This window comes from Saccostrea cucullata, unplaced genomic scaffold (genome assembly GCF_032062105.1).
Source record: "Saccostrea cucullata isolate Sc308-1 unplaced genomic scaffold, CSIRO_AGI_Scuc_v1 ctg342, whole genome shotgun sequence".
NCBI lineage: Eukaryota > Metazoa > Mollusca > Bivalvia > Ostreida > Ostreidae > Saccostrea > Saccostrea cuccullata.
Genome location: NW_026936636.1, coordinates 3,029 through 147,207, shown reverse-complemented (window position 1 = coordinate 147,207; position 144,179 = coordinate 3,029). Strand labels below are relative to the sequence as shown.

General features: G+C 33.2%; 8 protein-coding genes across 13 annotated transcripts in view; 3 read left to right on the top strand and 5 right to left on the bottom strand.

The window, feature by feature from the left end:
* LOC134245992 (rap guanine nucleotide exchange factor 1-like) overlaps positions 1–2,738 on the bottom strand; it is a 37,318-nt gene extending 34,580 nt beyond the window's left edge. The window contains exon 1 of the mRNA XM_062728230.1: positions 2,546–2,738. Within this exon, the coding sequence (XP_062584214.1) occupies positions 2,546–2,558 (13 nt within the window). The 5' untranslated portion in view covers positions 2,559–2,738. The remainder of the gene's footprint in view (positions 1–2,545) is intronic.
* Positions 2,739–4,529: 1,791 nt separating this feature from the next.
* LOC134245991 (syntaxin-binding protein 1-like) lies at positions 4,530–31,640 on the top strand. 2 transcript variants are annotated; one of them, XM_062728223.1, is made up of 17 exons: positions 4,530–4,564; positions 5,502–5,633; positions 6,607–6,683; positions 6,952–7,030; positions 7,185–7,288; positions 9,790–9,938; positions 10,394–10,478; positions 10,891–11,021; positions 11,261–11,365; positions 11,543–11,750; positions 12,086–12,224; positions 13,953–14,062; positions 15,159–15,215; positions 17,502–17,612; positions 18,137–18,231; positions 21,348–21,502; positions 29,857–31,640. In XM_062728223.1, exons 1-17 carry the CDS (start codon positions 4,537–4,539, stop codon positions 29,928–29,930), a joined length of 1,839 nt encoding a protein of 612 aa, XP_062584207.1. In that variant the 5' UTR covers positions 4,530–4,536; the 3' UTR covers positions 29,931–31,640. The 2 variants fall into 2 exon arrangements, with proteins under 2 accessions (XP_062584207.1, XP_062584208.1); XM_062728224.1 differs by lacking the exon at positions 15,159–15,215.
* Positions 31,641–32,267: 627 nt separating this feature from the next.
* Positions 32,268–35,199, bottom strand: LOC134245977 (uncharacterized). Its single transcript, XM_062728209.1, has 9 exons — positions 35,131–35,199; positions 34,995–35,033; positions 34,548–34,627; positions 34,330–34,401; positions 34,054–34,198; positions 33,770–33,861; positions 33,594–33,665; positions 32,858–33,002; positions 32,268–32,418 (listed from the first exon to the last, which is right to left on the bottom strand). The coding sequence occupies exons 1-9, from the start codon at positions 35,165–35,167 to the stop codon at positions 32,390–32,392; spliced, it is 711 nt and encodes a 236-aa protein (XP_062584193.1). The 5' UTR covers positions 35,168–35,199; the 3' UTR covers positions 32,268–32,389.
* Positions 35,200–35,753: 554 nt separating this feature from the next.
* Positions 35,754–38,952, top strand: LOC134245976 (keratin-associated protein 4-5-like). Its single transcript, XM_062728208.1, has 4 exons — positions 35,754–35,974; positions 37,479–37,529; positions 37,662–37,749; positions 38,325–38,952. The coding sequence occupies exons 1-4, from the start codon at positions 35,756–35,758 to the stop codon at positions 38,720–38,722; spliced, it is 756 nt and encodes a 251-aa protein (XP_062584192.1). The 5' UTR covers positions 35,754–35,755; the 3' UTR covers positions 38,723–38,952.
* A 9,265-nt stretch (positions 38,953–48,217) lies between these two features.
* Positions 48,218–75,120, top strand: LOC134245989 (Krueppel-like factor 8). Of its 5 annotated transcripts, XM_062728220.1 has the most exons (8): positions 48,218–48,355; positions 51,431–51,542; positions 60,108–60,749; positions 69,541–69,634; positions 72,093–72,177; positions 72,463–72,650; positions 72,817–72,998; positions 73,111–75,120. In XM_062728220.1, the coding sequence occupies exons 3-7, from the start codon at positions 60,108–60,110 to the stop codon at positions 72,987–72,989; spliced, it is 1,182 nt and encodes a 393-aa protein (XP_062584204.1). In that variant the 5' UTR covers positions 48,218–48,355; positions 51,431–51,542; the 3' UTR covers positions 72,990–72,998; positions 73,111–75,120. The 5 variants fall into 5 exon arrangements, with proteins under 5 accessions (XP_062584204.1, XP_062584206.1, XP_062584203.1 ...); XM_062728222.1 differs by lacking the exons at positions 48,218–48,355; positions 51,431–51,542 and adding an exon at positions 56,081–56,103; XM_062728219.1 differs by lacking the exons at positions 48,218–48,355; positions 51,431–51,542 and adding an exon at positions 57,147–57,374.
* Positions 75,121–76,841: 1,721 nt separating this feature from the next.
* On the bottom strand, positions 76,842–118,097 carry LOC134246031 (uncharacterized). The gene is made up of 36 exons (XM_062728294.1): positions 117,935–118,097; positions 115,455–115,524; positions 115,213–115,272; positions 114,640–114,683; positions 114,107–114,264; positions 112,988–113,029; positions 112,583–112,802; positions 112,294–112,383; positions 112,073–112,135; positions 111,849–111,968; positions 110,739–110,915; positions 110,362–110,498; positions 110,062–110,182; positions 109,717–109,842; positions 107,869–109,317; positions 103,112–103,135; positions 102,899–102,996; positions 102,209–102,254; positions 99,171–99,256; positions 95,523–95,667; positions 94,875–95,011; positions 94,237–94,300; positions 92,905–93,033; positions 89,487–89,609; positions 89,053–89,148; positions 88,675–88,824; positions 88,178–88,261; positions 87,979–88,027; positions 87,692–87,801; positions 87,317–87,484; positions 87,047–87,195; positions 86,320–86,489; positions 85,925–86,130; positions 85,534–85,639; positions 83,078–83,118; positions 76,842–78,569 (listed from the first exon to the last, which is right to left on the bottom strand). Exons 2-36 carry the CDS (start codon positions 115,498–115,500, stop codon positions 78,423–78,425), a joined length of 5,181 nt encoding a protein of 1,726 aa, XP_062584278.1. The 5' UTR covers positions 115,501–115,524; positions 117,935–118,097; the 3' UTR covers positions 76,842–78,422.
* A 4,240-nt stretch (positions 118,098–122,337) lies between these two features.
* LOC134245988 (actin-6-like) lies at positions 122,338–129,969 on the bottom strand. The gene is made up of 10 exons (XM_062728217.1): positions 129,832–129,969; positions 129,469–129,708; positions 129,166–129,304; positions 128,922–129,029; positions 128,619–128,810; positions 128,441–128,503; positions 123,344–123,457; positions 123,100–123,207; positions 122,796–122,987; positions 122,338–122,680 (listed from the first exon to the last, which is right to left on the bottom strand). The coding sequence occupies exons 1-10, from the start codon at positions 129,967–129,969 to the stop codon at positions 122,355–122,357; spliced, it is 1,620 nt and encodes a 539-aa protein (XP_062584201.1). The 3' UTR covers positions 122,338–122,354.
* An 11,024-nt stretch (positions 129,970–140,993) lies between these two features.
* Positions 140,994–143,307, bottom strand: LOC134245975 (uncharacterized). The gene is made up of 7 exons (XM_062728207.1): positions 143,130–143,307; positions 142,739–142,913; positions 142,366–142,605; positions 142,084–142,222; positions 141,857–141,964; positions 141,548–141,739; positions 140,994–141,412 (listed from the first exon to the last, which is right to left on the bottom strand). Exons 2-7 carry the CDS (start codon positions 142,874–142,876, stop codon positions 141,087–141,089), a joined length of 1,143 nt encoding a protein of 380 aa, XP_062584191.1. The 5' UTR covers positions 142,877–142,913; positions 143,130–143,307; the 3' UTR covers positions 140,994–141,086.
* Between the last annotated feature and the right edge of the window lie 872 nt (positions 143,308–144,179).

Genomic DNA, 144,179 nt, shown 5'->3' with positions numbered 1-144,179 from the left:
AATATTGAGTAGACATGTTATTCAAATACTGATAATTCATGAAAAGAGGACTACCATACATTTTGTCAACAATGGAAGCAAGACAACTCATTTTCTTCACCTTTCATTGCAATAGATTCAAGTGTAGAGTAAATATTGAAACTATTATTAACCCTGAAAAAGAATGTGCTTGGTAAAACATGCAAGATCTTTTAAAACATTTGGACTCCTCATTTGGGTAAAATTACTAAATGAGAATTGTTTTTTTCTTTACTATTTTGTGCAAATACGTAAATATACAGATTATTCTTTCATTCTCCTTCTTGCCAGTGAATTTTGCATGTCAACTTGACACAGTTTTCTGACCCTTTTTTCTGTTGGTGCATGGATCCATATATTTCAAAGAGAGGTAACTCTCTTTTGAACTTAATTTTGGGGACAGTAAAGGGGGGATCTTAAATTGTTACGATTGTTTTTCACCATTTTCTTTAAAATTAAGTTTTTAATAAGACATCAAAATTTTATTTTATGACTAATAGTTATCATTTCCACAATGACTGATTTCAGTCTAACCCCTAACTACAGTTAATTCTCGATAAACCGCCGCCTTCTGTAATTTAGAAATCATGGCGGTATAACGAATTTGGCGATGAATTGAATTTCTCATCTTTTAGAAAACAAGAAGAAGAGTTATCGTTCTTAGAAATACCATTTAGCGTTTCTATTCTTATTATTACATGTACATGTATATTAAAACATATTTCTGATTGAAAATACTTCAAGTAATTTTTTTAATGTACAATTTTGCTAAAACAAAATGTGTAGATATGAAATAAAGACAAATATTTGTATATGAATGTAAATCTGCACATTCGATATTGAAAAAAAAAACATACTGGGTCGATCGTCGTGATATATTGCCGATAATAAGTAAAATGAATTCTTGAATATGTTCATTGTTTATGGTATCATTGTTGATGGAACGTTCACAATTTATACCGTATAATTATTTTTTCCAGCAAACTTTGCACTGTTTAAAGCAGAGATCATCAAAATAATATCGTTATCGGCGAACTTTAACAACGACCGTGCGAAGCCATGAATAAATGATTATATTAAACAGAAAACAAAATTATTATAACAGTTCATGTTAAAATTATTGTTTATTTAATTCTTGTTTAATTACTTAATTGCATGTACCTTGTCTGCGTTTGCATGCTTTACAACAGGAATAGCGTCAACTAATTAGCCGCGCTTCACTGACCAGTGTCATGCACCTGTGGCGGTATATCGAGATAATTGACACTTAAAAATGGACGTTTGTTGTGAAAACAGGGTGGCGGATGGCGGTATGCGAATTTGGCATTATAAAGAGAATTTTATATAGCAGGAAAAACGTTCTTGGGAAATCATGGCGGTATTGCGAAAATGGCGATGAATCGAATGGCGATAATTCGAGAATTGACTGTATTAGGAATTATAACATGCATCAATATTTATCAGTAGGTCAAATATTATCTGCTTAGCATTCACACATTAAACCTACTAATAAGATATACTGTACATATGGTGTCTGTATTACAAATGGAAGTATTAATAGAACAACTGGTGGGATAACTTTTTACAAAGTCCTATGAATTGTATTGCAGTTTTCTGTCCAACTTTTCTATTGAATTTGCCATCAATATTAAAAAATATCAATTCATTCTTGATTCCATTCTTAAATTAGCCTTAAATGCTTATTTTTCCCCCTAGATACCACCATTTCATTGAGTATCTGTATTGCTGTTTGTACACAAAGAATGAGAATTATTTAAGTGATGACAGTGACAATAATATGTTGACAGTGCGACCATTAGGATGAGCACAGATACTTATTCAGTCTTAATTTAGATCAGGTTCATCAAATCGCACATGATATTTGGTGCCTCTATGATGTCATATGTAAGTTGAATTGCCAAACTAAATTCTGAAAAGTGCTACATTTCATTGAATTAAAAATCAAGGCAAGTTTTTTATTTATTGAACTCACGAGAATGTGATTTAAGAAGCAATGCATTATTGGTCCAGATGCTACTGCAGAAGAAAATTCATTTTGGAGCAATGTGCAAGTTTTAATTTCCTCTTTGCCCAGGCATTGACATTACAGCTCCCAGTCAGGCCAGTGTGAGTGCTGCTGCACTCGCCATTAGATGCATTGCATTCTTGTCCGTTGATGGTAATTTTAGGAGAATGGGCTTTTAAAATTATTACAAGGCTTTAAGAATCTTTCAAGAAAAGTCAGATGTATAATATTAAATTAATTTTAGGACAATAAAGCAAAACAAAGACATCCAGATAAGTTTTACTGCAGAAGATGGGAGGGATGATAAATCATGGTTGCAGCAACGGGGCAGACACCTTGCATCTTAGAAATTGACATAATTGTCTTTAATTACATCGGTGTAATCGTGTAGACATTTAAGCTTCATATAATAAATAAAGTAATGGCACTATAAGGCAATGACAGAAATGCACACCTGTAGGCAAAATACACCTGCAGCTGCTTCCTCATCGATTTTCTTACCTGGTTTTGACATGATGCCGGTTGTTCAGGTAAAATTTCCTGTCATGGTCCCTACTTTTTGCAGTCTGTGAGCCTTTGCATCATATTTGGCTTTAAACTATGGCTTTTTAAGACTCAAGTTCATAAAAATTTGCAGCTAATTCAACAAATTTCTTTTCTGCTCTTCGAAAAATGTTTATTCTGGAAACGAGGCTCGAGCCATTTATTTTGTTAATCCATACTAAAAAGTATTCGTATTAGCATTATTAGTCGCTCCCTATATATATTTACTACATAATAATACAGTATATGACTAAAGTGATAAACTATTGCTATATACTTTTCATAAATGACTGACAAATGTTTTGAAACGTTATTTCATAGACAAGTGTCTCTGATACCTACTCACTTTTTAAGAATTTGGATGGAATTAGGATTAAAGATTATAGTTTTTTTTTGTATTAAAAAAAAATGCGTTTCAATTTATCATACTTATTGGAAAAAAATGAAATGGTTCCTCAATTATGGCTATAGTTAAATAATACATGTAGTTTAAAACGGATTTTTAAATACCTCCTTCCTTTAGAGGATTTTAAAATTTTATTGTTTTTCGAGTATTTTAAAAAAGGACAAATATTAATTAAATCATTCCCTTATAGATATTTCTGAAAATTTTCTGCTGCATCATTTTGATTAATATCAAACCTTTACTTGCTTGATCCTTTTTACTTTGATTTTCGCGTGACAATCAAAATAAAAAGGAGCAGTGAAGGTTTAATTGTTTTTTATCAGATTGCTGCTGCATAGAGGCACAATTAGTACCCATCGGGATAACAACAGTTTGTAGAAAGATTAATAAATGATAAAGTGGTGTCAATGAGGAATTTGAGCATCTTTTTAATTATGAATACCAACATCAGCTAGAGTAATTTTCTAAAGAATCAGAGCGATTTTTAACAAAATAGTTTTATTTGTTGGTTATACATCAAATATTTAAATTACGAAAATTTCAAAAATATTATGAAGCAGCTGTCGATGATATTACCACAGGAGTTCGCGTACCTATCAATTTTACCGAATTTTTCAGTAAATTAAAAAAAAGCGTAATACTTATAATAATAACATTATTGTAAGTACACTTAATCTCGTATTTTTTTTTTCAATTATATAGCTTTCAAAAGTTTTTGGTTATAAATCAAAATTACGAAAATTTCAACAATATAGAAGAAGCAGCTGTCGATGATGCGTGTATTAAAAAAAGTTTTATATTCAGTTATTTATCGAGAGGAATTGTTGTCTAAAGTTGTAGAAAAGTCGTACCTTTTGATGTTACTGACTTTAGCAAAATTTTAACGATTTTAACTCGAATTTTGTTTCATAAATCATCTTAAAATTTGGAACATTTCAGAAAAAAATTGTATGAGGGGTGGGGGTTAGGGGGATGGCTAGGTTGGGCATTTGCTGGATCATGTTATCATTAAATATGTAAATGTTTCAAAGAAGTAATTCAGTTGGGGTTGGGTTGGAGTAAAACTTATTCTTTAGTTGGGGGCATTAACAACTATCAAAAATTCATTGACAGGCAAAAAGTAATGATTATAACATAAAAATGCAGCAGACGTTATTATGGAGGGGCACCTGTAGATCTATATATGGTAGAGGCTGCTTTGTGTTATTTCTATATTAATCTATGTATATTGGCAAAATTATTGGAGGCATCCCCCGTGCCCTCCCCGGTCACTACGACCACGATAACTATGCTATAACATGTATATTTATAGTGATTATCCCCCTCCCCCTTTCTGGCAGTGTATAGGTTACGTCGAATTGGCTTTCGTACAACTTATTTTTTAACAAGTTTGAACATTTAAACCATATGTCTATTTGTATAATAATTTTCAGTAAACAGCTAAAAAAAGGTGAAAAACCAAATTGTAATTCAATTAAAATAAAAACTTAAAAAAATAATATTTCAAAATCTATTTGCTGCGGAGTAGCTAAAAAGATTCAAGATGTCGCTCAAACAGGCAGTTCACGAAAGTAGGCTGATGTTTTCACCGTATTTAATGTTCTTTAAAAGAAAGATTTAGATAAAGTGCGGTTGGAAGCTTAATATTTAAGAGTAGTGCTTTATTTCTAATAGTTTATGTGAAAAGGGGTGCACCCATGTGTTGCAAACTAATGCAGTTTTTCGGAAATGTCAACTTAATATTTATAAGCCTTCCTGCGATCGATATTGCCAAATTTTTTACTCTTATTACGCATAATTTGTAAAGGCGATAGTATGATGGTTTGAAATTCAAATACAATAAACAGACGGATAAATAAATAATACAAATACCAGATAAAATCGAGCGAGTGAAAAATAATTGCAAGGATCTCCTATAAGTTCGAGTTTCCTCTATCCAACTTCCCCTCCCACTTACACTTGCAAAATTTATTTACTTAGATTTATGCCAGTATAAAAAATTCTATAAGTTACTAAATAAAATTATCAATGTTTGTAAATTGAATAATTCTTGTGGATTTTGCAACTGTTATATTCAGTAGACTGTTGTTTACATTTACTTTACAATAACAGAATATCTGATATACATTTTATGAAATTTTAACAGAAGGTGTAATTAAGTGTAACATAGACATTAATCTGCCTCCACCTTGGATTGAACGCAAAGGGGAATAACTTTTGTAAATGTGAAAGTCGTCTATAATGGAATAACTTTAAACATTTCATGAAATTTTAACAGAAGGTGTGATTAAAAAATGTAACATAGACATTAATCTAATCAGTTCCAATTTCATCTGTTTTTTAACATTAGTATATTGTTTAAGATAATAAATGAGGAGACATTGCATAAAGCAGAGCCAATTTTTTTACATCTGTTTTTTGCACACAATATCAGGATTAAAATATTTGTCAGAAAACAATATATTTAGGAAATACCGAAGTATTTACTTGTTAATCTTTATGTTTCAGAGATTATGTCAGATGTTGTCCAAGCGGTGAAAAAGAACGGAGAATGGAAAGTGATGATTGTAGATCAGCTGAGTATGAGGATGATATCAGCATGCTGCAAGATGCACGAGATTATGTCAGAGGGAATAACATGCAAGTTTATTTTTTATGGCGTCGGGCTTGTTCAAGTACAGGTTTACGCGACCGCACGTGTCAGTGGATGCCCCAATAGAAAATAGCAACAATTCCACACAATATAAAATTAAATCAATTGATTACTAACATATATTTGTTTAATTTTTACAGAAAAAATGGTTGTTGCGGATTTAAGAAAATGACATGAATCACATTTTGGGACCGTATTTAATGCAAACAATTGTAAAATAATTACAAAATAAACACGAATACAACAAGACTATAAAGATTGAATTTCTTAATCTTAGAGATTTTAATCCAATTTTAGTACGATATTGATGCCAGTTGTCCAATTTGTTTACCGCGCCTTAGTAAGTCGATCGTACTTGTAACATTAGAGTCATGGTTGTAGAATGGAAAGTGATGGCAATTAATTAAAATAATTTATGAAACCCTTCAGCTGATTATGAGGATGATATATAGACATTTCAGCATGCTGCAAGATGCACGAGGACACAAGGCTATCATGTATTTGTGTTAAGACTTTTTTTTTAAATTTTATTATTATGTTAGGGAATAACATGAAATTGTTTTTCAAGTTTATTTTTTCTTAATCTAATGGAGATTAAAAGTGTTCTTTGTCTTTATTTTTTTAAAATGCAATATTGCGTGAAAAGGAGAGGTGGACTTTAATATTAATTCTTTTAAATAGTTTTATCATTTATGCTTTAATAGAACTCATTCAGGAACTCAAATTATTTTAAGTGTATCTCTTGAATGTGAGGTTTGGAGCATTTTATAAAATTCAAGAAATGAATAGCTATTGCTCTCTATTGCAGCTAAGGTTGATTAAAACTCTTAAGCATTCTTATTAAAACAGTTTAATAAAAAAAATTGTATCCAAATTGACCAAATACATGTCCGTGTGTTTGACATATTAAGGTAAAATACTCTATGAACTTGCAATAAATTATTTTTTTTAAATATGCAGTGGTTGAAGATATAAATAAGAGAAGAGAAAGACTGCCTAAGCTGGATGCTGTTTATTTGATAACACCAACAGATAAGGTAAGGAAATGAAGTTCTATACATCAAATTCATTTTTTGAGAATATTTATACAGACTGTGTCAGTGAGAAAAAAAAATCTTTTCAACAATCCAAAAAACTGTCTCTCAACTTACTTCATAGAGAGGGTTAAAATTTATACATTCAATGATAGTTCTTACTGTGTGTAGAACTATTGTCCTGCAACCTGATGTATTTTACAGTTAAATGCATATTGAGGGATGTTAAAGGAATCAATAGCATGCACAAACTTTTCTTCTCCTCTTTTAGTCGGTTAATTTACTGAAGCAAGATTTTAGCCACCCCACCAACACCCAGTATAGGTCAGCACATGTTTACTTTACAGAAGGTGAGTTAGAGGAAACAGTCATTAATCCAAAAAGATTAACTGATGAAAGAATTCTAGACTTTTTTGGAAAAAGGATTATGTGTCGGTTTATTCTTTTGACTTAATATGAAATAAAAGTTATCTAAATTTTTTAAAAATTACATTTTGTTTCTAGCCTGTCCAGATGTTCTTTTCAATGAATTGTGCAAGTCAACAGCTGCTAAATACATAAAAACTCTTAAGGAAATTAACATAGCTTTTCTCCCATATGAATCACAGGTAAGCATATACCGTAATTTCGGGATTATAGGTCGATGGGGTATATAGGTCGGAAGGCTCATTTTCAGCCTTAATTTTTGAAAAATCCTAAGATAGGACGAACTTACTATATAGGACAAGGGTTTGTTTCCCGTTTTCTAAAGATTCTTACGCAGATACAACGTATCGGAACAGATAAACCCCTAAAATTACCGGGGTTATTCCGTGACATGAACGTATCAAGAAAATAAACAGGTATTTTAATGAGTACAGCATTTAAATAAAGTTTTTAAAAAAATGTAGTTAAAACTTCTTTAAATTGTGTTACTTATTTTTCTCCAACTTGCCTGTTCAATGCCTCCGTAGTTTCACACTGTTGTTAAATCAGAGGCAGAAATAACACGTAAATACGTTATTATATTACAGCTATAATTCGGGAAATACCCGATACCAAAGAATAGTAATTCCGATTTCAGAACAACTTAGACACATTGCTAATAATTTTTATTCAGACATTATTTACCGGTGGACGACAATTACTAGTTCTTCGATGTCCGCCATTTTTATTTTTCTTCTCCAGGGATTTGCTAAAACACGCAAATGACCATTGAATGTATATATCAAGCAACAGTAAAGAATTGAAATCATATTAACACTCCATAAGTTTAATTTATAAATTTAATTGAGAGTACATTCACAATTTGACTGTCAACATGAATTTCACGGCTTTGATTGTTCAATGATATGTAACACTAATACCCTATAACGGAACGTGGGTCAGTGATTGGGAAGGCCAATATGGTAAATGAGACTATGGTGCAACTGTCAACATTTTTGATGGGCCATTTCGAAAATAAATGGGCCATCAGTATAATCTGAAGAACCATTTTAATAAATAACAAAGTGACAAATATGAAATACGAGAGAAAACACGTTTTTAATTAACCGAATCCAACTTTTAACGCATGAAATGCAGCAAATTTAAAGGCATTTGCTTAGAATATAACTGACCCGTATTTTGTGTTAAAATTACAACAGTTTTGGAAAGGGAACAGCCCTACCATACAAATGAATGAAGTATTGTACCTCATGTAAGTGCGTTTAACCAGAAGTACTTTTTGACAGGTTTCAACCAATGAGATTTGTTGTTTCAAATTGACTGCATTTAAAACGAAAGTAAAACAAGAAAGAAAGTCGTATGCAAAATATTTCCAAATAACATCACTAAAAATTGAATGCGCGCTTGGCGCCATGATTGATTGATTTAATGTGCTATTTTTCACTTCATTGCGACTATGGCGCATGGTGCAAGCCCTTCCCAATCACTGGTGGGTTTCTGAATCATGCCCCGCAGGCATTTAAACTAACACAGGTGTTAACACAGTGTAAATCCCTTTATCTGTCAGACAATTAAAATTCTGTTAGAAACCAATCTTTGTATCGGTATATTCAAGATAAGTTTGTTTGACCGGTATTATAATTAATTAAATTTTTAAAAAAACGGTAATGAATAGCGTTTTTTTTGGGGGGGGGTAATTAAATGTAGGAATTGAATGGCAACAAATTATTTCACTCATTTTATATTTAAATAAACATAAAACAATAAAAAATGTTTAATATACTATTTCAATTTATCACTACTAATAAATGATAAAAACACTACAGTTGTGATCGTGAAAAATTTCCTTATTTTAAATTTTGATACAGTTGCGGTTTTACTTTTAGTACACGATCGCGACTTCCTAACTTCACAAGATGGATACCGCATGATGTTAATGGATAATACGTTGAGGAATTATTTAATAGATGAAGCAATGTTGTTTTCCTTTGTCATCAACGGATAATTAATGGAATTTATTTTGTAAGAAAGCTATAGAATAAATATTTTATTGTTTACTGGGGCATTGATTTTTTTCCGAAAAATAATCAAAAAAGTTACGAAAGTGGCATGGCACAAATTTGCTTTGAAATTGAGGTAAATTTTACAGATCAGGGGGCATTTTTCATAAACTTGAGCCTTAAATAGGTCGAATTCTGTATTGGTCGACCCCAGCGGTTCTGAGAAAAAGAAGTATCAACCTATATTCCGTAAATTACGGTACTCAGTACCTATTCTAAATTTATTTGTCTTCTTACTTCATGAAATTAGAACTAAAGTTTGTAGTTTTTCCTTTTCTATTGATTGAACCAATAGACGGTGGTAGAGAAAATCATTCGGAATATTAATTCATGATTATTCAGTCAACAAATAGCAGCATACATGTATTAAAAGATAAAACTATAGTTATGGAACGTTACATATACATTTCCAAATTTGAATATACATTTAGATTCGTCTAAAGTTCATTTTTATCAAATATGGGTAGAGTTTTGTCTCTAGTTTAAAGAAGTTATAATTAGAATAGTTCTTAGAATTTGTCTGTTGACATAAGGCATGGTTTGTACTGTAATCATTTCATCTTGTCCTCTGTGTTCAGTCTGTAAATTCCTTGGATCCACTCTTCCACCATTGTGACTTGTAGGTCTATCACCTGGATTCTGCGGAGACATTCCAGTATTATTATAATCCTCTCAGACAGTCCGGGAGGACCATGAACCTAGAACGCTGTGCTGAACAGATAGCTACGCTGTGTGCCACACTCGGAGAGTACCCCAGTGTCAGATATAGAAGGTGGGTTTGTCAAAAATTGTGTTCAGTTTTAATTTTTGTTTCAGGTTTATTTTTTAAGGGTATGAAGCTAACATGTAAATGAGCAATCACATTGACTTCACTTAGCAAATTGATAGAGCAATGTTGTATTCAAAATGAAAGTAGCTCTTCATGACTGTTGCTGCTTTTCTGCAAAAAAAAAAAATATTCCTTCAAATTTTTATAGAACTTGAATAAAAGGAAAAGGGGGAAAAAAAGGTTTGAGTAAAATAAATAAGTTATCGTTCAAATTTTTAGCTTTGTTGTCATTATTTTTACATGTGTTAGCTAAATGAAAAGCTGAACAATCGAAATTATTTGGACAATGAATAAGCAAGCATCATCTCCAGCTTACAAACATTCAACCTTGTTCAGTTCATGACTTAGAGGATATTGTAAATCTCCAGTTCTCATCATGCCATTACATTCCTTTACAGTGACTTTGACAGGAATGCAGAGTTTGCTCAGATGGTACAGCAGAAGCTGGATGCCTACAGAGCTGACGATCACACCATGGGAGAGGTAGGGCTGTTTGGAGGAATATATTGTAGAATTTACATGTAATTCAGACATATAAGTTGCTCTTTATATGGATATAATGGTTTGTTATGAAATGCATCAATTAGGTGAAATAACCACACACCTGAGGGTTCTTTCTGCAATACTAAAATAATGCATTGTTTAAATTAATTAAAATAATACATGGAAGCATTGATACTTTTGGAGATATTCAAGTTTTGTAGAAATAGCTTTACTTGAATTTCCATATTTACAATATTTTTACTTTCATAATTGTTCAAACTCTGTTTAATTTTTACTTAAGAAATGTTGGTTCATACATATTTTTTTCCATTGTATTCTTAAAATATATTTTCATTTCAAATGTTTTGAGGTTTAACTGCATAAATTCATATCCTGAATTTTAATTTAACAGGGACCACAAAAGGACCGATCTCAGCTTCTAATTATAGACCGAGGATTTGATCCAATCTCCCCTCTACTTCATGAACTGACATTTCAGGCCATGGCTTATGATCTTTTACCAATTATTAACGATGTTTATAAGTAAGTTTTTTTGAACATATCCAATTCTTATAAATGTTCAGTGCTATTAATCACCTTCTTTAGTTTACAATTAGTCAACATGAAGTGCCACGAGAGAAGTTGAGAATAAACAAGACATATTAAGGAAAATGATTTCTCAGCAAGAGTTGTCACCCTTTGTAAGAGTTTACTATTTATCTATGTCTGTGTATGATTATACATGTAAACTCTAATAGTTTTATACGTTATGTTCTCTATAGGTATGATAATACAAGTGGTGAAATTCACGAGAAAGAGGCTCTCCTTGATGAAAATGACGAGTTATGGGTCGGTCTGAGACATCAGCACATCGCAATTGTATCACAGTAAGTCAGACATAGAATTCATCCACTTCTTGTCCTCAGTATATATATATATTGAAATCTGATGTTTTGAATAAATTGATACATGTTTTCTACAATTTATTCACTTCTTGTCCTCAGTATATTAAAATCTGATGTTTTCAATAAATTGATACATATTTTCCTTTTTTCTTTAAAAAGGCAAGTCACAAAGCAATTAAAACAATTCGCACAAGACAAACGGATGAATGACGGGGAGAAGGCTAACATTCGAGATCTGTCGCAGATGTTGAAGAAGATGCCTCAGTATCAGAAGGAACTCAGTAAATACTCCACACACCTCCACCTGGCAGAGGACTGCATGAACAAATACCAGAAACACGTAGATCGACTGTGTAAAGTGGAACAGGTGAGGGGATATGTTTATACTCTGAACTCAAATTGTATGAGCTGATTAGGACAGGCAGTATTTTTTTACCCATGTTACATGTTGGTCAACCAGTAAAGATTTTCATACCAGGTTATCATTGTTACTAAGCTGTAGATTACACAGTATCATAAAAAACAAGCTTATTTCTTTATTGTAACAGTAAACATGTGATGAATTGAAAAGTGTTTTGTAACATCAAAAATCTTAATGAAATCGTATTTCGCAGGCTGAAAATTACTTATGAATATTTTAATTTACTACATCCTGAAACCATTAGTCAGATAGTTGTAATGAGCTGATGTTTATTATTTTAGGACCTGGCCATGGGAACAGATCCTGAGGGGGAGAAGATCAAGGATCACATGAGAAACATTGTACCAATTCTTCTAGACCAGAACATTATGGCTTACGACAAAGTCCGCATCATTCTGCTCTACGTCATCCACAAAGGAGGTACGATCCTTCTGGACAAGCTAAGTTTAGGTGTAGTTAGATGTTACACAAACACCAATGCATATTATATATATTGTATTGCATTTACCGTAATTTTCGGATAATAGGTCGATACTTTTTTTCTCAGAACCGCTGGGGTCGCCCAGTATACGAATTCGACCTTTCTAAGGCTCAAGTTTACGACAAAATCAATAAAATTTACATCAATTTCAAAGCAAATCTGTGCCACTTTCATATTTTTTCATTATTTTATGCAGAAAAAGTAATGCCCATATTTATTCTATAGCTTTCTTACAAAATAAATTCCATTAATTATCCGTTGATGACAAAGGAAAACAACATTGCTTCATCTATTAAATAATTCCTCAACGTATTATCCATTAACATCATGCGGTATCCATCTTGTGAAGTAAGGAAGTCGCTACCGTTTACTAAAAGTAAAACCGCAACCGTATCAAAATTTTAAATACGGAAAAATTTTCAAGATCACAACTGTAATGTTTTTACCATTTATTAGTAGCGATATATTGAAATAGTATATTAAATATTTTTTATTGTCTTAAGCAAAGAATTAGCAATAAATACGGATGACAGAAATATAATTTACATTGAATTACCGGCATACAAAGATTGGCTTCTATTTTAATTGTCTGAAAGATAAAGGGATTCACTGTGTACACAAAGGTGTAACACCTGTGTTCAGTATTTAAACAAACCCACGTGCCGTTATAGGGTATTAGTGTTACACATCATTGAACAAACAAAGCCATGAAATTCATGTTGACAGTCAAATTGTGAATGTACTCTCAATTAAATTTATAAATTAAACTTATTAGAGTGTTGATATGATTTCAGTTCTTTACTGTTGCTTGATACATACATTCAATGGTCATTGCGTGTTTTAGCGAATCCCTGGAGAAGAAAAATAAAAATGGCGGACATCAAAGTAATTGTCGTCCACCGGTAAATAATGTCTGAATAAAGTTAACAGGAATTGTGTCCAAGTTGTTCTGAAATCGGAATTACTATTCTTTGGTCTCGGGTATTTCCCGAATATTATAGCTGTAAAATAATAATGTATTTACGTGTTATTTATGCCTTTGATTTAACAACGGTGTGAAACTACGGAGGCATGATTGGAAAAAAATAAGTCAAAAAAGTTTTAACTACTTTAAAAAAAAAACTTTATTTAAATTCTGTAATTAAAATACCTGTTTAATTTTATACATTTATGTCATAACCCCGGTAATTCTAGGGGTTTAATATTGTATCTGCGTAAGAATCTTTAGAAAACGGGAAACAAAGCCTCATCCTATATAGTAATTCGTCCTATCTTAGGATTTTTCAAAAATTAAGGCTGAAAATGAGCCTTTCGACCTATATACCTCATCGACCTATAACCCAAAAATTACGGTATATGTGATAAGATTTTATTCTTTTCCATCTGATATTTAAAAATTCAGTTGAACTTCTGTATTTTGAGCTCTGATATCTTGAATAGCCAATATCATGATGTCATAATCCCAACGACATATTCTTTATATTTTTTTCAACATTTTATCCCATCAGGTTCGAAACGTTCATAATTAATCTTATATTTTTTTCAACATCTTTTAAAATCATAATTGTTAATATAAGGATATTGTGTAAAAGAAGATGATTAATGTTTCTGTTAGCTTTGGCTCAATAACCAAGCAGTAATTTAATATATTAGAATAATTTTTACAGGAATAACAGAGGAAAACCTGGCTAAGCTAGTGCAACATGCCCAGATTCCTATGGATGTGAAGTGTATCATAAATAACATGCAGAACCTGGGTGTCCCCATCATTCAGGATGTAAGTAGCCTGAGGAAATGTCTTACTACTGTAGTGTAGATGTAGGTGTCTTGAAATGAAGGTGGGTTTTTTATTGGGTGGTACACATTTAGCACACTCTGTACAATTTCATGACTCAAATTTGTTAATTTTCTGTGTTAAGTTTCATTTTAAAATTCTTGCACTTTTCACATATTTTGTATATAAAGTCTTCTCTTCCCAATTTTTAAACCTTTTGAAAATTATTCTTTTATTAAGTTCTTAAGCATTCATTCTACCAATCATTGATGTGTTGTTTGAAAAAAAAAGGTGCAAAAAGAATATCCAAGGATTTGTTAAAGTTAAGCACTTATCATGACGGAAGGTTCACATTTTTTTTTGTACCTGAGATTTAATTCATATTAAGATCTCATGAACATTTGCATGCCTCAGCCACAAGGTAACAAAACGTTTAGTGTGGGATTAATCGAGGATTATGGGACTTTTCAGGTGAGAGCAGGATTCAATGTGTCTAGACTCTGCTCACAGCTCAGTTGTCGCCCTTTTTCAAATTTCTGTTGCCGCATTGATCTGTATTGCTGCCATGATGTATAATTATCTTAGATAATCTTGTTTTCATAAAAAATTATTAAATTTTCGTTTTAAAAAAAGTTGACTTTTTCTTAGAATTAGCATAAATACCATGGGTTAAAGTATTTTATTTTGGGGAAATCAAATATCGTCATCTCAAGTTATGGAACTGAAATGTGTGCACAGAAAGGACTTTTTCGTCTTTTTTCTTTCTTTTTTTTTTAATTGGCTGTTGCTCGGTGAATGGGGTTCTAATGGTAGAATTTTTTTGATTGATAGCAGTGAAAAATTCCCGATGTTCCTCTGTTTTTTCATCACAGTAGACTAGATTTTGTTAAACAACACAGATATTTTTTTCACTATTCCCTGTACTGTCAGAACTTTTAATTATTATGTCTTGTAGAATTGAATTTTAATTGTTTAGTGACCTTTAAAACTAAATTTGTTATTAATATTAGAATTACTACACATATTTCTGTCTACCTTCAAATAGTGAATCACAGTAATTTTTGTCAGCCATTTATGTTTTTTATCCACCTTTTTATAGATAGTTGAAACAGAAAAGAAAGACATAAAAAATAAGTTGAAAAAGGCCCTGGTACCGGTATGTGAAGAGAATCATTCCGTCTGCCGTGTGATCCCAAACTTCCCTGTTACTAACACTGGGTCCACAAATTAACTGCATCAAAGTCCTGTTTCTTTTAGGTCTTTTAAAAGGATTTTATAAGCCATTTGCTGTTTATTTCAACATGAATTTCTTCTCCTTTTTGGGGGGCAAACATTGCAAAGTAACTCCTTTGCATGCAAACCTTTGATGATCTATCTTCTTAAAAATTCTTTGAAATCTAGAACTCTGATCTCCCTTTAGAATAATATTGCTGTTTTTTGAAGTTTAATCCAGTATTCAACTTTAGTTGAAGTTGACAACATTGGCAAAAATGCAATGGAATAAGGATTCATGATGCAGTTTATTTAACAAATTAAATAACAAAATATCAAACCCTAATACATTAATAATGCAACGAGGTGAAATAGATTTATTCTAGTTGATTATACATATATATCGCATACACTGGGAACATAGTGTTTTCATGCATATAGGGCTTCTTATTGCTATGCCACAGTCTATGGTTACTGTTGTACAAGGTAATGTTATGGGTAGAATGCAAGAAAAGTAACATATCTGGTAGACTGCAAGAATGTTTTGTGTTTTAATTTTTGTCACTGAGTTTTGAAGATGACATATTTTTTTCATCATTCACATCTGTTACTGTAGATTCCTTATTTTTTGCGAGTACTTATTATTGCAAAATACCTCTTTAACGTCAAATCGCAAGAATAATATTTTCGCGAATTTACATGGATTTTAACACCATAAAAATAAAAGCAAGTGATATTTTGCGAGTGATGTTTCTAGCGAAATTACAGGGAAAATAATTCCCCATGTATGATTAGGAATCTACAGTATTGTGTAGTGTCCATAAGTCTTATATCGACAATTTCAGTTTCTTCTCCGAACAATTGAACCATTCAAATTAATTTATAGCATCTTTTGGTGAAGGAGAAAAAAAAAATGTTATTTGTGACAATGTCATCACATGTTGTCTGCTGATGAAAGGGTCTACCAATGCAATGATTCAATGTCTTTGTTCTTTGGAAGAAAATGACTAAGTATTAAAATATTCAGCTTGCTATAATTCGGGATCAGAGAAAGATTGAACTTTAAAAAAAGAAAATTACCATTATGAAAAGCTGTGATCATGAACTTCTCTTGAGCTCATTTTAACAAGATCAAAATTCCTAGATTGATTGTAGTTTTTCATCCCTTACAAGATAATTTTACTCATACAAGCCATCACGAGATGCCAGTGTAGGACAACTTATTTAGTCATTCTCAGTTTGAACTGCAAGGCCTCTTCTATGTTACAATGCCTGCGTAGACATGGTTCTCATTCTTTATTAAAAGTTTCGTCTGGTTAACATCATTCACTTCAGAGCTCTGAGGACTAGGTTAAAAAAACATGACAACTATTTTTAATTGAATTGTATTCTTTTTATCAAAACTTCAGATAGAGCAAAAACGTGAATATTTTAGGCAACCAACATGAAAAACTTATGTTATAGAGGTTCGGGTGACAGTCAAGGCCCATCGGCCTCTTTTTATACTTTGTCTATTATTTGAAAGCAGGTGAGTAATATACTAACATAGCAATTAAATTATTGCTCACTTCACAAGATCATATACGTGTTTAGACACTGCAATGAGAGATCATTTATTTTCAGTTCACCAATTGTTGCATGGAAGTAGATACGCAGAATGCAGATTTCTTCCCTTGGATCTTAATCATTCTCAAAAAATTTTTTAGCTTTGGATTTGTTTGTTTGTTTTTTTTTTTTACAGATTTCTTTCACTTTGGAAAAAAACCTTGATCTTTATTTCCCAAATTTGAATGGATGCAGGATCTTTAATTTCAAATACATGTGTTTGATTGGATGTTACTTTTCTGGTGACTGAAATCTTCAAAAATTCTCCCAATTTTTGGCTGTGGATATCTTACTATTGAAGGGCTGCCTAGTTTTGTTGAAATAATGCACTATCCATGCTTTTAATAAGACTCATAGGGAAGCATTTGTCTTGCCTGTTTAGTATTTTTGATGGGTTTATTTGGTGTAGAAATCCTTACAGCATGAGTTATGTTAGGCCTGGTGACCATTGTGAAACCATAGGATGCTTCTGTGTGTTAAGATTAGTGCATTGTCTCACAAGAAAGAAGTCTGGAAATTTGTGAAATTTTAATTTTTAATGAAGATTTTGAAGTTAATTTAATATTCTCTTTTTTTCAAATTGTTTTGATAAATTAAAATCACAGTAAGACTTGTAATTTGACAGGGAGGAAGGAAGAAGTCCCAGCCCTACCAACCATTTAACAGGAAAACCAAGATTGCGGAGAACACATACCAAATGTCCCGCTGGACTCCCTATGTCAAGGACATCATGGAGGTAGGTCATCACTGAATCCAGATTGGGATCAGGCTCTGGGGTCATAAGACTTAAACAAGCTCACTTTTGATCTCAGTCTCACTTTCCCATGATAAATTCCTTAGAAGTTAGCTCATCTAAGTTTTATGGCCTTCAGACCAGGGTTTAAAAACATTGCCACATAGGCATTTCCAATTTTTTGAATTTTGGTTATATTGAATGGAAATTAAATTCAGTAAATCCAAAATAGGCTTTATTGACATCAAACAAGAGGATGATTCATGTATTTTGATAATCTGAAACAAACTTAACTGACAGTTTTTCTAATAAAGTTTTTTTTTTTCAAAAGTCACTTGGTGAACACTAAATGTTGAATTTTCTATTACATGTAGTCCCTTCTTTAAGACAGATGTATTCAACATAAAAAACTTGTGTTAAGAAACTGATTCGCTATGCAATGGGACAAGCACCCTTTAGATTAATGCTATGCATTTTCTAAAATATCCAATTATACTAAAAGGAGAAAAATTATTTTGTATTCCCAGGAGGCTGTAGACGATAAGCTGGACTCCAGACAATTTCCCTTCTTGTCAGGCGGGGCCCCAAGATCTGCGGGGGGATACAGAGGGCCACCAATCAGGTAAACAATATATATCAGGCATTGAAACAAAATCCCGCATCAGTGGAAATTTTAGCTAGACACAAAGCATTTTCCCCTAAGAATTGGTACATGTACCTGGGTATTTTATATTTAGCAGGATGTAATTTATCAATTTTAAAATGATCTCTAAAGAAGCTAGTTCACATAAAACACAATGAATTTTTAACCATATCTGATGTTAGGAACCTCAGCACCCTTGCTAAGAATGCAAAAATTAAATCCTCACTAAAAATTAAACTTGTATTGCCTCTGTTTGCTTTCTTAATGGACCCAAATTTATAGCACTTACTCAATTGTAATTTTTTAAATGCTTTTTTTATGAAGATCAAATTTTTTTTATGATTGATTGAATTATGAAAATTCCAACTTTAAACTTTGTTCACTGTCATGCTATAAGGTAGGGATTGCTAATTGATTAACCGCAAGATGTTCCGGCTGATGAAGCAACTAGATATATCTACATACACATTTTCCTGACATTCTTTTTCAAGTAAATCTATCCATATACACATCAATGAATAATTAAAAAAATCAATTTAAAAAAAGGCATTTGTTGTATTCCATTTATGCTTGATCTGTAACAGTTGACAAATGTATTTCAATTTCAAAAGGAAAAACCATGAAAATCCCAAAACATATATGACATTGACAATTTTTTCTAGACCAAATGTGCCAAGGTCATTCTGTTTTTTCACTCTAAACTCTGAATAGATACACAGTCTGAATTATAATTCAATAGTAATTTACAATGTTTAAAAAAAAATTGTACAATAACTACAAAGGATAAGTGTTGTAGGATACACAATGGTATCAGTTTACAAAACTCATTTGATCTGATTAATATCATAAAGACATACTGGGCGGATTGTGTAGCAACTTAATTTTTCAACAGGAATTTACATATTAAAAACTGAACAATTACCCTCACACCTTTTCTCGAATGGGACATAAAACAACATGCAATCGGCTGCATTTCATTTCCGGAATTTTTGGTAATTATCAACTTTTCATTTCCGACATTTTTTAGTTTTCATTTCCGACATTTCTTTGCTTTCATTTCCGACATTTTTGAAATACATATGTAGTACCTATAGTAACAGATTTGACAACTTTACTTATGAAAAATTTAAAGGAATAAATCATCAATAAATCATTGAAATCCAATTTTGTTAATCTATCAGTGACTTGGACATAAGTATGGTGCTGTCACTGACATTTAATTTAGTGCACATTAAAGGTGGTGAAAAAGTTTTATGCTCATTGAACTCTTTTACCCAGACTTAGTGCTACATGTATGCATATATGTATAGATGGGTTTTTTTATATTTTGGTATAAATACTTTTAAAATTCCATTTTCTTTTACTTAGAAAACATTGAATTGCCGCACAGGTAAATTCCGGAAATGAAAAATAAATTATGTCAGAAATGAAAACAAAAAATGTCGGAAATGAAATTTAAAAATGTCGGAAATGCTATGCATATTTCCGGAAATGAAATGCAGCGATACAATCTATCGTCTGAAGAGCATTAATTTAAATTATTTCTTCTAAATCAGCTGAAATTGAGAATTTTTTTTTTTAAATTGTAAATCAGATTTTAAAGTAAGGTATAGACATATTTTTATTTTTTGGCCTGACTGATCACAGATTTTCTAACTGATTGCCATCATTCCGACTGAGTAATTAGTTAACCTGTTACAAATTGTCACCCCTCCTGAAAACACTAATTTATTTCTTTAATATTCTTGTGTTACTTAGATGTTTTTGTTTTATTAAAGAAGTCCCAAAAAAGAATAATGCCTACCTACATATCCTAATTAAATTTTTTTTCAGCTTGAATGTTGAAATCAGAAAAAAATGAACTTTTCTTTTCTTAAATAAGTTAACACTTGGGTACCGTAATTATTTTCACTTATTGATAAAATTAATTTTTCAACTTTTAAATGATGAAAAAAAAAAATTGTTTGCAAAACAGTGAGAGGGATTTTATTTTTAATTAGGCTAGTTCGGAGAGATTGACCTTGTTTTTATCTATTGACATCAACAACATAAAGAAGTATGTCATTTCTCAGTTTGAGAAAAAAGATTAAAGCTTTAAATTATATACAGTACATGGTATACAGTAATATCTGTCTAATCCAACAGGCACAGAGACACACATTTTGTGTCGAAATAGACAGGATGTTAGATAGACAGGGTGTCAGATTGCACAATGTAAAAGTGTTAATGAAAACAAGGCTCTGGTTTTCCTATGAAACAGATGCCGCAGGTGTCAGATAGTTCTCACCGTGTATTCAGTGATTAGGAAGGGCTTGCACCACGCGCAATAGTGGCATTGAAGTGAAAAATGGCACATTAAATCAATCAATAGTGGCGCCAAGGTGCGCATTCAACATTTTTCAATGCTATTTGGAAATATTTTGTGAACGACTTTCTTACTTGTTTTACTTTCATTTTAAATGCAGTCAATTTTAAAACAACAAATCTCATTGGTTGAAAACCATAAAAACTGCTTCTGGTTAAACACTGAAGCACTGAGATTAGATACATTACTTCATTCATTTGTAGGATAGGTGGTGCTCTTTCCAAATTTTGACTTAATTTAATACAAAATACGGGTAAATTAAATTATATGCAAGTTTCCCTTAATTTGCTGTATTGCATATGTTAGAAATTAGATTCGGTTAATTAAAAACGTGATTTCTGTTGTATTTCATATTTGTTTGTCATTTTGTTATTTCTTAAAATGGCCCTTCAGATTATATTGATGGCCCATTCGTTTTCAAAATGGCCAATAAAAAATGTCTACAGTTGCACCATAGTTCCATTGGCCATTTTAGCCTTCCCAATCATGTGTATTTAGCATGCATATTTCATGAAAGTTTAAAATTAGATGATGTACAGGAATGTTAATTATTTATTAATATAATACAATGTCATGTATATACAGAATGAAATGCAGTTCTTTTGGTGTGGCTAATAGATAAATTGTGCCAAGGTGTATACATCTCTTTTTGTGTATTGAAAATTGGCAGAGATGGTAAATATCTGCCTTTGTCAAACTTTTCTAGCGTCACGAGTTACTTCTATTTCAGTGCTAGATATGGACACTGGCATAAAGACAAAAGCCAGGCAGGCTACAAAAGCGGACCACGGCTAATTATTTTCATCATTGGGGGTGTATCATACTCAGAGATGAGGTGTGCATACCAGGTGACACAAGCGTGTAAGAACTGGGAGATCTTAATTGGTGAGTAATGAGTAGTGGTGTGTTGTTGTGACTAGAGTGTTATATTATACATAATTTTACATGTATATCTTTCTGTTCATGTGCTTCATTATGTAACCCTCTTCCATTTTAGATATAGATTTTGTAATATAAACTTCATAATGGCAAGTTAGCAGTGTTTTCCCTAGGAACCGGCTGCCGGCCAAATTGACTACTTCAACCACAGGAGTCTGAAGTTTTTATCGTCAACAAAAAAAAAAAAAAATAATAAAAAATCCGGAAAAAAATTTTCCTACCCTTAACTAAAAAAACCCCAGGATGGCAACGTGTTTTGGGGGGACCCACCTAAACAAATAGATCTGGGCTTGGCCAGAAAAATCTCGCGACTAATTCAGTTTCCGGAGCGTTTTTGTTATTTATTTAATGTGAAAAATTAAATCTGCTTGACGACTACGGGCCGTTCCTAGCCCTTTTTCCACTTTGACAGCTCATCCTGGACTCCATGCCACTAAACCGGAAGAGAATCTCGCAGTGTATAATTTGACGTTTATAAAATCTTGTTCAAATGAAATAAAATAAATATTGTTCAACGTAATTTTATTCAGTTATTTTAAATATATTTAAGAGAACTTTAAAAAGTTATTTATTCTTTTTCTTACTTGTACGACGATGTGTACCAGGGACAGATAATTCAGTTTTTACAAGCGCCAAATTTAAATCACTGAAAAGCCATGTCGACAAAGAGCCAAACAGTTAGACTAAGCGCCCTTATAAAGCATTATTTTGTTTGAAAAATATATCTTTTTATTGATCACGTTTGGTAACATAAAATTGTACATGAAGTTTTACAGGCATTTTTTTTTGTTCTTTTCTTCAATTACGTCATATATTCACCTCGGAGTTCACTTCCGGTTTAGTGGCATGGAGTCCAGGATGAGCTGTCAAACTGGAAAAAGGGCATGAACAGCCCGTAGTCGTCAAGCAGATTTGATTTCTCAACTTGAATAAATAGCACAAACACTCCGGATACTGAATTAGTTGCGAGATTTTTCCGACCAAGCCCAGATCTATTTGTTTAGGTGGGTCCCCCAAAAACACGTTGCCATCCTGGGGTTTTTTTAGTTAAGGGTAGGAAAATTTTTTTCCGGATTTTTTTTTTTTTTTTTTTTTTTTTTTTTTTTTTTTTTTTGACGATAGAAACTTCAGACTCCTGTGCTTCAACTGACAAAAATGCCGCTTTGAAATAAAAATTTGTTGTAAGATTCACAGAGATTTTGTTCATAAACCTCAGCCCCTAGCCTGTAACAACTGATCTCTAACCCTTTTGTTTGAAATAAAGGGAAAACACTGCTTAAAATGTTAAATATATTATATCAGAATAGTACAGAACTGTTAATCCATTTTTTGAATGGAATGTAAACAATTTATAATTTTCTCACCTTGTACATGCCTGTTAATTTCTGTTAGAAATGAATTCAGTAGATTATTACATTCTAAATACACCTGTTTTCTGCTGATAAAACATGAATTTGATTTAAAGTCTTCAATTTTTTATACCCCCCTCAAACGAAGTGTAGGGGGGTATATAGGAATCACCTTGTCCGTCTGTCCAGCTGTCCGTCTGTCTGTGCAATCGTGTCCGGTCCATATCTTTCTTACGGAGGGACAATAGAATCTACTACTCCACACAGAGATTGCCCATGACCCAAGGGTGTGTCATGACCTTGACCCAAGGTCATTTGGGGAACTTCAAGGTCACTGAAAGAAAAATTTCATAATTCGTTTCCGGTCCATATCTTTCTTATGGATAAACTTGGTAGGTTCTCATTTCACAAAAAGATTGCCCATGACCCAAGGGTGTGTCATGACCTTGACCCAAGGTCATTTGGGGAACTTCAAGGTCACTGGAAGAAAAATTTCATAATTCGTGTCCGGTCCATATCTTTCTTATGGATAAACTTGGTAGGTTCTCATTTCACACAAAGATTGCCCATGACCCAAGGGTGTGTCATGACCTTGACCCAAGGTCATTTGGGGAACTTCAAGGTCACTGGAAGAAAAATTTCATAATTCGTGTACGGTCCATATCTTTCTTATGGTCAAACGTGGTATGTTCTGATTTCACACAAAGATTGCCCATGACCCAAGGGTGTGTCATGACCTTGACCCAAGGTCATTTGGGAAACTATAAGGTCACTGGAAGAAAAATTTCATAATTCATGTGTGATACATATCTTTCTTATGGAAAAATTTACTTCTGAAAAATTCAGCGGGGGGTATTTTGTCCCGTTTGGACAGTTCTAGTTTCCAGTTGACTTTCATGATGGTATTTTGTGGTGTTGTGATATGCAGAAACCGATGTTTTTATGCCCAGCCATGAATATTTTTGGGTGATATGGCGTTTGTCATGTCCATCTTGTTTTCCCCTTCTGCCTTAGCTACCCTCCTTCCAACTGTCCTTTGTCACACTTTGCATTTAGCTCAGTTTTAAAGAAACTACTACTAAGTATTCCACATTTTCATCAAACATTCAGCTATTCAAGTTCATCAACATTTTTGACCTTGAATACATGCTGGGTACATTCTGTTGAGAACTGTTCAACTAGATCAACATTTTTAACCTTAACCTTTCTCTTGACCTTGAGTTCTTTACTTCACTTGAAGAAACTATTCAGAGTATCTTCATCTAATTTCATACAATCGTGAATAATACAGTTAAAGAATCCTTTCCTCATTTCTAGTGAACCCTGTGTGGTATATTCATGTCCTATGGACATATTTGTCGTCTTTTTCCATGATTTGATATAATTATGATGCATTCTCACTAGTAAAAAATTCCAAATTCACCCCAATCCACCCTACCAATACTGAACTGATTAGTCCTTTTTCCTTGCCAGTGTGCTGTGGTGAGCAATGTGGCCCATGGGCCTCTTGTTTATAATTGAAGCAACCACATCCCCTTTAAAAACAAGGCATATTCTAATATTTTGGTAAGAAAGATGAGCAGTTCTTGTGCACACATATTTGAAAGTCCTTCTGTAAATGTAAATGTTGAAGAGGAAAGTCATACATTCTTTCCTTGATCAACGCTCTTGCTTGATATTGATCTAACTGTTCACCTGTTTGTGTGTGTCTGTGAGTGTGTTTTTGTTGATTTGTTTACTGGAATATTTAGAATAAGGGCAAAAATTCTAAAAGTCTATCATAAACAGAGGAAATCTAAGTAGAAAATATAAGCCTTATTGATTTCACGGATATTTTGGTGAGACTTGACCAAAAAAAAAAATTATTTTAATAAACTCCCAATCCTCTTCGAGACTTGTGTGGATGGCAACATGAGTGGTAAAGCTTTAAGCCGTAGCAATAAGTAACAAATAAAATGGATTTTCATTAAAAAAATTGTCACTCAGCCACAAAACTTAAGAGTGGCAAATGCATCTTCATTGAATATATTTTTTATCAAAACCATTATTAAAAGATTATTTTTTTTTATTAGCTCACCTCGACGAAGTCGAGATGAGCTTATGCTATACCCCCGGCGTTGGCGTCGGCGTCGGTGTCGGCGTCCCAGGTTAAAGTTTTAGGAGCAAGTCCATTCCCAAGTAACTATAAGCCCTACCTGAACCAAACTTGCATGGTTGATGCATCTAGGGATGTACAATACAAGACTTGCTTCGGATGCTGGATCTGAACTACATTTTCCAGATGAGTGACCAGGTTAAAGTTTTTGGAGCAGGTTAAAGTTTTTGGAGCAGGTCCATTCCCAAGGAATTATAAGCCCTACCCAGACCAAACTTGCATGGATGATGCATCTAGGGATGTACTCTACCAGACTTGCTTCGGATGCTGGATCTGACCTACATTTTCCAGATGAGTGACCAGGTTAAAGTTTTTGGAGCAGGTTAAAGTTTTTGGAGCAGGTCCATTCCCAAGGAATTATAAGCCCTACCCAGACCAAACTTGCATGGATGATGCATCTACGGATGTACTCTACCAGACTTGCTTCAGATGCTGGATCTGACCTACATTTTCCAGATGAGTGACCAGGTTAAAGTTTTTGTAGCAGGGCCATTCCCAAGAAACGATAAGCCCTACCCAAACCAAACTTGCATGGATGATGCATCTAGGGATGTACACTTTCAGACTTGCTTCGGATGCTGGATCTGACCTACATTTTCCAGATGAGTGAGCAGGTTAAAGTTTTTGGAGCAGGTCCATTCCCAAGGAACGATAAGCCCTACCCGAACCAAACATGCATGGATGATGCATCTGTGGATGTACACTACCAAACTTGCTTCGGATGCTGGATCTGACCTACATTTTCCAGATGAGTGACCAGGTTAAAGTTTTTGGAGCAGGTCCATTCCACTGGAACTATAAGCCCTATTTGGACCAAACTTGCATGGATGATGCATCTAGGGATGTACACTACCAGACTTGCTTCGGATGCTGGATCTGACCTACATTTTCATTCCACTGGAACTATAAGCCCTATTTGGAGCAAACTTGCATGAATGATGCATCTAGGGATGGACATTACCGGACTAGCTTCGGATGCTGGATCTGACCTTTATTTACATGCCCAAGTATCTTTAAGCCCTAGCTAAACTAAACTTGCATGGATGATGTATCTAGGGATGGACACTACCAGACTTGCTTCGGATGCTGGATCTGACCTACATTTTCATTCCAAAGTAACTATAAGCCCTAGCTTAACCAAACTTGCATGGATGATGCATCTAAGGATGGACACTATCAGACTTGCTTCGGATGCTGGATCTGACCTATATTTTATATACAAGAGACTTGGTTTAAGTTTTGGGAACAGATCAATCCGAATGAACTTAAAGACCTTGATATATGCAGTATAAACAGTTATGAATATTTGTTTACACTATACATATAAATATTTTACACGCTACAGGCTTAGAAATGTGTATATGCCATGTAAGGGGTTAAACACAACTTGCAAGAATATTGTTGTTGGGATGAATACTAAATATTCAGAAAATATGATGTGAGATTTGCATTACTTAAACTGATAACATTCGTCGAGGTGAGCTTCGTAATCTTTGATTACCTATGTTTTTCATTGGCATGGATATTTTGTGGAAAAAAAGACATCTAAAGACACAATAAATGCATGCTGTAAAAATTTGATGCCATTGTCTTAGCACTTTTCAAAATCAAATATGAGGTGTAAATAGTATTAATTAAAAAGTTAACTGCCCTCTTCCAATTGATATCAGCATCTGACATATTAAAATGTGTCATCTCATTATCTGTTGGGATAGGACTGATAAATAAACACTTTTCTGCACTTCAGAGATCAGACATGATTAGTGGGATTGATATTGCACCTACTTTCACCATTTTTTTTAAAATTCAGTCCCTGTTTTCAACCATTTTCTCTGGTGCATTAATGGACATTGCTAATCACTAAAATTTACTTTTTGCTGAAATGAATTGTGAATTTTTAAGAAAAATTGCTAAAATATGCATTTGGTTAAAAATTCTACTTATAGGTAATAGTTTACCATAAAAAGTACATATAAAATTTTTAGGGTTTGGGGTCATGTTTTGATGATTTTTTTGCTAGAATGCGGCAATAATCTTTTCCTTTTTCATGACAAGACCTGGCAGATAAATGGCTACCCTTCCCAACAGTGCAGTCACCTATAGGTGTTCAATTATCACTAAAAACTGACGTCACTCGTACATTGGTCTTATCTGCTCGTACCTCAATGCACTGGATGGTATATTTTTATCATAGTTCATTGCGTAGAAGTAAAAGTATTTTCTAGAGGTTGCCCCAATGATTATGTTTAAAGGACCAGATTTGGAAAATATCAAGAAATTGTTTATACTGCGAATCACTACGCTGTAGTTTTATGAATCCATATCACTCCTCTATAAAACTCCTGATGTAGTATACAGTATGCAGGATATTTTATTTTTGCGTATCGAAAAGTTCCTTGAAAAATACTTTGTTTAATGGATAAAAGTTACATACTTGATCCCAATATTTTCTCTATAATTATTTTTTGATAATTTGAGAGGGATATATATTACTTTAATCATTTTAACAGTAACTTGATCCATAGAACTGTATCATGTTGAGTTGACAGATCATCATATCTAACTTGAAATTTTTTCAACTTAAACTGAACCATTCCTCTTTACAGTAAAAAAAAACCTTCTTGTGAAAGGAATTATCTTGAATGACTTTAAAAAATGCAATATTAAGAGAAATTGCACACGAAAAATGAAATGTGATTTTTTTTTCTTCGTAAATCCAATATTGCTGACAAAGAATATCAGTTTTCCTCTGTCTTATGTGAGAACAGGATGATGTTTGACCAGTGGAAATCGTGATTATTCCTACAACGAACATTAATTTTTACCCCTTGGAAGTATATTACTTGTAAAAGAACCAACACAATAAAACTCATTGGCTTCATGACGTTGACACCTTTTAGATCATGCTAAGGACTAAGAAATCACACGCAGTGATTATCTGTGGTCAATGCATTATTATTTGAACTTCACAAGAACCCTAAAAACTAAAGAGGCTGATTTCTGCAGTAATTTTTGTATCCAATGTATTGTAATGGACATTAATTTAAAGTTGTATTAAAAAAAAGATCATTTTGTAGACATGTTTGAAGAAATTAACAGTGGCTTAAAAAGTACTGGATGTCGGTTTAAGCCATTAATTTTCCAAGTTATGCATACTGTTTAAAGAAAGTTCTTTTATTTACTTTATAAACGCTACCATTGTATGAAGAAATACCAATTATTTTTAGTCCATTTTAGAAAATGAACTTTACAAACTATGAAATTTTTAAATGTACCAATGAACCAAAACATGCAGTAATTAATTTCAATCTGCACAAATGTGTTACTTTGATTTTTAATCTTAGCATGAAAAAAAACTCTTTCTCCCAAAAATTAATTTCCTGTTGATTAACAGGATTTGTATCAACAGTTGAAAAACTCTTGCATGAAATTCCAGAACTGAGAAGACTATACCCAGAAATTTTGACCTTGAGGGTTTAAAATGTGGGTTGTCCTGACTGGTCAGTGATGTGATGATAAACGGGGCATGTTTTGAGACATGTAGCCTTCAGATTTATTGATTTGAAGCTTGTTTCTTAGGATTATATTGATAAACACTTAACTCTCTGTTGAAGGCCATGTCAGTCCTGTATATTAAGGCAACAATTCCACTTTATCAGGTCCAGTACAATCTCTTGATTTAGCTATATAGCTTTAAATAGCTATATAGCTTTATCTAGCTATTCAGAATAACTTTATTTAGCTATTTATATACAATTTCTCACAAAAATGTTTTTTGCTAGAAATAAAAAAAAAGTTGCATGTATTTGACTCTTCATATATGTACTATGGGCTATCAAAACAACAACCAAAAGCAAAGATAGTTCTAACATTGCATCTTTTGAATAATTTTAAGCAAAAGAGAATTTCCATTGTTAGAGTAACTGTCCACTACACTGGGTGCGTTGAGGCATGGATAAATATGATTGCTTCTCATTGTGCTGAACTGTTACTAATCAATTATCTTGTTGACCATAATTGGCCTCCTTTATATTATCATTGCAGAAGTACAGTAACTGTATCAATTGCTTTATATAGCCCCAAAACTTGTAGAACTTTGAGTACAAAGTCTCTCAAGGAGATGTAATTTGATGAGTGATTTTTACATGCATTATTTTAAGAAGAGTTCAAGGTTGTAAATCATCACTGCACCAAGGTGTGCTTTTTTTGTACATACTGAGAAAATTACACCTTTAAGAAAAAAGTGTAGTAAAATAGCTAATTTAAGCTATTCTGAATAGCTTAATAAAGCTATGTAGCTAAATCAAGAGATTGTAAAAAAAAAAAAAAAAAAAAAAAAAAAAAAATTTTGTTTTCTTTATATATTAATTATTTTCATTGCTTATCATTTTGTGCACTGTAGACTGTAGTAATTTTTCATTTAAAAAAAAACTAGGATCATAGTAGCCAGTGTTCAGAGGTGCTCAAAAAATCCCTCTCCATTCAAATTCAGTTTCTAGAACTTGACCATTCAATGGAATTCCTCATTTCAGCATTATGAAACATGTAGTAACGTTTTGCAACTGTCTCTTTTGAAGTTCATGGAGCTGAACGTAAAATATTTATCTTGGATATTAACTGGACAATTTTACCATTGTCACTGACCTGAAAACTGGTCATGAATTCCCACTGTACTTTGTACCTTGACGTCATCACCGACATTTTAACCCTTAGCAATGTCCGTAAATATTTAAACATGGAAGAAAATGTTTCCTGTCTTCTTTGTTAATAATATCCCACCCCTTTGATTTTTGCAGGATCCACCCACTTACTGACCCCTGAAGGATTCCTAGAGGACTTGAAGACCTTATCCAACACTCCTGGCAACTGACCATCTCCTGTTTTCTGTCAATGAGTGGAGAAGGATTGGTGTAACCTGCACTGAACAAGCATCTCTGTTCAATTATGCTGCCATTGTTTACTATCACTTTGTGAAAAAGAACAACAAAAAAAAAACATGCGTCATTCGCAAGTAAACTTAAAGGTCTCTATGAAAAAGTTAAATGAAATTCAAAGATTTAATTTATTAAAAGTGATTAAACAAAGATGGGTGTGTATTATATTTGTAGAGTACCTTAGTCCATTGTATTTATTAGATTTTAGCCCAAAGTCTGTCATGTGGATTCTGTACAAATATTATCATTATGAATTTGTAATTATTTGCAATTACAGGAAAATTTCTGTAGAAATGTCAGTCTTTTATTCATAGAAAGGAATTGGTTAAATAAAACCAAAGCAATATAAAATATATTACAATTGTTAGCATTTTTTCTCACTTTATTGTTTTGTTGCATTATGTTACTCGTATATTAGACATACAATTTGTATATAGATGACAATTTGTTATTGCATTATTTTCTGATAATTTATGTACTGTACTTTGTATTATGATAATTGTCTGTGTAGAGTCTTATGTGCAATATTGATTTTTCTTCATTTTTTCTACACAGATTTATATAAAGCACCAAAATACTCTGCAGTAGAAAGCAGCAATGTTTGTTGTTATGTTCATCTCTGTTTTGCATTTTAAAAGGTTTTCATGCTGATGGTAGATTGATGCTTTTATTTAGTGATAGATGTACGTATGGGGATTAATATACAGTTAAACTTGACTAATCTGGACCCGTGGTTCCAAAGGGGGTAACATTCTGAATTAGACAACATTAAAGTTTATAACACATTAGACAAGACTTTGGATTACACAAAATCCGGATAAGGCAAGTTTTACTGTACAAGCTGACATGGAATAGATGCAGCACATAGTTCAAATCTTGTCACAAGAAATGTTCAGCTATTTCATTTGACTATTTTTATGCTATCATTTTATTCCAATATCTCATTACTGCTTTCATGTGATATTTTTGAGCAAACTTTTTGACAATCTCAGTCACAATTATTTATTGTGATTTATTGTCAAAGGCATTCATTGTAGCTGCTTCAGCATAATTATTATACTTACTTATTGAATGTTGAAAACCCAAGATAGTGTGTTCTCTTAAAATGTATAGTGAGTTAAACTTGTTTCTTGCAAACCTAGTTATTGTGAACTACTGTTTTAAAGATTTGTTAAGGTCAGCTGATTTTTTGCTATAGAAATATTTTTCTGGAAAAGCAATATTTACAATTTTAAAACAAGTGTAGATAAGTTGATGTACGATATAGTGCTCTATCTTACAAGCTGATTTAGGGAGATATTTCAAAGTTTCATTTAGAAAATTATTTTGGATATCTGAAAAAAAAAATCTAAATAAAATACATGTATTCTTTATTAAATAATCAATAGAAATGATATATTTCATCTGATATTCATTTGAAATGTTTTGAACATTGTGCAATGCAAAGAAAAACTTTCTTTCATTCTGATTCCTTTGTCATAATTTATGCTGTTGAATTTGACCATTTCCTACCATGTAACAGGGGTTTGTCTCCATCAAAGAGAAAGAACCTTTGAGAAATCCTCCTGAAGCAGTTTTTTTTTTTTTTACATTCCTTGAGTGTACAATGTTGTGGCCAATGAAATAATAAATTAACGAATATGTAATGGTTTCTTTATTTCTAAGAATGAATATATTGTATGTATATATTGGGGTAGACAAATTTTACTAACTTTGCCATGGCTGAGTTGTATTTATTTAACATCCAAGTGCAATATCATTAGTGATTTGCCTACATTATAATCAGTCATGGTTTTCTTTCTATTTATAATTTGACCTACTTATAAAAGTAGGTCATTGCAAATTCTACTGCTCAGTAACTATGTCAGATTTTTAGCAGTAATTTTGAAATATTAATACATTTAGTATTATAGTCACATTCCTAATCTTTAACACAGGGGTCAATATTTGCATAACTTTGAAATCTGGTTTTTAGTGGGAGTTTGTGTGCACTACCGTGAAACAATAGTCTTAGATGGAACACCCAGTTTATACCCTAAAGGTCACCTGTACTCTTGCAATACATTTTCAACAATGGCTGTTTAAATTCAATGTATTTAATTATCAATTGAAAATTATTTAGACCCCTGAAAATATTTGTACTTTCACTATTCATTTGAATGCGCATAATTATGGAATAGATTGTAATTATGGAAAATATTTGAAAGGGTTCGTTAGTAAATCCAATATTTTTGAAGAAATTGAGTTGATGTATGGAAATATAAGAACATCCCTTCAGCTTCTGAAGATGTCTTTTATTCATGTTATCTTATTCAAGGTTAATATTCAGGTCTGGTTATGTTGAACAATAGGTTTATTGCCATGTTCAAGGAAGACTAGTAAGAATGAAGTGGGTTTATCCGTGTTGGGTCAGGTTGTAATGTGCTGCAAAAAAAAAGTTATATAGGTTTATTAATTAAAGGACATTTTATTATACCTGTTTTAAGCATTTGGGTTTACAATTTTGCTTGGTATTGAGAAAATCCTTTCACAAACAGGGGTCAATAGCCTGAATATTACATTTCACAAGTTCACAACTATGATTTTGACCGTAAATTTTCTTCTCAAATAAGACGCTTTAGGAAGCAATTTCAGACTCACTGTGCCCAAACAGAAATTTCTTGAAAACGTAATTGTTTGAGAAAACAGAACTGTAAATTGGTTTTTTTACTGTACATTTTCTAATACATTTATACCCCAGGGTATACATGTTCATGCATTGTCAAATTGGGAGGAGGGGTGACCCCTTTCAAATCATTCCTGTTCCTAGGGGCTTGCATGTTCAAAACAAGATTGATCCGTTCCATCCTACTGTTTTACTCACGAATAGTGTAGCAGCCCTTTCTGTTACAAGCGTCCGTGTCGCAGCATCCCCCACAGAGCTGAGCGACATGTGGATCGTTACCGATACCAACTTGTCGTCTGCCATGTGACAAGCCGTGGCCGTGCGAGAGGAAAGCATTACACATCTGAAATGAAACGAATGAAATGATACACGAAATATGCGAGACTGTCATAAACGGGACTTCCTAGTCGTTTTTAAACAAATTTAGAACATTTTTTAGACGCCCGTTCCCTGGTATTGACACTATGAATTCTTTTTGAGTATGCATAGTTTTCATTTCACGAAAGCGTTGCCTGCATGGCGCAGTGGTTAGAGCGTCTGCTTTAGAGTCGCGAAGTAAGTTGACCCTTCCTTCGTGGCTCGAATCCCACTATAGGACGTGAAGACAGGTTCTTCGGACGACACGGAATTAACACGATTCCCGAGTTGCAGCAGTTGTTGGCAAGAACAAGATCCCACACTGCTCAATGCTACTGAGTGCCGAGTATAAATAGATTTTAATTTGCAGACCTCCACCTGAAAGTTGTGGCGTCTCCATATGAGGGGGAAATTCTCGAAAGGGACGTTAAACAACAAACAAATAAAGCGAACGAACATTTTACAAAAGTAATTCCATTCAAACATTTAAGAAAGTGCATCATAAATTGTTGCATGTATTAGATGAGCATTTATATTACAATTGTTTCACATTGTCCATTGCATAGTCTTGACTTACCAATTTGCTACGACAGCCCATTCTGTGTCGGATGTTATGATTTTGGTCCATCACAACATCGGCATAGCACTCCTGCAACAAAGACACGAACAGATACACTGATTATGCAAATGTTTACATTAGAGAAGTATATGTAGGGCTCTTGTACTAGTTTGGGATATCAAGAGCCATATTACCTGATGATCTTCACAGTTTTGGATTTGTGTGCAGGATAGTGGATCCACTTCTGGATTTTCACACACCTGACATTTTCTGGTTGGTTTAGGGGCTGCAATGAGATGCCGGAGATACTATTCGATTAATTGTGCTTTTCCATAATTAGTTAACAAATAAACGTATATAATTAGCCCGGATGATTGGATTGCCTTGCACGATTTCTTATATTATGACGTTACAAGTATAATTGTTTCTGATTAATTCCCCTTTGCCTAATTTATAAAGATGTGATAAATCGTGTTACTTGTGACGATGGTACACAACTTGTTGTTACAATATCCAGAAGAGCAGCACTGTGTACACAGGTGGATAATGTTTCTTTTTTCTCTGTCAGTCATGTCTTCAACGTCCTCATCACGTTTCCCAAGGGAAGACAGGATATCACAAATCTACCAAAAGTATTAATTGTTTTAGAATTATTCCTGCAAACTTAATATTTAAGATAAGCCAAAGATTTGGTTGATTACCATATGTAAATCTTTTAGAGCAATGTTAATCGGGATAATGTAATATTACTCACTCGTTTAGCTTTACATCCAAGTGAAAAGTAAACATTTCCCTCTTCACTGATATACTTGTCGGTGAAACATTGCTGAAAAAAGCAAATATTTCAAAAAGTCACATAGATTTGTGCATATGATTATTTCATCATTGTTTTAATTTTTGGTAACGTATCAAGAAATCTCAATAAAACTCCCCTGCGCTGGAGTTTAAATTTAGTAACAGGTGACGTCATACCTCGTCTGTATTACAAGCTTCTGTGACGGTGCAGTCAACCGCGTCTGCTACTTTGTCACATCGGTAGCACACCAAGGGAGCTATGACAGAGTTGTTATATAAGAAATGATTTTCATTCCTTTTTTCCCAATAATTTTTTAATAAACACACTGAATCAAGAAACCTAGACACATTTTACGTCAAGAGGGGGTAACACCTTTGTAAAACCTTAAGATGCTTGTTTTATGAACAAAAAAAACATGTATACTTTTATCAAATGTGTTATTAATTCCTCCCTCGCCTTTAATGTATTTTTTGTAGTCTAATATAATTTTCCCACCAAAACATACACCACATAAACAAACGTGTATGGTATTATTCTCTGAAACGGGTCTTCTTTCTTCGGGAATGACAAATGTCTTGTAATTTTATCGAGAGGAAGTTTTCTATGATATTAGCAATACTAACCTTGTTTCTTCACTGATCCACCGTGAAGACAAACCAGCCCTAAAAATTAATTTTTGAAAATAGTATTAATAAAATTCTTGATAGTGTTCTTAATTGATTACACTGCTGAAACTGTGATTGACAGAATTTCCCTAACCTGACAATAGCAAAATGGCTCCTGCTAACGACAGCATTTTGTACTACAGTGATCTGCCCTGGCTTTCTAGTAATATTACTGGTCTTTGATAACCTTTACAATTTGTGTCATATGATTCACTGTATACATATATAGTTTTCAAAGACTTCATCATTTCGTGTATCAATATGGATTATAATGCTTTAAGAGATTCTGTTCTAAAAACCAAAGAGTACCGGCATAAATGAGCAATTTTGCAATGTGTATTTTGGATTTATTAAAGATAAAAATCAACTAATCCTCGTATTTCATTATTTTATCTTACGTAATAGTATAGAGCAATTCTTAAAAAAGATTACTGTCTTTAACATGTGTCGTAATGGTTATATATAGGGGAATTATTACACAGCATACAAAAAGTAGAAATAAAAATAAGAATTAAACAATGATGAAAAATCTCTTACAATTTTTAAAAAGAAATAAAGCGGTATTAGCATGTATCTAAAATTTATCGGAAAGACGTTATCGGAATATGCTAGACTTTGTCCGTAGATTTTATTTTAATTTATAAAATTCAATGAAATATTGGATTTTTAAACATGTTTCATACTTCGGTATACATTTGCAATATATTGAACACATGTAAATGACGGATGATGTGATTTCCATATTTAGATATTATTTATGCGTTTCTAGGGTGTTAGCCCCGCCCCTCTTTCCACGTGCGAGTGTGATACTGTATAAGAGAAGATTCTTCATTCATAAATTGTTAGAGTTATTTCATCTTTACAAACTTTTACTCCAACTAGTGCAATATTTTTTTTTTATTTTTTCTACAGCCATGGTGTTCTACATTGTGACAGCGGTGAGTTTTCTTTTTCTTTTTCCTCCCCATATTCTTTCAGTAGATATCATGATAAGAATTGTAAAAATTAAACTTTTATTTTTTCAACTGTAATTTTTCTTATATGAATTCAGAAATCACATAATTAAACATAAAAAATATGAGAAAAAAAATATCAAAATGTGCTTAACAAAATACTGAAACCTTTATTTGTACTTTTTTCCCCTCATTTTTCTTATTTAAAATAAACTAGGGTTAAGTTTATGAAAAAGTGTCCTTTGTAAGAATTCTTGCCAAAATTAAAGTTATTGGTTCTGTTTCCAACGAAACACGCAAATAAATACAGTATTACTTAGGAATATATTGGACATCTCTTTAAAGAATATGTTTTGGAATGAGACAGAATCTGTCAGGAATATATTTAAGGTTTGAGGCAGAATTATGAATTTGTTTTAGGGGTGAGGTAGAATTTTCGAGAATATGTGTTAGGTGTGAGGCAGAATTTTAGAATAATTATGTTTTTGGTGAGGCAGAATCGTTAAGAATAATTTAGGTGGAGGCAGAATTGTTAAGAATGTGTCTTAGGGGTGAGGCAGAATTGTTATGGATACACATGTACGTTAAAGGGATATGAGGCAGAATTGTTTGGAAATACGTATATTAAGGGTGAGGCAGAATTGTTAAGAATAAACATTTGGAGAGAGACAAATTTACTAAGTACTAGTATATATTTTAGGAGTAAAGCAAAATTGCTTCTACAAATGTACATCCTCTTATCGGCTCTAACAGCAGCGGTAACAGATGCTCCCGTCGAGATTAGGCCGTCACGTAAACCACACTTTATCATCTACCCGGACAATCCCCACAAGGTCAAGAGGACTCAAATGTCCCTAATGGACAATGACCGTGAATTCCTGTGATGCAATATTTGCTTTTCCGGTTGAACCTAGTACAGCCATGCCACGGCGGCCTTGGTATATCGCTGGACGTTCTGAATAATGGCATTATATTGTCTGTAGAGGGAATGATTTTCTGTTAAAGCCGTTTCTAGCATTTTTTGGTCTCTTTATGTAAGAAAATATGTACACAGTGGATCTATTAAAGGGAAAATCCGTTTACGTCAATTTAACGTTTCAGTAATTATATTTATACATAATATTGGTAGGGTGCCTAGGAACAAAGAAAACCGTTTTACTTCTGAACTTTAGTTTCATTTTACCTATATGTCAAATTCTATGAAAATAAGTTCCTTTGATTTGTTTCCTAATGCGAGGGTATCTAAATACAATAGGCCTATTAAAATCAGAAGAGCCAAATAGATATTTGTTTGATAGATATTTAAAGCACCCCCCCCCCCCCAAAAAAGTCTAAAGTTCTTCGTTTCTGTAATAAACACTTAAAAATTATTTATAGTTTGTGTTCTATTACACATAATATAAATATACGATCTTGCAATTCCAAAGGCTTACAACTTTAAAAATTGAAGTTATTGTTTGAAATTTAAATTGCGTTTCTTCTATTACAGATCCTCTCTGTTTTTGCCGTATCCATCATTGAGTGCCGCTCCTTGTCTTGTGTGAGTATATAACATGACATTCTTGGCAACTTGAATTAATATTTTCAATAATATCTGTACATGGCTTTAAATATATTTGATAACCAATACTTAATGAAACAACTAAACATGCGTATATATTTTTTCCCCCAGAATTTGAATTGCCCCCTGGGAACAAAGTGCGTTCTTCAGAGGAGTACTTGTGAATACCCGCCATGTAAACGTTACCCTGTCTGTCTAGGTAAGTTATGTTTTGTAAATTGGAGCAACTCAAACAAAAATTAGTTAGTTGTTTTTTTTCATTTGAAAAGAAGCAGGTAATTAGAATTATTGCAATTTTCAATTGGACTAAACTAATTTTTTTTCTCACTCAATATATCCTGTTTCTAAGATTGGGGTTTTTCAAAGTTAAGCTAGTAAGATTTTAGCTTAGTATTTTTAAATAATTATTTATTTATTAGAATACATTTTAAAATTTTAGCCTATGATTGTTAATTTCACATACATCGGATAATCCCTTTAAGTCTTGCTTTTTTAAATTATTATGTTAAATAAATTCATTATTCTGTTGTAACTTTGAGACGCAGTAGAGATATTTTCGCCAAAAATATAATTCCTACTGGATTTAACCATTAGTTACCACTTCTATTTTAAGTTTTACAAATAAGAGGAGAACAGAAAATTAAATCTATAATCTCTAAATATATATACTATATAGAAGACATTTAAAGCAAATATATATTTGTACTTTGGATATTTTATTTAGTCAGAAACCAGACAAGAAATCCTCCTTAACATTTCTACGTTTATTTTCAGATGTAAACCCCCCTTACCACAATAACCACGTCCCCGCCGTCGTTTCACGCCCGGGGAGATGCCCCGTCCCCACGACACCCGGCCCGTGTACAACGCGATGTCAGAACGACGCCATGTGCCCTAACGGCGGCATCTGTTGTTATAACGGGTGTGGCTTTACCTGCAGCAGACCACAAAACAAACCAGGTACCTGCCCCCGATACCTCCGGAACGAGAACCTCTGTGGAATGGACTGCTCTAGTGACAGTGACTGCCCGGGGGTGGAGAAATGCTGCCTGACCGCCTGCGGAAGCACTTGTTCAAGACCTTGCTATTACTACTTGTTCAATACTGCCAACCAAGTCGCTGGCGTCCGATCGGCATTTTGGTCCCTTCCTTACATGTGTCGCCAAATGTAGCACCTGCCCAATTTCAGTCGTAAATTTGCCATATAAATTATCGGAATATGTTGGACTTCGTCTGTGTGTGCGTGTGTGTGATTGTCAGCATGTACAGCCGTCCAAATGTGTTCAAGTTTTACCTTTATAAGGGAACGTTTGAAATATTATATGTTTATTTTACAGCATTTTTATTTGTGCAATGATACATGTGTATAATTTATCAGATCTGAATAAATTATTTATTTTCAGGTATATTTTGTTGATTTTTTTTTAGTCAGAAATTTTTAAAGGGTCGTTTTTTTATATCCAGCAAATACGCATGTTACATGTAAATATCTTACCCATGTAATGCATAAAAATAATGCATAAATTTAATCGTAAAATTCAATATACTGGCATTATGCTGCAATGGACCAAGGGAATGAAAACAACCAAGGAATCTAAATTCAATTAATATTTTTTTAAAAAATGACCTTCTGAGATTCTGATAAGACAAAGGCGTTCAAAGAAATCATACAACAGCATCTTGATAAAGAGATTAAAGACCATTCCTTTTGGCACCATTTATTTTGACCAATAAATCTTGACCTTAAAGTTTGATATCGGCAACCTTTGACCTTGAACTTAGAGTTGAATAAAAATGACCTTGGAAATAACTTTTGACCGGTTGGTAATAAGGCTTTCATATCTCGCAACAATTACGGGCAATTTCTTTGGACAAAAAATTCAATATTTTTGATTTGTAGACCTTGACCTTGGAATTTGACTTTCAAATTAAAAACTTTAACCTCCGCAATGAGCTGCCATACGGTGACATCGGTGTATCAAAAAGTTTTTTTCGTTTTTGTATTTTTTAAAATTAAAATATGATAATTAGCATATAATTTCTAAATCAAAATTGATGCAATTGGTTTTTGGTCAATCTAGAAATGTATAAAATGTTAGGAACTACTTTCACATCAAACCATTGGACGAAAGTGTAGAATAGAATCCTGGTGTTTGTATTCGTGTATTCTGTTCGTAACTATTCGTGTACATGTATGACTATAAGGTTTTCCCTCATTTGATTTTCAATATGAAATACTATCATGTCACAATGACGGATTTAGAGGGGGCCCAGCCCCCTTTTGTATCCAAAATACACAAAAGATTTGATACATGTATACCATTTTATGTGTATGTGGCTTGGGCCCCTACTCCGACCCCAAACTGGCCAGACCCCCCTTTTCAAGATTCCTTGATTCGTCACTGTGTCAATATTCAACGAGTGTTATTTGATTCCATCTTTGAATATTACACACGTATTTGCTATTTCTTAAAATATTTGATTTACAGCTCTATAGTTAAATACCACAGGCATTTGATTCCTTAATAAATTTTTTAACCCAAAGTGCATCATCATACTTAAGGTTAAAAAAAATATCACCGAAACAAGTACCTGCATGTGTCTACATGTTTTTGAGTGTCCCATATACGTTGCTGTTGCAAAACATTGCTCGAACCCCCCCTCCCTCAAAAAAAAAAATAAATAAATAAATACAGTCCCATCATACTTGTACTGGTTCCACGCTAGTGATAAATCTAATTTAGTGCTTTGAAAGCACGTTATTTTGCACTTACTAAAGTATACTTAACAACCTTTTGACCTTAATGATATAACGAGATGAACATAGGCCTATCGGAAGATTAATGAATCAGACAATACTGTGTCATTCATTGGGACTCCCTAAAAGGCTATTTGCCTCTATATACTTGTGCTCCTCGCAAGTCTAAAAGTATATTCATACATTTCTTCTACCACCCCCACCCCCTCCTTAGGCTAAAAATAAAGCATTTGTCTCTTCCGAGTTTTTTATTTCAGGAGAGAGAGAGAGAGAGAGAGGTACCATCTAAAAGAGATAGGAAGCGGATTAAAGTTGTGAATAAATAGAATGCTACTGGGTACCCAATATTTATTCTGTATAACCTGGGATGGGACAGGGTATTCTTTATAAAGTTATATAAACCTCAATTATTGAACACATATTAAAAGTGGACTTCAGCGAGATATATAAAATTCATAGTGGATTGTTGTTAAATTCATAGAGAGGAAATATTTTAAAAAGAAAAATTGAACTCAGATATTAATGACCCATAATTTATCAAAATAAAATTTGATTTTAGCATCACATGTAAACAAAAATAACGTTAAAACATTATAATGTTGTTTTGGCTTTGATATTACTTGTATTATGTCTCCGTATTCGAAGATTCGGGGGTAGCCCCCATCCCCCATTTAGTTTTTGCTCCGTCCGTCCGTCTGTCTGTCCTCAAAACTTTAACCTTGCTCATATATTTTGAGTTTGTAGAGCTATGGCTTACATATTTCATAGGTGTATTCCTTGTGACTAGAGCTTTCTTTGGGTACCATCTTTGACCCCTAGACCTTGGAGTTTGACCTTCTTTTACATTTTATCACACTTTAACCTTGGTCAGAACTTTTTAACAAGTGCTATAGGCCTTTTATACTTCACATGTGTATTCATCATGACAAGACCTTTCAATGAGTATAAATATTAATTTATATTTTTTGTTACTTTTGACCTTGACCTAAGAGTTTGACCCACTGAAAAAAATAACCATGGCCATAACTTTTGTATATACATGTTGTGGATACGAAGGATTTCATATTTTACGGGTGTATTCATTAGGACAATTAAGAATTTTCAATGGATAAAAGATTAAAAATTTATTTACCTTGACCCTAGAGTTTGACCCACTTTTAAAAAATCTAACCTTGGTCATAACTTTTAAATAAATAGTTGGCACTAAGGCTTTCATATTTCACAGGTGTATTCTTTATGACAAGAATATCCTTTAGTTACCAACCGTTTTAACCTTTTGACCTTGACCCTTGGAGTTTGATTTGTAGTTGAGGAACTTCAACCTTCGCCATAAGCTGCCTTACGGTGACATCGGCATTTAGTGTTTCACAAAAATCTTATTTTTTAGGGTACTTGATGTAACTTGATGTTACGTAATAATATCATGCGCAACGTCTCAGTGAAATGCGATGTCCGTTTTCACGTTTCTTTTCACTTTTTAAATTTCTTGTACCGGTATGTTTAATTATTATACCCCCTTTATCAAAGCTTTGAGGGTATATAGTTTTGGCCCTGTCTGTCCGTCTGTTTGTTTATCTGTTTGTCCGTAAAAACTTTGATTTTAATATTTCATACGTGCATTCCTTGTAACAAGACCTTTTTGGGTGTAAATCATTTTACCCCTTGACCTTGCACAGAGTTTGACAGAGTTTTATAAATATTTAAGGAATGACTCTAATTCTTGGCCAAATTATCGAGTATAATATGGTTTGGGTCAGTTTACGCTTTGCGGATTATAAAAAAGCGTAAACATGACCAAACCATTGTATATATGTCGATAATTTGGCCAAGATTTCATTACGAGTCATTCCTTAAATAATTTAATTTTAAAATAATTAAACAACTGGGGATGTAAAATTGTGTTGTTTTTATGAGTTCAAATTTACCGCGCAATAATACAACCGTAGTAACGGAAGTGATGGGAAGCGAGGGGAGGTAAAAACTGATACATAGATCTAGCAGCCATGATGCTTGTTTACATGAGGTAATATCGAGCAACTGTTTGAAATTAAAGGTACATTCATTAAATCTGGAATTTTCCATGAATCCCAAGGACTGGAAATGAGGGGATTGATGGATACAGATGATTATGCTGGTTGTCAAGGGGGTGTGTCCCCATACCAAACCAGATTATACAAAATGTTATGCGTTCCTTTTTGGAAATCAACCAATGAGAGGCAAGAATTCAAGCAAAATTAAATTATATAAAATTGTAACACTGAACATAACTTCTACATTGTGTATATGCATGTATATCTTTAACAAACTTTAAATTTCAAAATACGTTTACAATATACCTCAACACAGTTGGTAATATGGCTTTTATTGGGTATAAATATTTTTTTACCATGACCTCAAAGTTTAACCCACTTTAAAAAATCGAACCAAAAACTTAAACCCTAGGTCAAAACTTTTGATAAGTCGGTGTTAGGGCATTTATTTCAAATTTATATTTCTTGTGACAAGTATTTTTCCTGGGTATCATTGATTTTGACCCATTGACCTTATGACCCTGGAGATTGAAAAGGTTTGATCTTTTCTGAACGGTTAGTTCTTGGACTTTCATATTTCACATGTATTTTCATTGATACAAGTCCTTTCTTTAAAAAAAATCAATTTCTTAATATTGGCCATATTGCCCCCCGCTTTCACTTAAGGATGACGTTTACTCAGGTTTCAGATAACAGAAAGGAAATTTTATAAAGTATAATATGTTAAATCAAAAATTGTTCTAAATGGATAAAATAAGCAAGTTTTAAATCGAAATCAATTTAAAAATTTAATATTTTATTATTTAAAGAAAATATACAGGTACAAAAGTCAGTGAATGGTAATGCAGAGGAAATTCGGACTAAATTTTCAATTTTTCATTTTGGTCAAAAATTTTCATTTCTTTCAATAATAATCACGAGGTAAAGGTTAAATTTATTTTTAAACATCATTTTGCAAATATTATATGTGTTAAAGCTCATAAATTATTTCAAATAATTGAATGCTACGAAATAAAGAAATTCAAAAATATGTACAAAAACCATTCCAGACAATATTTCTCAATAATTTGATCATTGACCCCATATAATTTTAATACCATGAGAATTAGGGCATCAAAAGTAATCCGAGGCTATAGATAGTTTAGAGTCTTTATCAGTCAGATGTTTGTAATATTCGATTTAAAATGGGGAAAAAATATAAATATGACAGAGGAAATTCGGACTGTTATAATTATCACATTTCTGGCCCAAACTCCAATCATTTCTTTATATGAAGCAACGCTGTTCCATTGCTATAATATTTAATTATTTAAAGAGTTTAGTTGCTTGTAATGTTTTGTGTGAATAGAAAAAATTGGTCATAGTGTGAAAAATTGAGGTATTTCAGAAACCGTAAACCGAAATAAACCTTTACGAATGGGGCCACTAGCATGAAAAGTAGGTCATTGACCTAGTTATTTGAAATTGAAATTTAACACAAGAATCATTGGTGTACAATGTGCAATAGGTGGTTTTTCGTTCTTATCAGTGGAATTTTTGGTCATCTGAGTAAAGGTATACCTTAAAGGAGGAATATTAATTTGGATCTGTTTGTCAGTTCGTCTTCCGTTCTATTCTCTATACCAATTTGTTTCTATGCGATTTCTCGAGATTCTTTCGAGAATTTGCCGTGAAAATATGAATATATACTTTGGATCAGGTATTATACAAATTTATTATATGATTGAATATTTTCCATCTCTCTGATTGGCTGAGATCCAACTATGTTAGAAAAATACTACGTTGTATTGACCTGCACGTGACGTTCCAGGTCAATACAAGGATTTATTTCCTCTACACTTATCTAAATATAGATCGGGAAATTCCAAAATTATACAAATTGTTTTGGAAAGGTATTTAAATGACTATGATTTTTTAAAAAAAATTTTCTTCATGTGAACAAATCATAAGTGAATATATATTTTCGGGTGAGGGTGGTAAAAGTATTAAAGGATTTAATGACCCTTTATATGAGTCTCCCTTAACACTTTTACTGAACAACAATTTTTACTTTTTGGCAGTCAGTTTTCCCTGATAATACCATTTTTTTCAAAATCTACCCTATTAAAAAAGACTGACATTATTTTTTTTCATGGCAACTAAATTTGTTGAAAAAAAAACTTCAAATTGATACAACTGGTAGGGCTTATTTACATTTTAATTCTGCTTCTCTTTTGTATTTGGCTAGGACTTAATTATATATGCAAACAAGTAGTACTTTATCATTTTATTTTTCTTCAGTGAATCATATAATAAAACAATTATTGAAAATGTTTTATTGGTCAATACAATGATTTAACTTTTTAGTACAAGAAGTACAATATTTACGCGCCCTAATTTGCAAGATTTGTTCAATGATGAATATTATTCAAGATATTTTACGTAAAATAAAATCATATTTATTGCCATAGTTACATCTGATAAAATATGTAAAGGTAATACATGTAGAAAATTACAGCAATGAAATCAAAGTCCAAGTTAAAATTTCAATCAATTAATTCATATATATCTTAACAGTGAACTAGTGATCATAGTACATGTATTTGTCCTTCTTGAAAAAAAAATTATAATGCGACGTGCCTATATGAATCTCAATGCAAGTGACAGACACCAAGAATATACTATTGACGACTACATGTTGAGTTATTCTCGAATGTTGATCTTGAAATATACCTCAGACGACCTTCAGCAACAATGGACCGCCTCTCACCTCCTGTGGTTGATCATTATAGATGTATCACCTGCTCCGTAATTGTCCGTATCTCCACATCCTTAGATCAAAAACCTTGTTTGTCTAGAACCATCCTTTTAATTTTTCTATCTGGTTTTCTATAATAAGCGTGATTCAATATTTTCTTTTTATTTTCCTCCTCCTTTTTCTTTTTTTTTTTTTTTACATGTGTGTGAAATCAGCCTGTATATGTAACCGAATATTTTTTCTCTGACACGTGATAAGACAAGAGCTGACCAGAAAATGTACTCAGGTCCTTTTAGTTACATCCATTATAATACATGTTTGTCGACTCGGTCTATTCATGTGAGCTTGAAATGAGATGCTATACAGAGTATAAAGCATCAGTTTCATTATTGGATAAACATGTTTTTAAAATTACTGGAAAATGGCGTTCATGATATTCCTATAACAAACAACCTGACTTGTGTAGCAATATACTATTATCACCTGCATATGGGTTAAACGCCTCTCAGTTGATTCGATACGCAAGAGCATGCTCCACATACAAACAATTTCTAAAATAGGGTTTGCTATTGACAAACAAGTTGATGAAACAAGAATATCAATAGTCTCGTTCAAAGTCATCATCTTGCAAGTTCTATAGTCTCTACAATGATTGCCTGCAAATACAATGCTGACTGACGTACTAATTGTGAGGCCATTCTTTACACAACAAATTGTCTACGGATTTCCCCGTTTTTCCTGATCATAACAAGGAGCACACGGCGGGTGTGACCGGTCGGCAGTTGATGCTCACTTCTCCATGGCACCTGATCCCATATCTGATGCATTAGACGTCCGTGTTTGCTCTGCATCTGATTTGTATTCTTTGAATAGACTTTTGAACTTGAATGTTGTTTGTTGTCTTCATAGTTCATTGCAATAATGTAACCTCTTCCTTTTTTTGAAAGAAAAACCCACAGACACAAAGTTGCAAGAAAGTAAATCGGTATATTAACACATATATCAAATGGTTCTCTCGTGTTGGCTATTTTGACATCAACAACTGCTAGGTTCAAGTGTTAAGCCAAAGTAAAGAAACTTACATTAACAACGTATTAAGCAAAAAGTTGAGGATTTCTTTTTTTGGGGGTGGGGGGTGGGGGTGGGGGTGGGGTTACGATAGAATATTATATGTGTAAATAATTGTATTTGATTAGTGTAGGCTAGCATGCAATCTGGTATAGCAGACGTGTTTGAAAGGACATATACAGAATCTATAAGATGGCAATATCTCTAGGTAGGTGAACATGGTTGAATTCTCAGGTTTTATCACGTCAGGTTCTATCACGTGTCATCAACTGTTGCTGTGGGGTGAACAAACTTCATTGAAATCATGCAGCAGATAAAAAAACAGTAGAATCACAAACACACGATCTAATACTACATGTATATAATAATAATGGTTAAAAACGGATTCCTGACTTGGAAATTATTACATGATTTAAAAGATATACACGTAGGCTGACAACATCCTCTTAAGAAAAGAAAGGCGTATTGCTGGATTTCAAGAAACCAGCTTTCTGATGGTTGTATTGTTGTCCCCCACTTTCGAGAAAGCGAGGGGACATTTTATCTCATTTGTCCGTCCGTCCGTCTAGCTGTTCGTCCGTCTTAAAACTTTAATTTTGCCTATAACTTGTGATGAAGTGGAGCTATGACTTTCATATGTGTATTCCTTGTGACAAGACCTTTTTTGGTGTCACCAAATTTGACTTTTTGACCTTGACCTCGGAGTTTGACCCATTTTACACAAAAATTCCAAGCGTTTACTTTAGCCATAAAGTTAGAATGTTAGACACTAGGAGTTTCATATTTCATATATGTATTTTTTGTGGCAAGACCTTTCATTTTAATACCAACAACTTCGACCTTTTGACCTTGGAGATTTCCGTACTTAAGAAAAAACTTTAATCTTGGTCATTATTTTTGAAAAATAAGGGCTAGGGCTTTCGTACTTTACATATGTAGTCCTTGTAAGAATACCCTTCAATGGATAACAAGAACTTTGACCATTTAACCTTGACCTTGGAGTTTGACCTACTTTTAAAAAACAAAACATTGACCAACACTTGTGAAAGGTTAGGGCTAGGGCCTCCATACTTAACATATTTAATCCTTGCGGCAGGACCTTTCATTGGATATAAAGAACTTTGATCTTCAACTTGGAGTTCGACCTACTTTTTAAAAACTTTGACCTTGGCCATAACTTTTGAACAGTTAGGGCAAGGGCTTTCATCCTTAACATAATATGTAATCCTTGTGACATTAGACCTTTCTTTAAAAAAAACCCGTTGACCTTAAAGTTTGACCTACCTTTCAAAAATTTATCTTGGCCATAACTTTTGAACAGGTGGTGCTAGTGATTTCATATTTCACAATTGTTTTTCTTGTGAGAAGACCCTACTTTGGGTAACAATTATTTAAATTTGCATTGAAGAAAAAAATCTAGAAATCAAGGGCAGCTTGAAAGCCATTGTCCTTTCTTTTTGGTAGAAAGATATATGTCTCTGATTATACATAAATATCTTGAAGATGGATGAAATTATTGTACATATTTCATTACCAACTGGAAAGCAGATGTACTTCTGATTAAGTGTTTACGTATAAAAATGTGAAGACTACAGGCACACAATGAACATATCTGAATAATTCTTACCAGAAGAGGAGGTACAGGGCGGGGGCATGATTTTTAGGACCCCCCCCCCCGAAAAAAAGTAAATAATAAAAGAAATCCAATTAAGATTTTTTTTTTGGATAAGGCTTTAACTCCTATCCCTCCCTACATGAAAAACTTCTTTCAGGAACGGGGGAAAGTGGTTGGGTGACCGCTTGAATCAGCTTTCTGTCCAGATGCATTATTGTTCTAAGAAAGACAACTGTGTTTAGTTTTACAAACTCTTGAGCACAATATGTGGGTCAAAAATAAGAGTTATCTTTCTTGTTTTAGCGAAGTGATCAAAATTTATATTTTACCAGTTCTTCAGTTTGAACTTTCTGTATATAAACATGACAAATACATAAACATATTTTTAAAAAATAATTTTTCCCTAATATAATACAATTATGCACCACTGACATCTTCATGATCTTGTAATTTTGTAATTGATCCGCTTGAACTTTTCTCTGATGTGACCTGACCTAGCGACACGCCCATCTTGGTGTGTGTAGGTGTGGCAGAATCGAGCTCCCGGATGAGTGAACATGGCGGACGGACGGCGAGAGAGAGGAGGAAATCACTGAGGTATATAACTTTATTTTTTTCTCCATCTTTGATATTTATCATTTGTTGTTATTTTAAGTAAAACATAAACAATGAGGTTGCATCTTTAAAATGTAAATAATAACTCGATAAATCTGCGTCCGTGATGAAATAAACAACGTCCTCAGCTGTTCATTTTCACATCGGCCGATGGGAGATCTTGTCCACTTCAGGCTAGGGTTCTCATGGTTCTTTGTCGTGCTTGTGTCGGGGTGTCGGCCGCATATTTTTTTTTAACTGTTGGATTAAAAAGCAGTTGCTGAACAGAACTTCCTATTATTTGGGTTTGCATTAATCAATTCAGAGACTTCATATGTTTACATCAGCTGTTAATCTATCAGTTTGCATGGAAGAGGTTTGAGATTCAATATTTTTTCTCCTTGATAGATTTGACTTAACATATTGGATTTGTATCCAGGATAGAAAAAAAAAACCTAGGTTGCTATAAAGGATTTAAATTTCTCATTAAATACTTCATAAGCATTACTGTATAAGAAGTTCCTGTTAGAGTGACAATTGCATGAATATTATATTGTGATATTTTTGTTATAAGATTTTAAAAGGTGTACCTAAGTAAGAAGAAATAAATCTATTTTAGAAAGGACTTAATCTCTTATGTTTCATTATTGTGGTTCACTTTGAAGATCACACCAGTATGCCCAGCGTATTCCAACCAAATGTACACTTGATGCTTCTTTGGATGTTTTGTTTGATGCTGCAACTGACCTACATGCTTGGTCAGTTGGTGACTTTTTGTTTTATTCAGCATATAAGTTTGTTTCCATGCAGCTTGAATAGATGGCATTTAGACCAGATTATTATGGAATAAGTCATTTATTGTTTGTTTTATGCAGCCACTATTTACTTTGGATAGATATCTGGTCTAATTAATGCATGCTCCTAATGCTGCAGCTGACCTAAATTTTATATGTTAGATTGGCCTTAAAAAACAAATTTTGAGCATGTTTCTAGCTTGTTTGCAAACCCAAACTTCATTGAATGTTTTTTTGAGGACTTCAAGACAGTCTGATAGATGCATATACATAAGGAGCTGCAGTAATTTTCAAATCTAGATTAGCATTTTAATGATATCCAAAAAAAGCAAGAAAACACTAATAAATTCTAAGCTCATCACATGATACAGAGACTAACAGTACATTTTTTGGTAATAAAAAATCTTGACACTATATAATATTCACCAACACTCGGAATTTGCCTTTCTGGGAAGGAGGGGGGGGTTGGTATCAGTCCCATTTAAAATTTACATTTTGAATATTGAAAATATTAATTTGACAAAAGGTTTACATCAAAGGTTCCAATGAAAGTGACTTGCTTTCCTAAATTTTAAATTGTGAGTTTGGACGAATTGACTTTTGCACACACACAAAAAAGTTAGGAAATGTGCAAGAAGTCTGAGATGTCTGAGATGTGATAGCTTCAACTTCTAAGGAGGGAGAGGGGTATTGGTTGTAAATATATATAGCTCTAATTTTTAAAGATTCTGGGTTAAAGAAATTAGAAATAGATAGATATATGTGTAAGAGCAAGCTCACCTTTTAAGGACAGGATATGATAAGTAAACAGACATTATAAAGATTATGAAAGTAGTCTGAAGAGCTACTTGGAAGTAGAATTCGGTCTCTGCTTTGTCTGTTGGTTCTTCATTAGTTTGTCCAGTGAGGTCTATTAAGTCAGTGACTTTCATGCACTATAATATTGCAATATGCTGTGTTAGACATAACTGGAGTTTTCAGCAAAAGTTTCATTTCATTATCTAATGAAGACGTTTTGGTTCAGTTAGCCATGTAAACTGGCATGTCTTCTTTTCCTAATGTTTTTGATAAACACATTAAAAGTGGGCAAACAGTCAACAAGGTATTGAGATAAGCCTATATATAAATCAACTTATTTTAGGTAGATGCATGTAGTCTTCATACTGAAAATTTAATGGACTACAATTTTCTAAAGCATTTAAAAATGAAAGTACAATGTATTAAAAAAAAGTATTCATTAATTTTTTGTTGTAATTTCCAGAAATCCTAATCACTTTAATGAAGACAAGATGAAAATGATGATGAATAAGTTTATTATGAATGTTAAGGACACTTGGAAACTTAACACGTTCAGATGCATGATGCTCTTGCGTACTGATGATACCTTGAAAAGTTCAAAAATCTCAAGTAAATTTATTGTCCTTGAGCAAGGAATTATGGTTGGAAATTTTTTCTGATACAAGTACAAGTTGGAGATAAATATTTTCTAAGCATGGTGACAACACAGTATGATTTTTTTTCTATAATGCTATTTCTTGAGTTTGGTTTAACAACATCTTCTGTTATTGCCCACCTGGACCCCAATAAAACATATACTTTGTACAGTATGTTGTTTTTCCAGTCTTGTGACTTATGATATACTTTGTCATCCTAATTAAGTCACAGTTTCTGCTGCAGGCTACAGTGCAAGTGGGTTTACTTTTATATGTACACATGTGTATTGGTGTGGTTAATGGTGTATAGACTTTATGTGTAAAAGTAAATAGGAAAATTATTTCATGACTTTTTCTTCATTTCAGCATTTTTATTCATCAGACATGTCAACAATATATGACAGTCTATGCATAATACAATCATACTTAAAAACTAAATAATGTGATAATACATGTATATGATTAGTATTTGTGAATTTTTTTCCTACTTGTCAATGACTACCATCTGAAACAAACACGTTCCATATTCCCATCCATTCAATACAATTATTTGATGCGGAAACTTGGGACTTCAGAGTCTGTATTTAAGACACACAGTTGAACATTAGTATTTTGAACATCAATACACACATCTTCTATATCAAAGTGAGTTGGAATTCACAATATTTCTTTATTTTATTATTTGTCTGTATTTACATTGACCTCAATTTCTTTAATCTTCAGACATCTATGATATTTCCTGGTCTTATTGAGTTGGTGATAATGAGGTCTGACTGTATTGAGGTTTGGGTCAGAAGGGGCTGCATCTATGACCAGTGATGAATAGTAACTAGAGTTTTTGATTTTTTCAGGGAACCATAAAAGCCAATGCTTGAGAAGAAAAGAAAATCAAGAAAAAGAGAAAAAGAAGAAATAATTAAATTCCCCCAGTGATTTCTGATCTATGTCTGTAGCCAGAACAAGGTACGATTGTAGATGTAGGATTTAATTACGTAATCTTAACCTTTACATGTAGGGGATGAGAGACCTCAGTTCATGAAGCTTTGATGAGTATCTGCAGGTTTTAATTTAATGTGATATAATGTTTTTATGCTTAGTTGAAAGATGGTTCATTAATGTAGTAAGGACTAAACAGATTGTTTTAGATTTGGGGCCCATTTTTTTTTTATGGTTGACAAAATAATCCACATATCTACAGATATTGTAGAAATATATTGTATGATATCCACATTTTATGATCATCTGCAATTTTAACCTTGAGGCCTTTTGTTGCCACTTTTGACATGTTTTTGTTTTATGTCTTTTTTCACGAATTTACCGCAATATAATTTTGAAATATAAAAAATTAATTTCTGTTGTGCTGACAGATTTTCATAAGAATTAAAGACCTTAATCACCGGGAGATTAAAAGAGTTGATCCGATGGAATTAAATATACAGGCTTAGGGACCATTGAACTTTAAGTGCAAAATTTGCATCCGATCTGAAGTTTGCGGGCAGTATTTGGTCTAATGTGTTTAAGCTCCTGGAGATTTTGCATCCATTTGGGTATTTAGAAAGATTTAACTGATTTATGTGTAGGAAATGTGTGGGATGGTGAAGCTAAAAGCCTGAAAAACCCCATGTGCATGCATACAGACATACAATTTGTAAGATAAATCAAGCAAAACCAAAATTGTCTATCCTTTTTGAAGTTTAACGTTCATACCACAATGAATGTTTTATGAAATATTCTGTGATTAAATACCATATTTGCATGTAATTGTCTATATCCCTGGGGATTTTGAATGTATTAACTTGGAAAAAACGGTGGATCATTTGTATTTGGGACTTGCACTGCTTATTAGGTCCATGTATATACGGTACACAAAACATCAAAAGCATTTAATTTTCCTTTCCCTTGAAAATTATGTAATTGGCTTAGTTGATGCTTTTATATTCAATTTTTAAAGACAGAGGTTATATGCTAGAATAAACAGAAATTGAGGAAGTATCTATAAGCCTTGCATGCATCCATCTTTCCATCTTTGATCTTCATAAAGGTACTTAACCATGCAAATGAAAATTGTTTTGCTATTTTGCAAAATGAAAAAGAAATTTAGCTCAACTGATATACAGTATACAATATGTCAGCTCTGAGTTTGTATATAAGTTTGAGCCATTGAATTTTCACTATTTTGAACTCCATCATTGTCTCAATTTTTTAAGCCACAGACTGCAGTCTGCTAAATGCTCTCTCCAGAATGGGAGAGGATCCTACATTTTGGCCGTGGTTTGCGATGATGGAACTCCATGGGACCAAGGAAAACTTTGTTAAATCCAAGATATTTGAGATATTTAGATTAAAATGCATAGATCGAGACATAGTTTTGACTTTCATATTAGTATGGAATATCTGTGATATTCATCAGTATAAAAATGTTTGAGATTTCAAAGTTCACATGTAAATTAAAAAGACTCCATATATAATATGTTACTTTTGATATGGTAATTTATTTTGAGTACACTTACATATACTAAATTGTTTTTTTAGAGAGGACCTTATGAATCATCTGTATAGTTTTATAATATTCAAGTAGATATTATAGAATGCTAAAAGAAAAATGTCACTAAAGTTGTCGTCCAGGATTCATTTCTTGTCTGCCAAGCATAAACTTATCACATTTGTCATTATTTCTTCTTTCTTTTTGGAACACTTAGAATTCTGACTAACATTGTTACATGACTGAACTTTTTTGTACAGAGGGGTGAGATACCAGGTTAACAATCAAGTACAATTGTTCCTCTGGATCTAATATTCTTATCTGCGCATTGTAAAAATTATTTAATAATTCAGAATATTATGTGGTTGAGGATTGCTTTTGACACAAGTGAGCTTATAATAAGACTGTAACTTAAGTTGAATAAGCACTTTATAAAGGGGAAAATATTGCACACATGTATAAACATGTGAACCAATTCGTTTTGCAAATTAATTTGAATTTCATACATAAATTAAGCATATGACGATATAAAAAAAAAAAAAAAATTAACTTTTATCTCTATGATTTTCTTAAGCACACCGAATGCCTGTACAATTATAACTTTATTATTTGCGGGGCAGGTTTAATATAAAGGTTGTCTAAGAAGGTCGACACTTAGCTCTAAACAGTAGAGTGGCTATCACTTAAAAAGAAGCCAAGATATCTGGTGGCATTACTTGTTTACTCGGAAGTCAGCGGAGGGAGGATTCCGGCAGCTACGTGGATCGTTAGATAAAAACTTGGACAAACAGTCTAGGTGTGGCTGGCAGGCATTAAATCGAACACACCACTAATCTCTGGAGCATCCGAGCATACACCTGCCTTCATTAAGTAACGTTACATCCACGATCAATACAAGGGGATATTGTTTGGGGGGTTTCAAGTTCTAAGAGATATTGTTTGGAGGACTTAGATCAGAATTTATTTTTTTATGAGGAATTTTTATATTAAAAGCTAGTTTTGTTATTTTGATTACACAGTAACTCACAGAATATAATGAAATGTTATCAAAGGTCAGAATTCCAATTCCTTTACGATAGCAAATGAATAAAAGGCCAATATTTTTTATGTTCATAAATCAGAAACTCCTCCCCTTAGGTTTCGTTTTTGTTTGATATAGACATGATTTCCTTATAGAACCTGATGTTATGAATGGAAACAGATATATAGGACCATTGGGGTGGTAAATCAGGCCGACTTCCCAATTTATTTCTGGCTTTTACTATCTATAAGTATTCATTTAGAGGACACTCGTGTAGATTTGATAAGAAGAATTACAACAGGAAAACAATCATCGGAGATTATGATAGGGGGGAATAAGAAAGGTTGTCAGTTCCTATCAAAATAAATGCCTCGATCATTGGAGGTGATAGGAACCTAGCTCTTTCAATTATAACAAGGGGTTTTTGGGATTTACATATGCTTCCTGGTTCAATGTTGATGATCAATAGATCAATCAATATTGGTGTTTTTTGGAAATGTTCCCTGTTGACTGAGAAATTTATTAGAACCCGGCAAAGAAAATGTGTCTTCTCTCAAATTTAGATTTCTTGACAAGAATAAAAAGTTTGTGCTTTCCATAAAATATATGTCTTTTCTCTTATCCAGAATCTTTCATCACAATATTTTTGCTCAGGTAATTAATTAACTGACATGAGTCATATGACCTTGCCATAAATAAAATTTTAAAGGTGCATGTGTCTATGTGCAGGAAACACTGTTAGTGTCTAACTGTGTAAAGTTGGGCTCCACTGATGGACAACATTTGTTTAATCATATGCATGGGAGAATGAGTAAGACGGGAAAAATTTTCATATAAAAAAACCTGCAAGCAATGCAAAAAAAGGGAAGAGAGAAAAAAAAAACACATCCTTGATAAACAAATGTTGAAGTTGATGTTTACCTATGCATTTTTTCCACTGAAAAGTACGTATTTTATTTGCCGTGAAATTCACGAGACGTGAAAAAAGGGACCTAAAAAGCAAGCGACTGTCTAGATTTGGGAGCTGACTAATGTTTTTTCCACTGTGAGTTGATGGGACTCAGCAGTCTTGTCATCACTCCACACCTATTTGGTCATTGGCTGTACCTGGCCCAAGGTCTCCTTCTGATCTACGTCAAGGATTCCCTCATCTCTTGGAGAGTCCACTATGATGGGGATAAATCTAGGACTGCCGCACAAACACAGTCATTGTAATGTTTACCATAGAAAGTGAAAATAACCAGCGTTATCTCTACTGATGGGTAACAAATTAAGAGCTTGCAGGTAAACCTAGCTCCTCTCTGTAATTTCTTTCCTTCTGCTTGTCCACTGGTCGCCAGCCTTGTAATTAATCAATCTTTGGAGGGACCCCACCCCTTTTTCCAAACTTGGGATTTAGCCTGGCAAACCAGGTGGGATATGGTTAAACTGGGTGTGCAGGGAAGACCCAATGCTAACATGTTTGCCACGGGGAGTAGTAGTCTTGACCTGGAGAATTTGGCCATCTCGCAACAAGCCTCCGAACTCAGCATTGCACACTGGGTAAAGGTCTGTACTACCCCCCCAATTGTTGACTACTGTAATGCATCCCAGAAAAGATTAATCCCCTCAGATTATAACTTTTTATGGGCATTAACGAAGATAAATCTTTTTACGGGTTTCTATAATCCTTTTATAATCGACTCGTGAGTTGTGTAATGGGAAATCATAATATGATATGAGTTATGACTTTTTCCATTTTTATCTCGGAAAGTGCTGAAATGTTGGAGATGTTCTGTGTAATTGCAGAATGCATGTCTTGGTAGTCACCTAGTTGTGGCAAATGTTTTTCTTTTTGAGGTGGGGTGAAGGATGCGATAATTCGATTTCCTGTGGTGATTGACAGAGCTGTCTTGAGGTTTTTTAATGACTGTATTTCATTAGAATTCATTGAAAGGTCCTTGCACATCACAGGATTTTCCGTCTTCTGTTATGGATCTGTTTTCTAATAGTTCTTGTTTCTTTGATTATTGTTTAAATGGGTAAGTTTCAGAAACTGTTTTTTAATTATGTTATTTTCGCAGTTAAGTAATTAAGATGTTTAATTTCTTTCTTCAATTGTAGATTGCAACTCAAATGAAAAAAAAGTTGTTCGTTTATAAAATTCAACATTTTTGGGGAGGATTGTCTTATTTTAAAGTTTTATTTATTTCTTTTATGCTTAAAGAAAGGAATTGTTTGAAAATTACGATTCTTTAACCTTTCATATGAGGAAAATTTCAGATAGGTAAAACACTGTGACCTTTCCTTGTTTATAAGTGAAAAATATCTCCATTGAAATAATAACTGTCAACCATTTACATGCTTGTTTTATGATTCATATATAATCCTGATCCACTTGCTGTTCTGTTTTTAAAAATTATTCCTCATTATATGTTAATTGAACATGAACTTTGGGCAATAATTTTTCAGTAATATGTAGACATTAGCAGAGATCACAATTTATGCGTCCGCCAATGTAGATATGTGATTATACTCCCAATTAAAGTGACACCGTTCATCCTTTAATAAAGTGAATTGCTACCTGCAGCCATAAATTTTAAGTAAATCAGATTTGAATAAACACTTAGCATTTTGAAGAGGTTTGACTGCATAAATGTGACAAGATTTTTTTTGGGACCCTGTCAACCACCGGACAATTTATGTCTCTCCCACACAAGATTTCCACTTCCTCTAGTGCTGCCAGACATAAACGTTAAGGATTTCTTCTACAAGAGATGAGAATGTTGGGTAATTATAAGAAAGGGGAGAGAGAGAGGAAAAAAATCTCCTTGTGACTGGCTAGCATGATCGAGGGTTAATGGTCGCCTCTTGTGTTAAACATGGTCTTAGTTTTGCCTCCGTATTGATTTTCGTCCTTTCTTTCAATGATCATCTCAGCTATGTCTAGTCTGCCATGGTTAAACATTTAATTGAGTTACATGGTTATTACATATCTAATTTTTGCTGAAATGGTTTTGACCTTAGGTACTTGAGGGATATATTATACATGTGATGTAGAAACAGTGAGCCCTTGAGAATGTTTAGACTGCGGAGTAGATCAGGAAATTGTTTGTATGTAAGGTCACCACGTCAGTCAGCCATTGGGTGTAGTCTGGGAGTGGTTAGTGGGAGGTGCTTCCAACAGCTGTGGTAATGTATATGCAGAGGGAGGAAGATCATTTCTCACAACGGCCGGTGCTGATGCAGACTGGATTCTTGTAATAAGTTTGAAGCTCTCCCCAGAATTCTCATGGTGTGGCACTTTGTGAAGGTATTTATGTATGTGTGAGAGAGGAGAAGGAATATATGATTTATGTGCGGTCGTCTGTGTGTGTGTATTACAACTTATATCTGTAGGGTAAATAGACATGTTGTATGTCAGCTGTTCACTTGTTCAGAGATAATATAACTAGGGGTCATATGTTGACCCAGCCGAGACACACCTACCGATAGTTTTCCACTCGTACTGTGTTTTATCTTGGTGACTTTGTACAAGGTTTTACCAGGGAGGATTAGCTAGCCTTCCCTTGGGATTGTTGTTGGTATGTTTTTAGCTTGTAAAGGAGATTATAGAAGGCAGTTTTTTTCATTTCTGCAGTTCAGGCTTTATACTCTGAACACTTTGGGAGAAAAAGAAAAGGCGGACTTGCAAAAGAGATTTGACTGGGAAGGGGAGGTTTATGTGTGTGTGAGCCTGCTACAGTAAATGTAGGTTATGAGGATAAATTATGCAGTTAACTTTCGTATGTGTGCTGAAGTGTAAAGATATCTGAAGTTTTTTTTCCTTTCTGTGTTAACCCAGTCATCTGTGTTTTTTTTTTCAACTTTCAATTTTCAAATGAATTTTGTTATTAATGATTTATAATTGTGGGTCCACGTTTTATTGACTGGGGCACTTGATCACACAATGAGACGGATCGTTGTGAATCACATTAGTACTTGACTCGGTACCTTTCGGGGATGACTTATAAAGTGTGCTTTGTTGTACCACATACTTCATAGACCCAGTCAGAAATTGACATGCACTTATTAGCAAAAAATTTTGTATACATTTACCTGTGTCCTTTATTGACCTAAGATTTGAAATTGATAGTTGTTTTTTTTTTTTTTGCTGAAATTCAAGGAAGATAATCAATTTAAAAAGAAAGAAACATAATTGAAAAAAATCTTGTGACTGAATATTGATATGAAATGAAATTATTGAGGCATGTTTATGCCTTCCGAAAAGCAGTAAATATTACCACCTTGGGTCTCTATCAAAAGATTTATGAGATGTGTTCAATCTTCTTCAAAAGTGCACCATCTTTATTTTGTTAGTTATATGTTATATCTGGGTTACTTGGTTAATTATCGATAACATGATCATTCATAATTTGAGGGATATTACGTACTAAAGAGGTGTAAATTGATTTATATTTGATATAAAAATAATTATTTTTGTGATCATCTTGATCTATTTCATCAATCTGGAATACTTTTTGGCTCAAAGGGATGTACATGATGTTTCTAACCTTCAGAATGTTGCATTTATGGAAAATTATACAGAATGTTTTTGAAATCAATTATTTCCTTTCAAATCTAAATAAAAATAAAGAGTTCATTTTATGGGAAGTTTTGTACTTTGCTTAATTTATTATTTCCTCCTTATCATCGGAAGATAGATAATATCTCGCTGTTATGGGTGTGGTTTCAGCCTTAAGGGACACAAATTTGTCATATTCTATTATTAATTAGCTGACAAAACTTTGAAATTCATTTTCTGCAAAGAGTATTATTTCCCCAAGGATAACCAAAGAAATTTATAATTTATTCTAAAATTATATATATTCAAAACCTATGATATTGAAAGGAATTGTGGTTGAACTTTTCCCTATGGAAATGGATATATAGACAGTCTTTGTTTAGTTACCGGATAAGAAAATATGTCTTCAAAATGTCTAAGACACTAATATTTTTTGTCCCAAATATGTAATTAAAGTTGAAGAATATACTTTCCTTTGGCATCCTTGAAATTTTTCTGATAGGTTAATGTTGTCAAAAAATTACCATCTGATTTGCATAGTATTGTGTAGCATTCATTTCCTCTTTATTTTTTTAAGTTTGTCGGACATGTCCATGTCAAAACAGATAAATATCAGAAATGTTAAAAATCAAGTCAACTGGGTCATTTTTTCTCTAACTTCAAGGAAAGGGTCAGAAAGAACCATACATATGTATGTGTACAGTGAACTTTGATGAATGGGCTGTCAAACAGCCATCAAATTTGAATCACTCATCACAGCTTGAATTTGTTTATTTGCACTCAATTAATGTTTTATAAAGCATGTATTTTTTGAAAAAAAAGGAGTTTAGTGCACCTTCAAAGCAGGGTTCAGAAAATGCTGTATTTTGAAAGTTATCTAAATCATTGTGATCCTTATTTCAGAGGCAGTCACATATGGGTAATGCAAGCTTTTGCTGCACCAAGAGTTCACTGTTGAACTTACCTGAGATTCAATATTTTACAATGATGACTGATGTACTGCCATTTTTTTCATCATGGAATATGTTACCTGTGGATTAGTATACAGTATGCAAATTAACTGTATAGACACATAAAATATATGTCTGTTTGTGTGAAGCTAATTAATGAATTGTCAATGATTTGTGGAGGTTCTGTGTGACAGTTATGTAGAAGTTCACAGCTTTAAGTACCAAAGTCATAACAAATAGGCACTTACATTTAATACTTCACTATGGGATCCAAAGTTATATGGCTGTCAAAGTGGAATTTTACGAAGGTACAAAGTGACAAAGGAATTGTTTTCTTTTCTTGAGAATCCGAAGTCAATATTTTTGCTCTTCGGACTTTCCATTAGGATTTAAATTGATGTGATATTTTTGTACTACAGACTGAGACTTATAATTAATGTATTTTATTAGTCCAAATTAGGATCAGATGGCCAGTAAATACCATATTGTTCACTTCAATACTTCTTCAGTAAAATTTTACTTTCTTTTTCAGATGTCGGCCATGACAGACGATGGTTCACCAATGGTACAGCAATTCAAACATACAGAAGACTCAGATATTAGTTCCTCTAAATCTCCATACGGATCATCCGAAGGTTCTCCGCCACGATTAGACGACGAAGATTCCAATGATGAACCGCCATTTAAGTGTGTCAAAACTGAGCCAAGCAGTGTTCTATACCGTGACTCTCCCATGCCAATAAGCACTCAGATACCGTGCGGTTTTCAGTTCAAACTCGAAAATCCTAGTCCAGAGAGACAGTCTCTGTCGGACTTGAGCCCGAATTCTTTGGACTCTTCGGTTTCATCCAATGGGAGCCTAATTCCTCAGACCCCCTCTCCTAACTCTCCCATCATCGGGGAGGAGGGAGTCAGTGCTTTTACGAAAACTGTCCCCAAAACTTCTGAACAGAAACTTGCACTGATCAAACTAAGTCAGATTAAGAGTGCATTCAATTATAGATCTCCCAATAAACCTACTTCTATTGGACAAATGTTTGCGCTGAAAAAACGAATAAAACAGGCCCAGTTGAACGGGGATGTGAACCTGACGGCTAACTCTCCATCCCCCCTTACCGACGGAGAAATGGTGAACAGACTGTTAGCCAAGGATGCGACAAAGAATGGAACCAAGGTCAGTATTCTTAATCTTAAAACCAAAATCACGATACAGTAAAACATGATTATAAGGAAGAGCCAGGGACAGATGATTTTGCTTCATTTTTAAGTGTAATTTGTGTAATTTGTTATATCCATCAAGTTTACAATATATCATAAAGTCAAGGGGAATGAAAATCACTTTGCTGTAAGCATCCATTCATTTTAAGGCCATGTTCGCTATAACCGCGTTTTACTGTATTTTATTTGAAAGAAAGGCTAGTAGAAGAAAATATGCATGCCATACTGTAAATACAAACTTGTTTGCATGACATGTTGAGAGTGGTGTAACAGCCCAGTATTGTATGCTGCAGCTATTGATGCAGTAGAAAAAAATGATGTGCATAAATCTCCCATTGGATTTAAGGAAGTGATATCTGAACAAATCCCAAAGTTAACTTTTGCTTTTGTCTATAATGTGAAAATCTATTAATAAATAAATGAAAGAGATTAATTCACTGGGAAAAAACCAGAGCAGAAATAGGGAATTTATAGAATTAGATTACAACTAATGGGGACCATATTGATAGATATTCAGTCAGATATGAAAGTATTTTGACTAGCATTCTTTAAATCATTCCAGTTTTAAAATTAAACCATCAAGATATATATTTCTAAATGTAGTTACCCCCTCCGACTAAAGCATATTGATGACACAAAACATTCTTAATATTTGCCAAAAATTTCTGGGTGAACAATGGATTTTTATGGATGTGTGTTAACATTAAAAGTCTGTATGCATGACTTACTATTGGAGTCTGGTAGAGATTTTTGAGTTTCTTGTAATTATTTATGATAGCCTCAGATAGTGCAGATAAGATTGTCTACCCACTGGCTGTGCACATATGGTGCAGAAAAAAACCTTCTACTGCATATAAACCTTCTAGTACATTCAGTTACAAAAGAATTCCACTCTTGATAACAAAATTTTCTTTTCTTTTGAACAAATTATTCCATAATTTGATTGTCTCTGATATTGGGATGTTTGTGGCTCTTCTCAATTTTCTCTCATTTTGAGAAAGAATTCAGGTATTTTCAACCTATTTGTAAGTTAACAGTTGTGTCTACATGTACTTTCTAAACAACCAGTGTGCTTGGTTTCTGTATATTCTGTCTGTGTATCTTAGAAATATTGTGGTACACTTTACGATTATTGTGACGCATCTGGTAGGAGTTTAGTTCCTTTGTGAGCACTATGGTTTCTATGTGGACGCCTGTTCTTGTCATTGATTGGTCCTGTTTCTGACACGGCGAGGCGATCTTTGACAAAAGTTCCTTTACGAAATGCATGTATTTCTCAAGTTCTCTCTTACTCACTTTTACACCTACTGCTCCCAAAAGACATGGCAAATAATGGAAACATGAACATTTATGGAAAAATGAATATTGATCTTATGAAATCTGATGTTCAAGGCATTAGATATATGTTGCGTGAGGAAAGAAATTTTTCAAACAAAAGTATTTTTTTTACTGTTTTGCTCTGCGTGCATTTGATATTGTGAAAAGTATATTTGCATATACATTATACAATGTACAACCATATAATACACCGAGCAGTGTCTATCCCAGAGCAGGTCGTGGTTTCGTTGCTTTGTGTCAAGCCCCATTAATGCGGCTTCCTGGTTAAAATGTGGGTTTCCTGATCGACTAGATCCCGTGAGCAATTTCCGACTCCAGTGCCTGGGCGTGCAAGGCTCTTGTATAACATCGTTACAATTTATGTCGGCATCATAGGTATCACTGCATCTGCTTACGAGGTTCAAATCCGGCAGGGGCACCAAAATCTGTATACCAATTGCATAGATTAAGTCGGCTTTTATCCACTATCCTATATAGATTTCTGCATTTCCTGTCAAGAGATTGGATGAATGCTTTTTGATTTAACAAATAGTTAAAGGACCTAATTTTAAAAATTTTTTGCTTGGAATACAATACATGTTTACACATACATATTGTATCAATTTTGTATTGTATGAATGTAAAATACATGTAGTTTAAAGTTATGGTATGTCATATAGGAAATAAGCCAATTGAATAATGATTTACACTGTTAACTTGCAAAATCTAATCTTGTTGAATATAGAGAAGCAACATATGAAGAAAAATTTGGATTTTTAAAAAAAGGTGAAATGTACTCACATATTTGATAATAGAAACAGGTAATTGTATCTAATAAAAATTTGAAAAAAAAGACCAAAGGCAGTTTTCACTACAGTTTAATGGTTCATTACCGCCATGATTAACCCGAAATCTGTACTTGAAAAACGATGTCTCCTTGTTCGAGGTTACACTGCAAGCCATTACAGTAGAAAAATACCTGTTAGAGATACGTTAGTTGTCAAATTATGGAGAAATTACCATACTGAAAATGTCACCCACAAGCAAGTCTACAGTATTCCAGTTGTGGCATTGTTATGCAAAAGAGGGAAAACTTATGGAGTGATAATTTGCTTAAATACAGCTCAATGACAAAATTAATGCTAATGTAGCGAATATGTATTTCCTGTGTTATCTTGTAGGGCACTCTTGTTACTGAATATCTATTGATTCGGGGAAAATGGAATTCAAAAGTGCGGGGGAGGGGCAGGCAGTTTTGTAAGAATTGAGGAAAAGATACATGAAACCAAAATTTCGAGGGAAAAAATAATCGGTTGCACTTCCTCTCTTTTTTTAGAAGATTGAGAATTTTGTTTATCATGATGAGTATGCAGTGGATGTTGGTCATATGGTATCGTTTTCTTATTAACAGTTGTGATGTCACATTGGTTTTTGTGTGAAAGAGTTGAAGTTGATTCATATATAAAAACAGTGAACAACATGTCATAACTATGTGTAAAACATGCCATAAAAAGAAGGGTCTGTGGTTGAATATGATTTTTTTTATCCAGCTTGTGTGTTTTCTATCCCCTCACCTGAAAGGCTCAAAGATAGGAAAAAAAAAAATTATTGGATAAAAAAAATCATATCTCTAACCACAGACCATGGGAAATCCTATATTTATCCAAAATTTCAGCAATGATGAATGAAATTTACCTTGTATAATCTTACGATAAAGGAGAATTTTTTTTTATTAAAGTGTTGATGGCAGAACAGGTTTTAAATTCGGAGAGCCGACAAGTTCTATGGGTTATACATGAAGGAGATGGCGTTAGAGATCAAATAAATGAAGTAGAAAAATGGAGAAATTTAATACCAACTAGTAATCTGCTTTTGCAGAGGAAAACATTTAAAGCTTTTATCATAATATCAACAAAAGACCTCTCCTGAATTCGACATGTATTATATTTTAGGCTTCCAAAAAAAAAAAAATAAATAAATATATAAAATGGAGATAAATATAATCATACCCAATTGATAAAAGGCAATGATTTGTGAAACTGGTGAGAAAATTTGACAATAAATGTAGATTTTTGGGATTGAAAGAAGAGGTTGAGTTACATCAGCCAAAGAATTTTATCAAAAGTGTCAGAGAGATGGCTGCCTTACGTGAACCCCACAGCAATGATGTAATTCTGTTGCCATGGGTGATGGCAGAAGGTGTGGTGGGCCATCTACATAGATACCAGCATAAAGATTTTACTTGCTTAGATTTGCACGTAGTATGTTGCATATGGGATCTAAGGCCATTAGCAGCAAGGTCCAATGTACAATGAACTCAAAATTTATTTATTTTTACTTTTTAGCTCACCTGAGCCGAAGGCTCAAGTGAGCTTTTCTAAGTGAGCTTTTCTGATCAAAATTTGTCCATTGTCTGTCGTTGTCGTTGTAGTCGTTGTCGTCGTCGTAAACTTTTCACATTTTCATCTTCTTCTCAAGAACCACTGGGCCAATTTTAACCAAACTTGGCACGAAGTATCCTTGGATGAAGGGGAATCAAGTTTGTTCAAATGAAGGGCCACGCCCTTTCCAAAGGGGAGATAATTATGAATTAGAGAAAAATTAATGGCATTTTTAAAAAATCTTCTTCTCAAGAACCACTGGGCCAGGAAAGGTGAAACTCATGTGGAATCATCCTCAGGTAGTGTAGATTCAAGTTTGTTCAAATCATAACCCCCCGGGCAAAGGTGTGGCCGACCCAAGTTTTACATAGGAATATATAGGAAAAATCTTTAAAAATCTTCTTCTCCAGAACCACTGGGCCAGGAAAGGTGAAACTCATGTGGAATCACCCTCAGGTAGTGTAGATTCAAATTTGTTCAAATGATGACAGGATAAAGATTATATAGGTAAAATCTTTAAAAATCTTCTTCTCAAGAACCACTGGGCCAGGAAAGATGAAAATCATGTGGAATCGTTCAGGTAGTGTAGATTCAAGTTTGTTCAAATGATGAGGACAAGGTGGGGCCAAAAAGTTTTACATAGGAATATGTAGGAAAAAATCTTAAAAATCTTCTTCTCCAGAACCACTGGGCCAGGAAAGATGAAATTCATGTGGAATCATCCTCAGGTAGTGTAAATTCAAGTTTGTTCAAATCATGACCCCTGGGGCTACGGTGGGGCCAAAATGGCCCACCCAAGTTTTACATATGGATATATATAGGGAAACCTTTTAAAATCTTCTTTTCAAGTACTTCAAAGCTATGATTAGTGTTACTTATATGGAATCATCCTTAGGTAGTGTAGATTCTAGTTTGTTCAAATGATGAACGCCTGGGGGGGGGTGTTAAATTCAAGCCCGATGTGCTCAGGTGAGCGCTGTGGCCCCTGGGCCTCTTGTTTTCATGATCTACGAATTTGCGAATTTGTCAAGTATATTTAAACATTGCGGCTATGCACAAAATCTCTTCCCACTGAAAATTTCTTAAGGGTTTGAAAGCAGTAGAAGTTGTGGGTGCGTGGAACCTAGTTATAGTTTCATAGTAATGAATCAGACATGCAGCATCAGAGAAACGTTTTAGTGCATTCAGTGTGTGGGTTTCAAAAAATTCACTGGTGCTTGTTCAAGGTGGGGTCATGGTTGAAACCCCCTACTGTGGTGCTGATTGCATTGTTCTGTGCTCGCACTGATTGCTCTGCATTAAGTATCAGTGGTATGCTTCACTGAATTTCAATAATTTCAATCTCCAGGAGAGCTTTCTTATTGTTGCGAAAAGAGATGCTTAATTGCCGCATTAAAAGAAAAATTCCTAAAAAGTACATTTCTAATGGCAGATGCAGCAAACCTCAGTAAAGTTTCTTGAACAATTGAAATTATTGTTTCAATTCTTAAGAGTTGCTGAAAAGCGTATGAACTGATAAAGTCAGGTTCCCTCAAACAAATACTCTGGTGACGCCGTCGATGCACTGATTATACTAAATATGCAACTGTGTACTTTTTAAAAGTTTTGTTTGAACTCATTAGGTGACACTGGGAATTTAAACACAGTAGGTGACATGGAGATTTTAATTGGCAGAAAGTCAGGGAAATTGTCTCTGGGGGTCTCGACCTTCATAAACTTTTAAAGGAACTCCAATGCGGTAATATCATGTTTAAACTTTGTGAGTATAGAGCATACTTTGGGGATTTCCCCATAGTTTTCTTTTAAGGATCCTTGTGAAAATCTTAATCCATCATACTGCAGTAAACCTGCCAATCCTAGAGGTGTCAAATAATAAAAAACAAAAAATAAACCCCCATAAAACATAAAATTTTCATGGAAATATCTTGACTGTCAATTTAATTGCATGAAATTAATACTCCTTTGCTGATACCTTGGTAGAGTGTTACAAGGAGAAATTGAGCTTGACATGATATACCCTTTAAATAGATCCTTAACTACCCCATTGCCACACCAATGTTTGGGATAAAGGGGAATTTAAAATAAATATTTTTATATCAATGTTGATAACATTTCCTTGACCCCAATTGAAGTTCTTTCACCAAATTATTTGAAAATCAATAAACAATATTCAGCACTGGGGCCTTTATCCGCCTCCTTTTAGTTAGTTAATTTCTGTACCCTTGAGCTATGGGGATTTGATCTGATAGAAATAGAGAAAAGTCGGGAGAATATATTAGTGTCTTGTACAAATATCTTATGTATAACATCAGATGATATGATAAAGGATCATAACTAAGTTATGTACAATTAACGGTTTTTCTGACAGTTTTTCTCGATCCAATGCTATTTGTCCTTGTTTGTGTGTGTCCTCTTTTTTGTAAGTCTCTCTCTCTCTCTGCAGTGATATTATAGAGGCCTGTATTTACGGAGGGCGCCTTCAGTTAACAAAAATCCATGTCAAGTGACAAGTATGACATCTACTTGAAGCCCTGTTACCGAATCAGAAAAGCTGTCCCGATTATCAATTTCCATACGTCAAGGCATTTTGAACTTACTTTTAATTTCAAATTCGACAAAGACCTCATTAGCAGCCATGAAGGTGGAGGACCTTAAATGTCTTGAGAACTAAATGGTTGATCATTTTCATTTGAGAAAAAAAAAGTTTCATGTCATTGATCATTTAAATGTATTCTTTAAGAGATGCATCGTCTATAGAATTACAGGACTAAACACCGTGAGTTGGCAGAATTTTTTTTCTCTCAGTGGGCCAGATTGACTGATAAGTCTATTACCCACATCTTTTGTGCCGATTATTAAGGTCGTATTTACATGAAATCTCCGCACTTCAGTAACAAAGGCGTGCAGCCCAGCCTCGTACACACCCACCAATAGTCTATCTAATCTGAGTAACAGAAGCCGTCACAACTCAATGCCTATCAATCCATAATATTTTTCAGCCTTCACGCCTTCTCTATGCCTCACCTGTGGAGCATTTAAAATATCATATTTAAAAGGCATTTCACTACGTTGGTGTATTGTATATCAATGCATTGTTGGAATCAGAAAATCAATCGGAGAACCAGGGGGTCTGTAGCCTATTGAAATCGGTGCAGTTTAAATGTTCCACTCACCCCCTGGAGAGACTGGGTGAGGTAATATTTGAATTTTGATCAGTCGACGCCAGGCATTTATTCCAGTATACCTAACCACACTGTCAACATCATATTCTCTGTCCTGATCGAATTAAGTGAAAAAAATTTTTTTGGTCCCAGGCCATCCCAGAGTGACCACTGATGAACATATATATTGATTTTTTTTTGAGTTTGAACAATTCCGAGTGATACAGGCATTTTATAGTTGATATTGGAATTATATTGTGATCACCAAAAAGATTCTCCTGGGTGTCAACTTTATCAAGTCTGTGGTATTTAAATTCTGCTGGACATTGACAATTTGTTTTTAAGAGGCTTGTGAGCTTTTGCAGAAGTGTCGAGAATTTCGTGAAGAATCGTCCAATCACAGATACCAGATCTGTCCTCCGGAATCTAAAGGCCGCTGTCATAACCCCCAAATTATCTTTTGGAAGGAAAATCTAAAAATAGAAACAGAGGAATCTGCAAGAAGTTTAAAAATAGAACAATAGTAGATCTCAGGATATATAAATATACCTCATAAAAAACACTTCCTAGAGCAGTATCTTAACAGTATTATACTAAACTGTCATCAAGATGCATCTAACATTCTGTGAGGAATTCCACCCCTACCCTGAGTACCCGGTGTTTGGGATGCCCCCCTGTATGGGCTGCAACCAGTCCTATTTATATCCCTGGGTATGTATATATTAAGCAGATTGAATCAGGATTGTTCCTTCTGTTCCTCTTATTCTAGATTTGTATTTTTTCAGGGTTGAATCAATCATAAATGATGAAGAGTTTAGAGTTAGTAGAAATCATAGAATTTTTTTCTGTTGAACTATGGTTGTTATACTGATTTTCTGTTGAACAAGTGAATGTTACCAGAGATGGACATTTCTGAGTTGACCCAGTTGCTAATAATAAACATTTTCAAGTTCTTATACCTTTTCAATGTCATTATGTAATACTTTGTCTTTAATCAAATACAGGCCATAAGGATCAATATTGCTTAGAAGTTCTAGCTGGTTCCTCTGTGCTTCTGAGTCACTTTTGCCAGTTCTGGTATTGATAAACCAGAATGAAAAAAGTCCACTATCTTTCTGCATTGCTTGTACTTTAACATGCAAATATTGACTAAAGGAGTTTTTTCACTGTGCTGGAATACTAAATACTTTGACTGATAAAGGACTTTTTTCTCTATTTTTTTCCTTGTGTGTGTGTTAAGGTGTTTTTAGTCCATGAGATATGCAGTCTTATTGATTTGTCCCCTATGTTTTGTCTCAGGTTCTTGGATCTATGTCTTTCAATTATTCAAAGATCTTCATATGCTCAGATGGTTTTAGGCTCAAAAGTATTATTTTTCTAATCAATATATATTTAATAACCCAGATTGGGGTTTCGAAAATGACATAGGTATTGCCGACGTCTATATATCATGAGACATTGTCACATCTTAAGAAGATTTTCTTTACAATAAAGCAGTGCGGTTGCTTGGGTGTGTCTCCATAGCTGTAGGATAGAATCGTGCAGCTTTTCCTTGCAAAAGCAAGCTCTTTTTCCAATGAAGGGGGTGTGGTCCCGAGAAGACAGGTGTACAACAGACTGTTTATTATAATAATTTACCTTCTTAAATCAGTCAATACTAGTGGGGGACCACACCTTGCCTTTTTGTGGTCAATTTGATTATGTATGTGTGAAGTAATATATTCCATCATTATTATAAGACCAATGAAGTTATGATCAGCCTGACATAGGGAAAGGTTGGGCTTGGTTTCGATAATAATTTTAACACGAAAATGAAATATTGTAGGAAATTGTTATTTTGATAGATTTGAGAAATGAATATTGAGGAATTTTTATTTTAATTTTTCAGCCTGTACAGACAGAACCTGTTGATTTATCGGTGAACAAGAAATCACCTGACCACCCTGGTAGCCATCATATAGACCTGAACTGTGTCAAAAAAGGTAAAAAAAATTGTTCATGAGCTCTGATAGTTTAAATATCAAAGGGAGAGAAGTCATTCAAAAGGGATATGACTCCTGTCTATTTGCATATGATTCAATTAGGCAGCTATAGAAGAGTTTAAAAATCTAGTAAACATTGCTATCAAAATGTATATTTAAATGTCAACATCTCATTTGTCTTTAAAGACCAGGTAGTCCTAGATTTAATTTTAAAAGCAGCAAAATTTCTGTAAACATGCTAGTTAAAAAGATATGTATTTTTATAATGTTGGGAATATTTTAAAAATTATTCAAGAAAAATAAAAGCAATTTTCTAATTGAGACAAGAATTATAGAAGCCACATTGATTAAGCTCGGCAGTCCTGTTTATTAACTGAATTACAATGGCCTCATCTTCGTAATTATTAGAACAAAAGACGAGAGGAAATGCTTAGTGGAATTCAATAGTAGTCAAAAGACTCCCTCAATGCCACTGGGATAGGGGAACTTTTTTTTATACTCTCCCCATTATGTTAAGCGGATGTTGCTTCCATTGATCTCCATGAGCCCATATTAACTGTATTGAACTACTGGAATGGGAGATCTATTGAAAAAATTGTAATCACAAATATTAAGGGATGGGTTTCTCCTCGTGACGGCTGCATTAAATTCTTTTTTCATAAACATCTGTATGCTAATGAAAATAAAAAATCGTAATGCCAAAAAAAAAGTTCAAGTGCCCCATTTAAACAGATAACTGATCTGTTCCAGGAAAAATAAATATGTTTGCGAAACATTGGAGGCGCTTGGAATCTACTCTCTCTCTCACTCATTCATGGCCAATATATGATGGCAGTTTTGATTTTGTAAATGAGCTATGTAGAGATTTTTAATTTTTCCAAAGATACGCTAGGTTTATCTTGATGTACTTTTTTCCCCCCAAAACATTTGCCAGATGTAAATTTATGATTTCTTTGGAGTTAATTTTTGCCATGTTTTAACCCTCCATGGGGTGTGAAGCATGTAGCACGATTTCCCAGCTTTAATATGGTTTTATTGATGAAGATCTCGAGATTTATAGCATGAAGTTATTTCTATAGATATATTAAAAGGTCAAACAGGTTTCAGAATGCCAGTTTCATGCAAAACAGTTGAAAGTAACCATTAAATTTAAATCCAACAGTTTGATGTTGAAAGTGAACTTATATCAATATTTACATCGTGTACCTGTTTATTTACTCGCTCTTTAAACATTTATTACGTAACTGTTTACAGATTTGGTCCAGGGGGGTAGCCGAGTATCATAAATTACTTTTTTGCTGATTCACTTCCATTTTTCACCGAATCACGATATCTGTTATATATCGGATTGTAACTGTAGCTTAGATCAGGCTACTAAACAATAGGCCCGTATATCTAATCCATCGGAAACATTGATCGTGTGACCCCAGAGGAGTACTTTTGAGGCCACAAAAATTTCACACTCTTTGTGGACTCTAAAATCTGACAAGGTCTTTAAACTAGCTTCATTTATCCCACTGTTAAGCGAGTAAGAAGAATGGGGTGGCTTATTACAATAAGTGTACTCAAGTAAACAATAACAAAAATGTGTTTTAAAAGTTCAGTTAAGTAAAAAAAACTACCATGTCAGGAAAGTTTTTTTTTATATCAAAGGTTAGGCCAAGGGAGATATAAGAGAAAATCTTGTTTTTCCCATGGTTATGTAAATAGTTAAGATTACTATGAGAAATGTTGGTCTTACAAGTCATTAATGCATGTTCAGACCTTATTTTATAGTCTTACAAAAAGAGAATTACCGAATTAAATCCCACCTCTTTGTTGAATTTATTAATTGTTTTGATTGCGGTGACCCCAATCTTTGTGCATTGAACAAGACTTCAAATGAAAATAAAATTACAGGTTATGGGAGTCTCGAAAGACATGTATTGCTCATAAATCCTAAAACGATCATTTTTAAATGGGTTCAACAGCGCATTATGTTCAATATATAGGACACAGGCAATGAACTTGGTTTATCAGTTATTATAATGTTCCGTTATCTCTCGGTGCTTTTTGACCAGTATATGAGGTTATCTGAAACTTTTTATTGCCCTCTGCTTAGTCTATTTGAAACTTTCTTCCAAAAGAAAAAAAAGAAATATGTCTGAAAAAGAACATAATTATAAAGCATGAATTGTTAAAACGGCTTAAAATTATACTCATATGAACAAAATAAGAGGTTAAAATTTAAAAAAAGGACCTCTTATATCTGCTGACCACATGTAAATTAAAAAGTATAGAATGTTAAAACGACTTTAAATTATATCAATATGAACAAAATAACAGGATAAGATATAAAAGGACCTCATAGATCAACAGACCACATACTTAGTATATGATTTGTAAAGAAATGTATTAAACATCAACTGACCACATGTATTTTGTATAATTTATAAAGAGATGTTTTGAATTTTTTCAGAGGAAGACATGATGATGTCAGCGGACACAGTGAAAATTGGGTCAGCCGCGCTATTGTCACTGCAGCGTATCAAAGAGGCCTCAAAGTGAGTTGTTTATGATGACAGAAAGGGGGAAAATCTTGTAAGAATTTTACTCTGGGAGACAGGTTGTGTAGGGACTCCATATTTAGCAAACAAATCCTTCACAAAAACCGTATCTTTCACTGTCACAGTGACACGTGTGGAATTTTTGATATGGAATATTGAAATAGGAGACATTAAAAAATTAATAAAAGGAAGAAAATACCTTTGGGATGAATAATTTTTACTCTTATACAAATTTTTCTACCATGACAAACTAATAGTTCCTGATACAATTGCCTTTTTCAGTAAGTTTAAAATGATGGGTTCCCCAAGTTCACCCAGACCTGACAGTCAACCGTTTCCTATGGCAGCAGCTTGTGACGCATTTATAGACCGAGAAAAGAAGAGGCGGGTCCACAGGTGTGACTTCGAGGGCTGCAACAAAGTGTACACAAAGAGCTCACATCTAAAGGCTCATAGAAGAACGCACACAGGTACTTGTTCTGCCATTTCATCCCCACCTGCCACCCTCAACATATACCACAATATTGATATTTTTTAAAATTATTTACCTCTAATCCTTTTATTACCAAAAATATGATAAAGCTGCAGTTTATCATTTTTTCACCAAAATAAATGCATGAATTTTCAATCTTGCAGGAGAGAAACCCTACGTGTGTACATGGGAAGGCTGCACATGGCGGTTTGCGAGATCAGACGAACTGACCCGTCATTTCCGCAAACACACTGGTGACAAACCGTTCAAATGTAATGTGTGTGAGCGGGCCTTCTCCAGGTCAGATCACCTGTCACTGCACATGAAGAGACATTGATTTGTCATGGTAAGACATTTAACATGGCTTCTATTCATTCTTCATTGATTGATGTGGGTATATCCTCAGACAGCATAAAATTATTTTTAATTAAATTTCCCATTTTATTTTTATTTTGTAGATTCATTTTTAAAGGCTAACCATTGGATTTCTGTCGGCAGAAGTCGTTGCAGCCCCAGTTTTATAAAAAAAAAATGATGGACCAATGAAATGCCATCCTTTCAGTTACTGCTGATTGCCTTCCTGTTGGTGATTAGTTGCCATGGCAATGGTTCCTACCAGAGACACCTTAGCTAGGTAGTTAATACCTAGGATTACTGTGCAGCAATATGTCATTATTGCTTTGTCACAAAACTTCACTTGGTGCATAAAAACTGCTTTATGTAGTAGAAAAACTCTAGCCATTTACATGTACAAAAAAATGGACGCCTAAGCAATACAGGGTATCCTACACCATACAAAAAAGCGTTCATACCATGAAGATCCACCAGAGCAATAAAGAAGTATTCACATAATGGATTTGACATTAATGGTGTGTCATGGTTTTGCTTTTGTATGCAGACTTGGCTTTGGCATGAATACCTCTGCTGGCAAGAGGCTGTGCATGCAGTGAAAATGTAGATCATAACAATACTGTGGATATTTGTACTTCATCTATATAGATTTTTTTTTTGTCATGAACTGTTTTTTTTAATCACTTGAATGAATTTTTATGTCATTTGAAAGCAGCTTTGTGAGAGAAAATGATTACAATATACTAGGCATGCATCTGTAGTTTTAACTATTTATCATGTTTAGATTGTGAAGGTTACAAATAAAAAATCCCCCGACACTGTCGTCAGTATTGTAGATACCGGTAGATAAATTGATACTTTTTTTTCTCCACTGAATGATGATGTCAATGAATTGTTTGCTTGACTGTTGAATGAATTGTTTTTATCTCAGCCAGTCAAACGAATTGAACCTTATCTAATGTCAATACGAGGCACGGCCCTTGCAAAGACTTTTGCATTGGAGAAATGCAGATGAATTTTTTTTTTCCGAGCTCACGAGAAAAGCAATGTTGTTTAATAACTTTTTTTGATGACCTTGGAAAATTATTTTTGAATTTGTTAAAAATATACAACAGAGTGCAACATTCAAGCAATAATTTTAAAATATTTTAGAAAGGTTTATATGCGTTGTTTCATTTTTAGAGAGATATATTATGACTTAATGTGAGATAGCTAGTAATAATTTTTGAGTGTCATGTAAAAAAAAAAAACACTGCTGAGATAATATATATATTTGTTAGTTTTCTTTTCTTTCATGTAGAAAAGAATAGTTTTCTTTCCTCAGAGCAATAAGATTTGTTACATTGTTGCCAAATATATATATTATTATTCTGTTTTTGCTTTGTTTAAAAGAAATCTGCTGACACAAATAGTATTTTCTAAAATGTCTGCATCCTTGATGGTGCTAGATGTGTAGACTAAATCTGTTGTATGGATGAAGAAACTAACACAGTATAAAATTGTGATTTTACTTTAATTTTTTTTTAAATTTCATTTTGTCAGATTGGTTAAAGAAAAAAAAAATTATAAAGATTTGGTGCAATAAAAGACAGTTTGAATTGCTGCTTATTGGCGGGAAATTTCTGCATTGTACGTTTTGCTCCAGTAAAATCCGTGATGTAAATTTAAAAGTAGTCAAATAATAGCTATTTCCTATTCTGCCGATTCAAGTCAATAAAACAAAAAAATAAATACAATTTCCAATATTTTCCCAATTTACAGGACTTAAACATTGGAATAATTCTTTTTAAAAAAAATATTGCATTTTAAAAATTGAAAATTTTAACTGTGTACGAAAGTTTTATTTTGTATTGTGAATTTACTTTCAAGCAAATAACTAGCTGGGACCAATTTGGGATGCTACATACTTCCCAAATGATTTTTTTAGACAGAGGGTCATTTATGTGTTCATACATTGATAGAGATTGCTATATATTTTTCATTCCTCTCCCCCGTATGTTCATATACTATATTTCATCAGCTTCAGTGTTGTAAATATGTGTAACCCATGTTGTAATTCTGTCAAAATCTATCAAATTACAGTTGTAAATTAATTTATTAAAATGTGATGAAACTTATTCTTATTGTTTTTTCCATCTGTATAATGGTTTCAACTGATATACATGTATCGGGGATATGTTTTACCCAAATACCATCATCTGGTGAAGAATCATAAAGTTGTGGGAGAACCAACTGCATAGATATCATGCTCCTATTTAAAAAAGTTTACCGGTAAGCTAACCTGCATAAAATGGAATGCTACCTTCATACTTACAAGGGGGATGGAGGTGGTAGGGAGCTAGAAAGTCTGAGTGTCAAATTAATGAACCACCTCCTGGTATTAAGAATCCCTGTTAAATCACTGTTCTGTCAAACCTCATTATCTCAGACTCCATGGGACCCAGAAAAAAATTCCAGATATCCAAGGATTCAAGGCATTGATTATTATTACGTAGAAATATGTGGTTGAGACATCCAAATGACCAAGTATTTAAGAAGTCAGTGTTCAAGATACTGAAGTTCAACTGTATTTAATAGTTATGTTGTATACAACTAGAAACATCCTAACAGGACTAATACTTCATCTTCTTATAAAAATTAAACACAACATTCTCATGATAACAATTTATTGGAACATAATATTACTGTCTAAATACATAAATAAACGACAAGTTTGTGACCTTGGGTACATGAATCAAGTCTGTGATGACCTCAAACACAGCTTGCTTAATGATGAAGTAACATAAGGTTGCTTTAATGATGAATAACATAATATCCTCACTACAATATTGACTAGATATTAACTGTATCTCAGCACTGTTTAAAGATGTACAAGATGGCAAAAAATTATTTACAAATTCTGTTCATCATGATGCCTGTATACTCTCTTAAACAACAAAATAGAATTATATTCCAGTTTCAGGTTTGAATTTCATCAACATATTTCCCTTGACTATAGAAACTGTGTTTGTCATATAATGAATACAAAGGTTGCTAGGTTAGTTAATAATCCAAATACTTCATTTCCTTGTTTACAGTCCTTGGAATGTAGGAATATTATAAATGTCAAACATATACATGAATGTGGAATGCAATTACCATAAGTATAAAATTATGGAATCTTAGATGTAAAATTTGGCCATTTACACAGAAAAAAGTTGTGTTTCATAATTTATCTAATATATGAATATTTCAAACAAACAGTTTGTATACTGACACGCAAAAGAAACGCAACACCCTACTTTGAGGGAAATAATTATGTAAAGTAAAAAAAAAATTAATTACGCATTTCCATTGCTCTAGCTGGAAAATTTCAATGTAAAAGTAATGGAAAGTTGCTGATGCAAAACTTCACAATAATACGCCTCAAAAGGGTCTTAGTATCATATTCATTAAGGACAGTCCTTGTACTGGAAGTCCAAGGGTGGCTACACTGCTCTAAGTTAGAGAAAATTCGACCTAATCATCTGAAAAACGGGCATTTAAAAATGGCAAAGAATAATTCCTTCGCTCAGATCTCGATATTGATGAACCTATTGTATCGTAGAAATTAAGCTGCAATTGTTGTTCAGGGCAGTCTTGCACGTTTTACTTGGATGGCTGGGAGGGGGGTGTTTTAACAGTCATGTGTAAATTAGTAAATTAAAAAGATAAACATTTAACACTTTTTATCAAATCTCTGATGTTCTGAAAAGTGAGTTTAGCCTTACTGTATTCATTTTTGAAAATCATAATATAAAAAAATCAAACATTTGTAGGATACTGCTTGTTGCGTTTCTTTTGCGTGTCAATATATAAATGATAATATTCAGATCAAACTCAGCTTCTTGCTTTGTTTAAAAAAAAAGTAATTAAATTATAATCAAAAGTTGGAATGCATCAAAAACATCTATAAAAATAATAACAATACAGCAATTCATTAACAGAAAAGACCTGCAAGTCACCTATATAATTGCAAATGAAACAAATGTATAGAGACACCCCTCCAACATTTGAAAATGTCTTTAAAAGATTCCAAAACAATAACATTCATGAATTTTGTATTTTCTGCCTGACCTTTCATCTAAACAATTACAAACCCCCAAAATAGTATGGCACGGAAAAAAATTGACTGATTTTTTTGTTTAATTCACATAAATGCACCACAAGAAAACAATGTTCCCGTAACATAATAAAATGTACAATTTCATATTATTTCACTTAAGTTTACAATAAAAGCCCCTGAAAAAAGCTTCATCAACTAATGGTCTAATTCATTATGAGCTAAATCAGATTGTTATTGAAAATTCTTAAATTGAAACACTGCAACAACTGAAGTACATGTACATATAAAATAAACTGTGTCATGTATAATGATAGCCATGATTACTGTAGAAACGTTTGGCACAGTGGGTTACAAAACAACAACTAAATGTGGAAAATGGAAAACCTTTTTTCTTACTTATGTTCTCATGGATTTTAATATGTAATAATTCTGATGATTTTTTTTGTATTTAATAAAGTCTCAAAAAATGGAAAAACCTTTGAATGAAATTATTTTGAGGACTGCAAAAGAAGTAACAATGCAATATTCAGTTGAAAACAATATCAAGAACCACAACTCCTACATGTATGTAACTTCTCGAGGATATGATTTGAAATGTCTCACAACACTAAACAATATTCAATGTGCAGATGATGATATTGCATAATGGGTAATGTGCATAATGCATGCATAATAACACCTTCTCAAGGGGGGTGTGACAACAAATATGGGAAACTAAGTTCTTACATAGTAAGATCTATAATTTTGTATAGTATCTATGTACAGTATTCAATCTTTTTATCTTTTCTGGATTTCAGTGTAATATTATGTTTGCATAAATATTGGATACCTGATAAATGTATAAATCCTTGCCTTAATTCTCCATTCTTTTAACACTCAATCAATACACTTAAGTAATAGGTAATTCATTCACCAAAAACCATTGTTAATTTTTTCAAAATATCTATGTGCAAATTAATACATATTCCATTTTAAATTTCTATTACATGTGATATTAATTAAATTATATACCAAGTTACATGTTTATATAATCAATTGAATATGATAACTAAAAGGTACATGTATATACTGTAAAAAGATTATATGTTGAATTTTTCTTTTAGGCCTTTATTGAACGCTTTTAAAAATTCTCTCAAATTTTCAATCCCCTTTGTGCAAATTTCACAAAACATGTTGTACACAGTATAAACCAAAATCTAATACATGTATCTAAGAATGTTACATTTAGCACTAAAATATAGGAATATATAATGCAGAGAAGGAGATTCCTATGTCCATAAATAGTCTGATGACATCATACCAGAGATTCCTATGTCTATCAATACTCTGATGACATCATACCAGAGATTCTTCTCCCTCTTCACCAAACTCCGCATCAAACACACATATTTCTTCTTGTGATCTGGGACCTGATTGCCGAGATTTTAGCTGGGTGTAATTCTTTAGGGTCCTTTCCTGAAATCGCACTCTCTTATGACCAACCTACAAAGTTAACCAAAACATGTATTTGGTGGTCTTATATACTATTTTAAAAATATCAAACACACAAATATGCAAGTATTCTTAATTATACTATTATGTGGTGTTTATTTCAGAAATTTGTCTACCTCAGATAAATTGAAAGTATACTTAAAATAACAATGATTTGACCAATATACGAGGGCTGATCGGAAATTATTGAGACAATTACATTTACACCATAAAGGACAGAGATAATTTCATGAAAATTCATCAACATTTTATAAAGAACGAATTAAACAATTATGCAAAATTTCTAATTCCTACGATGATAAGAAAAGTTTCGGTGAAATGATAAATATGCATATGTCTATCGACCCAGAGCAGCATCGCTATGTCATTTAACGTCACGTCAGCCGGAGATGGTTTCACATGTAAAACGATCCCGAAGCATTTAATACTTTTCTTTCTTTGTTATTACATATAACTTTACAAAAATCAAACAGTCTCTTTTCTCAACCTCTTTAAAAATATATGGCGTTGCTATCCCAGTGTAAAATTTTCATTTGTGGGAAAGGATGACTTAGAATCATGCAGTGCCAATTTATGTAACGCGGGTCAACGATATAAATACCGTAACGATATTAATATCGTATGTAATAACTGATGGTTGTCCGGTGCTTTTGATTTCACTCTGGTTGAATTAATTGTAAAAAAAAAATGTATATCAATGAAAAAAAAACCAACATATTATTTTTTTCTCGTTGTTATTGTTTTAGCAGGTCGTCCTGTCTGGAAAAGTTCTACATTGCGATACACAAAATTTTAGGTATGCTGGCTGCTCCGCCCTTGATGTCAAACTCCATTTTTTCGTTCTTTGCAGATTTCTCTACCGCGCTTAATTTTTTAATTATCTCCGTATTTGTGATCAAAATTCTAACAAAGTTGCATGAACTTTGAAATAAAGCTGAAAAATTATACACATAAACTGAAATGTTTTCGCTCTTATTATGGGTCCAGGAAGAGTTAGAACGTTGGTATTACATATTTTCAATATCTGATTTCATGACTGCTCCGGGTACCCATACTATTGACGCATTTACGTAGCATCGTACAGAAAATATTTAATATTTGTAAAATATTTTTTGCTTTTATTAATTCTAAATGTATGTCAAACGTATATGCAAAATTTCACCGAAAGATGTTCAGTAGAAAGCAAAATACACACAATGTCTAAATAATTTTCGAACAACCCTCGTAAATTATGACAGAATAGGTGTTTCTATCAAATCTATGGAACTGAAGTTTCAGATAAGTATTTGGTCCCTCAGTATGTACACTAATGGACAAAAGTCCTGAGAAATGCAGTGTACCTTTAACATGCATCACTACACCACTACATACTAAAAATCAAACCAAATCCCTTTGATATTCTGGTTGCCAAAACAAAAACAAACAAGAGGCCTATGGGCCTTATAGGTCACCTGAGCATTATGCAACAACTTTCCAGTTATTGAATTTGATTCATGTTTTAAGCCAGATGCTATGGCATTCACAATTTTGAAAGAGGCACCATTGATCATCATAACAATACACTTCGCAGTTGCTTAGCTTGGTACTTAATATCCATAGGCAGGGTAGGGGAACAAAAAATGCATTTCAACTAATCAGTAATATTCAGCAATAATCAGTAGTGCCCTTACCACACATGAACCCCTGACCCTTAGGCCTAGATCCACACACTGCACAATTTTTGAAAAGGCATCCTTGCTTTTCAAAAATATTTGATTAATACCAAGGACCAGATTTCAAACAATTCATTCATTTTCAGTATATAAGTACAGCCCCCCCCCCCCCCCTCTATGGTACCCCTGAACTTGAAGCCTTGAAATTCACAATTCTGCAAGATAAGGGCCCTTTCTCATCATAACTATATAGGTAGTTCATCTGCTTCATACCCAGAGACAGAGAAGGATTTAATGTATTTTCACTGTATAATCAATAGAGCCCCGTCCTAACACCAGAATCCCTGACCCTGGGGCCATAAAATTCACAATTTTGGAAGAGGCATTCTTGCTCATCATAACTATGCACTTAGTTAGTTTATTTAATTCCTAGGAGAAGAGAAAAATTTTTTCAAAGAATTCATGTATTTTCAATATATAATCATAAGAGCCCTGCCCTAACACTAGAACCCCTGACCCTGGGGCCATAAAATTCACAATTTTGGTAGAGGCATTCTTGTTCATCATAACTATACACGTAGTTAGTTTATTTAATACCTAGGAGCAGAGAAGAAGATTCTCAAAGAATACATGTATTTTCACTATATATTCAAAAGAGCCCTGCCCTAACACCAGAACCCCTGACCCTGGAGCCATAAAATTCACAATTTGGGTAGAGGCTCTCTTGCTCATCATAACTATGCACTTTATAGTTAGTTTATTTAATACCCAGGAGCAGAGAAGATTTTCAAAGAATTCATGTATTTTCAATATATAATCAATAGAGCCCCATCTTAACACCAGAACCCCTGACCCTGGGGCCATGAAATTCATAATTTTGGTAGAGGCACTCTTGCTCATCATAACTATGTACTTAGTTGGTTTATTTAATACCCAGGAGCAGAGAAGAAGATTTTCAAAGAAATAATGCATTTTCACTACATACTTATTTAGCCCAGCCCTAGCACTAGAACCCCTGACCCCAAGGCCATGAATTTCACAATTTTGGTAGAGGACTCAATGCTGATTACAATCATGCAAACAGTTTGACTGCTTGATGTCCAGGAGTAAAGAAGAAGATTTTTAAAGATTGTATTAATTTTAGTAGTTTTGGCCCCACCCCTCAGGCCCCAGGGGGGCAGGGATCATGAAATTCAATTTTTGTTCCCCTTCACCCATAGATGCTTTGTGCCAAATTTGGTTGAAATTGGTTCAGTGGTTGCAGAGAAGAAGCTGAAAATGATCAAATGTTAACGTACGACGGACGACTGACGACGGACGACGACGGAAGCAAACGGATAGCAATAGGTCACCTGAGTTTACTCAGGTGACCTAAAAACATATTTCTCATACTGACACTTGTAGTCATTTATCAATTAGCAATATCAACTACTTCCTTTAATTGCATGCAACATGTAACAAGAGGCCCATGGGCCACATCCCTCACCTAAGAAGCTTTGATCATGCTGTTCTTTTCAAGATTTTCCCCTTGTAATACAGTGACCCAACCCTACCCCACAGATCATAATTTAGACAATTTAAAATCTACACTAACCCAGGATGTTTCCACATAGTGGTTCTTGAGAAGAAGATTTTTCCTAAATATTTCTATGTAAAACTTTGATTCCCCATAGTGACCCCATACTACCCCGGGGGTCATGATTTGAAAAATTAAAAATCTGCGCTACGCCAGGATGCTTCCACATAAGTTTCAGCTTTTCTGGCCCAGGAGTTGTTGAGAAGAAGATTTCAAAAGATTTTTCCTATATATTTCTATGTAAAACTTTGACTCCCTATTGTGGCCCTGCCCGACCCCCGGGCAATTTAGAATCTTCACTACCCCAGGATGCTCCCAACTAAATTTCAGCCTTTCTGGCCCGGTGGTTCTTGAGAAGAAGATTTTTTAATGACCCCATCCTATTTTTGTCTTTTCTTGATTATCTTCCCTTGTGACGAGACTTGGCCCTTCATTTTAATAATTTAAATTCCCCTTTACCAAGGATGCTTTGTACCAAGTTTGGTAAAAATTGGCCCAGTGGTTCTTGAGAAGAAGTCGAAAATGTTAAAAGTTTCAGACGGACAGACGTATGGATGGACGACCAACAAAATGTGATCAGAAAAGCTCACTTGAGCCTTCTTATTCATGACAAAACAGCTGACACAACATCAAAGACCTATCTAACAAATTAATGGAGTTAAGTTTTCCAAGAATATAAGTATAAGGTCGGAGTGAACTCATACTAAGTGGGTTCCAGTTCTCAGGCAAACATTTAAATCAACTCACCACATTATGCTTCAGACTGTTAATGTCATGTCAAATCAACTATCAATTAATACTGCTTATATATCAAAGAGTATCAGAATCATTTAGAAAAATTTTTAAATACATTGTATCCTATTATGTGATGTCTGCTTTACAATTATCATTGCAGAGGTGTACAAGGGAATTATGGTAGTAGCACAATTGAGATGAATCCACCCATGTTTTTATGTTCGAAAAATTTGTTCCTTATTTTTTAATATTGTGGTTCGAGTGATTTGATATTACAATTTCCTGTTATAAATATCCCAAGTTAAATACCCTGTCTCATAAAGAAAAACAGGGCAGCCCCCTCCCCAAAAAGCTAAATTTCTCTAATCTGAAATTCAATCTCTTGTGCAGTACATCAAAATGAAACTTTTTTCTATTCATCCATCAGATTACATGATTTTTTTATATTTTATAATTTATTATTCCCTGTGGGAATTCGCAGTCCTTAAATTAGGGTTAATCCTTCTCTAAAAATCTGAACTGCTATATGTATTTACCTGGTCATCTCCATTTGATACATCTTTCCTTAAACTGTATCCTGTGAAAAGTAAAAATTAAAAGTTATAAATAAAATATCTTCTTTTAATTAATATCAAAACAAAATCTATACCGATATCAATCATTATTTTGTTCTTTTATAAATTATTTTCAATATGGACAATACAAAGAATTTCTTGCAACTTGTGCAATAAATAAATAATTGCTAATAAATTGAAATAAAATATGTGATATCAAAAAGGAATAATTTATACTTTTTCTTAGACAAAAAAGAGCAGATCATGTGCAACGAATGCCATTATCATTTCCACAAATCAAATTTTTATGAAATTAACAAGACTTGACTATAGCAATACTTGTAGCATCATCTAAGGACATCTTTAAGAAGAAATGTTCAGTAAATGATGTGAATTTCAAACTTTTAAGCGATTCAAAGTCTGATAGAGAATGGGTGCATTATAGTTCAATATTTTTGATTAGAAAAACCTAAAGTGCAATACTGCTTGGACTCCACCCATTTAACATTAAGTGTGAAATTGCAATATCAATAATTTATTGCACTCATTGACTAATTCAGTCAAAAATCAAACAGTCTTATTTTTTGTCATCCATTTAAGAAATTAGAGGACATTCTCAAACTCTCTGATGTCAAAGATACTAAAATAATTGCTCATATTTCAGTTTTTGCTAATTGTAATTTCTGCAAAATTATGTATTCCAAAGTGCTCATCTTTTATTAAAACTTTAAAATTTAATCAGTTTGGGAGGAGAAACATGCAATTACTGATTGCAGTACTTTTCATTTATTACAATTATTCAGCTAATATGACCATTAATCCTAGCTGATAAAAAAAAATACCTATCACAAATCTGACTGTAAATAAATAGTACAAAACTGGCCACAGTAAAAGCATTATATGAAAAAAATTAAAATACTTATATAGACGTGCTTTAATAAAAGCCTGTGTGTGGATTACTGGATTAGTCAGTTAGTACAAGCACTGATCCAAGTACTTCAGTATCAATTAGTAAATTAGTCTGCCTTATATACCCAACAAGTGATCAACCAATGGACAGAAAGGAGACAATTTGACAGCTAGGTGTTGCCACCTTACCTATTTATAACGTGACCTATTTCGTTTCTCATTTCTACCTGTACAATAAAAGCATTTTATGTTACAATCTGCAACAATAGCACAATAATGATTGTTAATTAAAAATGTATGTGTGCTGGTGAAAGCAGGATTGGATATATATCATATATATCAAAATTGTGTGATATAAAAAAAATGGTGGATGACATATTGTAAAGATTTGCATAAAAAGCATATTCTAAATTATGTACAACACTTCGTATCTTACAAATTAACTTTCCCCAATACAATCCTTTGAATGGCAAAAAATATCCATCCCTTGTTAGATAAACATGTACATGTATATCTAAAATTAAATTTACATGTACAAGACTGAATTATGTTCCCTTTTATTTATTCCTCGGTAACTCCTTCCTGAGCATTGCACAACTAAGCATGCATCAGTAATATAATGTTTAATATTTTAAATAATGAGCAATCTGTTAGTTTTCTTTCATCTACATATCTCTGCATAACACTAGAATATCCAAACAATATCATTCCAAGCCTATAAAAATTATATAGATATTTTGATGATAGCTATATATAATAATAACAAAGGTCCGCCTTAAGTTAAATTTTGTACCATTTCTTTACTACTGAGGTTTATATAGCAACTGCCAGTTAATCTGTGAATAATGTTAGAAAAAGTCAAATGCGTGAGATGCAAAAGGACAGGAAAGGTAAAAATGATAATATACAGCTTTCACCAAATATAACTGTAAGTTATACAATGATACCTAGACGGTCGATTCAAAAGAGGAGGCATTTATGGGAACAGTTTTAGAGCGATTTCGATTGCGCTGATTTCTACGAGCTCGCTGTGGACTTGACTGTAACTTAACAACTGAAAATCAAAATGCAACATAACTACAACACAGGATGGAGAAAGACAAAAAAAGAGGTTTATAGTTTTTCAATATATGATCAAAAGTAAATTCAGTTAAATAAAATCATACAGAGATTATGATAAAGAATATATCAGGGTCTCAAATTAGATGAAAGTATACAGTTCAAACATACTAGGAATGATATGAAGATTAAGAAAGGGGTTCTGAAATATGCATGCTAAATGCATCACAGCTATAATAAAAAAGTAACAGATAGGAAACATTGAAGAAGATATTAAATTCATTCTTAAAAGCAATCGACTTCTCAAAACTATACAATTATAAAATAAACTTGATCAAGTAAAATTCATCAGTTTCAATGAACTCCAAACAAAACACTTTTTTTCTGATTAATACACTGATGAATTCAAAACGAAATAGCAAACAGCAAAATAACAAGACCTCCATTATGTGTAAAACACCTGGCTTTACCTGAGTTTATTGAGGGAGGGTGTTCAGACTCGGGGGTGGCAGCAGTAATGGTCACGGGGGGAGGGGGTACAAAACTGGGAGGAGGAGGGTACTCCTCTGGTGACATCTGAAGAAAAAAAATCTCAGTTGAGGTATTTTAAAACAAACTTCCATTCTGGTAATTCTATATTCCCAGGTAAATAACCATTAATAATTACTTGTTTAACTGATTCAAAAAGCGCTTGATAGGTACAACTTTAAAAAAAGTCTTTTGTCAAACACTTCAAATAACCTGCTATAACAGCTTTGAGACAGTTTATGGAAACAACATGCATAAGTTAATGGAAGATATCAGCACTTACACAAGAATTTTCAAATATTTATTCACTTAATTAAGTAAAATTTTCCTCACCATGCCATTATTCCCATCCACACCTAGCTCCTCTACAACTAGGGAGGGAAACACCCCTACCCTCCCATTTAACTCTCCTTCCCAGAATCCATCATCAACTCCGTTCTCGTCCTTACGAAGAATTCGGATCAGAGTGCCTGTTATGAAAGACAACTCCTCACCTGAACATGCTTCATAATCATATATAGCTCTGGCCCAGGAACCCTCTAAAAAGTAAAAGTTGAAAATGATATTTATATACTATCACTACAACAAATACAAAAAATAATGTGTTTCCACTAAATTAAGTTTGATTTCAATGATAGAACAAATTTAAATTTATAAATTAAAATTGAATCCTAATTTAATCCATTATATAAAAGTGTATGTAGAAAATATTTGGTGCTAGAAAGAACCTCCTAATGGAATGTGATTATCCACTGGCATTTGATTGGTTGTATGTTGAACTTCCATGTCACCTGATGAGTATGACATCACTTCCTGTGTGCTGTCATTGTAGCAACCACTGTCAACATGGCTACCATTTCCTGACATTTCCATATTTCCACCACTAGATACAGAGCCCCTAGAAAACAACAACATAATATTCTTCTCAAAATTTGTAGCATATTTTACCCCAATTGAAATGTTATAGTCCATAATGCTGAATATCTAGAAACTGATGTGCGCTAACAAATATTATTTTTTGCTTTTAACATTTTGGATAAAGTTCTGCCAAATTATAATTTAATTAAACTATACGTGTTATTTCCAAAATAGCACCTTCAAAGTCTGAACCAAATGTTGTCACAAAAATTATATCAACAATCACCATTTAAATAAATATTCCATTTCTTTTATTAAAAATAAAATTAAAATAAAATTTTACATTGTGCTACGTCCATGTGATTGCAAAATGTACCATTGTAAAGTTGACGAATGATTACTTATATACGGAAGTGCTATTTTGTTTTCCTAGAGCCACAGTATTTTATGTAGTTTGAGGGGATTTTCCCTATAAGGCAGCCGTCTAACATGTTGGATAAAGTTTTAAATGCTTTCCAAAATGCTTCAACTGAGCCAAATGTTGGACAAAAATTATATCAACAATCACCATTTAAAGCCAAAATCTAATTTCCTCACCTAGACCCCAGTATTTCTATGTAGTTGGAGGGGATCATCCCTATAAGGCCCTCTGAGTTCCTGGCTCTCAGCCAACCATCTCCGTCACCGTCAGCAATTATCTCCAACTCCTCATTCTCTCGCAAATTTAGCTCATCCACATTAGAGCCCTTGATAATGAAAATAGAAATGTTAATTTTTTTAATTTACTAGAAAGGTGTTTAAAGTAACTGATCTCATGTACTGGTAAGAATAGTATATTTAGTTTAAATGTCCATCAAAAAGTTTTACCTGGAAATCGTAGATTGCTCTGCACTGTTGTGGGTAGTGACTAGTATAATTAAAGTTGCTGTAGGTGTCCATCTCATAATTCACTATGCTCTTCTCTCTCCTTGGTTCATCATCAAGAAAATCATCGTCATAGTCGTAATTTGTGTATGTTGGCTCTTCATCACTTTTCTGTGCAAAAATCAGATGACAAATATATATACTTCCCATTTCTAGTCTGTGACACAAGAGTTAATTTTAAGAAGACTTCACACAACATTCTAGATACTTTCCTTTTTCTAAAGATTAATCGTTAATTATTTTTGGATTTTTTTTCTCAAGACTTATGACAAGGAATCTTTGTATAAACACTGGGGAATCAAAAATTGTAATACTGACTATTGAGCTGTCTGTGAAGACAGAACCCTGGCTGGATCTGAGGGACTGTTCCTCCTCTTCAGCCCGCAAACTCTCAGCCTGGGCACTCGCCAACCACTCGTCAACATTCACTGCAGAAAAATTTTATTTGTTAAAGTATTCAGGAAAAAAATATGATTTTACAATGGTGACAAGAACAAGTCTTAATTGGTTAAAGATACGGCATATAGCAATTTTAAACCAATCTATGAAAAATAACTAAAAAAGTATTTTTTTTAATTTCACTCAGGAAAATTTAACATATTTACCTTTCTTCCTCAATAATGCTATTCTTGCTTCAGCTTTTGCTTTTCCTATCTGTATTTAAAAAATTCATTTCTTAATCATATTCATAATCAAACTGATAACCAAAATTTATAAGCACTGTGATAATTATAAAACTGAATGCCAGTTAACAAAAAAAATTCACTACAAGTTAAAGCACTCTTTTTCTTCTTTTCTAGTTACCTCTGATTTTCGTATGACCTCTCTCATTTCATCAATCTTCATCTCCAGTTCCTGTATCTCCGAGGTGTTGCTTCCATCAGAAGCCTGCAAAGAGAGAAATAATATTTACTTAAAAGATGGATAACTCACAAAGTCCTTGTTTGTTTGTTGTGTCCCTCTGTAGAGTCTTTCACTTATTAAATGGAGATGCCACCAGTTGCCAATGGAGGGCTGCAAATTTAGATCTATACTCTGTACTCCTAGCAACTGAGTAAGAGGGATCTTTAGCTTACCAACACCTACTGTGACATGAGACCTCAATTCATACAGTCTCATTCACAGGATCAGTCTCCACATCTTGTCGTGTATCAAAACCCACGACATAAGGATCAGCTCCTTGATCCGTGAATCTAAAGTAGACCTTCTAACTACTGTGCCATGCAGGCAACTACAAATTCCATTATAACCTATTAATTAAATTTCAAGTACGACTAGGATTGGCAATATTTATGACTCACCTTATCCCCCCTTAACAGGTTTTCTAATGCCTGGAGGGTTTTTCTGTTTTGTCGTAAGGAGCGTGTTTCCTTGGCGATCTTTGTTGCCCACTTCCTGGCTTCCTTGTCCAGCTGATGGCCCCCATTATGCTCTTTTGATAAAGTATTGCACTAGATAAAAGGAGGATATGTTGATTTTAAAAAATTCCTGGGAACAAGTATATCTTTCATTTTCAATTAAATTAAGTGAAAAAATATCTTACTTATTCAAAATATGATACACATAAAACAGAAAGGTAAGATTTCAACATTCAATACAACAACATAATTTTGCATTTGTAAAACAACATAGGCATTGTTTATTTACAGAATAGCTTTACTGAATCTATATCTATATACCTCATCATTTTGGCAAGGTTGAAATACATATTGCACAGGCTCCGTATAAACTGGATTACGGTACATAAAGACTTGATGATTAAAATCTCGGCATATCTGAAAAAAGTACACATGTACATTAAAATGATTCTTCCCTCTAAGTCTACATATTCTTCTTAATCATCCATTAACAACATGTATTTCTCAATGTTTGATGTCTTTTTTCATATTGACTTTTCATCAATAGATTCTGAGTTGCAATCAAAAGCTGCTCAGAGCAAGTACTATATTTTTATGCGTAACTTTATTTTGGCAGCTGTGGAGTCACCATCCTGCTTGAACAGGTTGACTATAGCCAGCAGCTGGTCTTTGAGTAATGAGCTTGGCTAAAAAGGACCAAATTATGAACATTATGCTGTTAATCTATATTCCTTTAAGAAGCATGATGTATTTACCATATCTGCCTGTTTAGTAATGGTTTCACTGGCTGACTTCTCCATACTACTAACATCCAATAAAGCTTTGCCCATGGTGTGAAAGTATTCCAGTATTTTTTCATACATATCTCCATCTAGAGCCTAAATTAAGAATTCTTCTTAAAAAATGACCGAGAAAAGCAAAACTCAAATATTCTTCTTCTAACTCTTTTTAGGAAAGATATCCCCAGTCCACAAAATTACCCACTATAATTGTTGAAAACCGTAGGGACAGATTATCTTTTTTCTGTAACATTCCCAATTTACTTCTAAACAAATAATCTTTCTCCAAATAGAAAATAAAGACCTGTTTTGCTTCAGAGGTGAAAAAGAACTTTTGAGCACATATGGGAAACTCATTTGGTACATCATGCAACAAGATACCAAGAAGTAAAATCAGAGTATTTCTGCTACACGAATCCATAAATATGAAAAAATTTACAGGGTAATTTACTGTTATAATTAATAGAAGAAAAGATGCATTTAAATTGTTACATGAACCAGATATCCAAGAAGGAATCACCTGTCAATCATATCTTTGAAAATTTAGATTTAATGGGCTACGAGGGTTGTTAGAAAAGTTCGCGGATACATTGAATTACGGAAAATCTATTGTGTTCGGTGAAGTATGACCCATGTCTGAATAAATTCCTACATTTTGTTTATTAGTATGTAAAAAAAATCAGGTCCATTTACTAAAATCTTGAAAATTTACAACGATTTTTACTATGAGATCATAAGATTCACGGAGCAATCCCTTGACGTAAGGCGATGTGACAACCAGATTTCAATCCGTTATGCTTTGTCGTAGTTCTATAAATCTTTCCTTTCTTCAGATTTTTCTTATCTTTCTTCTACTTTAAAATTGAATATGTATATCAAGACATGTTACCTTTCTACTATAATGTCTTTTGTACTAATTCGGATTGTATTGATTTGTATATTTTTGAGATCTTTAAAAACATCTATGCAGTAAATTGATCAGGTGTGAAAACTATGAAAAACCATATAGGCACAACGTCCATGCCATAAGAGGGTACATGAATTGAAATATCGATGGAGTTAATCATTCAAAATGTTAATCCTTCCATTCATATGCAGTCATAACCATTTGAAAACTTTTGTCCTTTGTCTGTGTAGGAAATTCCCAGCAGCATCTTGAAAATTTTAATCTTTTTTTAGACATTTTACTGTCTACACACATAATTTTTACGTAGTGCATGATGCTCAATGACGTTCCGATTTTTGGCTGTGTTTTTACGTGTTGATCATTTATAAATGGCTATAAAACAGTCATATACCCAGGACTAAATACCCTCCAATTTATATCAAAATTTCTCAAAGTGATGTTTCATGAATACTTTAGCGATAGGTAAAATATCATAAATCTCTTTGCACTACAATTGTACAATTTTTAATTTTAATAAAGAGTCTTTGTAATGTAAACGTGCCAAAATGGAGCATGCTCCATGAAGCAAGATTTATCAAAATAAAAAAGCTGTATATTTTTCAATGATCACTGGAGAGAGCACCAAATTCTTGTATATTTATTGGAAAATAGGTTTAAATTTTATCTGGAAAGTTTGACCGGTTTCGAGGAAATACTGTACAGCAGGTTAAAATCGCGGTCGGAAAAGATCGCGATTTGTTCAATTTTCAGTAAATCGCGGTCGTTTGAATTCGCGGAAAGGAAAAAAAAACATACTTGCAAGCATTTTTCTTAAGTTATATATTGTGTGAACTGTCATTTCCAGTTTCTATTATATCGTGTATCAGACAGGAAAGGCAAGTCTATATATTGTGAGCCCGATGCAATAATTACGAAATACCAGACTGATCCCGATTTAAGGTCAAAATAATGTTACGCATCCAGAATTTTTTTTTATTTCAGAGTCCAAATAAAAAAAAATTATACAGTAGTCCAAATGTTGAACTTTTAATCATATAATTGAAATTAATTAATTGTCTTTACCCTGTTTACTACGCTTGTGCCTTGATTAAAGGTAATGACTGAGTGATACGTACATGTACAGGTGAAATTATACAAGCTAATTATAGATGGCAAAATTACCGTAATTGTTAGCTATAGAAATTAATTTAACAATTCATAAGCTTTAAAAACACCAACAACTACGTGTTTGTAATTGATCCATACGCTCGCGTAAGTATAAAGACAGTCTACATCTAATGAACGATGATACAGTATAATTTGTCCAAACCGGCTACCGCCGGTTCCATAAAATTTGGCCGGTTTAGACAGAATCCGGAGTGCAGGAAAAATGTAGCAAAATATACGTTTTGAAAATTTCGTTGTTTATTTACAAGTTCATCTTTATACATAATATAAAATATAATTAAATGATGAAATCGATCAATATTATGGAGTCTAGAAATTTTAAGATAGTTTCTTATGACTTACTGTATTTTCTTCAATTCTTGTTTGTTCACGAAGTCGGGTGAAATGTTACCTAAATCAAAATCTACAGGCACGCATAATATAGGCCTACTATCGTTCAAGCAGACCAGGTTTCGCTTGTCAAAGAGCTCATTTAATGTAAAAACAGTAATGCACAATTATTTACGATCTGCTAATTATTAGATTGAATTTTTAATTTTTATGTAAAAAATTACGTCTTCCCCCACAGTGTAATGGCGCCATTTTGAAATGCGTTCGATTTTCGATCCCGATTTATATTTTGATTTGTAAATCGCGTACATATTTATTTCTTGTATTTGTGTTATAATGTCGTAAAAGGAGTTAAAACAAAATTAATATTTTTCTAAATTGTAGTTCAAACATATACTAGTAATTTTTTTTTCAACTGGGCAGTGTCATCGCCGTATTTCACTGAGTTCGTCTCATGGCACTGCTAATGTAAACACAGATTATCAAATCCACCACGAAAGGTGTTAATTGCTTTGAAGTAACGCAGGTGTGGCCGGATTAGAGGAAATAATTAGTTAATTATGAGCAGTTGGGACCAGTATGGCCGTTCGGAATACAGAATAGACAGTATCCGGACTACACAGAATTTTTTCTTATGAATTTGTTAAAGTAGTGCATGGGACTAAAATTTATAGACGGAATGGACAAAAGTACGGAGTACTCAGAGTCCGGATTAGACAAATTTTACTGTAATAAAATTTCAGTTTATCCTTTAGGCTTATAAATCGTTTCAAGAATTATTCACTGTATGTTGAATTCGCGGAATTTCCTTTTCCGCGAATATAGCGAATATTAACTCCGCGAGTTAATTTCCTGCTGTACAGTAGCGCGCTCACAATAGAACTTGTCCGCGAACTTTTCTAACACCCCTCGTAAAAGTAAAATAATTGAATAAAATGTCAACATTTACAATATTGATCTACAGTGTAATGGTAAATAAAGCTGCCATACTTTCATAAGCTGTAGGAGATCTGTGTTATAGTAATGAGACTGGTGAGCATTAGCAGCTGCTATGTGAAGAAGGTAGTCATTGCGAGCTAAAACTGATTTGGCATTGTACGCATCTCGTCTTGCTGTAAACTGAAAAAGAAAAATTTTGACAAATTTATAATGGTGTCATATTTTTTTTATTAATATATGTATACCTACATATAATATTGTAAATGTATTTTAATTGGCCTGTATGTATTTAGTGGAAACTGATTTTGTAACAAGATAGTAGCCTAGATTTCAATTAGCACTTACTGGGTGTGCTTTGTATGAATATATGTAAATAGGAGATTTAGCAATGTACTTGATTTAGCCTAAGATGCTTTCTGCAAAAGGAGCTAAATAAAATACTCAGCCAAATGTAATACGTTTACAGTAGTTCTCTAAAATATATCGTCTGACTGGTCAAGACACCTGTGTTACTGAAAGTAAATATCTGACTGATTAGCCAAATAGGAACCTAAGACAGAGTTCTTGAAATCTTTCGGTCCTGTCGGCATGACCGATAAAAACAACCGAGGACTGATCAGTTTACGTTCTGTGTCAGTCCAAATGACCGGTAGATGTTGAGAAAGCAACTTGCGAAAATCCAACTAAATTTCGTACAAATTCCCTATAACCGACCGATCATAATCTGTTAAACGCTTTTAAGTATCTCATAATGGCTTCTTCGATGAACGCAAGTACCAAACTATGATTGATTAATTGTTTTTAGTTTTTGACGGCGATAAGGTATTAGCCAGGTGAGAAAAATCGAACTAGATTAAAAACTTATGAAGAAAATTGACCTCCCACGAGAATTCAATGAAATTTGTTATACGATGATCAAATTCGCATGAAGTATGCAGTGTGTATATGACGGAGCGTGCGAAATGTAATGATAATAAAATTCAAACAGAGTTTTAATCTTCTTAAAATTATGTTTAATCATTTTGTTGGACTGATAGAAATCTGTCTGGACCGACAAACTTCCTGTGGCAGTCAGTCCAAATGACTGGCAGTGGAAAAAAGATTTCAAGAACTCTACTAAGAACACTTATTAAAATTGCTAAGAACTTGGGGATAAAGTGTTCCAGCTACGTGACTTTGTCCTGAAGCAGCAGTGAATTTGAAAATTTTTTTTAATTTCAGAAGTTTGGATTAATTTATTACATGAATGTTTGGAAAATATAAAGAATTATGTAGCAAAGAAAATCATATTCCCTTTGCATGGTCCTCAGAGAACATGATTAACTCTTTATTTTACCTACTCTACCATCATAGAAAAAATATATACAAATCAATCTCACGTACCTTGGCACACTGTTTTTGTAGACTTGTCTTAGACTGGAATATTCCTGACGATCTTTTGGCTAGCCTACAAATATATATATAAAAAAAATTATTCAATGACTTCAGCAACAATGTTAATCCATTAGCTTCATGTCAGCTAATCTATGGATGTTTACACTAAAACGCATTTTTTTTTCCTGACACATGGACCTTGACAGCACAATGATCAGCTTAGACACAGTTGTGACTGGAACTTTTGAACTATACATGCTGTACATCTATTTCATATTGCATTGTCCCAGAGGCCTTAACCTTTGACCTAGGGGGCAAGAACTTGTCAATCATAATAGGGACTGATTATCATAATCTTGCAAATTAAGATTGCCACCAATATATCTAGGAGAAAAGAATTGCATGTTTATGCTTTGGTCTAATTCTGAATTAAGGTAATAGGTTTTCCTGGATCACAATATTCAAAATTTTGTTTTATCTATGTCCATACATGATTTATACCAAATTTCATTAAGATTGGTCCAGCATTTTTTTTTTAGAAATTTAAAGGATGTCATCAGAGTGACTAAAATAACCCAAATGAATTAAATTACCCTTGTATTTTCTAAGCACCGTTACCCTAATTATTCCTTGTAATCAGCTCTTACTTTTGAGTGAGTTCTTCTGATTTGACTCTGGCATCATGGGCCAAACTTTCCTCCATACTGTATTCTTTCTGGGCCTTTGCCATCTCTAATACTGTTTGTCCAACCTCATTTTGTAGAACATTTAATTGTGGCATCAGCTGTTAAGGAATAAATAATACAGTTAAACATTGTTATCTGGAATACTATTGGCAAGGCAGAATGAGTCTGTCTCCAACTACCGGTATGCTTCTTTTATGTATTAGAACATCAATATCTTGAGATACATGTATCGTAATTTTCTTGAGCAATCAAGTTCAGAAAATGAGCTTTAACTGAACATGCATAGCTATTGTACGTAATACATGTTTTTCATCAAAATTGAATTCGTGACCTTGATACTGGTAAACATAATTTTTTTCTTTTTAGTCCTGACTTATTTCAAGGATAGGATGGTCATCTCTGTTAAACAAATTATTTCAAACAGGAGACACAAGAATTAAAGTACAATATTTGAGGAAGTCATTAGCTTCCCAATTTAGACCCACTCTTTACCATTCACAGCATTACTGATTAATGTACCAGAAATCATACTTTATTTACTGCTGTACACTTCATTGCCATTCTCTTCAGCTATCTAGAAATTTTTCTTCCATGCTATATATACCGTACCCTTTTCTGAATTTGCTGCTTGACCATGCGGTAAGGTTTGATTGGCTCGGCAATCCCTTCCATGAGAATTTCAGCCACTTGGAGTCTGGCCTTGGCCAGCTTCTCTGTCTCTTCCAAGATCAGCCTCCATACTTCTAATGCAGTCCTAAAACAATTACAAATACACATAAATGTTAATGAACTTAACATTGGCAAATTGCACTGTTGTTTTTGGCGAAAGAAGGTCATCAATCAAGAGCAATTCATACCTGACCAATGACATTACAATGCTTAGCATTAAATTATCTTTGACCAAAAATATAAAGACAATATACATGTTTTCTTTAATATGTTCTCTGAATATCTATTTCAATTGTAATGGACAGCTGGTATTCCTTAGAGAGTTTTCTTATGCCAGAAGAGTAGCTAGACTTTGGTATTAAAGTTCAAAGTAAGCTTGGTTGATCATATTTTCTCGATTTATACAACTTAAGGTTAAGTAGTCTGTAAGATTCTACAGTATAACTTTGATATCCCAAACACTGCCAAGTCAAATATCAATGTATAACAATCATGATATCAGTTCATGTCTCAACTTAAATTATCTTAAATTCTCAGATATCTCAATTTTCTCAGTCCTGATGAGGTTGAGATACTGAGATTTTACTACAAATTTTATAGCAGGAAAATAAATAAACATTCACTGATATTTAAAGTTGATACTTGTAATGAATACTAAATTAATCCTATATTGCAATTTAAGCACTGCGGTCTATACTCATTTTCAATTGATACTTTATTGTTCATAACAGTAATTTATGTGGCAAAGTTTATGCTATTACCTCTATATTCACATTACATAAAACAAAAATAACCACGGCACCAGGAAGTCTTAATTTGATTTGAAAACACATAACTTAATCATAAGAGGAATTTCCTTATTGTCGTCAACAGACATTTATCATTATTAACTGTTAATGCAGTCTGATGTTTTGAATATCAATAAATTATTTGGGAAAAATTGACAGAAGGTATATCCTGTGTGATACTTATATCATACTGTGAGTTTCATCATTTGCATAAAATAACACTGTGTATCTCTGAATTTTTTTAATTTAATTTTATTTTTCTTTCCCAAAACCTACATTAGGACATAACAAAAGTCAATCCATTTACAAACACCCACCAATGACACTTTAATATTAGTACTGAAAACATGCAACTATTATATATATACACATAATAATTCTAAAATGAGAAATATTTTCATCTGTATGATTTATTTTTTCTTTAATCTATTCTGTTAACACCGCTATATTTTACAGGCTTGACCCCTGGTTTGTCTGGGTCAGCTGACTGTTTCTTCATAGAAGGAGAGACCAAGGGTGCCTAGCCAAGCATCAAATCTCTCCTCAGATCAGCTAGAGCAACTTTCCAACATTACCACTACACAACAGAGCCTTCATTATAGCTATAATAGCATCCCTAACTCTGGGTGCAGAAAAATTAACATGAGAATAAATCTCGGTTTCAAATGTGATTTAAACTGTAATTGTTTGCCACCTTGTTTAGTGAGCAATCTGATCCAATGTACTTAAAATTTGCCTAGCAGTCACTTGCTACTTTTAATGGGAAATTGAAGTTAGTTGTGATTTGTTTACATATGGTCGTAAAATGGAAAAAGAAGTCATTAGACTGGAGTGTTATGGCTTTAAATAATATTGATAAATGAATCTATATATCTGCTTTAACTTAATATGGTGTTCATTGGGGAGTTTTGTGGACAATCAATAGTTCTAGAAATCCCATAGACAGAGGGATAAAAGAGAAGACAAACAGACCTGGTACAAGCTGTATAACTATCAAATTATTTGACAATGTATTACAGCGAACAACCGCATCAATCAAAACTAAAAACAAAAACGTCTTGATTTTTCCTTTCATCTCCCTTGAGGGGAATCAATGTTACACAAATGTCCAAGACCCTGTGTTCTAATTCTGGTTAATAAGTCATTTCGAGTTGGACTAATTTAACATACAGACCTACAATGTCCTACATTTTAGATTTCAACAAAATGCATATACCTAAATCATGAGCATATTTTCAATTTGTGTGCAAATTACAAATAAAATTTTTGAAAAGCAACAATGCAAAAAAGGCATTCCTGATCCAGAAGAAGATGTATAAATTCCCGAGTTTATAGACAATACTTGAACAGATGACAAAAGAGGAAAACAGATAGCAAATAGGTCACAAAAGAGTCTAATGTGTCTTTCATATGCAAATTAGATAGACAAAAATAAAATTAAAGTCATTAAGAAATGTTCTTTGGTATTTTTTCCTAAATAGATGATACATATACCTCTATAATTAATGTTGATAAATTCTGATCAGAATAAAAATTATGTTTTATAATATTTACATTTCCAAATGTACATAATGCATTTGAGCACGTGGATTGGTGAATTCAAAGCATATACCGCCTTCGGCGTTTATCTTCCATAATGCATTGAATACAGACAGGGACTTGTGGAATTATTTACAGCAGACATGGAGCAATCATCAACATTACTGAATGATATCAAATTTTATAGATAACATCAATTTTTGATGAAAGTGAAGTACATCAAAGCAATTAACATAAGTATCTTCCTGGCACACACATTCACAAGACCAAGGAAATAGAGCTCATAAAGACTGCAGATCAGACAAAATGTCTCTATAAAGAATGATTCAGAAGGCAAGCTTCTCAAAATCCAGCACTTAACCAAAGTCTAAAGTGCATTACAAGTTATAAAGAAGGCACTGAGACATTTCTATAATGTTTGATAAAAGTAGAGTTCAATTTTTTCTTCTTTAAGTATGAGAGGAACAACATGATAAAATGAAACAAAAATTGAGTTCAATCTGATCCTTTTTTTCCTTTCCAGATTGACAGCAAATGTTGCTAAAAAATTATTTTATGCCTACCTTGGTATTAGGGTGGGTTAATTTTTTTTTTTAATCTAAGTGCATGTATTGTGTAAAATTTATCTTATCCACAACTCTGTAGTGATAATTCTATCAAAAAGCCTGACGAGAGAAAGATTAATCAAGAAATATGTGGCTCTGAGCCTCTCCTATAAATATTTAATAAATCAATGTGTGAACATATAGAACACATCCTAGACATGTAAAAGCCTTGTTTAACTAAGCTGGCTCCCCAAGAAAAGTTTCACTCCACATTATGATTTAAGGTAGCTGGATATTGACAATAAGGTATATAGTTAAATATGTATGTCAACTTGAGAGTTGATTTTTACTGTCTCACCTGGTACAGGTATTGATTCAGTGAAGCGTGAAGGGCGAGTTATCCTCCAGGTGAAGGACTTATTCCAAGCATTTATCTTATATACGCATCTTTTCATTATGAAATACCTTATAACCACGGGACATTTTTTATGCTTACATATTTTTCAATGTAAATGACAATGCACATTCAGAATTAACACACCATTTACAATGCTGGTATATGTACCGTGTACTTAACTGACACATGTACAGTGAGCAATAAATGAGATTCACATAAAGAAGATTCACACATAGAAGATTCACACATTTTTTTCAGTGGGGGTGGGGTGGGGGATGGGAAGGGGGTTAAACAATCTTAGTACACAAGCACTACTTACTTTGATTCTATTCCATCCTCATTCTGAAGATCTGGTGTGGCTTGGAATTCTCTCTTTAATAAACCTGTGGTCAGTTTCAACAGAGCCTACAAGAGATTTATAAAAGTGAAGCAACAAAAATTTTACATTAAAAGTCTACAAAATATATAAAGAGGTGAAAATATGGTCAAAATAGTGTTTCATCTGCTAACTAAATAACTATATCTTATTCATTATTGTCTATAGATCTTGTACATTTATTTTAGAATTATGTGTTTTTTTATTTATAATGCTAGCAGTTCTCTAGTTATTAATATTTCTGCAATAGTTGAAAGAGTTGTCTAAGAGCAAAATCACCACACTTAATTCAGCATCAGTAATATTTTTTTCTTTCAATAACTTTTCACAGCAATGAAAACTGATACAGAGTGGAAAAGGTGGAGTCGCATTTAAAAGCCCTAATTGAATCTGCAAGCTGGACATAAATCTCCATTTAAGAAGATCTTATATAGACAAGCCAAGGAACAATTTTAATTCATTAGCAATGAATGGTTCAAACACTGGCCCATATTTTGAGATGAGGTCCTACTTGAGGGAACCAATATTGATCCATGTCATATCCCTTCCAGGAACTGGAAAGAATCACTTAGGAGTGCACTCTGAGGTGATCTGTTTCAAGTATTGATTTCCCCCTTCCTCCGGTTGCCAATTATAGCAGGAAATTGTGCCAAACCCCCCATCCCCTATCATCAAACACTGTGGTCCCATCACAATGGTAAACTCCTCGGCATTGATCCCTTACATCTGATTCAGTCAATTTTGACATGAATGGACATCCAATAATGGACATCTTGTCATTCTAGGCCTCATATTAAGGGAAAAAAAGAAGACGTTATGCCTTTATGGGAGGACATTTATTTTTTCCTATAGATATCACAATGTCTGTGCATTTCTTCAAGATGTAATTAACTAATGAAATTAATGTATTGGGCATAAAAAATTACTCATTCCCTCCTTCAGTGTTTTTTTTTTCCTACCATTAACCCACTTTCAAAAAGTAAATGGCTATAGATGAAACAAAATTAATTCTTCATTCTTGCAATGATTAAATGAAGTACTCCTATATAATTCTGGATTATCAGTGAAATACATTCATGGCAAAATCGGTTGGAAAATCATGATTGTGTGGGTTTTTTTTTTCATTTTCAGTTTAATAAAGGAAATTACATATTAAGTTCCCTGAGTGCAATCTACTTTGTGAGAACTGATATCAAAAATTCATCTTTACAATCTGCATGGAGAGGATCAACTTTTAATTCTGTACATAAAATTTAATCAATTCAAGATATATTCAAATATAAAACACCCTACCATATCCCCCTAGAAAAAAAAGATGAATAAAGAGATTCAAAAAGAATATTCTATAAGCATATACCAAATAATACTTATTTTAAACTTGTGGTTATATAACTAAAACACATTTTACATTTAAAATAGTTTTCTACTTCTTTTGAAGCTTTCTGAATTAACCTGCTTGAGAACTCATGGTTTTTGGTTTTATATAAATGAGTGACCTTGAAAAGGATGGAAGGTCATTATTATAAATAGATAAAAGAGGATACTAGTACAATAGTACATCACCATCGAGTGCATCTAGAAAAAGTCAATATGGTCCTCCTATTGTAACTCCTATCTCGGACTAACAGAATTATCTGATTACTTTATTGCATGTCAAGCTGAATTTTAGTAGAAACTGAGCTACATGGACTAACATAAGGAAACGTGTCTGACCATAATATGTTAACTGCAGAGCTGTAGAAATGCTCCGATATCAATATAGGTATGAATTATTCCTTCATGAAATAAAACATAATTTTCTTGCATCAGAAAAGAACTAGCCTTGAAGTTTTTCCTATAGCTCTTCAGGAAATTCTTTTTACCAGATAACAGATATAAATTGGCAAATCTGGAAATTGTTGGTCATGAGTTGGAATCCATAGAACCTTTTTTTTTCAATCAATGGCTTGAAGTTAATTGTTGTTAACAGGTTGAAATTGGAAGTAGAGAAAAATAATTGCCTTAATTAAATTTATCACATTTCTTGACTTCAATCTTTAATCAAATTTCTTTTTTTATCAAAGGACCTATAATCTTGTAGGAAATATCAGCTGGGATTTCACATATCCGGAATCTATCTGATTAAATTCTTTGATTGGCCTTCCGAAGACCACCTCACACTGAAAACACATAAATGAGATGAACAAACCTGATCTAAATTAATCCTAGCAGAAAAATCAATTGAAGAATCAATTAACGAGCTTAATTCCAGAGGATCTTCTGATTGGGAATCTAGAATAGTATTCTATCTAATGTCCATTTTCAATTTACTTTAAATCCTCCATACAATGAAGATTTCTTTCTACATTGTAATTATGCATTGTTTACCTAAATCACTGAAATAATTAATTTGTGAGATAACATAATACCCTATTAATTTCAATGGACACTTGACAATTTCATTACATGAAAATATATTTTTTATTTGGTTAGAGAGCAAGATTTAAAATATCTAAATATTACATAAACCATATATCTACTCAATGACATAGAGAGAATTATAGCCATTCCAGGTCACAGTCCACATCCACACTGAAGCACAATTTTAGAAATTAAAACAATGAACCATTTGGGACAATGGCAACAAATAATCCATACAACTGAAAACAAGTACGTCCTTGACCTATATGGTAAGATCTTGAGTAAGACTTTGAAATGTCAAGGTCAGGTATAAGAAGAGGGTCATTTGTGATCAATATGGTTTACAAAGACCTTATCAGTGACATTAAAATATATGGTTTAAGTCCTGTATACACAGTGAGTACCACTAGTATTATATATAAATCCTTTATCCCATTAATTTGAATACAACATTATTCAGAGTCCCTTTTTAGTACATGTGTACTGTAAATCACATTGAAACGTTTCACCTGGACCTCTGTTAGAATGCTAATGGAGATTTTATTACTGACACAAAATTAAAGGTGTCAACATTTAATTACCTGTCCATATTCCTTTTCTATGATAGATCTCTGTCTGCTAAAATTTCTACAAATAAAAAAAAATATGGTGAAATATTCAGCAAAACCTGTACATTCCTTTCATTACTCAGGTATATTAAATAATGTCACTGACTTGCATGCTATAGTGTAGGATTTATAACAGCTTTTATAATTAACATTTTTTATAAAAAAAATTTTTTTTTGGTGGTGTTGGTTGGATTCACAGAAATTTCTAATGTATGGTTTAATGTTACCAGGTCTTCTTTTATATATATGCAGAACATACGTAGTTAATGTTACGTGTCAAATTGATGATTCAGATTGTACATAAAATTTACACCCTGTTATAAAGCTAAAAGTAAACATAAATATTGCCATATTCAGTTGAGCAATATCCCATTGAGTATTTCGCACCCTAATAAAATTCTAAATTAGGCCTATTATGTTGTGATACCACAAAGGAATTTGTTATCTGTATCTTTTATCATTAACATATTTTTCGATACAGACCAATGCCCTTCTTTTTCAAATGGTGTCAAGATAAAAACAGCTGGGATACACCCCCCATTTTAACAACCTTTGACCTCAAATTCAGATCAATTTCTGAACCGATATAACACGTTTATCTAACAAATAAATAATGTTTAATTCTAATCTGTTGACCCCCCGGTCGTATGAGGCCCTCTGTACCTGATGTCATCCAGTAAATCGCAGTCCTGCTGTACTTTGCTTTGTAGTTTGCTCACCTGCTCCGAGTGGATGTTTTTGAGTGCAGTGGTGTATTTTACCTTGAAAACAAAACAATCGTGTTTTTGACTTCTAAAACCCGATTTCAAATTTTAAAATGAAAAAATCAATTCAAACTATATTGTTAATATAGTAATTAAATAAAAGAAACTGTACCTTTCGGGGCGGTGGTTGCATTTTTGAGGATTAAATCCGTCCGTAAGTTTTAACTGTGTTGTGTGTCAGCCATTCTCTGTTGTCTTCTGAAATTTGGTAAGAGTTGTCTATCTTGTGGAACTTTCGCAAGGTGCGTTCAGTTGCGCAATATTGATTTCATCTCGTGTTCAAAGTATTATATTTTTCTTTTTAATAATGTACACATTACATGAATTTCAAAACAAATTTGTAAACGTTTTAAAATGTCATTACAAACATTTGGGGTATTAAAATATCTAATTCCCAATCTAAAATGTTAATGATTTTTTTAAAAATTAAATGCACATGTATTTAAGATTCATTTTAAATTAAATTATCGGGGATTTTCATCTGGACAAAAGCACGTATTCTTTATATTTCTGTTTCTGAACTGCTACATTTCTCACAAGGAGCAGAACGGACCAGAAGAACTTGACTGGCAAAGATATCCGAAAACTCGACCTTGCAGCATCCCCCCCCCCCCTCCAGACTGGGTTGCAGGGGTGGGGCGGGGGTTAGGACGATGTTTTTGTTTTGTTCTAGGTAGACTTATTAAATTCTGAAATAATTAAGTCACCGGTCAAAAAATGCTTATCAATACTCTACGCACTGTGTACATAAAAGAATAAATTAATATGAGACAATGAGAATAAATTAATTTAAAAGTGGAAGACCTCAAGGACTTGCATAAAAGCCCCTAGAAGAGCTGAGTATTTCAGATACCAAGATCTTGCAAAGAGAAACATGCAGAAATCTCTGGCCAGTTCTAATGAAAGAGATCGATATTTTACTACATTTCTAATCTGACTTTTTCAATTCCGATGACAAGACTAAGTAGACCAGTGCGATAATTGCTTCATTTGTGAACAGATAGGCAAGTGAAAATAATGCAGTATTTTTTTTTTTTAAATTTTTTTTTAGAAAAATTACAAAATTTACTCAACTTTTTTTTTCTGCAAAAACATAAATAACATGATACATGTATCTAATATCTGTTATCTACGTATTTCAGTCTCTGCTTTCAGTAACAAACAAAAAACACACTACCCGGGTAAATAAAAATACCTATACATCAAAAGAGAATTTTTTTTCTTGGAACTCGAATTTTACGTAAAAATTGTCTCGGTCATGTTTCATTCTAATGATAAAAAAAAGAAGTTTGATACGAAATGTATAGAAAGAAATTTTCTAAAGTAAAACAACCCGTAAATGAGGTGTAAGTTGTGTTTATCAAATGATTGATATCAGTTCTGCCTAAGAACAAGTACAAAGATGAACTTGTCGGTTACTGTGAATAAATAACAAAAAAAAACTTGATTTTCTTGGGGCATAAACGTGACAGTGGAACAAGGGAAATAACTCCACTATATATAATTTTTGTAGTGCTCAACTGTATTACTGTACTATAAAGAAGTAACACCTCTAATTCATTATGTATTGTGCATAGTGGAGCGATTCAGACTACAAATTTTCTATTACTTATCCCTTACAACGCGATCCAATTAATTTTCTTAATTCTAAACACTCAATTTTCGAGACAATTTCTCCTACATCAGATGACATGACTCTGAACTGTTTGGTACTGGAACACCGGTGCTGCTTAACCCCCCCCCCTATAAACATAATTATCATGCATCCTGTCACATATGATCCCCTGTTGAAAAAACTAGAAACATGTCCATAGGACATGAATGCCATGCCGAGGGTATATCAGTAAATGCAAAATGAAAATTTGAATTTGTGTATGAAATTCAGAATATCTTGAATAGTGATGCAGTTGAATTGCTTACATCAGTATGTATTAGCATATGAAGTTTAACACTAATTTAAGAAAAGTGAGGTCAAGGTCAAAGGAAAAGTCAAGGTCAAATGTTGATGCAGTTGAATAGCTCTCATCAGTATGTATCAATATAATAATAAAGTTTGATAAAAAATATCTTGAATGGTATCTGTAAAACTGACTAAACACATTTAAGAAAAGTGAAATCAAGGTCAAAGTAAAGGTCAAGGTAAAAAAAATGCTGATGCAGTTGAATAGCTCTCAACAGTATGTATCAGCATATGATGTTTGATAAAAATATCTTGGATGGTTTCTTTAAACCCGAGCTAAACACTCATTTAAGGAAAGTGAGGTCAAGTCAAAGGAAAGGTAAAAAATGTTGATGCAGTTGAATAGCTCTCGTCACTATGTATCAGCACATGAAGTTTGATAACACTATCTTGAATGGTATCTTTAAAACTGAGCTAAACACTCATTTAAAAAAAGTGAGGTCAAGGTCAAAGGAAAGGTCAAGGTAAAAATGTTGATGCAGTTGAATAGCTCTCTTCAGTATGTGTCAACATATGAAGTTTGGTAACACAATCTTGAATGGTATCTTTAAAACTGAGCTAAACACTCATTTAAGAAAAGTGAAGTCAAGGTCAAAGTAAAAAAATATTGATGCAGTTGTATAGCTCTCATCAATTATACCTATCAGCCTATGAAGTTTGGTGAAAATATTTTGGACAGTTTTTTTGAAACTGAGCTAAACGCAAAGTGTAACGGAAGGACAGACATGACAATTGACAAACACTATATGCCCCGGCTATATTCATGGAGGGGCATAATCAGAAGTCTCTGTCAAGACTGAAGCTCTACTGGTTTGTACTTATAGCAAAGGAAGAGAAAAATACTTAAGCAGTTGGGAATTGAAACTTTATAACAGCAATAAATAGAATAATGATCCTTGATTAAGTCTTTTTATGTTCTTAGTGTAGTCTACTTGCATGCCACATTATATTATAATCAGACTAAAACTGTATTTGAGTGGTATTTTGAAAGTATTAAACAAATTTCTATTTTTAGTAACTAAGGCAATGATGTTCATCGAAGTCTAATACACAGAATTGTGTATCTTTAAGTGTAGTCTACTTGTGTGCCAACTTACATTGAAATCAGTCTAAAACTGTAGATGTAGCATTTAAAAAGAATTTCACAGAAATTTCTATTTTTAGTAACCAAGGCAACACTGTTCATCGAAATCAAAAACCAATACACAGAATTGTGTATCTTAGTGAAGTCTACTTGTGTGCCAAGTTATACTGAAATCAGTCCAAAACTGTAGGAGGAGTAGCATTTTGAAAGAATTTCACAGAAATTTCTATTTTTAGTAACCACGACAATACTGTTCATAGAAATCAAAAACCGATAATCAGAATTATGTATCTTAATGTAGTCTTCTTGTGTGCCAAGTTATATTGAAATTAGACCAAAACTGTAGGAGGAGTAGCATTTTGAAAAATTTTTACAGACATCCCTTCTGAAACGGTCCAATTTATTTTCCTGATGTTAAATCTCAATTTCTGAGACAATTTCTGCTACAACAAATTGTTACTGATGTTTCAGTCCAATAACACCCCATCTGAACCGGAACACTGGTGCTGTTTAACACAAAGACACCCCCCCCAAATAAACATCATATAAATATTAATGTCAAATTGGATCCCTGTCCAGAATTAAAAAAATGGTAAAATGAAAATATAAAGTATAAAGCTGCGTCACTTTGCTTTGCTGACTCTTCAGAGAAAGTACTTTTCTGCTCCAAATTTAAAATCTGACTAAAAACTGAAGTTGTGTGTATATGCAAATTATAAGAAACATAATTTATTTGTAGAAGATAAAATGATCAAGCTCAGTCTCTTAGACCATAATTATACTAAGTTGACAATTTTTTTTAAAAGATATAAAGCTATGTTCTATTGTTCCTGCCTCAGAAGAATCTAAACACTCAAGACATAAGCTCACACAGTTGGCACATTTTATTGTTCTCACATTTCCAAGATAAAAATACATAATTTAGTTTATATATAGTATTAAACTGTAAACTTTAAAAACTTTTTTCAGGCACAAAATGTGTTTAATTTACATTAAGATTTCATCACAGATTTTATTGGATAATCTAATCACAGTATGTATTATGTTGAAATTGGCTGTTAAACATTTTTTAATGGGAAAACAGAAAAGGGTCTATAAAGTTTTTTTTAAACAAACTTTGTCATATAAATGTAATTGTGTGTGTAAAAATTTCATTTTTCTCTTATGTCAGCACTGGAACAACATGAATATTTCAAATGACATGAATAGCTGGCTTCTATTACATAAATGAAAACATGAAGGAGTGGCTACAAGGCTGAATTCAAGATCTTGCTGGTCATTATTTTTCTTTATGTGGAATACAGTGTGTTATGTATGTTCAACAGACCAACATACATGTATCTAGCCCAGAAGATTGGCTAATTGCAATGATCTTGAAAACAGCCCTGGTTCGTAATGCAGAAAGGAATCGCTTTTGTAGGAGAAATCCAATGAAATCTTTTGTACAACAGCCATGCAAAACTACAGAATACAGAATTTTTATTTATCTTACGTAAGCACACAATAAAAATTGGTCTTTGTGTAGAGATAAAATTTCATATACTTGTATAAATCCATCCACTAAAAAATTTGGTAAAATATTCTTAAATAGAAATTAACCCCACTTGTAATAGCATCCAACACATAATCTCTTCATCAGCCCACCCCTATCAACATGATTTTATTGCCAAATAAAATTAACACTGAACAGTTTATCAAAGAACAACTTATCAAGATCCCAAAAATTAAAATACACCTAATTTGATATCCCTAACAAAACAATTTAATGACCAGAGTCATCACAACATTTTGACAGTTTATAATGCCCCTTCCACGATTATGATACACCACTGCGTGAACTTGTAAACGAGTCTCTAGAATTCTCGGCAGAGTCCAGGCCTTGACTTCTGGTAATTCGCTTTAGAGTATTATCAGATTCGTAAAGGTTTTCCACATCCACCAGCTCACTGTTTATAGAGGCTGGGGACAGGGACCTAAGCTGTCTAAAACTGCGCACCGAACTCTCCGGTGAATTTTCTCTGCTGCTCTTTCGACCAAAGTCCATGTGAAATACATCAAACACGTTATCGATACGCCTGCGTACACTTCGTGTTTCTCTTGATGGACTGCCAATGAGATTTTTTTCCATCGAATTTGAGATGCCCTCAGAAATGGTTTTTGTCTCTTTGGGAGAGCTTGGTTGAGATCGACAAATGCTATTGCTAGAACCATGTCTCGTTCGAGATGGTGAGATCTCATTGAGAACACGTGAGACAGGAGATTTTGGAGTGGGTGATCTAGTGCTGGGACACTTTGCAATTGGTGATTTAGTACCTAGTCTATTTTTAAACAAGGTGTCCAAAGATGTCTGAACATAGCCACTTGCAATGTTTGCAATTTGTGACCTGCTCCTTTCCAAGCCCCTATGGACTCTGTTTTTTATTTTGTCTGATATAACAAGTTTTGAGCTTCGTAAGTAGGCATTAACCTCCTCTTTCACTTTGTCAGACACCACATTTGACTTTGAACTTGTCACTATATCTGGGACACTCAATTCATCACTGGACTCCATCCTGGTAACTCTGCGTAATTCCCTTTCTGCTTTTGTGAACGACTCCCTTCTTGCCCTTTGCCTGACTTCTACTTGTGGCTTCATTTCCTCCACATATTCCTTCTGCTTTGTTTTCTCTGGTGAGATTCTCTTGTTGTGCTGGTTCACTGCCATTTCCACTTCACACACTGAGCTGCCCGGAGACTTCTGAGAGCGTAAAGACCTCGACTCTCCAGTCAGTCTTGGTTCACTGCACAGAGAATCAACATCAGTCATTTCCGTGTCCCCATCATCCGACATCTCCTTGAATGCTTCGCTCTCTTTCCGACTTCTCCTGCGTAGTGTCTTCTTCTGCCTAATCCGAGACTTTGGAGATTTATCTGGTAACTTGACGTTTGACTTCTTCGATTTACTCTGCTTCTGATCCTGTGGATCTTCCTCTGTTGTTTCAGCAGGCATCAGCAGAAGATCCTCCACTTTAGGTTTCATCTCCTCCTCCTCAATTCCTTCTTCTTCCTCATCCTCAGCAGTTTCAGGAGGAATCCTCACAGTCTCTAAGACCTTAGTATCATAGATACTATCAAAATGGTACATGTCCACGATTTTGTTCACTTCTCTTTGAGCCAAATTAAACTTGGTATTCGTTAACATTTTGTTCATGGCCATGAATACTGCTTCTCTGTCTTTGTAGAATTGTTTCTTCATCTTCTCTCTTTTGCTAACCATGTAACAGAGATTACGTACCTGGAAAATCAAAACAAAGCAAAAAACATTACACTTTAAGACCAAGTTCTAATTTCCTTTTATGCTATTTTCTATCACTTTTTCAAGAAAAACGAAGAGACTCTTGCCATAAAATGGTATATAATTAGTTCAGTATCTCTATAAAAAAAATTTCTTCCTGAAGCACTAAAGTTTGAAAGGACTTATTGTCCAAAATCAATTCAAAACAATTATAACTTTTTATAAACATTAACACAGCATATTTTTATAAAGACTGTAGGTGCATAGCCTGGGTTGACAAGAAGTGCTAAGCATCATCTTATAAATAATATTTCCTGACTTGAGTGGTTTGGATAACACCTAAGGAACACTGTTATGTAGATATACAGAATAAAGTACAGTGTTGTAGAATCAGTTTACCCTCTCTAGATCCTGTCTGAGCTGGACAAACATCTTCATCCTGGCCACCAGAGAATCCTCCTGTTGTTTCTCCAGGAGGTCCTCCTCCTCCTTCTTAGGAGTCAACAGAGGTACGTCAAACTGAGCCTAGACAAAAATAAACAGGAATATTTCTAAAATTTCTATAAAATATACATGTACATGTATTTGACAAATCTAATGCATGTAACTTATGATCCATCTTTGGATTTCTAATCAACAATTGATTTTTAACCATTAATTTTTGTGCTGTAAATTTTACAATGGAAGGATATTCAAAATTGAAATTAATTGTTATCTGTTATTAATGTGTATTTTCAAACTGACCTTTCTCTTGAGCTTCCAATAAACACAAATCATTTCTACAGCACTCTCATCAAGGTTATATTGCTTTGCAATTTCCTCAACATTCACAAAGGTGTAGAAATCTTCATTTAGCTGCTGCATTCTGTAAAACCAATGTAAATAGTCATATGCTATCATTTCAAAGGATTCAAGATACTGAGCTTGAAAAAGACAAAGAACAAGTGGTAAGAACTTCCAAATCATTTTGATATTTTCCTCGTTTTTGAAATATATACTGTACTTGTTTAAGACATCATGATAACTACAGAAAAACATATTTACTTTTCTGCCCTCATTTTGGCTATTTCTTCATCTGACAGCTCCTTTCTGGGGGACCCTCCTATACTCTTCCTTGGAGATTCTGAGTCTGACTCGGAATTCCTTCTCTCTCCCTTCTTGCTATGTCTTGGACAATAGGCCTGTTATAACAGTAATTCATATTTTTTAAATTGGAATATTTTATTTATCTAGAAAGAAATAATGGAAATTAAACCTTTCATGTTTGAATAATTTATTTGAAAATTCTTCCTGGTTATTATTTTGAAGTAAAATTAAAAGAAATAAAGCATATAGATACAAGCATTTATACCTGATTATTTGGATGAAAAAAAAAACAAAACAGAAATACACTACATTCTCTTGAATAAAGCTTAGTATACCTTAAGCTTGACTCCACCATCATCAGCTACTTCATCTGTGAGGATTGTTTTCATCTCCAAGTTGTTCTGGAAGGCACAGCTGACGTGAAACGCTGTCTTACAGGACTTAACTGAGCACTGAATACAGGCCCCACATCTCTCCTTACACAGACAGCAAATCAATGACCACCGACTAGCCTGTAAAGAAAATTCAACTCATAAATTGTATGATATTGTAAGTCATGATAAAAGGCATTATTTTTGTATGTACTTTTTCCCAGGTGACAAAAATTAAACATGTAGTTTTGGCATTTCCAAGAACTGTATTTTCAGATACTGTGTCTTTTTATTTCATAAATAATTTGGTTTTTTAAAATAATATTTGGCAATGAAAATTTTGGCAAAAAATACAATCTTGATAATGTGTAAATTCATTAATGTCAACTCAAAAGCTAAAAGTAGGAATGATGACTTATATCTTTATTATTGCTTAAAATGAAGCTTAAAAATTTGGAAACAATTGATGAGGGAGGTGATTTGTTGTTTTTATTTTATTGATTTAGCAATAAAAAGGGTAATGGACGCCCTTGAAGAGATTACAGGAATCTGAGAACCAAGAAATTAATTTTTTTTGGCCTTAATTGCTAAAATTTTAAAACAAATTTCTCTACACACCCATATAAAAATCTTTTCTTCTGGGATCCACAAAGCACATTGCTGTACAAATGGGCCCACCTCCTTGGATTTACCATTTTTATTTTACATGTACAAAATCTGGTGATAATCATGACAATATTTATAAGGGAAAATACAATTAACTGTTTAAAACTTTTAAGACATTGCCTATCTCCAATTGTCCTGGACACCCTATATCACTTCTGGGATCCACAAAGCACAGTTACATGAGTTGTCCACTCCCCAAAATCAGGAATTCAAAGTTTTGTATATAATAAACTTGGTAATAACTGTAACATTGTTTGAGTTTTATACAAATAAAATTTCCTTCAATGATATTTACATAGGACATCCTTCGATTTTTCTTGAAAACAATCTGAAAAGGTTGCATAGGAATTACCTCTGATACAAAGACAAGTAGAACAATGTGAGTTATACGGTGGGCCTTAAACCTTACCGTGTACTTTTCATGGCACCCCCTGTCTTTGGACACAGAATACAGGTCGGTTTGATGCCCAGGGCACATGTTCTACACAACCAACTTCCTTCAGGAATCTTCTGGATACCATAACAAGCCTGCAAAATGTTTGTTATAATTCAAATATCCAACACATCAAAGCTTCCATATACTGACTGAAATAAGAAATAAGATTTGAGTTGATTCTATTAAGACCTCTCACCTGATGTACACAAATGTCACAGCCATCACAGAAAACCATCTCATTACATTCTTCACTTTCTGGCTGTGTAACAGAGAGAGAGCAAAAATTAGACAATGGTAAAGAAAGGAAAATTCAAATTTAATAATAATGCATGTATCAACATGCACAGAAATATAATGTACTTTCAATCATAACTTTTAATTGTTCCCTTGCTCTGCACACTCAATCTTTATACTTACCGAAGCACACACAGCACAAACAATGTCCTCATCGTACTCAATCCCCAGTCCTTCCTCTGTCTTCATTTTTATCTGCATCACTTCATGGCACTAAATGATAAATTCAAAGAAATTAACAGACGATAAGTTACTTTTCTATATAGTGATGTTCATTGTAACATTTCTATATATTCATTGCAACTTCCATCTTTTCACTAAAAACAAAAAATTAACTACAATTTTACAAGTCTGCTTACAATGAATAATTTAAAACCATTTTGGCACACAATGTACTACTATAGCCCCCTACCTGAGTTTCCAGAGCTTCAATGACTTGTTCCATCACCCATTCATCAATCAATATTTCTGAAGTCTCTTCTCTCACTTCGTTTGCCAGATTTAACCAGCAAACATCTAGATCATCCAAATCATAACGAATCACCTGGTCTGCTAACTGCTGCATGCCCGTCAATTCATGAATTCCTTGCTGGAATGTTTCGTCTTTCATACCATGTAGGTATTTCCTTGGTCTAATTTTTGAGAGAAAAAAGACAAATATCCATCAACAATTCTAAACTGAATAATCTTGTTGTCAATACTTTCAGGAGAGTTCATTTTCATTGTCATAGTTAGCATTTTAGCAGCTAGGTCTACGCCAGAGGACCAGTAAATCACAGATTAATGAAAGTAACAATCACTGTATAAAAATACTTACATTTTAAAATCTCCGCCTGTTTTATCATTGTCTTTCACTTCTCTACAAAAGAAATATCTGTTTACTCATCAACTGTATAAGAAGAAATTTTGGTAAAACTAAATTTTGGTATTTTTATCGACATCGAGACAGATTAAATTGAAAATCGCAAACAATGCATGAGGTTACTGTTATTTTTCTATGCAATACAATTTGCCAAAACTATTTTTTGCAAAAATTAAATCCAATATTTTGGGAAAAATCATCTAATTTGCCTCTCGTAAAATATTCCATTGATGTATGTGAAGAATTCTATCACGATTATTGAAAACATCAAAGGAAACTGCCGGACATTATTCTCCAATAAATCACGAACGTCATCAAAAGATTATCAGATCAAAAACACGTATCAAATCTGAACAATTCAAATGCATGTTTGGCTGTAGAATGAAATACTTGTTTAGACCGCATCGATGTGTCGTCTTTTGCAGTATAAACACTGTAAATTGCATCAAGTTGCTGATGAATGTCGGTTTTTATAGCTATGCGGGGCAATTCCACGGACCTCCCTACACATTAAACGTGATTTTAGCAGTAAAACAGGAATATGATTTTGTTATTGTATATTCATTTTAACTGATAAATACATATTACGAACAAATTTGTAATTTAAAAAGGCTATTTTTAATGTAACGAAAGCTCAAATCGTCTGCATTCTATACACAGGTAAGCAAACAAATTTTACCTCTGGTGTTAAATGAAACAGTGTAATCGAGACATGGTAACCTAATTCGTTTCTCTAAAGAGGAAACGATTATCCGTAGTTTAGCGATTGTAGTTATACATGGTAGAATAGAAATAAAGTCCTTGTTGTCGTGAATGATGCAGAATAACCTCCTCGGTCTCGAAATGTTGTTTGAAATATAAAAGCCTCGGCTAACGCCTCGGCTTTCATCTTTCAAACAACATTTCTCGACCTCGGAGGTTATTCTGCAACATTCACGAAAACGGGACTTTATTTCTTAAACACAAAACCCCATAAAATACATGTATGAGTCATTATTTCCTTAACCAATTTTCTCCATTTGTATTGTAAACAAACTAAAGAATACTTTTGTTTTTCCCCCATTCATGTCTTACTTGATACAGGCCTCCTTTACTCTGTCTTCGTTGACTGGCACCTGGACACCTTTCTCCCAGTCCTGTCTCCACGGGTCAGCAATCAGGAGGTAGTCCTCCACATCTAGTTGTTCTGTGTCAGCCATCTTCATAGCACTAATCAGATCCTTACGGAATAACTGTCAAATATGTTAATATTTCCAAATAAGAATCTGGCTGTGTCATAAATTGGAAAAAATTTCATTTAATATGCATATTATACGATTGTTATTGTTTTTGAAGTCAAAAGATTGAATCAACTACCACAGAAGCACAATATTCACCAAGTCCTAAGACCAAGTGATATTATACTTCAATGATTACTAAAGCATTGCATAAAAATAAGCATTTACAATGCCAAAAAATTATAAAATGTATCAAACATAAAAATATTAATTTACATGTATTAAATAAAGAAATCATTTAATGATGTTAACTTTTTTTTTGGAAAATCATCTGATGTATGAAAACTGTGATATAAAGTTGGTGTTTGGATTAACTAGTAAATTTCTTACCTCAGCTGGCTTGTTGTGGGATGATGCCGGACTTCTTAATCCACCTGAAAAAACATAAAAGATTTTCAATATTGATTATATTTCAGTAGGCCAGCTGCTGTGTTTTTTTTCCCCATATTGGATTGAGACTTTAACCAAAGAGAGACAACCCATCATAGTTATACTGCAATATACCTTCCATTTCCTTCATATAAGCAAGAGATACATGATGCAATACATACTGTTATCTGCATATGCTAGAGTGAAATTAACTTCATGAAATCCATCTTGGTTAGATTGTGCATTTATTAAATTAATTGGGATTGTAAACTGTGTAACAAAAATATTCGTGAGAATTGTGTGTGTGTGTTTTTTAAAAGGATATTTGTTGAATATTTCTTAAACTGCTCTGACAATAAGAAAAAAGCTTCTGACATTTCACACATAAACCTTGGCAATATCTATCACGCCACAGTTTACTTTACAACCTTGTTTTGCAATACAACCGATAAGAAGTCAAAATTGATTTCCCATTTCCAAATTTAGTTTCATTAGAATAATTTAATCCCTTATTTTTCTCTTGGAAATATTTACCTATGTCCATGTCTTCTTCTTCTTGCTCTAGTCTTGGCCTCTTGTTTTTCTTTTCCACTTCTACAAAAAAAGAGACAAAGTGAGAAAACTAAATGTTCATGTCATTCCTCTCCTGGGAAAATAATACTCCAATCCATGATTGTTTTACTTGTCCTATAAACATTTTTCTTTTCTTCAAATAATGTTAACTACCGTGTAAAGCTGTGTATCTTTAGTGTTATAATCTTCCTTGAACTACATACCCTCTCCTTCCTCCCTGCATGGTCTTTTACTCTTGTTCGGTGGCATGATGAACAGACACAAAGCAAAAACCTAAAGGAAAATAAAACAAATCACATAGTATACCAGTGTACGAAACTCGGAAAAAATTCAGGTGGACCATCAGGGCTGACTACTCAAAAAATTTGTCAGCCCTGCTGAAAATTAGCAAGCCCGCATAGTAAAATTCAATATTCGGGTATACGCACACTCAGACTTGTACATTATTTCACATCCACTTGAATTTCATACACAGTATAATTACAAAGATTAAAATTTTATTCATTCAGTCATTGTTTACTTAATTATAAAGTTATAGGAAAAATGAAAATCATTACACTATAATCACTATTAATTGCTAATCTGAAAGACATGTCCTATGTTGTCGGTTTTTTTTTCTTATAATTTTTTTTACATTTGAAATACATTGATAGATAGCATAGATACATGTATGGTCATAATAATATTTAATAATATCAACATTTATACATGTAGGTATATTCACATTTATATTTCATTTGTTTGATTTTAATTGAAAATGAAAAAAAAATACAACTTCTTTAATTTTAGTACTTATTAAGAGCAATTTTTAACACTCATTATAATTAATTTATAATAAGAATTTTAAAAGGCTAGAATATTGTGATATGATTTAATATAACTTAAGTTTTTTTTTTTATTTAATTAAAACAAAAATCAGTTTAAAACAACCATTGAATAAAAGCACAGCACGTTACCCTTTGATGAAAGTTCATATAGTACACTTAGCTTTGTCTTTATAATTATAAACGGCATGATCATTATACAAACATTAATTAATACTAAATTAATTCTTATAAATAAGCACATTGAATGTGTTTGATTTCTATCTGATCCTTTAAGTTAAAAAAAAAATGCACAATATACCAGTGGAAAGTTGAAAATATCGTTTCATGCGTGAAAACAGAGGAAATTCGGGTTAAAAGACGATGGTGGTGTTCTTCATATATTTACAGATTTATTGATCAATAATTGTTTATTTCTTGTTGTCCCAGGGAATAATGCCTTGCATGTACCTTGAAATATTAAGTCTTTACCTTCTTAAAACATTTTCTGCAAAAATGGAAGGGGTGACCGTGTGGTAAAATTAATGCGTCCAAGCGGGCTGATGCAGAGTAAAGTTTATACGTCCGCTCCCGATTTAGTACGTCTCGGGCGTGCGGGCGGACGGGAATTTCGTACACTCAGTATACAAGCCTTATACAAAATAAAACAGTATAGACCATAGCACAAAGTGAAGCTGTTCATAGCAGCCATTTTTACAACCTAAAAAGTTATTGAATTTTTTAACAGAAATTGATTTTGAAATTTCAAATTGATGATAGGAACCTATCATATAATGAATATCAATTGATGACAATTGTTTCATCACTATAAATAGTCTAACTCTATACAGAAAATCTGACTGGTTTTAAACCTGTTTCTGGCCAAGTGTAACCAGAAAGAGATGTACATTGGATATGAACTCTTAGCACTCAAACAACAGAACGCTCAGGCCTAGAAAAAAAATATGTTTGTTTCCGCTTTCCCGACCGACCCTAATTTATAGTGCCGACCCTAAATATATTTTTAATGCTTTTGTCCCATGATGTGCAAGATTTCAACCAGGGAATTATAGCCTCCAACTTTGCAAGCTTTTCAAGACAGAAAGAAGTTTGGGTCACCTTTCTATTATAAGTTAAGTCACAGTAATGCTTGAAAACACCATTTCTTTTGTCATTAATGTTACTTCTATACACGTTTTGATTAAAGAAGCAAAAAAAAATTTTTCAAAAAAAAAAAAATTGCCTACCTACCTACCCTATATTTTTTCAGCCTGAAAGCGGAAACAAACAAATTTTTTTTCTAGGCCTCATCATGATGACACAGTTATAACATCAACAACCAAGGGGCTTAAGCTGCAGTACTACGGTTTTATATGTTAGGCTTTGGACATAACACTACAGATCCAGTAAATAAGGATTAGGGAAAGGTATCTGATTGACCATTTCTGGAAAGTGGATATTCAGGATAAATATTTTCCCCAACTGTATAAAAAAATCTTGTCATAATTGCACTTTATTAACGGGATCTGTAGTTTGAAGGTGAAATTTTAAAAACTTGGAATAATCTATTTTAATTTATTATTCACCTAATTGAAATGATCATTCCATTAATGGTCTACTCCATGTGATCTCATCGAGGAAATTCGGGATCCTTCAATAATCAGTATTGGCCACAGGGCATTAATCAACAAAATAATGTTATGATATATAGTCAAAAACTTAACTTATTTTAAATATCTGCTAATCTCTAGCTTTTTCGTAATTAATGGTTCATATCTGCGTAAATACATCGACAAATCTTTAGCGCCATGTAAAATGGCGAGCTAGGTAAACAAATATCTTTACATACCCGAAAAAAAAACACTTATTCTTTCACTTACCGACTGAAATGAATGGAGATTGTCGGTAACTTTAATGCTTTGGGTATTTTACTGTAAATTTAATTGAAGGTATGAAGCTTTCAATCCAATCCAATCGATGACATTTCATCATCGTCGTAGACTACATCTTTGGCGCTCTATCATGGCCGAAATACTTATAAATTAGGTCAACGAAATATCGCGAGATTTGGGAATATCTTGGACGCGCTCGATTTCAAAAAAACATGCGTACAACCTGAACCAGTAGAAGATCCGAAATTCAGGTTTTCGGTGTACAATATAATCAAATTGGGGAACAAGAGGTATTTGTTAGAGTTATTTATTTAATTGATAGAAGCACTTGGCCTAAATTTTTGATTTTATACATAAGCTTCATGGCGGGGAGGAGGAGGGGGGAGGTCGGATTTCCTTAAAGTTCCTTGATCAGCAGGCAAAATTTAAAGAGAGGGAGAAAATTATTAAAATATTTTTTTATTGTATACATTATACTTGCAAAGTTTGGATGGACACGGTTTCTACAGGCCTTATTTCAACAATTTTTCATTGCAATAAAGGAAAGTACCTTTTATCTTAAGAGGGGAGAATATCTAGGAATTATGGTGGCATATTTCTGCCCCTTGTGTGCAAGTTATTTTTCTATCAAATATGTCGACATGCAAGATAAATATGTTGACATGCAAGATAGTTTTGTTTTCATTTCCGAACATTTTCATATGTATGACATGCCAGAAAATTGCAATCAAATAGCTATTATAAAAAATCTTCAAAAATCTCAAATATCGCCCACATGTGACATCCAACATGCTAGATGCTACTTATTTATGTTAACGTGCAAGATAAATATGTTGACATGCAACTTATATATGTTGACATGCAACTTATTTATGCTGACATGCAACTCTAGTTATGTTGACATACAAGATAAATCTATGTTGACATGCAACTTATTTATGTTGACATGCAACTTAGTTATGTTGATATGCAAGATGAATATGTTGACATGCAACTTATTTATGTTGACATGCAACTTAGTTATGTTAACATGCAACTTATTTATGTTGACACGCAAGATTAATATGTTGACATGCAACTTATTTATGTAAACATGCAACTTTGACATAAGTGTACTGCGGTCATGACAACTTATAAGTTGCATGTGATGAAAAAGTTTATGCTCATTGAACTCTTTTACCTAGGCTTAGTGCTACATGTCTGTGTATATGTGTAAATGGTTTTTTTTATTTTTATTTTTTATCAATATTTTGTAATAAATACTTTTAAAATTCCATTTTTACTTACTAAAATAACATTGAATTGCCGCACAGGTAAATTCCGGAAATGAAAAAAAAATTATGTCGGAAATGAAAACAAAAAATGTCGGAAATGAAATTTAAAAAATGTGCAAATGCTATGCATATTTCCGGATCTTGCACGTTAACATAAATAAGTTTTGGAGCATATAGTTTTTGCATGTTGGATGTCACATGTGGGCCACATAAACTTTAACCTTGTCCGTAACTTTTGAGTGAAGATTTTTTATAATTTTTATTTTATTGCAATTTTCCCCATGCTCAACATATTTATGCTTCATTAAATAAGACAAACTCTATGCATTTGAGATTTTAACATGTTTACCCAGAAGTATCTCTTCAAATTTTAGCATTGCACGCGTGCGCATTTGAATGCACAAAATATAACTTGCACACAATCTATAGATTTTAATATACTAAATATCAAAGTATTTAATCCAAAAGTATTAAAAAATAAAAAGCAATTTTAATTTTGTAAATCAAAGCAATGTATATACTATTTTTTATAATGCAACGGAAATTACTCGCCCAAAGTAAGTAAAATTATACTTGTACGTATAAATGCGGACTGAAGTAGATCAAATGACACTGTACGTATGTATATATTTATTTCTGCTTCGTGTTATTTTCTCACAGTTACAAACATTTTTTGGCATTTAAAGCAATAGCCAAAATTCCCGCACGTGCATGCACGTGTTTTCATTTTGCTATAAATCTTATTGTAGAATATCCTAATACATGCCTATGTTTAAAATTTCAAAGGATTTGTCCCCAGAAAGATATTGAGACTTTGGTTTCAGCCCCCCCCCATGCCCTTGCTTTTTTGATCATGTCATTTTGTTTATGCTACTAATATATCCTTACATTATAAATTTCAAGATTTTCAAAAAATAGAAAAGTTACGGCTATATATTATATTGGTCATTTTTTGCACTGTCCGCACGTCCAAAATGGCTCTCTCTCTTTATAATATGTCTATATATTCTAAATATCAAAGCATTACATTAAAAAATGTTAAAGTTACGGCAATTTCAAGTATATAGGTCATTTCACGTGTTACACGTGCGCGCTCTCAAGCACGTGCGCGCATAAACTTTAACCTTGTCCCTAAAAAGGTTTCTTTTGAGTGTACTTTACAAGATCATTCGCGGACAAAATTTTCCCAAGAAGAAAAATAATAATAATAAGAAACAGAGTAAAAACAATATGTTCCCCAACTTCGTTTGGGGAACATAATTAGACCTTTCATCTCGCTCTTCGTAAATTGATTTGTCGCCTTTCACTTTCACGGTCTAATTTTAATTAGATTGGTGGGACAGTGGCTTTCATATTTCACAGGTGTTTTCCTTGAGTTATGGCACGACTTTTCGTTGGGTTCTCTCAAATTTGACCTCTTGACCTTAGAGTTTGACATACTTTTACGAAAAAATGCCACACTTTAACATTGGCCATAACTTTTGAACAGCTAGGGCTGGGGCTTTCATACTTCAAATGTGTATTGTGAAAAGACCTTTCAGTGGGTATAAATATTTTAGACCTTGGCATTAGAGTTTGACCAGCTTTTTAAAAACTTCAACCTTGGCCATAACTTGAACATTTAGAACTATAGAGTTTTCCTATTCCATAGGTATCTTGTGAGAAGACCTTCCATTGGGTACCAACACTTTTGACCTTGACCTTTGGTGTTTGACGTGCGTTTTAGAAAATTCAACCCTCGCCTTAAGCTGTCATACTGGGGCATCCGTGTTTCACAAACACATCTTGTCTTTCTTTGAAATCACCCTCGTTTTAATTCGCCCATTTGAAAAATACAACGGGAGCTAAATTTTTACGTATGCAGTATTCGGAGTCTATCATCTTCAGCGCCGGAAAAAAACATTCTGTTTTACTTGTTACACCCCCGCTTGAAATGTGGGAGGGTATATAGTAATCGGTATGACCGCCCGTCGGTCTGTTACGCTTTGGGATACCCATCTCTTATCCGCAACTCCTCTCATACCACGGAAGGAAATTTAATGAAACTTTCACAGAATCTTTATTACATATTGCCTTTGTGACCTCCTATTTTACTTTTTGATCTGACATATATTTTGGATCTTCCAGAGCAAAACATGGATACTGCCATTATATTCATATGGGAGGCGGGGGGTATTATTTAGTGAGCTCATTGCTCACAGTACCTCTAGTTTTTAATGTTTCCTTTAAGAACAGAATCTTAAAATTTTTTTCATCGAAAATAAATATAGTGACAATCATAAATCATAATCTTTAATTCTCTTTTGGCACCTTTTGATTCAAGATTTATGAGCAATTTCTTTTAAAATGTTTCAACACTTCAATGGAGCACACAATTCGCGCATCTCCTCTTTCATTCTTGAAAGCACCCGACGTACATGTATATACCGTATATACTCCTGCAAAATTTTGCTTATTTTGGTAAGATTTGCCATTAAAATTGGATTTTTTGCCAAAATCGGATGACAATTTCAAGTAAATCCAATGATGTTTTACATGGTTTTAATTAATTTTTTTTTAAATGAAACCGATATTTAATCTTAAATCTGTAAACAAATAAGCAATGCTCACTTGAGATACAAAAATTTTTAAAAATATGTAAATACGTGTACTTTATAGGCCTATATAATCTAGCTATACATAAATTATCATATATATCAAGAAATTGTCTTTGATAATTGTCGGAAATTTCAGCGTCTAAACAAATACCAATCCTTTTATGACTCGCCTATAAGTCGGACATAGACTTGAAGACCAAAATTTAACTCCGCAAAAACCGACTTATAGGCGAGTATATACGGTACGTGACACCCTGCAGAATGCTTAATATTAGAATTGGGAAAGACACATGTGCGCCCGCAAGCATTTGGAATCTCCTGTTATCTCCAACAGTTCTGTTTGAATATTGTCAACATGTCAAGGAAATGACAAGTCATGGCTACATTTGGATGCAAAGCATCATGCAGTAATGAGTTATTGTCTGCGAAGACAATTATGTATCTCCGTCTGTTTAGATTCTGAGGTAGAGACTTGGCCGTCCTAGCAATTCATCATTACATGTAAGTAAAATCGATGTTCATAAAGAAATAGTAAAATCAAAAGCACTTCCGGTGAACGATTCCGGGCCCGCATTCGTCGTACTCCTGTTTGGTGATCCACATTTGTTGGAAGGTGGAGAGAGAACCCAAGATTGATCCGCCTATCCAAACCGAGTACTTCCGCTCAGGCGCAGCGTTGATCTTAACTTTAGCTGAACTTGGTGAGATGGCTGTTAGCTCCTTAGTCAGTCTGTCTTTTATACCCGGAAACATGGTGGATCCCCCGGAAAGAACAATGTTACTGTACATGTCTCTCCGGATGTCGATGTCACATCCCATAATAGAGTTGTGGATTTGTTCATGGATACCACTGCATTCGCGACCTGTGGAGACAGATTTCAAAGTAGCGTTTAATTTACTTTGAATTATTTTTTTAAAGTGAATCTATAAAAACTTTTATCAAAAACTTTCAAAGATTTCTGAGAACATAAATCTCACCTGAAAATGCTGGTTGGAATAATACTTCCGGACCTCGAAAGCGTTCGTTTCCAATAGTGATAACTTGTCCGTCCGGAAGTTCGTACGATTTTTCTAGGGCGGATGATTGTGCTGAGGCAAAGAGCTCGTGTTCAAAATCCAGAGCCACATAACACAGATTCTCTTTGATGTCACGAACGATTTCATGTTCAGCTAGAAAGGAATTGAAAACTGGTTTCAAAAAATATATAAATAAACGAAGATCATATGCAAGATTTAATATGATTTTAAAAAAAAATAGATAAATAATTAACTGGAATCTCACCTGAGTTATCGAAGTTGTATCCACGTTCATGAAGTATTCTTTGTAAATATTTGGTCAAATCTCTACCCGCTAAATCAACTCGCTTTATGGCATGGGGAAGCGCGTAGCCTGTAATTAAGTTAAAAAATAAATTATGTCTGATTAGTTCATAAATAAAAACATTCTTTTAAGGAATATTATTAACGAAAAAATATTGCGAGGCATTTTTACAATATATTTTCAAAGTTTAATGTCAAAATCTTACCTTCGTATATTGGAACTATATGGGAAACTCCATCTCCCGAATCGAACACGATCCCGGTAGTTTTTCCAGAGCCATAGAGAGAAAGAACTGCTTGGATGCTGACGTAAAACCCTGGGACATTGAATGTCTCAAACATGATCTATAAAAAACGAAGTTCTCATTTTACATTTTTACAAGTATCGATTTAGGGACTAAATAACAATACATGTAGATTGAACAGACATTTTCTGTCAAGTAGCAATCTTAAAAAAAAAATCTGAAAATTATAGAAATGATAATTTAAAGAGGGGGTCAAGTTGATACCTGGGTCATTCTCTCGCGGTTGATTTTGGGGTTGAGTGGCGCTTCCGTTAGTATCACCGGGTGGTTCTCGGGTGCCACCCGCAGCTCGTTGTAGAAAGTGTGGTGCCAGATCTTTTCCATGTCGTCCCAGCTGGTGACGATTCCGTGCTCCAAAGGATAATCCAGAAACAACACACCTCTGTGGTTCTGTGCCTCGTCGCCGATGTAACAATCTTTGACTCCCATTTGCGCCATTACAATCTTGAACATACATAAATTACAATTTTCTAATTGTATTTATTTTTTTCTACTGGTTTGAACACATGACTTATTAAATGAGTTTGTATTTAATGATACCGTAGTTTAATATTGGAAAGCCTTACATCATATCTGGGTCTTCCTGTGATGGCGGGAAAAACGGCCCTCGGGGCGTCATCCCCAGCAAAGCCCGCCTTGCACATCCCTGAACCGTTGTCAATAACAACGGGTGCAGTATCGTCTTCCATTATGTTGATAGGCATGTTTGATGCGTTTTTTGAATTAATATTCCTGAAAAAACATTAAATAATATTATAGGTTTGTCTCAAATTTTTATTTTCATTTTAAAAATAAAATCTTTCGTACGTTGCATACTTAAAAAATATTTACTGGTACACCATATAGAAGAGCAATCCATTAAAACTTAAGTTTAATTAGACATAACAAAAATATTAAAAAAAAAAATCATATTAAAATAACTTACCTCTTTCAATTTGCCTTGTTCAGTTTTCAGTGCTTTCTGCAGTTTGATTTCAATCTGTCAGAGTACACCCTTATATACCTGTACAAATTGTGAAAACTCTGAAAACATTTCAGGAATTGGGTAATTTAAGTATTCAACAGAGCTGTTCGCTTCCAAACAAGGAGATGTCTCCTCCCTTAATACCTTATATGTAAAGGGAGTTTAAATCTAAAAATAGCTATTTTAAATGGGTAGATATATTTACAATTTTGTTGTGCTTTTTGATTTCTTGAGTCAGTGAATATTTATTACTAGTAGTTTTTGGCAAAATATTGTTTACTTTCAACCATCATTATATCGAATTTATTTATTTCTAGATATACATAAAAAGTATACTTTATTAAAGAATGTTAAATATTATTTATTAACATTTTTGTTGATGACGTTGATGTTATTATTTATCTACGGGAACTTGTCAAGACAACAATACCAGGCCTATATGAAATAATCTCAGTTTGGGAGGGGGGGCACAACTATACATTTTCAGTTGAGGGGGGACACAATCAACTACCAAAGGTTCCTTGACAAGAAAAAAAAGTCATCAGACTATATTATTGAGGGGACAAAAACGTATAGTAGCTATGTCCTTTATAGTATTCTATATATCGACAAAAGAAGGGGTCACACACTCCATGCCCCCCCTCCCCCCGCTCGTCCGATTCCTGAGGTCATGAGTAATACTAGTATTTCTTACCTGCTTAGTAAACAGTTTATTGTGTTATACGTACATAGTATATAAATACGATTACGAAATATACGGACATAATTCATGAATTGTGAGTTAACGTCATAGAAATACCCCCCCCCCTCCCCTTTCTAAATAAAGAAAAGATAAGTAAATTCAATAATTAGAATAAGGTGAAGATGAAATCCGATATTGGAGATTAACAGCATTATGGGTATAGCGAAATTCAGAAGCTATCACCGAAGTTGATTTTTTTAAAGTAGGTTAATCGTCTAGGTCAAAGGGCCAGAAATCTTACCATGCTCGAAAATATCCTGTCACAGGTAATGCACTGTCAAATATGAAAGCTCTATTTCTTCTCAATCTAAAGTTATAGGGAAAACTTAACATCTTTTGAAAAGTAGGCCAAACTTCAAGGTCAGAAGATAAAAATTTATAGTGTATAAATCTTAAGATTATTAAGTCAATTCATATCAAAATATTGTATATGATTTTTGAATATTACAGTAACTATGTTGTATTTACAATATTTGCATACCACCATGGGTAAATTGGTTTAATGTTTCATTATGTACATTGTCTCTATTTTATGTAATAATAAACTTGTATCTGCGTTATGCCCCCAGTGGGACCATGACTGGAAATAAATGTTATTCTATTCTATTCTAATCTATTCTGTATTTAGAAAGGTCTTGTCACAAACAATACACAGGTTTAATTAAAAACCAAAACGCTACAGTTCTCCAGCTAGACAAAGGTTAAAGTTTTTGAAAAGAAGGTCAGTCTTCAAGGTCACGGGGTCAAAAAATCATGGTGTTTTTAGAAAAGGACTTGTCACAGGTACTAGTAATACATATGTTTTATATGAAAGGCCTACACTTTCTCTTCTCATTCAAAAGAGTATGACCAAGTTTCAAGTTTTGTGACGGACGGACAGACGAATTAGATTTAACGTCCCCTCGCTTTCGCGAAAGCGGGGGATATTTAATTCAACTATCATTTGACAAAGAAAAAAATCATATATTTTAGTTTTAAAATGTAATCATTTTTATATATCTTTATGTGGCGCTCGGAGCTCTTCTTCCAAAGGAGATCAATATAATATGAAAATGGCCACAACCACCCAGCCCTCTTAACATTCAAAATCTAATGCTAGTATAAATCTTTCCAATGAATTGAATGTTGTCGCAACACTCAAATGGAGCATTTGAATATTTTGCATCAGAAATAAGTAAAATGCAATATTTCTACTTGAAAATATTTTATTGCATCATGAAATTCCATGAAACATATGGAGATAACGAACAATATTCAAGATCAAAAGTCCATAAAACAATACAAAATAGGAGTAGAACAAACACGGACCTCCAAAACATTGGAGGGGGATCAGGTGCCATGGAGAAGTGAGCATCCATTGTCGACCGGTGTAAAGACGAATAATGACCCCCATCAATTAATGACCGGGGGGTCATTTTTCAACGACAAAAAGTGACCCCCATCCGTAGAAAAAAATCATTTTTTGTAGAAAAAGGGCCCTAGGGGGTCATTATTTTATATGTTAGTCCTATAAAATAATGACCCCCATTGAAAAATGACCCCCTTTAAAGTGATACAAAATATACACTCTTTGATATCTTTTTTACAGCGAAACTAATTTTTACATTTTCTGTAACCAGAAAAATACAAAAAGTCGTATGAAATAATTAAGAGATTCACGTAGTTTTTCAATTCTAAAATTGTGTTTGAAAAGAGATTCTTTAATTGTCAAGTAAATAAATTTTTTTTTAATATTCCTCCTTATAATGTTTGCTTAAAGAATGATATTCCACTTGTTTTTAGAAATCAAACCATGCAAAAATTAGGTTTAAATACTCTTTAATGGGAAAAATTAAATTTTCCGTCATTTCAACTTTTAGTTTGTTTAAGTTTGGCAAATTCTATTTGACAATGAAAGAGGAGGAAATTTTATCCCCCCCCCCTCCAAAAAAAAGAACATTACGTTAAAAAAAAAAAAAAAAATAATAAATGAAAAGCAAAAATATAAATAAAACTCTATACCTTTCAATAATTCTGAAAGAGGCTCTAGATAAAATATTGAAATGAAGTTAAGCCTTCACATAAGTACTATCATATCATAATTTACTTCGCCATGATTAAAGCATACTTTAAATGTTGGTGGAGGTATACTTGAAAGTATTGTGGCAAAGTAACAGTTAAAAATTAGTAGAAAAGTAGATTATTTTTAGCTTATTTTTAATTCCTTCTTATAGAAAAATAAAGGTAGGGTGTTTTTTTTTTTTTTTTTGCTTTTGTTCAAGATCGACTTCCTCCTAAATAAGAAAGGAGGTGGGGTAAGTATAAGACCTAAAAATATGCTCTGCAAAGCTATGGGCTAGTGTAAAATACACAGTCATTCTAATGCAAAAACTATACATGTAGACATAAACTTTTGATTTAGCACACAGTATTCATTACATTTCTCCTTAACGTAGAACCTACTTCGTATGACATCATAACTGGTAAATGTGTTAAACCTGTGCTAACCCATTTAGATGTCATAATTAATTCAATGCCACTTTTTCCCGTACTTGACAGCTTCAATAAAAATGGTAGAAAATACTGCATTTTGAAATTCACAGAATTCAATCATGCCAACATAATCTTAATTCAATTCATATATTTTTGGTTTATAATGCTTAATGACAATATATTTCTGGAATAAGAGAGAATATGTAGGCACCTTTTATTTACTAGATCTAGACCTGAAGTTGACAAACCCAAGACTATCTAGTGTAATGAAATTACAATGTACATACAACTTTCGTAATAATTTGAATGGTATGTAACCATTTTGAAGGAATGCATAAATCGTAAGAAATCTTTAGTTGCCAGCTATATAGTGTAATATCTTGATGAAATGTGTCTAAGTCAAAGATGTACGTGTTGTAGATCGTTTGATCGTGTGTACATTTTTGTGATATCTATAATGAAATGATGTGCATTCCTTTTAACAATTATTTGTTACCTATTCATATTCTTGGTGTTTGATTACAATTTTTCTATTAAATATGATCTTTTTAAAGTAAAAGTACAATTTCTGATAAATATTTAATCTGAAAGTAACCCCAAACAGTCATTTTATTATTAAATCCCGTGTAAATGCAAAAAGGTCTAGAATATGAGTATCGGCCTATCCAAACCGAGTACTTCCGCTCAGGCGCAGCGTTGATCTTAACTTTAGCTGAACTTGGTGAGATGGCTGTTAGCTCCTTAGTCAGTCTGTCTTTTATACCCGGAAACATGGTGGATCCCCCGGAAAGAACAATGTTACTGTACATGTCTCTCCGGATGTCGATGTCACATCCCATAATAGAGTTGTGGATTTGTTCATGGATACCACTGCATTCGCAACCTCTGGAGACAGATTCCAAAGTAGCGTTTAATTTACTTTGAATTATTTTTTTAAAGTGAATCTCTAAAAACTTTGATCAAAAACTTTCAAAGATTTCTGAGAACATAAATCTCACCTGAAAATGCTGGTTGAAATAATACTTCCGGACCTCGGAAGCGTTCGTTTCCAATGGTGATAACTTGTCCGTCCGGAAGTTCGTACGATTTTTCTAGGGCGGATGATTGTGCTGAGGCAAAGAGCTCGTGTTCAAAATCCAGAGCCACACAACACAGATTCTCTTTGATGTCACGAACGATTTCATGTTCAGCTAGAAAGGAATTGAAAACTGGTTTCAAAAAATATATAAATAAACGAAGATCATATGCAAGATTTAATATGATTTAAAAAAAAAAAGATAAATAATTAACTGGAATCTCACCTGAGTTATCGAAGTTGTATCCACGTTCATGAAGTATTCTTTGTAAATATTTGGTCAAATCTCTACCCGCTAAATCAACTCGCTTTATGGCATGGGGAAGCGCGTAGCCTGTAATTAAGTTAAAAAATAAATTATGTCTGATTAGTTCATAAAGAAAAACATTCTTTTAAGGAATATTATTAATGAAAAAATATTGCGAGGCATTTTTACAATATATTTTCAAAGTTTAATGTCAAAATCTTACCTTCGTATATTGGAACTATATGGGAAACTCCATCTCCCGAATCGAACACGATCCCAGTAGTTTTTCCAGAGCCATACAGAGAAAGAACTGCTTGGATGCTGACGTAAAACCCTGGAACATTGAATGTCTCAAACATGATCTATAAAAAACGAAGTTCTCATTTTACATTTTTACAAGTATCTATTTAGGGACTAAATAACAATACATGTAGATTGAAGAGACATTTTCTGTCAAGTAGCAATCTTCAAAAAAAAATCTGAAAATTATAGAAATGATAATTTAAAGAGGGGGTCAAGTTGATACCTGGGTCATTCTCTCGCGGTTGATTTTTGGGTTGAGTGGCGCTTCCGTTAGTATCACCGGGTGGTTCTCGGGTGCCACCCGCAGCTCTTTGTAGAAAGTGTGGTGCCAGATCTTTTCCATGTCGTCCCAGTTGGTGACGATTCCGTGCTCCAAAGGATAATCCAGAGACAACACACCTCTGTGGTTCTGTGCCTCGTCGCCGATGTAACAATCTTTGACTCCCATTTGCGCCATTACAATCTGTGAACATACATAAATTACAATTTTCTAATTGTATTTATTTTTTTCTACTAGTTTGAACACATGACTTATTAAATTAATTTGTATTTAATGATACCGTAGTTTAATATTGGAAAGCCTTACATCATATCTGGGTCTTCCTGTGATGGCGGGAAAAACGGCCCTCGGGGCGTCATCCCCAGCAAAGCCCACCTTGCACATCCCTGAACCGTTGTCAATAACAACGGGTGCAGTATCGTCTTCCATTATGTTGATAGGCATGTTTTTTAAATTAAGATTCCTGAAAAAACATTAAATAATATTATAGGTTTGTCTCAATTTTTTATTTTCATTTTAAAAATAAAATCTCTTGTACGTTGCATACTTAAAAAAATATTTACTGGTACACCATATCACGGCGGGGAATCTACGTCATCGTACAGGATTAGGACACACAAAAATGGAGGACAAATGCTCCGCTTCGATGTAAGAATTGATATTTTTGCACTTATAAAGAATGGATATTAAATCAGTACCCTGCTTAAAGTATGCCAAAGAACATCAACTAGAATATATATTGTACGTTTGTTCGTGATAGAATCTTATTGCTGCAAACACTTCAACACAATTTGAAAACAAGTGAGAAAAACCCGGGATGTGGGGCACACATTTTTAAAATTCGACCTATTATTCGCATGTCCAGATGTACTAGACATTTTATTCTTCCGCGTTTACACTAGAACTAATATTTTAAAAAATCCAGATTTGTTTAATAATTTATTATGCTTTAATTATCCAAGAAAAAAGTATAAATCATTTTATTTTCAGAAATGATGTAGGGCACACCAACACTAAAACGGATATGGGACACACAACAAGTTACTTTCAAATTGAAACATCGAGCATTCATATCTTAATGTTTCCATTTAAATGACTGCTATTTGATAGTATATGAACAAATGATTCTTCCACTGTATCATTCAGTTATCAAAGTTATGCTAAGTTACTGGTTTGGACTAAATACATTACATCTATCTTTTGTCCTACTCAAAGAAGCATACTCCGTCTCAAAAAGCCTCTTTTTAGAAAGTAAACCACCTTGGTTTGCATCCATTGAGACAATTTTGTGTCATTTGACTGCTTTTAAAAATATTGCCTTATCAAAATATAGTACTTGTTCATTTAAAAAGAAGTCATCATGTATTATAAGACAATATTTTATAAACCAATGGTATAGGAAAAAAAGGCAGGAAAATGATAGTAAACTAAGAACTTATTCCATCTTCAAAACCAAATATGGAAGAGAACACTATCTCAACATTGTCAATAACTATGATCAGAGCAAAAATATAATTTAACTTCGCATTTCTGCACATCAATTAAATATTGAAAGGGGAAGATATGCAGGACTTCTCCCTGAATCTAGAAAGTGTTTTCAATGTAATATACTAAAAGTTGAAGATGAACAACATTTTTTGCTAATTTGTCCAAAATACAGCAATGAAAGGTTGCAATTAATGGAAACAATATCAAAAATCAACCCAAACTTCTCTTCTTTGACACCTGCTGAAAAACTAATATGGATATTGAATAATAAAAATAAAGAAATTTTATGTTTACTTGCAAAATTAATTTCTGAAAATGATAAAAGAACCAATGTTTAAATACGTAGATTCTCTCATCATTTTTATGCATGCTAAGCCATTTTAATTTATACGTGTATAGCATCACATTTTTGTATTGTTTTGTGATCATTGACATTCTTCTGGACACTTGTATTATGTATGATCATTGACACTGAGAATAATATTATTAAGTAACTTGGTCATTTATATAACTGTTTAAAAAATTATATTATTAAAAAAAAGAATGTTTAAATTGTACATTTATGTATGTTGAAATGCCACTCGGGGCCCTTCATTGGTAAATAAAATATCTTGTATCCTGTATAGCACATCTTTGTAATACTCATCCAAATATTTGATTTTCCCTTGGTTTGCTTGTATCCATACAAAAATTCAAATATTATAAGTTGAAATGGCCTGCGTGATCCTCAACAAAAGCTACCAAAATGAATTTCAAATGTGTACTTTTGTTTGATATCATATTGAAAGATGTTAGTATATACATGTGCGGATCTAAAAGGAGGGATGACGTCCGGAGTCTATGTATATTTTACGTACTCTACGATATTTCTGTGTTAAGTAACACGACCCAGACGCTATTGAACGCACATGAAATAAGCTTTTTTTTAAGGTTGATTGTTTAATTTCTTTGCTTGTAAAAATATTTTGGAGTCAGAACTTTCTTTTAGTTTGTGTGGAATCCCCCCTCCCTCGAAAAGTTTCTGTATTCGTATATTCAGTGTTTGTATTTATTAGATCTTTGTCGTCAAGACTCTATAGTATGTCAGCTGATAGGAAGTGGAGATTAAGGAACTTTTCTAATTCTCAAATATTTGCAACGGCTGACAAACTTGTGTCAAAATTCTAATAGTTTATTACTGACTCCATATTTGAAAAAAAACAAAAACAAAGTTGAATGTTGTACTTCAGAGGTGGCTAAATCATTGTATTGATGAAAAAAAACCCTACAATTATTGTTTAATTATACATGTATGATCAGTGATTAAATATTACGTACTCATAAAGCAGTTCATGCCATCTTATTTACATTTGCTGGAATATTAGCCAGAAGCGATGATAGGAGCAGGGTTAAATAAATAATACTATAGCAGTATAAATTACTTTACTATACCAAAAAAAAAAAAGAAATAATGTCAAGCTCTTTTATAGGATATTAAGTTTTGGAGAGAGGGGGGGGGGGCATTATCAGAGAAAAATGACAGCTAAAAACCTAGCGTTGATTGGCAACAACGAAAAAACAATTTTTAACTTCAATTTTTGTTTTGGCCCTCCCCATCACTGGCAACCACTTTCATACATTCGATTACTAATTTTATGTTCACCTGAATGCAAGTTTGGAGCAAATAAAATAATAAATTTGTTTCAATTTGGAATTCCCCGATCTATTTATAGACCATTTTAGCATGTGTAGGGAAAACAATTCTTAAATTCACCTGGAGGGTCAGTTGTTGCAAATATTTGAGCATAAGAAAAGTTATTGATCTCTTTCCCACATTAAAAGACATGCTAGTGCCCAAGATCTTATTATTAATGCCAATATGCAGATTTAGGAATTCTTTGGGATTGAAGGAGGGTAGGGGGTCCATACAATCTCCAAAGAATTTTCTGACTCCCAACTATTTTGACAAGCAATAAAGTAAACATCCAACCTAAAATGAACTTACATGTATTTAGTGAGTGTGTATATGTATGTGTGTTTTTAGTTTTTATTTTGTTTTTGTTGTTTGGTTTTTTTTTGGGAGGGGGGGGGTGGCGGATGTCGTGTAACTTAAAATAGAAATATCATAAAATAAACACACAATCTCCGGACTTCGGCCCCCCTCTTTCTATAGTATAGATCTGCACAAGTGAACATTGGTGAAGTTCTACATGAAATTTAATAAAATTCAAAATTTAAAATTCTTGTTGGAAGCTTTTGTTGAGGAATAGACCAGCATTTTCAACTTATAATTTTTGTTTGGATACAAGCAAACGAAGGGAATCAAATATGTGGATGAATATCACAAAGATGACTTTTACAGGTTATTGCTTACATACTATCTAACAGCAGTCATTTGAATGGAAACATTAAGATATGAATGTTCGATGTTTCAATTTGAAAGTAACTTATTGTGTGTCCCATATCCGTTTTAGTGTTGGTGTGCCCTACATCATATCTGAAAACAAAATGATTTATACTTTTTTCTTGGATAATTAAAGCATAATAAACTATTAAACAAACCTGGATTTATTAAAATATAAGTTCTAGTGTAAACGCGGAAGAATAAAATGTCTAGTACATCTGGACATGCGAATAATAGGTCGAATTTTAAAAATGTGTGCCCCACATCCCGGGTTTTTCTCACTTGTTTTCAAATTGTGTTGAAGTGTTTGCAGCAATAAGATTCTATCACGAACAAACGTACAATATATATTCTAGTTGATGTTCTTTGGCAAACTTTAAGCAGGGTACTAATTTAATATCCATTCTTTATAAGTGCATATATATCAATTTCTTACATCGAAGCGGAACATTTGTCTTCCATTTTTGTGTGTCCTAATCCTGTACGATGACGTAGATTCGCCGCCGTGCATATAGAAGAGCAATCCATTAAAACTGAAGTTTAATTAGACATAACACAAAAATATAAAAAAAAAAATCATATTAGAATAACTTACCTCTTTCAATTTGCCTTGTTCAGTTTTCAGTGCTTTCTGCAGTTTGATTTCAATCTGTCAGAGTATACCCTTATATACCTGTACAAATTGTGAAAACTCTGAAAACATTTCAGGAATTGGGTAATTTAAGTATTCAACAGAGCTGTTCGCTTCCAAACAAGGAGATGTCTCCTCCCTTAATACCTTATATGTAAAAGGAGTTTAAATCTAAAAATAGCTATTTTAAATGGGTAGATATATTTACAATTTTGTTGTGCTTTTTGATTTCTTGAGTCAGTGAATATTTATTACTAGTAGTTTTTGGCAAAATATTGTTTTCTTTCAACCATCATTATATCGAATTTATTTATTTCTAGATATACATAAAAAGTATACTTTATTAAAGAATGTTAAATATTATTTATTAACATTTTTGTTGATGACGTTGATGTTATTATTTATCTACGGGAACTTGTCAAGACAACAATACCAGGCCTATATGAAATAATCTCAGTTTGGGAGGGGGGGGGGGCACAACTATACATTTTCAGTTGAGGGGGGACACAATCAACTACCAAAGGTTCCTTGACAAGAAAAAAAGTCATCAGACTATATTATTGAGGGGACAAAAACGTATAGTAGCTATGTCCTTTATAGTATTCTATATATCGACAAAATAAGGGGTCACACACTCCATGCCCCCCCCCCCCTCCCCCGCTCGTCCGATTCCTGAGGTCATGAGTAATACTAGTATTTCTTACCTGCTTAGTAAAGTAAGAGTTTATTGTGTTATACGTACATAGTATATAAATACGATTACGAAATATACGGACATAATTCATGAATTGTGAGTTAACGTCATAGAAATACCCCCCCCCCCCCTGTCCAAATAAAGAAAAGATAAGTACATTAGTTAATCGTCTAGGTCAAAGGGCCAGAAATCTTACCATGCTCGAAAATATCCTGTCACAGGTAATGCACTGTCAAATATGAAGGCTCTATTTCTTCTCAATCTAAAGTTATAGGGAAAACTTAACATCTTTTGAAAAGTAGGCCAAACTTCAAGGTCATAAGATAAAAATTTATCAAAATATTGTATATGATTTTTGAATATTACAGTGACTATGTTGTATTTACAATATCTGCATACCACCATGGGTAAATTGGTTTAATGTTTCATTATGTACATTGTCTCTATTTTATGTAATAATAAACTTGTATCTGTGTTATGCCCCCAGTGGGACCATGATTGGAAATAAATGCTATTCTATTCTAATCTATTCTGTATTTAGAAAGGTCTTGTCACAAACAATACACAGGTTTAATTAAAAACCAAAACGCTACAGTTCTGCAGCTAGACAAAGGTTAAAGTTTTTGAAAAGTTTTTGAAAAGTTTTTGAAAAGAAGGTCAATCTTCAAGGTCACGGGGTCAAAAAATCATGGTGTTTTTAGAAAAGGTATTGTCACAGGTACTAGTAATACATATGTTTTATATGAAAGGCCTACACTTTCTCTTCTCATTCAAAAGAGTATGACCAAGTTTCAAGTTTTGTGACGGACGGACAGACGAATTAGATTTAACGTCCCTTCGCTTTCGCGAAAGCGGGGGATATTTAATTCAACTATCATTTGACAAAGAAAACTAGAGGTACTGTGAGCAATGAGCTCACTAAATGATACCCCCCGCCTCCCATAAGAATATATTGGCAGTATCCATGTTTTGCTCTGGAAAATCCAAAATATATGTCAGATCAAAAAGTAAAATAGGAGGTGCACAATGGCAATATGTAATAAAGATTCTGTGAAAGTTTCATTAAATTTCCTTCAGTGGTATGAGAGGAGTTGCGGATAAGAGATGGGTACCCAAAAGCGTAACAGACGGACGGACGGACAGACGGAAGGACGGACGGACGGACGGACGGACAGACGTACAGACGGACGGAAATACCGATTACTATATACCCTCCCGCTTTTCAAGCGGGGGGTATAAAAATCATATATTTTAGTTTTAAAATGTGATCATTTTTGTATATCTTTATGTGGCACTCGGAGCTCTTCTTCCAAAGGAGATCAATATAATATGAAAATGGCCACAACCACCCAGCCCTCTTAACATTCAAAATCTAATGCTAGTATAAATCTTTCCAATGAATTGAATGTTGTCGCAACACTCAAATGGAGCATTTGAATATTTTGCATCAGAAATAAGTAAAATGCAATATTTCTACTTGAAAATATTTTATTGCATCATGAAATTCCATGAAACATATGGAGATAACGAACAATATTCAAGATCAAAAGTCCATAAAACAATACAAAATAGGAGTAGAACAAACACGGACCTCCAAAACATTGGAGGGGGATCAGGTGCCATGGAGAAGTGAGCATCCATTGTCGACCGGTGTAAAGACGAATAATGACCCCCATCAATTAATGACCGGGGGGTCATTTTTCAACGACAAAAAGTGACCCCCATCCGTAGAAAAAAAATCATTTTTTGTAGAAAAAGGGCCCTAGGGGGTCATTATTTTATATGTTAGTCCTATAAAATAATGACCCCCATTGAAAAATGACCCCCTTTAAAGTGATACAAAATATACACTCTTTGATATCTTTTTTACAGCGAAACTAATTTTTACATTTTCTGTAACCAGAAAAATACAAAAAGTCGTATGAAATAATCAAGAGATTCACGTAGTTTTTCAATTCTAAAATTGTGTTTGAAAAGAGATTCTTTAATTGTCAAGTAAATAAATTTTTTTTTTAATATTCCTCCTTATAATGTTTGCTTAAAGAATGATATTCCACTTGTTTTTAGAAATCAAACCATGCAAAAATCAGGTTTAAATACTCTTTAATAGGAAAAATTTAATTTCCCGTCAATTCAACTTTAAGTTTGTTTAAGTTTGGCAAATTCTATTTGACAATGAAAGAGGAGGAGATTTTATCCCCCCCCCTCCAAAAAAAAGAACATTACGTTAAATCAAAAAAAAAAAATAATAAATGAAAAGCAAAAATATAAATAAAACTCTATACCTTTCAATAATTCTGAAAGAGGCTCTAGATAAAATATTGAAATGAAGTTAAGCCTTCACATAAGTACTATCATATCATAATTTACTTCGCCATGATTAAAGCATACTTTAAATGTTGGTGGAGGTATACTTGAAAGTATTGTGGCAAAGTAACAGTTAAAAATTAGTAGAAAAGTAGATTATTTTTAGCTTATTTTTAATTCCTTCTTATAGAAAAATAAAGGTAGGGTGTTTTTTTTTTTTTTTTTGCTTTTGTTCAAGATCGACTTCCTCCTAAATAAGAAAGGAGGTGGGGTAAGTATAAGACCTAAAAATATGCTCTGCAAAGCTATGGGCTAGTGTAAAATACACAGTCATTCTAATGTAAAAACTATACATGTAGACATAAACTTTTGATTTAGCACACAGTATTCATTACATTTCTCCTTAACGTAGAACCTACTTCGTATGACATCATAACTGGTAAATGTGTTAAACCTGTGCTAACCCATTTAGATGTCATAATTAATTCAATGCCACTTTTTCCCGTACTTGACAGCTTCAATAAAAATGGTAGAAAATACTGCATTTTGAAATTCACAGAATTCAATCATGCCAACATAATCTTAATTCAATTCATATATTTTTGGTTTATAATGCTTAATGACAATATATTTCTGGAATAAGAGAGAATATGTAGGCACCTTTTATTTACTAGATCTAGACCTGAAGTTGACAAACCCAAGACTATCTAGTGTAATGAAATTACAATGTACATACAACTTTCGTAATAATTTGAATGGTATGTAACCATTTTGAAGGAATGCATAAATCGTAAGAAATCTTTAGTTGCCAGCTATATAGTGTAATATCTTGATGAAATGTGTCTAAGTCAAAGATGTACGTGTTGTAGATCGTTTGATCGTGTGTACATTTTTGTGATATCTATAATGAAATGATGTGCATTCCTTTTAACAATTATTTGTTACCTATTCATATTCTTGGTGTTTGATTACAATTTTTCTATCAAATATGATCTTTTTAAAGTAAAAGTACAATTTCTGATAAATATTTAATCTGAAAGTAACCCCAAACAGTCATTTTATTATTAAATCCCGTGTAAATGCAAAAAGGTCTAGAATATGAGTATCGGTATATAGCCTATCTTTCATTAGTTAGAGGGGAAAGGTATATATTTTAATCATTTTCTGTAATCATTTGGCTATGTTCTTCATCATATTGAAGATTGAAAACATTGTGACAAAGACTTCTAAAAAATATTTACAAATATAGGGTGAATAATTGACTAAAAATAATAGAGTTCATTTGACTATTTTTTTTAATGGTGGACTCATCTTTTATGTTAATTGAATAAAAAAGAAATTATTCTTGATAAAATATTGTTTAATATTATTCAGTTAAAAAAGTTTATAAACGATGATGTTTGAAGAAGTATTTTTGTGATTTTTCATATTCCCTTTATGACAATTACCGCTAAAAATATTTGAAAATGTGAAGTCGCAGTATGTAAATACCATACCAAGTTTCACAGCCTGTTCTAGATTAAAAAACAAGGAAACATATCATGATATCTTAACTGATTGATAAGGAAGTACTAATTTATCACGTTGAAAAGTTTGGAAATCTTGTGACAAAGACTTCTCCGACATAGGTTCTACCTTAATTCTTGTTTTACTCCACCCTTTTACTCAGTTCTGAGTATATTTTTTAGAGAATTTAATGTGAAAATCAGAACAAACATTTTCATTGTTGTAACGTCTTCTTTATAATGTATATTAATATGAAAAGTTAATTTAAGACCATTTCTTTTTATGTCCCCGTAATCGAAGATTCGTATATAGTTTTATCGTGTTCGTCTGTATGTCCGTCTGTCTATCTGGCGGTTTGTTTGTCCGCAAAAACCTTAACCTTTACCATAACTTTTCATTTATTGGAGCTATGACTTTCATATTTAATATGTATATTCCTTGTGACAAGACCTTACTTTGGGTACCACCAAATTTGACCTTTTGACCTTTACCTTGGCGTTTGTCCCATTTTACACAAAAATGCCAAATTTTTACTTTGGCCATAACTTTTAAACGGTAGATACTAGTACTCTCATACTTCAAATATGTAGTTTTTTGGCATTACCTTTCATTGGATACTAAAAACCTTGACCTTTTGACCTTGACCTTCGAGTTTTCCGTACTTATGATTTTTTTTACCTTTGCCATAACTTTTGAACGGTAAGGGCTAGGGCATTCATACTTCACATATGTAATCCTTAATTGTTACATTAAACATTTTCTTAAGAAATCATCAACTTTGACCTTTGAGGTTGACCTACCTTTCAAAAACTTATCCTTAGCCATTACTTTTAAACAAGTGATGCTAGGGCTTTCCTATTTTGCAGTTGTATTTCTTGTGAAAAGACCCTACTTTGGGTAACAATATATTTAAATTCATTTAAGAAAAGTTTAATCTTCGCTATGTTGCCATGCAGGGGCATAGCTGTTTCACAAACACATCTTTTTATATATGAGGATTTGCAGATAAGAGATTTATACCTCAAAGCGTAACAGACGGACGGACGGACATCCCGATCACTATATACCCTCCCGCTTTTCAAGCGGAGGATATAATAATATATAATACTGCTGATTTTTTCTGTCAGTTCGATGATTTCCACCATCAAAAAACAATGTTTACGTAACCCTTAAGGCTTGATTAATCTTTTACTCCTTTAGATTCTGAATCATTGCATTGACCTTAAAATATAGCTATAATTGTATAATGTTATGAGATCAACATATCATCAGTTTATTCCCAATAAGCTCAGGTGAGCATTTTGGCCAATATGCTTCTTTATCCAATTTTCTTTTTTGCCCCCTAAAAATTTTAGCTTTAATCTACAGGGGGTCATTTTTCTACGGGGGTCATTTTTCTTCACGTGGGTTCTGCAAATTTTTAGGGAAGTGACACTTTTTCTACGGGCAAAAGTGTCATTTTTCTACGTCGAATAATGACCGGGGGTCGTTTTTCGCTGTCGAAAAATGACCCCCGGTCATTATTCGATGGGGGTCATTATTCGTCTTTACACCGGTCATAACCGCTGTGTGCTCGATCCATGTCGTGATCAGGAAATTGCGGAAAAATCCATTGTCAATTCAGTGTATAGATAATGGACTCTGACGAAATGATTACTTTAATCGAGAAATTCTTGTTTCATCAACTTATTTAGCAATAATTTACCTCGTTTTAGAAATTGTTCATACGTAGAGCACATATTGTATCGACATAAGAATGGAAATTACTTTAATTGACAATACGTCGTCAATATATCTAAATGTTGAGTTGAAGGCCACAGCAAATTGTTTTCTTCTTTTTACGCATAAGATTTTGCACAAATTCTGCTTCATATAAATAAAAAATAGGTTTGCTAATAACAGGGCGCATTGGAAAGCCTGGTCCCCCAAAACGACATAGATGTTGTCAGAAACTCAAGCATCTTTTTGATGTCAACTTCAGAGAACTTGTGTGTAAAATCATAATGTTTTTAAACAAAATAATTTTGCAAATGACCAATGACAAGGTAAGTAAATTAATGAGTTCCATTTTTATTGAAAAAGCAGCTGTCAATGAATAAATAAATAAATAAATAAATAAATAAATAACAATAAATATGTATACAAATCATTTGAACATAAATGAAACATTTTTTTAATACACGTGTAAAATAAATCGCACAATTCGTGCATGTCCTCATTCATTCATTTATATTCAAACAGCCGATGTACATGTATACGTGACTTTTTTCAAAATACCAAATATTAAAATTGGAAGAGATGCACACTCACAAGCACTTGAAAATGCTTTCTCCAATTAACAGTTCTGTTGGAATTGCCAAATTATCAAAATGATAGTTTTCAAGACAATGAAGTGACAAGTCATGGCTATACTTGGGATGCAAAACATTAGTATTGTCTGCAAGGACAATTATCTCCGTCTGTTTAAATTCTGAGGTAGAGATTTGGTCGTACTGCCCGGTTACATAATATCAGCAGTTCTTCATTAAAATGTTCATAAAGAAATAGTAAAATCAAAAGCACTTCCGGTGAACGATTCCGGGCCCGCATTCGTCGTACTCCTGTTTGGTGATCCACATTTGTTGGAAGGTGGAGAGAGAACCCAGGATTGATCCGCCTATCCAAACCGAGTACTTCCGCTCAGGGGCGGCGTTGATCTTAACTTTAGCTGAACTTGGTGAGATAGCTGTTAGCTCCTTAGTCAGTCTGTCTTTTAAACCCGGGAACATGGTGGATCCCCCGGAAAGAACAATATTACTGTACATGTCTCTCCGGATGTCGATGTCACATCCCATTATAGAGTTGTGGATTTGTTCATGAATACCACCACACTCTCGACCTGTGAAGATAAATATCAAAGTATAAATGATTACAATGTATATTACTTTGAATTATTGTTTAAAAAGTGAAACTTTCTTGGATGCAAAAAACTCGGATAATTTTTTCAAAGGATTTCTGAGAACATAAAGCTCACCTGAAAATGCTGGTTGGAATAATACTTCCGGACCTCGGAAGCGTTCGTTTCCAATGGTGATAACTTGTCCGTCCGGAAGTTCGTACGATTTTTCTAGGGCGGATGATTGTGATGAGGCATAGAGCTCTTGTTCGAAATCCAAAGCCACATAACACAGATTCTCTTTGATGTCACGAACGATTTCATGTTCAGCTAGAAAGGAATTGAAAACTGGTTTCAAAATACTAGTACTTAAATAAACGAATATGTAAGATTTGAAGAACATGGTTTTTAATAAGAAAGAATTGTAACAATGAACTGAAATCTCACCTGAGTTAACAAAGTTGTATCCACGTTCATGAAGTATTCTTTGTAAATATTTGGTCAAATCTCTACCCGCTAAATCAACTCGCTTTATGGCATGGGGAAGAGCGTAGCCTGTAAAGTTGAAAATACAAAAAATATGTCTGATTAGATCTTCTGGGGAATATTATTAAAGGAAAAATATTTTTAGGCATTTTTGCAATCAATTTTCAAAGTTTATTGTAAAACCTTACCTTCGTATATTGGAACTATATGGGAAACTCCATCTCCCGAATCGAACACGATCCCGGTAGTTTTTCCAGAGCCATACAGAGAAAGGACCGCTTGGATGCTGACGTAAAACCCTGGGACATTAAATGTCTCAAACATGATCTGAAAAAGAAATTAATTTTCCGGTCTACATTTTTATACAAGTTTTGACCTCGGGAGCAAATAATACAATAAATTGAACGAACATCTTTACGTAAACTTTAAACATAGCAATCTAAATTTAAAAGAGAGAGAGAGACTGTTACCTGGGTCATTCTCTCCCGGTTGATTTTGGGGTTGAGTGGCGCTTCCGTTAATATCACCGCGTGGTCCTCGGGTGCCACCCGCAGCTCGTTGTAGAAGATGTGGTGCCAGATCTTTTCCATGTCGTCCCAGTTGGTGACGATTCCGTGCTCCACGGGATAATTCAGAGACAACACACCTCTGTGGTTCTGGGCTTCGTCTCCAATGTAGCAATCTTTACCTCCCATTCCCGCCATTACAATCTGTGAACATATTAAATTACAATTTACAATTTCTTAATTGTTTTTATTAATTTTTTCTCCTAGTTTTAACGAATCACTTGATAAATTATTTTTTATTTTATGATATCATAGATTGATATTTTAAAATACTTACATCATATCTGGGTCTTCCTGTGATGGCGGGAAAAACGGCCCTCGGGGCGTCATCCCCAGCAAAGCCCGCCTTGCACATCCCTGAACCGTTGTCAATAACAACGGGGGCAATATCGTCTTCCATTATGTTGATAGGCATCTTTAATGTTTTCGTTTGGTTTTTGAAATTAAGATTTCTGAAATAATATTCATAATATGAATAAATCAACTTTGATTTAAAGTTCATCTCAGATATTGATTTTTTTTTTTTTGAAAATAAAAATAAATATAGAGATCTTTCGGACCGTGCATAAATAAACTTTTAAAGAAAATAATGATTTAGATAGTAAAGCAAGTCTTTAATCAATGAACAACACAAAAATGAAAGAAAATCACAAAATTAGAAAACTTACCTTCTTAAAATCACTTTGTCTTGTTGAGATTTCAGTTTTGCAGTTTGATTTCAATCCTTCCAGAGTATACCCCTTATATACCTGAACGGATTGTGACAACTCTGAGAACATTTCCAGAATTGGCTAAAATTATTCATCAGAGTCGTTCACTTCCAAACAAGGAGATGGCCTCCTCCCTTTATACCTTATATGTAAAGGGAGCTTTAAATCTAAAAATAGCTATTAGTACTCTAGTTTGCTAGATCTATTTTTGGTTTAAATTACCCTAGATCTAATCGATTTCTTAAGTCATCATTTATTAGAAAATGAACGTGTATTAATATTATGGGAGAGTATTAATTTTAGTCATCAATATCTATATACATGTATATATATTATCTGTATAAATGTTTAAAACGGTTGTTATCTTGGTATCGTTATTTATCTACGGGAACTTATTAGGGTCATATCAGTCCTATTTCTTTATTTCAACAGAAATATGTATATATACGTGCACAGATAAAGAAGAAAATCTTTGTTTCAGAAACGTAATACAATGTACAATTTTTGTGTAAAATATAAACATGCATGCACAATTTGATAAATCAATTGAAATGGGGAATAATCGTCAATATTTACATCTATACAACCGAATTGTTAAAAATGTTTGCACCATTGGACCCATTAAATATAAGAAATACAGGTCTATCATATGAAAAGACTTTGAACAGACGTATATTCTGCACAATGCAATTAAGGATGAATAAGTTTGTGAATTACAATAAAAAGATGTCTCATTTTGCCTTATACTTGTAGATGTTTAACCGTTTACTAATGGAATATTTTAAATGCACCTGTTACATTCTGTCATTTTAATTCAATTATTTATACTATAAAAATACACATTTTCTGCTATGCTTTGCGGTTCTGATCAATAAAGTAAAACATTCGAAAATTGTTAAACGAAAATTAACAGGTAAGTACAGGATTAGGACTATAAATTATAAATTAGTTTTATTAATATTATTGAGCTAGATCTATGAGCTTTGCATTTGAGGGAGGGGGAGGGGG

What these genes read in the sequence shown, in the direction of transcription:
- LOC134245991 (XM_062728223.1), top strand. Translation starts at nt 4,537, where the DNA reads ATGTCGCTCAAACAGGCAGTTCACGAAA. An exon ending in CTACGTCATCCACAAAGGAG is followed by an intron (nt 12,225 to 13,952) that starts GTACGATCCTTC and finishes TAATTTTTACAG; the next exon opens with GAATAACAGAGGAAAACCTG. An exon ending in GAACTGGGAGATCTTAATTG is followed by an intron (nt 21,503 to 29,856) that starts GTGAGTAATGAG and finishes TGATTTTTGCAG; the next exon opens with GATCCACCCACTTACTGACC.
- LOC134245977 (XM_062728209.1), bottom strand. Translation starts at nt 35,167, where the DNA reads ATGCTGTCGTTAGCAGGAGCCATTTTGCTATTGTCAG. An exon ending in AAGCTTGTAATACAGACGAG is followed by an intron (nt 34,402 to 34,547) that starts GTATGACGTCAC and finishes TGCTTTTTTCAG; the next exon opens with CAATGTTTCACCGACAAGTA. An exon ending in AAAACTGTGAAGATCATCAG is followed by an intron (nt 33,666 to 33,769) that starts GTAATATGGCTC and finishes TCTTTGTTGCAG; the next exon opens with GAGTGCTATGCCGATGTTGT.
- LOC134245976 (XM_062728208.1), top strand. Translation starts at nt 35,756, where the DNA reads ATGACGGATGATGTGATTTCCATATTTAGATATTATTTATGCGTTTCT. An exon ending in AGTGCCGCTCCTTGTCTTGT is followed by an intron (nt 37,530 to 37,661) that starts GTGAGTATATAA and finishes TTTTTCCCCCAG; the next exon opens with AATTTGAATTGCCCCCTGGG. An exon ending in ACGTTACCCTGTCTGTCTAG is followed by an intron (nt 37,750 to 38,324) that starts GTAAGTTATGTT and finishes GTTTATTTTCAG; the next exon opens with ATGTAAACCCCCCTTACCAC.
- LOC134245989 (XM_062728218.1), top strand. Translation starts at nt 59,839, where the DNA reads ATGGGATCCAAAGTTATATGGCTGTCAAAGTGGAATTTTACGAAG. An exon ending in CAAAGTGGAATTTTACGAAG is followed by an intron (nt 59,884 to 60,107) that starts GTACAAAGTGAC and finishes TTTCTTTTTCAG; the next exon opens with ATGTCGGCCATGACAGACGA. An exon ending in TCATAGAAGAACGCACACAG is followed by an intron (nt 72,651 to 72,816) that starts GTACTTGTTCTG and finishes TCAATCTTGCAG; the next exon opens with GAGAGAAACCCTACGTGTGT.
- LOC134246031 (XM_062728294.1), bottom strand. Translation starts at nt 115,500, where the DNA reads ATGCCACCGAACAAGAGTAAAAGACCATGCAGGGAGGAAGGAGAGG. An exon ending in TTTGTGCTGTGTGTGCTTCG is followed by an intron (nt 112,136 to 112,293) that starts GTAAGTATAAAG and finishes TCTGTTACACAG; the next exon opens with CCAGAAAGTGAAGAATGTAA. An exon ending in AGGTCATACGAAAATCAGAG is followed by an intron (nt 88,028 to 88,177) that starts GTAACTAGAAAA and finishes TTTTAAATACAG; the next exon opens with ATAGGAAAAGCAAAAGCTGA.
- LOC134245988 (XM_062728217.1), bottom strand. Translation starts at nt 129,969, where the DNA reads ATGCCTATCAACATAATGGAAGACGATACTGCACCCGTTGTTATTGAC. An exon ending in CAGGAAGACCCAGATATGAT is followed by an intron (nt 129,709 to 129,831) that starts GTAAGGCTTTCC and finishes GTATGTTCACAG; the next exon opens with ATTGTAATGGCGCAAATGGG. An exon ending in TATAGTTCCAATATACGAAG is followed by an intron (nt 129,030 to 129,165) that starts GTAAGATTTTGA and finishes ACTTAATTACAG; the next exon opens with GCTACGCGCTTCCCCATGCC.
- LOC134245975 (XM_062728207.1), bottom strand. Translation starts at nt 142,876, where the DNA reads ATGCCTATCAACATAATGGAAGACGATATTGCCCCCGTTGTTATTGAC. An exon ending in CAGGAAGACCCAGATATGAT is followed by an intron (nt 142,606 to 142,738) that starts GTAAGTATTTTA and finishes ATATGTTCACAG; the next exon opens with ATTGTAATGGCGGGAATGGG. An exon ending in ATTCCAACCAGCATTTTCAG is followed by an intron (nt 141,413 to 141,547) that starts GTGAGCTTTATG and finishes TTATCTTCACAG; the next exon opens with GTCGAGAGTGTGGTGGTATT.